This window comes from Xyrauchen texanus, chromosome 6, assembly GCF_025860055.1.
Source record: "Xyrauchen texanus isolate HMW12.3.18 chromosome 6, RBS_HiC_50CHRs, whole genome shotgun sequence".
Lineage (NCBI taxonomy): Eukaryota > Metazoa > Chordata > Actinopteri > Cypriniformes > Catostomidae > Xyrauchen > Xyrauchen texanus.
Window position 1 is genome coordinate 34,120,415 of NC_068281.1, and position 144,179 is coordinate 34,264,593.

General features: G+C 41.6%; 1 protein-coding gene across 1 annotated transcript; it reads left to right on the forward strand.

The window, feature by feature from the left end:
* Positions 1 to 41,278: 41,278 nt before the first annotated feature.
* LOC127645432 (pinopsin-like) lies at positions 41,279 to 114,572 on the forward strand. The gene is made up of 4 exons (XM_052129048.1): positions 41,279 to 41,651; positions 54,143 to 54,471; positions 106,199 to 106,432; positions 114,324 to 114,572. Exons 1-4 carry the CDS (start codon positions 41,279 to 41,281, stop codon positions 114,570 to 114,572), a joined length of 1,185 nt encoding a protein of 394 aa, XP_051985008.1.
* The last annotated feature ends 29,607 nt before the right edge of the window (positions 114,573 to 144,179 follow it).

A 144,179-nucleotide genomic window follows, 5' to 3' on the forward strand; every position in this document is an offset into this window, starting at 1 on the left:
TGTTGCCTGGGTTGCCGTGATTCCTGATGGTGAGGAACACAACCCATTGCCACAATGTCCAAACCCTTGTAATTGTAGGAAGGAGAAGGTGTTGGGCTAGCCAAAGGTTGGTTTGGGATTTATACAGATTGGTCAGTGTATTTGGACAGCGACAAAATTTCTAAACAATGTTTAGGAGTTTAAAATACAGACTTTCAGCTTTAGTATGAGGGTATTATATGGTCATCAAACCAAGTACTAAATATTATCATTTTATTTAGGCTTATAGGAACTTGTGTAATAACTTTTGGTCCTCTGAAATTGTCAGTCTATCAAATGGCTATAATTACTACATGGTTCACATGATATATCTGAAAATACCCACAAATTTAAGATGAGAGTATGAACTTTAAGTCCATAGTCATTATTTAATTTCAGATTAAATGTACTAGGCAAAAATCATGCCAATGTCCAAATATGTATGGACCTAACTGTAGATGTACATTCTCACTTTTGTAATCTCTACCTCTTTAAAATCTTTGAGAAACATTGGCTTTTTTATTTAATAACAATTGTATTGATTCCAAATACATAAAACATACAAACTATATACTACTGTATATAGTGTATACTACTCCCAGAACATGTGGGGCAGCTATAAATACCTAATAAACTGAGATCTAGGAATCTTAAAACATTGAACCAAATTTTAAAAAGATCTCAGCACTCCACTCTCATATAGGCCACTCTCATGTAGTAACCCCCTCCCAATCCACTCTGACCAACAGAAATGGGACTTATTAATACATAATTTAAGGTTCAGCCACATTCTTGAGGCAACATTTAAATAAATGTCAGAATTAAACACACTGGACACTTTTGTCCAAACCATGTGCAAATGCACGATAACAGGGTGTGACTTGTTCATTCTTGTTCGTTACAAAACCAGGGAGAGGTTCCCTCAGGTTGAAGCGACCAATGAGCCAAATGTCTGAGACTGAATGCATAATAAAAAAAAAAAATTGGGGTAGGCCTAACCCACCTTTGTCAATCGGCCTATGTAACTTATTGAAATGTGATCCGGGACATTTACCATTCCCAATGAAGGACTTCGCTATGCTGTCAAATAGCTTCAAATGAGAGAGGGGGACATCTATAGGGAGAGACTGTAGCAGGTAGTTGAATTTTGGAATACAATACATTTTAATAGCATTAACCTTCCCAATTATCGATAAATGTAATGAAGCCCCCCTGTCCACATCACTCGAAAACCTTTTTATTAAAGGGTCAAAATGAACTCTAAATAAATCACACAAATTTGCTGGGAATAAAATGCCCAAATACTTAATGCCCTGTTAGGGCCACTGGAAGGTGCCCGTCTGGAAAGCTGGTACTGGACAGTACACTGTCAGAGCCAATGCTTTGGATTTAGACCAATTGACTCTGTATCCTGAGAATTTAGAAAAGGAATTAATAATTATATGGAGGCAAGGCATAGATCTAATGGTTCTTAGACAAATAATAAAATATCATCTGCATAAAGCAAAAGCTTATGCGCCATACCTCCTGCCACCACCCCTGAAAATTATCTTCCCTTCTTATCGTGGCTGCTAATGGTTCCAGGGCAAGACAGAACAATAATGGGGAAAGAGGGCAGCCTTACTGGTGCCCCTATCCAGAGTAAAATAATCTGAAATTAATCCATTTGTTTGAGCCTCCACCAAAGTAACTTAATTCATCCAATAAAAGTATTCCCGAACCCGTACATTTCCAAAATCTGAAAAAGATAATCCCATTCTACCATATCAAAGCCTTTTTGGCATCAAGTGAGATGGCAGCGACCGGAGTCTGATAATTCGCCATTGACCACATGATATTGATGAAACACCTAATGTTATCAGATGAGCTGCAGCCCCGAATAAAACCCCACCTGACCTGTATGTATAAGAGATGTCATAACTTTACTTAATCAGTTAGCCAGAATTCTTGACAATAATTTTACGTGTAGCTGGATCAGGGAAACTGGATGGTAACTCTTACACTCGCTTGGATCTTTGTCCTTTTTAAGAATCAGACTGATTTGGGCTTGTGTCATGGTTGGCATGATTTTTCGATGAATGAGGCATACTGTATGATCCGACCCCTAAGAACCGCTTTAAGTGCCTCCCAAGCCACGCCACAGAAGATACTGAGGACCAGTTGGTCTTCATATAAACATTGATTTCAGCCTTTAACATTTGTTTGAAATCAGGATTTTGCCAAACGGATACATAAAAGCTCCAACTATATGATTTATTTTTCTCCATATGTGGCAACACCTCTAAACTCACCAGGGCGTGATCTGAGACTAAAATGTTTCCAATTGAGCAATCAACAACTGATGAAATGAGGTACTTGGATATAAAATAAAATCTATTCTAGAATAAATCTTATGGGCTCATGAAAAGAAGTATAATCCCCACTAGACGGGTTCAAAAGTCTCAAAATTTGTCTTTGGGACTCTAAATAAACAAAATTAACAATAAACACACTCCTATTTACACTTTTTGCACAGTGCAAAGAAGATGATTTTTGTTGTTATTTAGACTTGACACTTAATTCAAATAGCTTCTGCCTTTTTTTGTTGTTGCTGTATGCCACACAGATACAGATACAAAGTACATATATGCTTATTCTGCTGGATATAGTATAAAGTATATACTAATTATTTTGAAATTAAAGCAATATATACCTAATGCGGTTGTGTATTTATGGAACAAAGTATACATTCATTCTTTTGTAAATAGAATAACGTATAAGCGGTAATTCTATTGTTTATCACAAACTATCACAAAACGAATTAATTCTGCTGTAAATAGAACAAAATATATGCTAATTATGTTATATATGGAACAAAATATACACTACTTTTGTATATTTTTGTATACGCTAAATCTGCTGTTCACAGAGCAAAGTATACTTACTCTGTTGTAAATAAAACAATGTACAGTAAACGGTAATTATATTGTGTTTCACAAACTGTCCATTAATTTAGCTTTTCATATATCAAAGTAAATGCTAAATCTGCCAGTGTGTTGTAAAGAAACAACACAGGATACCAAAAATATATTTTGGGGTTTAAATCTGACGGATGCTTATGAAAAAGGAAAAAAGTGGTCAATGGGGCCATATTGTATTAAAAAAAAAAAAAAAAAAGAATGTGGAAATTACAAATACTGAAATAAAACAATATATGATAAAGGTACAGTCTTGACAGTCGATGACAGTTGTCATATTCTTAATCCTCATGAGTGGCAGACTCCCCTCCTGATAACTGCCTTGAGAGGGCATCAGCAGCTGCATCAGGCTTGGCCATTTATAGATGGCACAGAGGGTTATTATCTGTGATATCTACAAACTTGGAACCCAGCAGATCAGAGGATTTTTCAGAGATAGCCCACTAGAGGGCTAGTAGTTCAAGCTTCATGCTACATACATTTCTGTCATTCCTTTCTGCTTTACAAAGTTATGTAATTTTTAGTAAGCTATGACTCTCCTACACACCCTGCTGCTGGTATAAGACAGTACCCAGGCCTCTACTGCTCACATCAGTCTCCAATGTTAAAGGTAGACAGAAATCTCCATAACTAACACAGGAGAAGCAAGCTGTCACAGAGGAGGCTCCCGTACCACCTCCTCTCTGCCACCAGAGGGAGCCTTCTCCGGAATATTAACTATTGGCTCTGAACTCAAATTCCCATAATACCTCTTACCTGGGACTGATTGCGCTTCACACCTGCACTGCATTTACACACACACATATAAGACACTCTCACTCACCACTTCTCTGCAAAGTCTTGATTTGCCTTGGTTATCAATTCTGAGCGTTTATCCCGTGTTTTGTTTATCTGGTTTTGATCTTGGACTGTTCTTGTACTTCTGATTATTGCTGCCTGCCCTGAATTCTGCCTGTTGTCTGGATTACCCCTGCTGTTTCTTCTGCCTTGCTCTGTCTGCCCTGTTTGACCCAGCCTGTACGACCTTCCTTATTAAAAGCTGCAAATGGATCCTACTGAGTCTAGTGAATCATTACACAAGCTTATCCTTCAGCAGCTCAAATGCTGATTGGCACACTGATGACCACAAAGCACTAAACTCTCTCTTTGTTGTGCCAAACTGGTTGATACACAAGTTCACTAAATCATGGAGGTGGCAGGCAATTCTAGAAAATCCATCAATGAATTTTCTGTAGTAACTACAAAACCCTAAGAATGAGTTCAACTTTACCCGGATAATGTACTTCTTGCTGCAGGAAATGACACGTCAGGCTTAACTTTGAGACCTGTTTCTTTTAGTCTGTTAAAGACTATTTCCAGTCTCTACAAGTGCTCAGAGAAAGTGGGTGAGTAAACTAGTATGTCATCAAGGTAGAATGATCAGTAAAATTAGATCACCCATGGAAGCATGCATAATACGTTGAAACATTTAAGGTTCATTGCGTCCGTGAATACTCAAAGATCCCAAATGGAGTCGTAAATGCAGTCTTATTCCTGTCTCGCTCATGGACAGCAACATAGTTATCCACTAGCAAAATCAATGGAAGAAAAGAACTTTGCTCCTTGTAGTGCATCAAAGCTTTCATCTATCCTAGGCAGAGGAAAGGTGTCTCGCTTGGTCTTTGAGTTCAGCTGCTTGTAATCGACACAAAGCCTGAGACTGCCATTCGTTTTCCTAACCGGTACATCATCCACTACATAAATATCATTTATGTCTATAAACATAAACCGTCTATAAACCGAGGTCTTCATCCTCAAGAGCAGAAACATCAGAGCACTTTGTCAACAAATTACTCAGCTCTAGATTGTTGATAAACTCTTTGTAGCTGTCTTCCAATAACTGATTGTCTTTTGTGTTTAAAATGATTTCTTCGATATCAGCTGAAATTCTCTGAAATATCACCTCTCATTGGATTTCACACTCTCCACATGAGACAGAGAACCAAGTCTGGTTCTAGCCTGTAACCAGATATCTTCTGAGGAGAGTTTCACAACCTGTACAGGAAAAACAGTTTCTCTGAAGACACAAGAGAGGGAACAACAAACAGACTGCTAGGTAAGGGTGTGTTCGCTGTTCTAACAAGAAGTCCCGTGAACCATAATTTCACATACTCTTTACTCCCTTAACCATTACCATTGTATTTGATGAAGTAGGTATGCGTACCATGTCTTTTCCAACTACTCGGACTACGCTTCACTTCTCCAGACTGCTGGCACTCTGCATTTGCTGAAATGCCGCCCTCCAATCAGACTGCAACTCTCCAGATAGGGTCTCTGAAAACCACATTCTGGTAGGGTGATACTGATGCTTTCAACCTCCAACTCAAGATAACCTAGGTAATGTCGAAAACGTTGGCAGCTGTAATCTTCAGCCAACCTGCTGTGGACAGTATATGTTCATCCTCACCAGACAGGTGTTCTCTGAAGAAACTCTCAGAAATAGTACTGACTTGGCTTCCTGTATCAAGTAAACAAGAGGCCATTACTCCACTAAACATTAGATTAGCAACAGAACACACAGCACACTTGAGTAATCGGTCAAGACAAGTATCGATATTGGCTAAGTCTATGGACGGCCTTCGCAGTTTCTCTGCTGCATTAACGATTTAGCATTCTATGTGACATACTGTTTGTTTTTCTTCACACACCTCTTAGCTATGTGTCCTACACATTACACTGGAAACATATTGGCTGGTCATCATCTGTAACCCTTGGCTGCATCTTGGGTTTACAATAAGCCATAGGTTATGACTTAGTGCACTGCAAAGTGAGATTCTGGACAGCTTATTTTTGCTCTGCTATAGCTTTTCCTTGTTCTGCTATGATATAAAAAAATTCTTCAAGAATAGCAGGGCTTTTCTCAGGTATACCAACAGCAGTACACTGAGCTTCTGCTGTCTCAGACACAACATTTCTGTTGCTGACTAATTTTGTGACACAAGATTTAGGATCTTCACACTTCAATTAGTGTTGACTGTGGCTTGTCTCTCTCAAGTTTACAAAGCTCAATTCTAAAGCCTGCATCCCTAATCCCCTCAATGAATTGATGTCGGATTGCCAAATACTTTATTTTATATTGTATTTGATGACTGCTTATGGATAGAATTTAGGACGAAGCATGAGACGAACATCCTCGCCTTCCATTTGTTTACGGCTATAGAAAGTTTGCAATAACTGAGACACACTGCACTTTTCTTTAAAAGCTTCTCTCAGGTACACAAAGTGATCACATGGTCTTGTTGTTTCATTCACCCTCTGTAATTTTACCTCTTTTAAGGATGCACCCTTTAAGGTGTAACTTGTCCACTGTGGTCTGATTTCTAGCATGAAATCAGACTTCATCAATGAACTCATCAACATGTGATGTGACACTCTCTTGGCACATATACATAAGAACTGGTAGGCTCTATACACAAATTGGCTATAGCTGCCATGGTCTCGTCATGCTTTCTATTGAGTTCTTGAATATGTCCCTGAACATCATGCATACTACTACCTGCACCATGTTGATCATCAGTGTTTTTTAATACTGGACTATCATCATCAGATTGTGACATTTTGAAACGTTAAAATCATCTCAGTTCAACTCAGTAAAAAACAGTGTCAGTTCACTTGTGGGCAAAACAAAAAGTCTCTTAATCCCTCTTTAATGCTGAAACCAAAGGAAATGTTGCAGAATGTATACACTGTAACAAAAATCCTGTTAAATTCACTGTAAAAAATAAAAAATGTCAGGCTTTATGGGATATAATTTTGATGCCTGTATATTTTACAGTGCATTACCATTGTATATATTATTAAATAATAAACTTGATATATTAACCTTCTGAAACTGTAAAAATCTGCTTTTCACTTTAATGTACTGTTAATCAATGTAGTAATTACAAAAGGGCACATGGTGATATGAAGATGTTGAAGGCCCTTCCTGGAGCAGTGCTCAGTGTCACTAACACAAACTATAAACACCATCAGGGTAACATATGTGAAATTAAATTAATGTAATAAACATTAACTAAACTACATCATTATAACACATCCCCAAGGTACATAACTGATTTTAAAAATAAGACTAATAAGATTAATAAAACTATTCCCATAAAATATAATGCAATAAACTGGGTCATGCAGGGAATTCTGGGAATGACAGATTATTGTTTTTTACCATAATTTTAATAAAATAAAATGTTACCATAAAACTACATGTATTGTCATTTAAGGTATATTAAAAAATTTTACCGTATATTTGATGTTTTTTACTGTAGCATTTTTAAAGTCTTTTACCATTAAAATTATGATTCAGTGTACTTAATCTTAATAATGTACATGGTTATATCATTCACAGCATTTTATGCACTCAAGTACTTGCTCAAACCACTTAAAACATATTATGTCTATATAACATGCTTAAAAACTCACAGTATTTTATGCATTTAACACATGCTTAAACACTCACAGATGTAATCCATATGCATCCTTCAAAAATTACCCTAAACAAATACTCAGTTTTAACATACAACTCTTCTGAACACATATTTAATGCAATTTATGAGTATTTTGTGAAAATGTTTATATTTACTCAACTAATTATCAACCGATGAGTAAAACCGAGAGCTCTGTTGCGCAACGGATCTTCTCACATCTCGAGTACCAGAAAGAGGTTGTCGCAAAACTCTTAAAGGAGCCATGTCCAATTTATGACAATAGTTAAATTACATGACATTTCTCCACTTGGCTACAAAGTATCAGCTAATTTTGTTGTATATAGAACAAACTATATACACTAATTCTGTTAAAGATATAACAAACTATACACAGATTCTGTTGTATAGAACAAACCCATATGCTAATACTACCATACATATAACAATCTACTAATTTTATTTTATTTGAAACAAACTAATTGCCCAGTCTATGTCAGGTAGAGAAGAGATGATGAACCGCTGCTCCTATGTGGTTAGAGTCACCTTGGGAAAAATATAGCTAGAAATGGAAAATAATGCAGATTCAAAAATAAATAAAATAAAATTATGTATATCAATGCAGTCATGTTCTGTACTTGAAATATAATTTTAGGGGGTCTTAATATGTATTTTTGTAATCCAGTAAACATAAGAACCTCATTACCCATATGTCTCTTTAATTGTGACCGTTGACATTATGATGAATAGTTATACACTGTAGATGGCAAGAGGGCAGGTTGACTGCTGTGGGTCCAAAACTATAGAGACAGGCCTGTTAAGCCAAGTAATTAACACTGCTCACACATACACAATGATTTCTGTTGACATTTCCCAAACTGTTGGTTTCTGCTGTGTGTGGATTATTCTTAAGCCATAGTTACCAGACAGCAATGGTCCTCACTGACGTGTGTGTGTGTGTGTGTGTGTGTGTGTGTGTGAAACTATACTGTATAACAAGCCTCGAGGTGGAAATGGTATCATAAGAATTGAATTGGTTGACTTGCTTCCAAGCTATATATCCACTAATACACAATAAATAGTATGTCTCATGAATATTGATGGACAAATTAAGCCAAGGACAAGCCAGATGAAGAAAAAAAAACACTCACTGAATGTGCTTCCTATCTCCTTCAAATTAAATCTCACTGTAATGCCTCTCGGGTAATGTGAGCAGGTGTCTTTGGAGGCTTGTGTATTACTAATAGCAATCGGGTTGAAATCACAAGCTCTATGCATCAATGAGCCTATATCGCCTTTCACCTTCACAATCAAGTTGAAAAACAAATTGGTGTTGTCCTACCAATGCCACTACATGTAGAAATTAATGACGGTCACCATATTCCTATTAGAGTATAATGCCACATGATCCGCATCACCCTCTTCATAGCCTATACTGCTCAGACTGCATCCCATAGGAAAGAAAATTAACAAATAAGATCTCTTTAATATCTTAATTGTTTCTAAAGACAGTCAAGTGATGAAGTGGAAATCAGATTCAGACTTATGTGCTATTGTGTATTGCTTCTCAGATTTTTCTCTTGAGATTTCAGTATAAACTAATATTTATCATCCAAAATTCTTCAATGACCAAATTATCCGTACTATACTAGCCACATTCATTTTATACATTAGCTCTGTCCTGTGAACAATGGTCTCTTTCATATGCATTTCTATTTCTCCTAAATTTAAGGTGAAACATCTAAGACAAGGTGTTACTTAAAGGAATATTCTAGGTTCAAGTTGAGCTCAATTGACAGTTCTTGTGGCATAATGGTAATAAATATTTACAGTATTTCGTCCATCCTTTTCTCTCTTTCTTTTTTAAAAATATGGTTTACAGTGAGGCACTTACAAAGAAAGTGAATGAGGCTAATATATAGATTTTAAAATACTTCCAGTGAAGAGCATCGGGAGTACTTAAGGAGAGGAGACAGTGTCGGACGACAGAGAGACACATGGAAACAAACTATGAGCCTGTGTCAAGGTGCTTGCTGAAAAGCAAGGCCGTTGGATGTGGAAAGTGTTTTGTTTGGAGTGCTGAAAAGCACGGTTACGCTTATGTTGATGTACACTGAAAAGTGCTGCAATTAAAGTTTGTTGGAGTGTTCTCCCGGCCCCTACTTCCTCCTTCCTCATTACATCCTCACGGATTCAGAGTCTGCTCAGCTTCTTAGTTGCTGAACATGCAAGGGCAAATTGCATCTCAGTGTATTTTATCAGTACATGGCTATCATTTGCGCTATATCAGTGAATAACATCTCTATCTTGCCTTGTCATTAATTCACATGCAGCCTGTGCCCTGTGGATCATCACGCTATAAGCTTGTCATTGTGCTCTCTCATGCATGACCGCATGCTTGAATTGATAATGTACTGTATGTTTGAAACTAGAATATAGTATATTAGATTTTCATTGAATGCTGAGCACTAGATTATAATACATTCATAATACTAAATTAAACTATATCCTCTCTTTCTGAAGTAGACTACATTTTCTCCCCTGAATTATTAAATAAACAAAATGTTTTGCATTTTCTGAAGGTTTTGATTAAAAAAAAATTATGGTAATATGTAATATAGATGTGTAAATACATGTAAGAAAAAAAGACCAATCACAATTAAACAAAATGAACAAATAGATGTAGGTTAATGAAAAAGGCCAATAAAAATTCAGGCCCCGACCACACTTATACATTTTTGATTTAAAAAACATTGATTTTGCTTACACTGTTTGCCCGGTTACTCCTCTCATCCAGACTGGAACTTTGAGGCTTTGAGAAAGCGTTCTCTAGAACTGCATACTTTGGAAAACAATAATGTTAGAAAGTTTGTTTGTCAATCAATTAAATGCTTTTAATTGAATTATATTCATGATATGCTGATTGATGAATTGAATTGATTGCAATTTATCCCATATCATTCAGAGTCAGGATTATCACTCAAACAATCAGATACTGCCAGAAGGTGATGACGGCTTAACCCTTACAGCAGGACGGGACGTAAACTGGTGGTATTGGGTTGGCGGTAGGTGAAAGCAACGCAACAAAACGAGCAAAGAGAAACAGCTGTGGGAACTTACAAGGCATAGGATTGATGATAAATGACAAAATGCTTACTACATGTGCTCTGCTAGAATGATCACTTAGCCTTTTATTTCTTATTGAAGAATTTACATTCTGTGAATTTCTTTTTAACACAATCAACTGCCCTAAATCAAACACAGCAATTCAAATAGGAGATTTTCAAAGACATTAATCTTAAATGTCTCAAAATTCAAAAAATTATAATAATAGGTTGAACATTTAAGGCTGGATTAATTGCAGACGTGTAATACTAAGTGTTAGGGGTTTCTAATAAACCTTAACCCAAATATTTGTTGAATATAAAAACGATGCTGCCTTGCAAGCATTGTAATGCACAAGAAAAACTAAAGGATATAATTTTTGTTTTATATATATACAGTATATAAAATAATGTATAATGCATACCTGTGGAAAGTTATTCAACGTGATGGGTCCGGGTGACAGGGGCAGTCAGTTTGCATAGGAAGAGCTGTTCTCTGAAAATACTTAGGGTGAATGTCCTCACCCCTTTCAGGAATATGTCACTCTCTACCGCAGATGCCAGCGTGCATTTGTGAGAGGAAGGTCATTCATAAATATTTCAGTCTCCCATTTGACACTTTGTCCCCTATTCTGAACTTGATTTTGTTTTTTTAAACTCTCAGGACCCTTTGCCAGTCCAAATGACCTGTTTTGATCATTTTTTAAAAAAATCATTTAATGTGGCCATTGGCATTTCCTCCTCTACAGACACAATGACATCCATTCTGTATTCTATGCATTGTCTGGGATCAGTGTAAAAGTTTATCTCAACCCCAGATTGCTTGTGATTGTGGTCAAAATGCATTCAAAAAAGAAAGAACATTGAACAATTATGTACAGCTATAGAAGCTCCCAGTGACAGACTGGATGCACCCTAAGCAAAAAGGCTTTTAAACCCCCTGAGGTTAGGTGAGGGAGGATGGAATAGAAATTTCAGGTAATTCTTTGCACCCTCTGTTCGTAGACCTTTGTGACAGTCAATTAAATTTTCACTTACCAAAGTGGTCCAGAGCATAAAACAATGACGAACCCTGTGAAAGGGAGAAAATGGCCTTTTAGGGAGATAATATGGATCTAATTTTGTATTTACAGGATGGCTGTCACAATATGAGCGTGGAACACATCTGAATTATCATAGCTGTGTTGTCAGCACCTTTGCCCAGGCAAACAAGTCAGTGGTCTGCCATTCCTGCTGCAACAATTACAATAGGAAGTTAATAAATGCAGCAGATATGGATGATATTTTGAGGCATGGTTCTTTCTGTGTGTGGCATGGTTATGTGTGTGGCTGGGTCTGTATCAAGGAGGTCTAATTTACCTAGAGGTTATTCATCTTAATGGCAGTTTCTCGGCTGGCACATTCACCCTCAGAATTACACAACCTGCATGCTGCCATCTTTGCTCAGTCACTTAGATCTGGGCACACAAGTTAGGTCTGAAGGCTACTTTTGAATAGTTGTCAATTGAGGAAGATGATGACACAGGAAATCGACATGCTGCATCCAAATAATCATGAACCCTGAAATCTAACCCACACTCCTGAATTAATAACAAAGGGCATCCTCCATCAGGCGTTTTTGCATCAATTAAAATGTGTTCACCTTTTCCTGTGCAGCTACTGTTAGCGTGTTTCCGAAACATAGGTATTATTCACATGGAACCAGGAAATAGTTGTGATCAAATAATCAGCGTGAGTGGCGAGTGGGATTTGGAGGTTGCATTTTTGCTATAAAATTTAATTTTTACTCTATTTATGGTTGGGCTATGGGTTAGGATTAGGGAGTAGGGCATAAAATATGCATTGCTTTTGACTGTTTTACATCATTTACAACTAAAATACAACTCACTTTTGGCACCACCTTGTGGACATTTTCATTTGAACACTTTGCATTAAGCACAGACCGATTTCAGCAGCAGATATTTTGACCTCCTTTTGCTGAATTCTTAGTCTCAATATGTCTACCAGACGGTAGGGAGAAACCTTGACTCCCTGGTCTGAATGGATTCCAGTAAAATATCATGCAATTAATTTCTCAGTTGACAGGCTATCTTTACTCAGAGAAAACCATTTATTTGATTTATGTCCAGAACAAAATGTGTTGTCAAGGACATGAGTGGTCAGAACTATGGAAACTGTATGAGACTACAATGAATGAGGAACCAGTACAACATAATTTGAACATGATAATTGGCCCCTTTCTACTCTGGATAATTTAACATTTCATTCAAAGCCACTGTCCTTAAACCAGATGCTCCGGCACTTTGACAGTTTGACACTCTGGACTTCTCAATTTAGCCATCGGCCACAATGTCTTTGGCAGGCTGAACTCTAGGAGGAGATCTTTAATGGCTGCTGTTCCATAGGGACCTCTTTTCCCATGATTAACAGCCCTGGTTGTGTCTGCAAAAAGCCATCAGTCTGTCCTCGCACACCCCATCTCTCTTTGGAAGCCCAACCCCATGCCAGTCTGAATTATTATCACTCAGTGGCTTTGATGGGTTTCTTCTTTCTTTCTCTCCGTCTCTCTCTCTCTCTATCTTTTTTTCTTGTGATAAGGGTTAAGGAACATTTGATGTTTACAGTAGCTGATCAATATATTCCTGCTCTTTGGTCAGTGAAGTTTATTTAGAAAGTTTGTGTTTGCAGCTAACACAATGGCAGTGGTTTGCTCTTGGGAGCACAGCAGAAAATATATTCTATTGCTTGTGATTTTTCATTTTTGAAAAGTGCTGTTTAGGGGAGATTTAAATCTTCATTTCACATGAACTGCATTAGGGATGCACTCAAATTTTTTTTTAAATAATTAGCCGTTCACCAGCCCTTTTACGAATATGCTTTGCTGGGCATCATTCGATCCACCTTTAAAAAACAAGCTTACATTGGAAAAGCTTAAGCTGTTAGGTTAGTTGATGGTGTTACTGTATGGAAAATCCCCATTAAACTGAAATGGTTTTCTATAAACGTAGCATTAGTGCGTGTTCAAATTTAACAGGGTGGTGCTATTGGATTCATTAAGGATCTGGGCTGCTAAAATAACGTGTGCAGTTTAAAAAGTAGTGAGCCAGAAAATGGAGGTGTTCGCAAGACACACAATGAGAGAACTGCTCAACTGAATTGCTCAATGGTAATCGCAGAGAGCGTATGGGATCTGATTTTGGACTTTAATGCAGTCATTGCACAGGACAGGGGGTTATGCACTGTGTCGAGACAAAACTGGTAGTGTACTTCATAAATAGAGGTGGAGCACACATCATTTACACTCTCATACTGTGTTTCACCAACCTTCTCACCTCTCTCCCCACAGGGAGCCAAAATATCCTTTACTGCTGACAACGACCTTGAGTTGCCCACTCTGGTGGCTAAATTGAATATGCAACCAGTTAACTGCACAGATCAACTGCAGATCAAAACAGATATACTTTACATTTCTACCAATGGGCATGCAACGCATCTGTACATTAAAGGTGACCCAGATGTGTCCGATTTTCTCTCTGTAGTGACTCACGTGACATTGAAACTCCAGTTCAAAGGTAGTAAATGAACAGAACTTTGTTCAATGCATGTTTTTCAGCAAAATTTGAAATTCAGCAATAATGAAACGCTAGGAGACGTGCACAGTAAATATATTGGAAGCAAAGATGTTTTTATACTACCACAAGTGTCAATCTTAGGCTTCACCAAATTCACAAAAGATGAAAACCTTCTCTGTATAAATACAATTAAAACACTCGCTGTACAATTGTCGGTACTTACTATCAAGGGACTTGCAGTCAATGTAACGTAGACAATGCATCACTGAGGCATTGATAACCATAGTTGTTGCTATTCAAAGCCTGTCAAAGCAGAGTGGAAAACATAAATTACATATCAATACAGCCTGAGAAGCCACAGTCTCATTTAGCAAACATGAATGCCAGGCAGTATTCAAAAGTAAGCAATTATTATGCAGATGTTTACATTTAAAAGTGGTGTGTGAAGATGGCAATTGATAATGACTGCTGTAAGTCAGGCAAAAAATGAGCACAGTTGAACTGAAGGCACCTAAATGTGCAGTAAGTGCCCTCTCTACTTAATTCTCTCTACTTGGGGAGATTGCTATGAGTCGTGAGGTGCCATAACAGGGAGGATTATCTCTCCATCTACTCTGAACTGCACTTTATTCCTAGACCCCCCTTGCAGATATTGACAAACATAAATAAATTGCCATCACCAATAGATTGTTTCCTCTTTAGCTGTGCTTAGAATGCACATAATTTACATTTTACATTTATGCATTTGGCAGACGCTTTTATCCAAAGCGAAATACAGTGCACTTATTACAGGGACAATCCCCCCGGAGCAACCTGGATTTAGACACAATGGTGGTGGCTGTGGGGATCGAACCAGTGACCTTCTGATTAACAGTTATGTGCTTTAGCCCACTACGCCACCACCACTCCACATAGCACACCACACATAATAAGAGATCATTAGATATGATGGGAAAGGGGTGTGCAACCTGGGTTATTTGTTTTTGCTGGTACTTATGTCTCATTTTCTCCTCTGTCTTGGCACACTAACAAATGCATTGTAATTGTATGTGTGTGTGAGTGAGGATATGTATACTCAGTGCTCACAAGTGACATAGACTACATACCGTGAAGCCAGTGTCTTCCATAATGTTGTCCCTGTAGAAAGAAAATCTACATGAAAAAATTTATCAAAGTTTTTTCAGACACCTCCCCTCCCAAAATAAAAAAGACTCAAGTTATTCATAAATAATCTCACTTTGAAAAGTATTATTTTGTTCCACTTAATGGAAGCAATTACAAGAAAAAAAAATTCTCTATCAAATTCCATCACAATATACTGATCTGAAATGTAGGTAGAGCTCTAACTCATTTTAGCCCTCACAGATTTCCTGTCCATAGACATTCAGTCTATGCACCACCCTCATTGTTTCATTTAATGTCTCATCCTCTGAGTGGACTAGAAGCTTGATCTAGGTGTCATTAGAAAGCTGAGATCCTCATCTTTACGATAATATAATATACAATATAATATATATATATATAAATTTTTAGGATGATTTGTTTAGCATGCTTTTCCTGCTGGATGGCATATTTTGTTCTGGAAATTGAAGCAGAGGTGGGCAGAGTAGCCAAAAACTGTACTCAAGTAAAAGTAAAATTACTAACATTAAAAATTACTTGAGTAAGAGTAAAAAGTATCCAATTAAAAGAGTTTTCAAGTAGTGAGTAACTCGTTACTTTCACAAATGACATAATAGATGTTTAATCCCCTATATTCCATTACATAAAACACATTGAACATGTTCTAAAGAATTATTATTATCATTAATGGAAATTCTGTCATCATTCACCATCATGTTGTTCCACACCTTTATGACTTTCTTTCTTCCATGCAAGAGTCACTATTTACTTTTGGTTAATGTGTTTTTTTTTCTCTCCAAATTTTGAAAGTGAATGTTGACTGTCAGTCTCTAACATTCTGTCTAACATATTTTGTGTTCCACATAATACAAAGACTCACACCGGTTTGGAATAACATGAGGGTAGAGAAATTATGACAGAATATTAAATTATGTCTGAGCTATCACTTTAAAGAGATAGTTTACCCAAAAATGAAAAGTCTTTCATCATTTACTCACCCTCATGCCATTCCAGATGTGTATGTCTTCCTTTTCTGCAGAACACAATTAAGATTTTTAAAAGATTATTTTAGCTCTGTGGGCCAAACAGGTAAACAAGTGTCTACATCCACTTTAAAACGAGTCCTATATTGACATAAACTAAAAGGCTGCTCAGCAAGGAAGAAGCCACTGCTCCAAACCCACCATAAAAAGCCTGACTACAGTTTGCAAGTGCACATGGGGACAAAGTTCTTACTTTTTGGACAAATGTCCTCTGGTCTGTTTAAACAAAAATGTATCTATTTGGCCATAATGACCATTGATATGTTTGAAGGAAAAAGGGTGAGACTTTCAAGCCAAAGAACACCATCCCAACTGTGATGCATGGGGGTGGCAGCATCATGTTGTGGGGGTGCTTTGCTACAGGAGGGACTGGTGCACTTCACAAAACAGATGGCATCATGAGGAAGGAAAATTATGCTGATATATTGAAGCAACATCTCAAGACATCAGCCAGAAAATAAAAGCTTGGTTGCAAACGGGTCATCCAAATGGACAATGACCCCAAGCGTACCTCCAAAGTTGTGGAAAATGGCTTAAGGACAACAAAGTCAAGGTATTGGAGTGGCCATCACAAAGCCCTGACCTCAATCCAAACTGAAAAAGCATGTTCGAGTAAGGAGGCTTACAAACCTGACTCTGTTACACCAGTTCTGTCTGGAGAAATGGGCCAAATTCCAGAAACATATTGTGAGAAGCTTGTGGAAGGCTACCCAAAATGTTTGACCCAAGTTTAACAATATAAAGGCAACGCTACCAAATACTAACAAAGTGTATGTAAACTTCTGACCCACTGGGACTGTGATGAAAGAAATAAAAGGTGAAATAAATAATTCTCTCTTCTATTATTCTGACATTTCACATTCTTAAAGTAAAATCTAAGACAGGGAATGTTTTCTACGATTAAATGTCAGGAATTTAGAAAAACTGAGTTTAAATGTATTTGGCTTAGGTGTATGTAAACTTCTGACCTCTACTGTACATGTGTATTTGATGACTTTTTTTGGTGACAAATTTGTGATATAACCCTCTGGCAGGTCCACAGCATGTTTCACTAAAAGATCACACAATTACCACTTTCATACAGTATGTGCATTGTTATATGCGCATTATATTGTCAAATGTGAACAATTTCAAAACAATATGTGCCAACTCACAGTTCTATAAGGTTATACATCGATCAGCCACAACATTAAAACCACCTGCCTAATTGTTACGATCCCTGGTTGTCTGCCCCGTGTTTTCTGTGCCACCGTCACCATGTTCCAGTCTGTCATTGTTCGCACCTGTTTATCGTTTGTAATCATCCTGTCCTTGTGTATCTAAACCCTGCTGTTCCTCCATTCCCTTGTCGTTCGTTGTTCCCACTGTTTTGACGTTTCTGGAAGGTCTACTCTGTCTCAACTGTTGTGATGTCGCTGATGTTTCCCGTATTCTGATGTTCGCTTCGTGCCTGTCTTCCCGTGTTCATTCCTGCCGTGTTTTCCCAGTTTGTGTGCCCGTGAATGTTTTCGTGTTTTAGTTTTGTTTGCCCATCGTGGTAGTTTCATTTGTTCCTGTCTGTTTATTTTTCACTCTGTTCAATAAACCCGCACATAGATCCAAACTATCTTGTCTTGCCTCATCCTGCAATCATAACAGAACGAACGACCCAATGGATCTAGCGGTTCTACAAGCGAACTGTTGTCTGCTCAGCCTGATGCAGGGAAACCGTCCAGTTGAAGAGCACATCCGCGGTTTTCTCGCGATTGCGAGTGCCACTGACTTCCATGACTCCTCCCTGGTGATGTTCTTCCAGGCTAATCTGAACTGTGCGCTCAAGGAGCGTTGCCACCGGCGACGTGCGGCTGGACGCTCCGCGAGTACATTGAGGAGACTCTGCCATTCACTGTGGGCGTCGTCGAGGAGAACCCTGCCTCTCCTCCCAGAGTGGTAACCCTCCATTCGCCCATGGTTCGTCCCTTCACGCCTACTTTGGTCAAAGAGCCAGCGCCTGCAGCCCCTACCGTCAGCGAGCCAGCGCCTGCAGCGACTACCGTCAGCGAGCCAGCGCCTGCAGCCCCAACCGTCCCAGAGCCAGCGCCTGTAGCCTCGACCGTCCCAGAGCCAGCTCCTGTATCCTCGACCGTCCCAGAGCCAGCACCTGTAGCCTCGACCGTACAAGAGCCAGCGCCTGTAGCCTCGACCATCCCTGAGCCAGCACCTGTAGCCTCGACCATCCCAGAGCCAGCGCCAGCAGCCATGACCGTCCAAGAGCCACCATATCCCGAGCCTCCAAGGGCTCTGCCTCTCAAGTCTCTCGAGCCACCCAGGGCTCCGCCTCTCAAGCCTCTCGAGCCACCCAGGGCTCCGCCTCTCGAGCCTTCCAGGGCTCCGCCTCTCAAGTCTCTCGAGCCACCCAGGGCTCCGCCTCTCGAGCCTTCCAGCGCTCCGACTCTCAAACTACCTGAGCCTCCCAGGGCTCTGCCTAACGAGCCTTCCAGGGCTCCGCCTCTAGAACATCCTACGGCACCACCTCCCTCGGCTCCACCTCCAGAGCCTTCCAGGCCTCTGCCTCTAGAACCTCTTATGGTGCCAACTCCCTCGGCTCCACCTCCAGAGCCTTCCAGGGCTCCGCCTCAAGAGCCTCCTACGGCTCCGCCTCCAGAACTTTCCAGGCCTCCACCTCTAGAGCCTCCTACGGCACCACCTCCATCGGCTCTGCCTCCAGAGCCTTCCAGGTCTCCGCCTCTAGAGCCTCCTACAGCGCCACCTCCCTCGGCTCCACCTCCAGAGCCTTCCAGGTCTCCGCCTCTAGAGCCTCCTACGGCACCACCTCCCTCGGCTCCACCTCCAGAGCCTTCCAGGTCTCTGCCTCTAGAGCCTCCTACGGCTCCGCCTCCCATGGCTCCGCCTCCAACGGTACGACCTCCCGAACCTGTCCTTACCCTGTGGCCAGCTCCAAGGCCTCCTGAACCTGTCTCTGCCCCTTGGACTGCCTTCTTGCCCTCTGTGTGCCCCCTTGGACTGTCTCTGTCCCCCCTTGGACTGCCCGTCTGCCCTCTGTGCCCCCTTGGACTGTCTTGTTTCTCCATGTGTTCTCCGTGGTCTGCCTGTTTTTTTTGTGTATGTTTTGGTGAGGATCGTCTGGAATCCGATCCTTTGGGGGGGTTATGTTACGATCCCTGGTTGTCTGCCCCGTGTTTTCCGTGTCACCGTCACCATGTTCCAGTCTGTCATTGTTCGCACCTGTTTATCATTTGTAATTATCCTGTCCTTGTGTATTTAAACCCTGCTGTTCCTCCATTCCCTTGTCGTTCGTTGTTCCCACTGTTTTGACGTTTCTGGAAGGTCTCCTCTGTCTCAACTGTTGTGATGTCGCTGATGTTTCCCGTGTTCTGATGTTCGCTCCCGTGCCTGTCTTCCCGTGTTCATTCCTGCCGTGTTTTCCCAGTTCGTGTGCCCGTGAATGTTTTCGTGTTTTAGTTTCTGTTTGCCCATCATGGTAGTTTCATTTGTTCCTGTCTGTTTATTTTTCACTCTGTTCAATAAACCCACACATAGATCCAAACTCCCTTGTCTGCTTCATCCTGCAATCATAACACTAATATTGTGTAGATCCCCCTATTGCCACCAAAACAGCGCCAACCCGCCTCCTAGAATACCATTCTGAGATGAAATACTTCTGACCACAATTGTACAGAGCTGTTATCCGAGTTACCGTTAGAATTTGTCAATTCAAACCAGTCTGGCCATTCTCTGTTGATCTCTCTCATCAATAAGGCATTTCTTTCCGCAGAACTGCCGCTCACTGGATGTTGTTTTGTTTTTGGCACTTTTTTGTGTAAATTCCAGAGACTGTTGTGCATTAAAATTCCAGGAAACCAGCCATTAAAGAAATACTCATCAATCTGATTTTAGATGCGCATTAATTTGCACTGTTGAGGGATTCTGAAGAATTTCTAAAGGCCTGACAGGGTGGAGCTCAGACTCACTCACACACTGCTTCGGGCATGCGATTTGTGAAAAAGTTGTCACACTTTGCTTGTAAGCATCAAGGAATAAATTCTGACTGGATAAACTTTTAGTTTTTCTCTATTTGTTTGTAGATTAATTAAGAGTGGAAAGTGGTTAAAAATACATAGGGAAAAAGGTGATTGAGAATGAAAGGCTGATATTTATTTATTGATTTGTCATGTTAGGCCAGCAGAAAAGGCTTCACTGGCCCTGAGAAATCGCCACTGCCTAAAATATACATGTAAATTACCATGGAACTGAATCAGCATCTCTGTGCCATATCAAAAATGTGCTTTCACAATCCTGGAATTTACTGCGATTCAGAAAGTTGTAGTAAGACAATCACACAAAATCCCACACAAAAATCTGTGAAGAGAGCACAAAACCTGGACCTGGACCTCGCGTCGGGGTCCTGATCACCCGGTCAGGGTTTATTGTGCGATAACGACTGACTGTGCATTGTGCCTTGCTTATGATGTTAGTGATTCACTTAGTAGCTTTGAAAAGCACCCAAAAGTTTAATTGTGTGCATCATATTCGAAGTTTTCTGAAGGCATACGATCACTTTGTGGACAAATTGAATATTATCAAACCTATAATGCCATTTTAATATAGATTTTTTTAACATTTTAATACATTTAAAATGATTTATTTTGATAGATAAGATGTGATTGCTGGTGTAGTGAAGTCGTGTGACGTCAGTACCATTTGGTAGGTGGCCAATGAGCAATCACCCATTTGGGGTACATAAACCGTTCATTCAGGCCTCCTGGGGGCGTCATGGTTGAAAGCCCGCCCCTTACGTTGTAACTACAGACTGAGTGTGCCGCTGGGTTGCCGAGGGTTTGTGCACGTGGGTCGCTGCTTACTCCCAGTACGATGCGCCTTCAGGGCTTCCATCGGTGTGGCATCGTAGCTTAACTGATCGGAATACCAGCTGTTGCAGTCATCAAGGCTGTTAAATGATTCTCTGATGGTATATGTTGAAGTGTACCTGGATCGTACTCTCTGGTCTTCGTGGATGCTAAAGCGGGCTAAGTGAGCAGTCGCATTAAACAGCGCGCTCTCCCTCTCCGCCACTCGCTCTTTAAAGCCACGCTGCTGCTTTCTCCACATCGTTACGTTTAAGTCAAGTATGTCTATGCGGGCTTGAAGGATTATTAGTTTTTTTTGGCAATTCTTTTCTTTTGTTGTTGGAAGATTTGTTTTCTAGATATTAGTTGACTCCGAGGGACTGTGTCTGCCTGGAATCACTTCCAGGCGTAACGTTATTGCAGTTAACTCTGTATTTGGTGTGAGTTTCTGCTACGGTCATTGTGTTTTTGTTCATTGTTTGTTTGGATGTGAACGTGAGTGTTTAGAGTGTTTTTTACTTTGGGTTGTTTTGGGTCAAGGTAAATATTGTTGTCTTTTTTTGTGTTGGTCATGTTGGACTGTTAAGTCAATAGACCGACCTTGAATGCGTTTTGTTTATATATTTTTTTTGTTGTTAAATGAACCTGTCCTGTTTATTGTGCATTTATTATTTGATTCTGATTGGCCGGTCTGCCTGCAATAACCTCTGGGCGTACTGCAGTTCATTCTGTGTGGTGTTCCTGCAGCGGTCGTTGTAATTGTTTATTGTCTGTCTTTACTCTGTTAATAGTATTTATATTTTGTTTATTTTGGGGTGCATTGGAAATTGTTTTTTTTTTGGTTTTCGTTATGTTAAAGTCAATAAATTTACTTTGAATATTTTGTTTTGGTTTTTTTGTTTACTTAAATTATTTAGTTTATTAATTATCTATATTCTTTTTCTCTCCTTTAGGAGCTGAGGACTTCCTGGAGCGGGCTGGTTGTCTGTCTCACTGCAGGTTTTGTGTCACTAAGAGTGTTAGTGCAGTTTTATTATTGCCGTGTCATTACCTTTGGCTATTTGCAGTGAATTTGGTAGGTGTAAGTTGGGTTGGTGTGTTTCTTATGGTGGATCTGCTGCCGGCACACTAGCCTGCTCCTGTCCGGAAGCCTCAGCCCCTGTGAGGGTGTATTGTGAATCTCGTGAAGGTGTATTATGAATATTGTGAGGGTTTATTGTAAATCTTGTGGAGATTAATTGTGAATCTTGTTTATATCTTTGTTTATTATTTACATGACTCTGTTCAGTTCAATCATAACCCATGTGAATTACTGGTTTTAAATCATTATTGATCAACTTTTAGCGTTAATAAAACCCTTTTTTGTACGGAAGCCCATGCCTCTTGCCTTTTCTAGGTGGAACGTATTTGTGTGCTTTATTTGGGTTGTTGTCCCAGTTAACCTGGGGTGGCGTAGTCGCTAAAATTGAGCCACTTGCTACACTGGTATGTGCGCTGCCATGTTGTTTACATTGCAGTTAGTGTTGCCAGCTGTCCCAGATCACATGGAATCGTCCCATATTTAATGTAACAAAATTGCGAAATCCATACGGGATGCCATTTGTTGTGTATTTTAGCATCTCACACCCAAAATTCTGTGAATGGTCCTGAAACACACCATTTGCGTAAGATATCAGATGTTGCTATGTTGCACGGAGCCACACTTGACAGAAGGAAACATCAATGACAATCAGTGCACATTTTCTGTTGTGTTTTGTCAGTTTATCCGTTTTGTCAAACATAAAGCATTCAAGTGCATGATAATTGTTTCGGAACATTGTGATTCCAAAACACCTATTCCCGATGTGACTTTACATTGCATATGCCAGTGCTCGTTTTGGAAGGGAGACTCAGCTAAACGACTGTGAGAAAAACTGCAGCACTTTTCGAACAAAAGTAGCCTACAGTACAATACAGGGTTATTTAAAAGGCTTACTATGATTTCCCTTGTGATAAACACAATTTACTAACAAAACAACAACACTGTAATCCAAGGAGAAATACATTATTTTCATGTTAAGCATTTTCCCTACCATAAAAATCCACCAAACAAATGTTTGCGTCCATGTAATTTTTTTCTCTGTTGTTTGTAAACAAGCTCTTGTCACGACACACACACACACACAAAAAGGTTAGGATCCAAGTGCATTTATTTAGGGTAATCCAAAATCCGTAGTCAGCCAGGCAAGAGTCAAAATCCACACAAAACAGTCCAAGAACAAGAAACAATGGGACAAGAACTACGAGGTGCTGGTAACATTAAACAGACATAAAGCAAGGACTCAACAACTAACACAGAAACAGACACGGTATAAATAGACCAGTGCAAACAATGTGAGTGGGAACAGCTGTGTGTAATGATCAGTGATGAGTGACAGAACAGGATGATGGGAAATGTAGTACCTGAGGAAATGTGACAATCAGGGAAGGAACTTCTAGAAAACCCAGGGAACAAACCAGACACTGTGTAGCGGCTACCAGACGCTACAAGACACCACTAAAAAACAAAACAAAAGTCCAGGAGGGAGGTGGAACGGTGGATGACCAGGGGGAGGGATGGGGGGCCAGGTCCATGAAGGGGAACAGGAACAAGGGGTGACGGCTTAACCGGCGGCCAGGGCAAAACAGAGTCCATCGGGTGGCCTGGGCAAAGCAGACGACAGTCCAAGGGGGCACAAAGGGCAGACAGGCGGCCACAGGACGGGGACTGGGTCAGGGGGACCGGGAGGAGGCCACATGACAGAGACAGGGTCAGGGGGCCCGGGAGGAGGCCACAGGACAGGGACTGGGTCAGGAGGCCTGGGAGGAGGCCACAGGTCGGGAACAGGGTCAGGGGGCCTGGGAGGAGGCCACAGGACAGGGACCGTGTCAGGAGGCCTGGGAGGAGGCCACAGGTCGGGAACAGGGTCAGGAGGCCTGGGAGGAGGCCACAGGACAGGGACAGTGTCAGGAGGCCTGGGAGGAAGCCACAGGACTGGAACAGGGTCAGGAGACCTGGGAGGAGGCCACAGGACAGGGACTGGGGGCCTGGGAGGTGGCCACAGGGCAAGGATAGGTTCAGGAGGCCTGGGAGCTGGCCACAGGGCAAGGACAGGTTTGGGGGGCCTGGGAGGTGGCCGCAGGATAGGGACCGGTCCGGGGGGTGGAGCCGTAGAAGGCGTAGCCGGGGGAGGCCTTGGAGCCGTGGGGGGCGAAGAAGCCATAGGAGGCGGAGCTGAGGGAAGCCCTGGAGGCTCAGGAAGCGGAGCTGCGGGAGGCTCTGGAGGCTCAAGATACGGAGCTGAGGGAGGCTCTGGAGGTTCAGGGGGCGGAGCCATGGGAGGCTCAGGAGGCAGAGCAGAAGGAGGTCCTGGAGGTTCAGAAGGCGGAGCTGAGGGAGGCTCGGGAGGCTCTGGAGGCGGAGCCATAAGAGGCTCGGGGAGAAGAGCCGTAGAAGGCTCGGGAGGCGGAGCCCTATAAAGCTCTGGAGTCTCTGGGAGCAGAGCCGTAGGAGGCTCGGGAGGCGGAGCCGTTGGAGGCTCGGGGAGAATGGCCGTGGAAGGCTCGTGAGGCTCTGGGGCGGAGCCCTAGGAGGCTTGAGAGACTCGAGAGGCGGAGCCCTGGAAGGCTCGAGAGGCTTGAGAGGCAGAGCCCTGGAAGACTCGAGACTTGGGAGGCGGAGCCCTGGGAGGCTCGTGAGGCGGAGCTCTGGAAAGCTCAGGAAGCTCGGGAGGCAGAGTTCTGGAAGGCTCGGGAGGAGGAGCCCTGGAAGACTCGGGAGGAGGAGCCCTGGAAGACTCGGGAGGAGGAGCCCTGGAAGACTTGAGAGACGGAGCCCTGGGAGGCTCGGAAGGAGCTGACTCTTGGACGGGCACGACCACTGGCGCTAGCTTTTGGACGGTCATGGCTACTGGCACTGGCTCTTGGACGGTCATGGCTACTGGCACTGGCTCTCGGACGGTCATTGCTACTGGCGCTGGCTCTCGGACGGTCATGGCTACTGGTGCTGGCTCTCGGACGGTCATGGCTACTGGCGCTGGCTCTCGGACGGTCATGGCTACTGGCGCTGGCTCTTGGACGGTCATGGCTACTGGCGCTGGCTCTTGGACGGTCATGGCTACTGGCGCTGGAACAGACACCGGCTCAGGCATTGGCTCAGGCACAGGAACAGACACCGGCTCAGGCACAGGTACAGACACTGGCTCCGCAGACGTGACGTGCTTGGGCGGCGCTGGCAAGGCCAGGCGTCTGAGTGGCGTCGTCAGGTCGAGCCGCTTGGATGGCGCGGGCAGAGCAGGATGCTTGGGTGGCGCCGGCGGTGAAGAAGTCTCTGGGCTGGACGAGACCCATGGTGAGGGCTCTGGGCTGGACGGAACCCGCAGTGATGGCCTTGTGCTGGACGGAACCGGTGATGAGGGCTTTGTGCTGGACGGAACCCGCGGCGATGGCCTTGTGCTGGACGGAACCAGCGATGAGGGCTTTGCGCTGGACGGAACCCGCGGCGAAGGTTTTGTGCTGGATGGAACCACGTGCACAGGAACCTGGCTGAAGGGTGACTGGACGGCAGACCGATGTTGGTATCCGCGACGATCATGTCCCCCTCCATGGCCTCCACTATTCCCTGAGAACCTGACTAGACGGGTTCCCTCAAAGGATTGACGGCTGGATGCTATCCTCTCCTCTGTCCTCTGAGCACACAAAGCGAAGGCCTGAAATAAGGTCATCTGCGGCTCTGACTCTCCTCCAATGTTGGGGGAATGGACCCGGAACCCCGTACTGCTGGATCCAATCATGGTTGAGTCCTTCTGTCACAACACACACACACAAAAAGGTTAGGATCCAAGTACATTTATTTAGGGTAATCCAAAATCCGTAGTCAGCCAGGCAAGAGTCAAAATCCATACAAAACAGTCCAAGTCCAAGAACAAGAACAAGAACAAGAACCAATGGGACAAGAACTACGAGGTGCTGGTAACATTAAACAGACATAAAGCAAGGACTCAACAACTAACACAGAAACAGACAGGGTATAAATAGACCAGTGCAAACAATGTGAGTGGGAACAGCTTTGTGTAATGATCAGTGATGAGTGACAGAACAGGATGATGGGAAATGTAGTACCTGAGGAAATGTGACAATCAGGGAAGGAACTTCTAGAAAACCCAGGGAACAAACCAGACACTGTGACTGCTCTATATAGACCTCTTTAACCATTGTGCAGCATCTCGTGCATGTCACCTGCTGGAAAAAGCATTGCAACCCTATTTGCAATGCTGTATTCTGAGTTCATGAAGACTAGATGGTTCTAAAAACCAAGCCTTTCCAATTTTTGCGCAGGAAGTGGTGAGAATAAGTGACAGATGGATTGGGAAAAGGCTCAAGTGGACTAATTCGTTCATAAATTCTTTGCTGCATCAAATCAGCCAGCTCGGAGGGTAACAGCTTTACACTTTTATTTTGTGATTATTTAATATATAAATAACTATTTTGGGTGCTATACAATAAATTACTATTAATTATTATTAATATTAATAATGATTGTATTGAAATTAAGAAAACGAATATCCTAAAGAAAACGTATTGTGTGTTTGTAACGACATACGAGTAAATGAAGATAGAATTTCCATTGTTGGTTGAATTCTTCCTTTTAAGTTTTAGTTCCCCTTCTGTCGCTCTCTCCACGTTGTGTCAGAGAAGCGACACTAGGGGTCTCTCTTGAGCGCTGATATTCACCTCTGATCTATGAAAAAAGGCCAATGAGAAGTTGGCAGCCGGTATTTGCATATCCCGCCCCTGGACATACGGGTATTTCAGCAGCGCAAATACGGGAGTTCATTCAGAAAATTTCTTCGGAGCCGATGGTCGTGCATGCAGTCTGCTGCGAGTTACACACCAAGTTCCTATTTAAATCCTCTGACGCTCTGCATGCTGTTGGACTTTATGGCGTACAACAGCGGCTTTCTCCTTCGTGCACGGCTGTGCATTCTTGCCCCTGGGCGCTTCGACAGCGCAGACAACTAGAAAGAGTTATTCTAAAAGAGTAATTTCGTTCTAAAAGAGCAAAACACAGCGGCGTTGAACGTCCTATTCAGGACGCGTCTTTTTAAAGACAATTTTCCGCCCCTGTGTAGTTTCTGGATGCGTTGATTCTCCCCACCTCTGACGGTCATAAAAACTGCCTTGCATTTCTGGGTTGCGATCACACATAGCCATGACAGCATTACGGTCGTAAGCTTTTTCTTGTTGTGAGAGAAAGCCACTTCAGCCACCCCGCGCCTCGCCTCCTTCCTACGGGATTGAGGCAGGCGCCGCGGGCGATGAAAACGATCTGGGGACAATGACGGGCTCTGTTTCGCCGGGTGAACCCCCCGCCTCCCCGGCACGCTTGCTTGTTTCCGTCCGAGCTCGGGATGAGCATTCTCTCCAATGGGTTATGTTTTCAGTGTGAGAACATAACCGCAGCAGCGTTGCGATCTCTGCTTTCTCTTGTAGTGAGAGAGAGCCATTTCAGCCGCCCCCCGCGCCTCGCCTCCTTCCTACGGGATTGAGGCAGGCGCCACGGGCGATGAAAGACGATCTGGGGAGAATAACGGGACCAGCTTCCTTGCTCCTCTGCTCTCGCTACCCTCAGTGGTAGAACGGTCCCAGACCGCTCCCCCCTGAAAGCCATGGCCCCTTCCTGCAAGTCCACCAGGCCAAGGCACTTCAAAATCTGCACTTGGGTAGTCCTGTTCTTGACGTGCTGCAGGAACTGCACTCAAACAGGCGATGGCCACCCCCCATGGTACAGAAACGCAACGATGGACAGGACCTGGTCGCAGTACGCTGGGGTTGATGCATATGAGTCCCGAGACGAGCATGGCGCCGCGGCACGCACAATGTGAAAGTTACCACCGCCTGCCGCCAAACGCTTCAAACCCTGGACAGACCTCTGCTTTTTACGGGCAGGGGTACCCTTGCAGCAGGTGTCCCGACACGTTCTGGTCACAACCGACGCCGTTTGCAACGGGCACGCAGCCGCAGGCCATTGGAACCGGGCCCCACTGCGTTGGCACATCAACTGCCTAGAGCTGCTGGCTGTTTTCTTTGCCCTGAGGAAGTTTCTCCCGTTAATTCGAGACAAACATGTCCTAGTCAGGACAGACAGCACCACGGTGGTAGCCTACATAAACCGCCAAGGTGGAGTACGCTCCCTCCACATGTCACAGCTCGCCCGTCGTCTCCTCCTTAGGAGTCAGCAGCGACTCAAGTCACTGCATGCCACTCACATCCCCGGCAACCTCAATGTGATAGCAGATGTGCTGTCAAGACAAAGCTTGCCCGGCGGAGAGTGGAGGCTCCACCCCCAGTCGGTCCAGCTGATCTGGGACCGGTTCGGCAAGGCCCAGGTAGACCTGTTTGCCTCCCAAGAAACCTCCCACTGCCCGCTCTGGTATGCCTGGACAGAGGCTCCCCTCGGGGCAGATGCTTTGGCACACAGCTGGCCCGCGGGGCTGCGCAAGTACGCATTTCCCCCAGTGAGCCTTCTTGCACAGGTGCTATGCAAGGTCAGGGAGGATGAAGAGCATGTCATTCTGGTGGCCCCCTACTGGCCCACCCGGACTTGGTTCTCGGACCTCATGCTCCTCACGACAGCCCCTCCCTGGCGAATTCCCCTGAGGAAGGACCTTCTTTCTCAGGGACGGGGCACGCTCTGGCACCCGCACCCAGACCTCTGGAACCTCCAGTCTGGCCCCTGGATGGGATGCGGAGGATCTAGCCGGCCTACCACCGACCGTCATAGATACTATCAACCAAGCCAGAGCTCCCTCGACTAGGCATCTTTACACCCTAAAGTGGTGTCTGTTTGCAAACTGGTGTTCTTCCCGAGCTGAAGACCCACAGAAGTGCGTGGTTAGGTCAGTGCTCGTGTTTCTACAGGAGAGGAGGCTCTCCCCCTCCACCCTCAAGGTGTATGTCGCCGCCATCGCGGATCACCACGCCACAATAGACGGCAAGTCTCTGGGCAAGCACGACTTAATTGTCAGGTTCCTCAAAGGTGCCCGGAGGCTAACTCCCTCCCGGCCTAACGTATTCACCTCCTGGGATCTCTCGATCGTCCTCACGGGCCTCCAGAGACCCCCCTTCGAGCCGCTAGATTCAGCTGGACTCAGGGCCCTCTCTCTCAAGACTGCCCTGCTGATCGCGCTCGCCTCCATCAAGAGGGTCGGGGACCTGCAAGCGTTCTCTGTTAGCGACACTTGCCTGGAGTTCGGTCCAGCAGACACATACGTGATCCTAAGACCGCGACCGGGCTATGTGCCCAAGGTTCCTACCACACCCTTCAGAGATCAGGAAGTGAACCTGCAAGCGCTGCCCCAGGAGGAGGCAGACCCAGCCCTTTTGTTGCTGTGTCCAGTACGTGTTTTGCGTATCTATCTGGACCGCACGCAGAGCACTAGACGCTCTGAGCAGCTCTTTGTCTGCTTCGGGGGACAGCGGAAAGGGAACGCTGTCTCCAAACAGAGGCTTGCCCACTGGATTGTCGACGCCATTTCATTGGCTTATCACACCCAGGCCGTGCCCCCCCCTTGCGGGTCCGAGCTCACTCCACCAGGGGTGTTGCATCCTCATAGGCACTGGCCAGTGGCAACTCCCTAGCAGACATCTGCAGAGCAGCAGGGTGGGCAACACCTAACACTTTCTCAAGGTTTTACAATCTCCGAGTTGAGTCAGTATCGTCCCGTGTTTTCTCAGGTCCGAGCCCGTAGAACTCGGTAACATGCTGACGATCTGGCTGGGTGAATCGCTTGCGCCTAGCGCCCTTTCCCTCAGCCGAGGTTAAATAGTGCGCCTCCGTTCCCAGGAGACCCCATCTTCGGGTTGCTGGTTGACTCCTCCCTAGCCCTTTTGGGTCCGCAGTTCAGCGGAGGAACTCGCTGACCCAAGCCACTACGGGTACCCAAACTACCCTGTACTGGAATAGGTACTCCGCAGGTAAGGCCTCCTGCTCGGACTCCCCCTGTGTGTAATTCCGCGGTACTGTCCCCTCACGAGCGGACCCCCATGTCTCCATTAGGCAGTTACAGCTGCCTCGGTCGCCGTGCTGTACGCTTCCCCCTCTACGAGGCTGGATCTACCACCACACCAACTTTTCCACATAGGTCCTAACAGGCCATGTGATGTATTTGCCACTCTTTGCCTCCCCTGCTGGGTAGGTGTGGCCTCTGCAGGGTCTTCTCCCCCCTGAAAGAAGGGCTAAGACCCCCTTCCCACAATGCGTGTAAGGGCCCCGGCCGTAGTTGCTCTATGCGAGAAACATAGAGAGAAAAGAGGCCCAGCCAGGCTTTAATGGGGCATTGGGGAAGTCTGATACAGCTGGTCACCTTGCACGTAAGAATACCTGCTCGCTCCTGTATCAGCAGTTCACGTACACGGCTCAGCACATGGCACGTTTATAAGTGGACCCCTAGTGTCGCTTCTCTGACACATCGTGGAGAGAGCGACAGAAGGGGAATGTCTAGGTTACGTATGTAACCTCCATTCCCCGATGGAGGGAACGAGAAGTTGTGTCTTCCCCGCCTTGTCGCTGAGCCGAGCCACTGTTGTGGCCGGACCATTTCCGGCTCCTCAGAAAAATCCTGAATGAACTCCCGTATTTGCGCCGTTGAAATACCCGTATGTCTGGGGGCGGGATATGCAAATACCGGCTGCCAACTTCTCATTGGCCTTTTTTCATAGATCAGAGGTGATTATTGGCGCTCAAGAGAGACCCCTAGTGTCGCTTCTCTGACACAACGTCTTGTTCCCTCCATCGGGGAACGGAGGTTACATACGTAACCTAGACGTTTTTGATGCACATAATATAAAAAATTTTAAGCCTGTACAATACCTTCATTAAATTACATTTTGAAAATACCTCTTGATAGCGATTGCACTAGAATGGCTAAGAAATGTATTAGTATAAAACATTTACTTTAGCTAGATAAAAAATATGAAAAAACTATGCTTGAACTAAACAGTCGGAGTGAAAACCGAAAGGACAGATTGAAAATAAAATAGAATAAAAGCTACTTTCAAAATTCTTAACTATAGTAACCCTGATTTTTTTACATTAATTGGTCTCTATATATCTGAAATAACTCAATAATTGAAGACTGAAATGAGCACAGTTAGTTGAACTATAAAAAAATAAAAACAGTTCTTTTGACAGGTAAAATGTTATATAAACTATATAAAACAAAACAGTATTTTACAAAAGATCATGCTGAATGTTAGGAAAAAGGAAAATTAATCATGGCAGGACCAGTAAACTGTCTGGTCTCGCTAAATGATTAATGACTTCATCTTCAAGCATTCTCACATGCTACACAGAACTTGATTTAATCTTAGATTGTACACTGTCTTCACTCATGGGTACCAGGTGTGTGGAAATCGTATGTTATTTTCAGTGGATGGAGATGTTGCCATGCATTTTTTTCTGTATAATTGGCCAGCATTCCAGGCACGGATCTCAGGTCATAAATGTTTAACAGGTGGTTCCTCACATATGATATAAAAGGCACCTGTCGGATGACATCTCCCAGACCGACTGGAATGATAACAGACCCACTAGAGCCACTGCATGAATTTTCATGGGGGTATGAAGCCCCAGACAAGCACTGTGAGAGAACTCTCTCTCTCTCTCTCTCTCTCTCTCTGTGTGTGCGTGTGTGTCTCTGTGTGAATTTATTTGTTTGGAATATGAATGAGAGTGTGGTGAAGTTCACAGCTGTGGGGCAGGTGTGGAGGAGATAGGAAGTATATGCTTAGCTTGTCTCATACTTGTCAGGCATGCTTAGGGTGCTTTTTCTGTATGGCTCCAGCATGTTAAGTACAGTTTCTGTCAGCCTACCTTTCCTCACACTAACCTTCATGAGTTGGAGGTAATGTGAAGAGTGGAACACGAGCAAAGAGCCAGAGGCTGTGCTGTACACATACCAGAGCAATGCTGTGCAAAAACATTCACTTTAAAGACCCCATGAATACAGAATTGGAGTATTGTGGCTTGTAGTCCTTGTAATGTTAGCTTTGAAGCCATCTATATGCTTCTTGAACTTCTAAAAGTTGACAAAATCAACTTATAGCAGATGTACACATTCAAAATTTACAGTCTCTCTCTACTGGGAAAATAGACCAAAAGTATTGTTGATTCATCTGATTTTTGTCCTATTAATTGTTCCCTGATATAATCTATTAGACCTCAATTATATATCTACAGTGGCAGTTAAATTGTGTTTTGGCCAGTATATTTTTCATCAATAGGCTACTATATTATTACACTGACCTAACCATGGTTATGACGAGCCTTTCCTCCTGTGTAATATGTATGTTCTGTTTGAATTATGTTTGAAATTAGGGGATTTCCCGTAGGGAAACAAACGGGACAATAATGGGCTCATATAAGTAAATATGCTCTTCGATTTTTAAAAGGGAGGAGAGAAAACTTCCTGTAGATTTTGACATCAACAACAAAAATAATTTCACTTGATGATGTCCTTTTACTTGAAACCCATGAACAAAACTGTGCAAAATAAAAGGAAATGTGACCCAGGATACATTAAATACTGGTTACATTTTTACTATAGTGGGTTATTACTTGACTTCCAATGTAAAATATGTGTCCCGAATCAAAACCAGCTGAGAACCACTGATCTAAATGATCTAATTGGTTATGGGGGTCGTTTTTACTTTCATTTATTTTTCAGCTCCGTGAGGGTGCCTGATTTCATGGGATTACAGATCTAGACATGTAACACTGTCCTTTATATATAAATAGCCAACAGCAGTCTGTTTATTCGACTGGGTTACCAGGGCACTGCACAGTCATTTATCAAACTGCTGCTTATGGAAATGCAACAGCACAGCAAGGAACAGTGTGGTATCTGTGTTCTGAGAGCCAAATGTTTTTGCCAAAAGAAGTTGGACGCTGTACCAAAATGCATAAGAAATTATCTGCACATTGCAATTCTTGCCTGCTTCATCATGATAAATAAAAGGGAGACTCTGATTGTGTTTTAGAGGCGAGGGATGTATAAATCATAATCCATTAGCCTGTAGGCACACCATGCTAATCGTTGTGTCTGACATTTCTTAGTGAATCAATACACAAAACGTAAAAATGCAATTTAGCTATTGATTGTTTTTGGATGATAATAGTTGTTATGCAGCACGAAAAACCAATCATACAAGGAGAGCACAATTATTGGCCCCTGGTTCTCAATATTTTCACCTGGGCCTTGTTGTGCCACTCAAGGGAAAAGCAGTTCATAAAGAGTTCTAACGTAAATCAAATCACTTTAGAGCTATAAAATCCATCAGTGAATCTGGAACTGCACTATAGTTTCCTATTTTATGCATCAGTAAATGGGATTCCCACATAACTACCAGCAACACTCTCTTCTAAATGACTAAGCAAATATATTAAAATGCAGTTCTGGTTATTTCATTTTCAGTAAATATCATACAATTTTTCTAAACTTTGCCCTTACAAAATTTTGGGCTGAACTAATGCATTAAATTTAGCTGGAAATATGACTTATTCTTTTACTCATAGTTCTGTATTTGTTGTGATTTTGAAATTCTCCAGAAGGCAAGAAGGCACATCAAGAGTGTATAGAGAAGAAAATCACCTTTTTAACCTCTTAAACCCTGCGGGCTCACTGGCACCATATGGCAAGCCGTTTTGACACTTAATACCCTGAAGTCCTTGGATGCATAAGTTAGGCATATGTGGTATCATTTGAAAGCTTAGAATCTGATCTTTTCAGAGAACCCCATAAGTTTTCCATTTAGTTAAATAAAATAACAGAATAAGGCCTGAAACCTTTTGTGTAACAAATTGGCTCCACCTAGAGGTTACATTGTAGAAATTATTAAAACGAAAATAATTCCTTCACATAGCACTTAAGTCATATCAAGTCGTATGTCACATATCAAATGAAAGCTCTCATTCTCAGGAATGAGAATTTTGTAGCCATAATACCACAGTTTGAATGATTTAAAATATATATAGTCTGTGATATCACTACTGTATATATATATATATATATATATATATATATATATATATATATATATATATCACAGAGTGAAATTTTATTTTGGGAAGGCATAAAATGCAAACGTCTCTTTTCTTTACTGACTACTGAACTGTAAGCCCCAAATAGCCTCAAATCATTGTAAAGCTGTAATTCTCTGCCTTCCAATTACAACTGGATTGGGCTTTTAGACAACTCAGAAGCCAAGATATTCAACAAAACAGCATGAAAGCTCTCAAATAAGACTTGTTGTCTGTGAGTGAGGGCTAATGCCTTAGAGCACCACCTACATTTCAGATCAGTATAATTCGACAGAGGGAAAAAAAAAATTCTAGTACTTGCTGCCATCCAATGGAATAGAATAAGACTTTTTGCTTGAAAATTGAGGACACAAAACTGAAACGGTATGCTTTTAAACTTGACATTAAAATAAAAAAAATATTCTTAAAATTGTAAACATAAAATGTTATTTATTAATTATTACAATGTTTTCTTAAAATGTAGGGGTTATCTGTAAAATATTATTATTTCTGAAATTAGTCCACTGTATGTGTGAACAGGGAGCTTTTAAATTTGAGCGTGAAAAATTTCAGGTGGCATCCTAAAATACTGCAGAGTGTAATGGTCTGTTACACATATAGTATAGTCCAATGATCTTAGGAATGAGACGAAAGCAGTTCGATGATGGTCAGCAACTGCAGCCAGACAAAAACAATTGAACATCACCTTGCAGAATAGCATTATTCTCTATAATGCTATAGCATCTCTTTAATTGCTGCAAACCAATTAAATTCTCATGAATATTTTACAGCCTGTTCTAGAAATCTATGTCTTATATGCTTGCAGAATCTTATTATTGACCAAACTAACAAGACCTTGGCAACACAATAGCTTTATGAATGCAAAAGAGAGAATAATGCTATTCTGCAAGGTGCTGTTCAGTTGTTTTTGTCTGGCTGCAGTTGCTGACCATCATGGAACTGCTTTCGTCTCATTCCTAAAATCATTGGACTATACTATATGTGTAACAGCTTTCTTAATTAATTGTCTGCTATCCATCTAGTACTGCAACTGGAAGACAAGAGCTCCAGCTTTTCAGCCTGGTGTCATGCAATTTAATTGAACATGACAACATTTTTGCAATTAAAAATGTACGTGCTGTATTTCACGTTTGGCTGCAGGTTTCCAGTTAAATGTCCAGCTGGGGGCGCCAAAAGCAATAATATGATGTAGTATTCAGATGCAGATTTAAGGTGAATTTTAGATGTATTTTTTTAAAACATACCTCCCTAACATATAACTTTTGCCTGAACCTAACCAATAGTGTTTTCAAATATAAATGAGAAGTTAAAAAAGACATTCTTATACTTATCAATGCCTAAATCTAACCATTAGTGTTTTAAAACGCAGAAGCGAAATGAAAAAGCAAATGTTCTGAAGCAACCACCTCATGTTGTGCTGTTTCTATGGCTCTGTAATGTCATGTGTCAGCTTGAGTTCATGGCCGGATTGAAAAATGGTCCAACGCCCTATCAAGTGAACAGCCGTGCAAGATGATGTTGAACAATGTGTATATGTGAATCTGCAATACAAGCATTAAACTGTATTGTTTTTCAAAAGATGTGTTTGAGTAAAAGTGTGTGAATATCATAAAATATCAGGGCCTGAGTAATAGAGAGAAAAACAAGTACTTATAAAGTCATCACCAGCCATTATAGACATGATTTTAAAACACACAGTTGTTGTAGTGCCTCTAGTATTAATTTCTCCTGGAAACTACAGGGAAATATACCTGGAGACACGTGTAACAAGTTTAGCAAAAATAGGATTGAGTGGATTCTCTCATTATTGCACCGTGATCACTACAGTGGTCTCTTTGTATAGATACTGTAAATTAAGACCACCCATTGTCCATGCAACCCACTTTATGTGACATTCTTTTTCTTAATTTACTCACTCTATTTGTCTTATTCCCAGCCGCATCGATACCTGCCAGCCGAGAGATTTCGTTGATGGAAGTTAAACAAGTTGACTTAGTTAGAAATCAGAATTTAAGATTCTAAGCATGCAATATTTCCTCTCTGTAGATCAATGAGTGCCCTCATGCTGCTTTCTGATGAGTGAATAAAACTGAAAGGCACATAAACTTGATCTCAATGCAACTGAAACTATTGATATAACTCAACATTTGTTCAGTACTGTATGCTTAAGCTTTTCGAATGCTGTATGTTTTAAGATCAGTGCTGTACTGTATGTTTTTTTTTATCAGTGCATTCATTCAATGTATTCAATATATACATTTTATAATTGACTGCAGGGGTGTAGATCTCATTTAAGCTTTGGGTTTAGATATTTCCATAAGTTGGGGGCATGCCTACCCTTGGACTGTTCCTCCACAACAAAATCTGTCTTGTTGCTTGACTGTAATATACATTTTGGCACACTTTACTGTATGTATTCAGCAATTTGCATTTTATGCGCTCTGCAAGTTACACACTAGATTAATGTTCTCAGATGCAGCTTCTGCAGTTTCCAGAGACATGATCCTAAACTACTTCATTTCTTGCTTCAGCATTAATCAATCCATATCCACAGTTTTAGAGAGAACAACTGAACTACATCTGTGCTATACAAATATTTCCCCAGTTAGCTATTGGACATCACACAGTGATCGATTTTATGTGTTGCACTCATTTTCCATCCAATTGAGCCATAAGAAGATTACAGTATAAAGGCTTTGACACATGCAAGGCTGCCAAAAATCTTTAATTGCCCTACAACATGTTCAATTGCCCTGTGTATTGGCTTGAAACCTTTTTTAACAAGCACTAATTTATTTTATGAGGTATGGAGAGACATTGTTATCCTCTTGGACCATAACAACTCATATTGTTGGTTTGCTCTGTCCCTTGGGCAGTTGAAGTTGTTATTAATTCTAAATCAAATAACAACACACTTCTTGACCAGACAAGGACAATGCACTTGCTGTCCTTGCTAAAGGCTAATTTATGCAATGATCAGTGTGATTATGTCAGTAGAATTGCAGAATATATTGTTTGAGCTTCACAAAACAACTTGAACTAGCCCAATGAGTGTTGTCCTAAACAGCTGAGGAAATTAACTGGTTAATTAAATAATAGATATATACAACACATCCCATGCTCTTACTACTCAATAAAGAGCTCTATCCCCTATTAAATGTGATATTTCACCAACCAGAGTAATAATAAATTACACTTCACATTTACAGTTTCAATGTTACACATATTTATGATCAATTACAATAACAATACAATTACAAAATGCTCCACAAAATAATTAGGCAACATTTTAAATGAAGTTAATTCAATATGTAGAATTACTTAGTACTTTTCTGTAAATACTATGCAGGAAAAGTGAAAATCATTGGAATGCAAGTTTCCATTGTGAAACACTCAAGTGAAAACTGCAAATCAGGAATAACAGTGTTCTGATGTTTCTAAAGGCTTTCTTTGCCTTTTACTGAGTCCCTCTGAAAATAAAGCTGTCAGCAGTACCTTCTATAGGATATATTTGAACTGGGCCTTTTCTTCCAGGATCAATAATTAGGGTAGGATGTGTTTTCCTTTTTTGTCTTGCAAGTCAATGTGTTGTGCACACATCTGTTTTAGACAGACCTATAGAAGAAGGATTTACTGCCATTCATAAAATTCTCTAAGATCCAGAGTGAGGAACAAAGAGAATTTAAATCAACCCAACAAATCACAGGGCTGTAAAAAGGTGCTGAAACAGAACCCAAGGGGTTTAGGTGAGCATTTTGTTTTTACACTTGGAGACTGCAAAATCATTTCAATACCTGAAAAGCATTTTCAACTCCAACAAGCTTTTTTTATGAGCTGTTTGGCCATTAAAATGTTTCGGCTGAAATCTTTTTCAAAATCGTTGATAATGTCTTCATTTAACTATAATGACAATTAAAAGTCTATATATGAGAAACCTGCTTGATTGTCGGTTCATTGCAGTACACTGTATCAAAGATCACATACACTGTTAACCTACAATTGTTACCTTAAGGAGCCATTTCTAACTGATCTAAATCTTAAAATAATATTCTGGGTTTAATACAAGTTCAGCTCAATTGACAGAATTTATGGCATAGTGTTGTTACCTCAAACCTTTTCTTATATATATATACACTCACCTAAAGGATTATTAGGAACACATGTTCAAGTTCTCATTAATGCAATTATCTAATCAACCAATCACATGGCAGTTGCTTCAATGCATTTAGGGGTGTGGTCCTGGTCAAGACAATCTCCTGAACTCCAAACTGAATGTCAGAATGGGAAAGCAAGGTGATTTAAGCTATTTTGAGCGTGGCATGGTTGTTGGTGCCAGACGGGCCGGTCTGAGTATTTCACAATCTGCTCAGTTACTGGGATTTTCACGCACAACCATTTCTAGGGTTTACAAAGAATGGTGTGAAAAGGGAAAAACATCCAGTAAGCGGCAGTCCTGTGGGCGAAAATGCCTTGTTGATGCTAGAGGTCAGAGGAGAATGGGCCGACTGATTCAAGCTGATAGAAGAGCAACTTTGCCTGAAATAACCACTCGTTACAACCAAGGTATGCAGCAAAGCATTTGTGAAGCCACAACACGCACAACCTTGAGGCGGATGGGCTACAAAAGCAGAAGACCCCACCGGGTACCACTCATCTCCACTACAAATAGGAAAAAGAGGCTACAATTTGCAAGAGCTCACCAAAATTGGACAGTGTTGCCTGGTCTGATGAGTCTCGATTTCTGTTGAGACATTCAGATGGTTGAGTCAGAATTTGGCGTAAACAGAATGAGAACATGGATCCATCATGCCTTGTTACCACTGTGCAGGCTGGTGGTGGTGGTGTAATGGTGTGGGGGATGTTTTCTTGGCACACTTTAGGCCCCTTAGTGCCAATTGGGCATCGTTTAAATGCCACGGCCTACCTGAGCATTGTTTCTGACCATGTTCATCCCTTTATGGCCACCATGTACCATCCTCTGAAGCTACTTCCAGCAGGATAATGCACCATGTCACAAAGCTCGAATCATTTCAAATTGGTTTCTTGAACATGACAATGAGTTCACTGTACTAAAATGGCCCGCACAGTCACCAGATCTCAACCCAATAGAGCATCTTTGGGATGTGGTGGAACGGGAGCTTCATGCCCTGGATGTGCATCCCACAAATCTCCATCAACTGCAAGATGCTATCCTATCAATATGGGCCAACATTTCTAAAGAATGCTTTCAGCACCTTGTTGAACCAATGCCACGTAGAATTAAGGCAGTTCTGAAGGCGAAAGGGGGTCAAACACAGTATTAGTATGGTGTTCCTAATAATCCTTTAGGTGAGTATATGTATATCAAAACTCATGTTTACAGTGAGGTACTTACATGGAAGGTGAATGGGAACAATGCATGAATGTTAAAATACTCACTGTTTCAAAAGTATGCGTATTAACATGATTTTAGTGTAATAAAATCACTTATTAACCTTTCCTGTGTGAAGCTACTGTATATCCAATTTTACAACTATGTTGCCATTAAAATGAAAGTGAAGCCTAAAACAACTGTATCCATGATGATTTTAGCAACTTTATAGCTCAAATAATAGTAAAATAGCGCAAATCAGAGTTTTAAAAGAAGAATTAATGTAAGTGTTTTATATTAAAAAAAAAAAGCTTCACATTTCTGCCTTTAAACATTTACTTCCATTGTGACCTGAAAATATATTTTTTAATCATTTATTTTGTGTGGCAATCAAAATTATGCCATATATGCTGTCGATGGAACTAAACTTGTATTAAAACTGGATATACCTTTAAAATGAGTGTGTAATTATTTAGATTTTAACCATTTAGATTGTGTAATCTAAAGTATTCAAGTATATATATATATATATATATATATATATATATATATATATACACAATAATGGTCAAAGGTTTTGAAACATTTACTCATTTTTTTTATAATTGTTTTTTTCCACAATTCAGAATAATAGTCAAGTCATCAAAACTATGGAATGACATAAATGGAAATATGGGAATTATATTGTGACTAAACAAAATCTAAAATAAATCAAAACTGTGTTATATTTTAGTCACACTTTGCCTAGATTTTGTAGAAATGTACTCTTGACATTTTCTCAACCAACTTCTTGAGGAATCACCCTGGGATGCTTTTTAAACAGTATTGATGGAGTTCCCTTCAATACTGGGCACTTATTGGCTGCTTTTCTTTATTATTTGGTCCAAGTCATCAATTTAAAAAATAAAAAAAATGTATATACAATTTTAGATTTATAATGAAATAAATGAATATGGTGGCACAATTATATTTTTGTCTACAAAACAAATTTCAAACATTTAAGCATATGCCTTTTGACCGGTAATGTGTATATATAATTGTTTTTACTTGAAGAAAAGCGGTAAATTTATGTTACCAAATGAAGCCCATTTTAGGTTAACATTGTTTTGTTTTTGTTTTTTGTTTTTTACTGTGGAAAGCTCGTTCAGCACCATGGACAGCGCTTTGCGCACGCTCATATAGAGGTATATATAGAGAACAACTGGGATTTTAAACTTTCCCCAAGTCTTACACTAAGCATTTCCCTTGACAGTAAAATGTTGCATACAGTTTAATGAGTTAATATTGTGTGCGAGGGCAAACAGAGCTCCAGCTGTCACAGAGCAGCTGCGCTGCAGAGGTTTGTCCTCATAACCTGTATTTGGCGTACAGTAAACCTCAGTAGAGCAGACAGGATCAGGCGTCAGCTGAGAAGGAGGTCCACAAACATAAACACACGGAGGATCACCACACGGTGGAGCAAAGGGACGCCTAATTTTATTCCAACTTCTAAACCGATGAAACGAGCCACAAAGTTCAGCAATTGCAAAAAAGAATCGGTGTGCATTTTAAAAGAGCAAAACTTTTCTGCAAATAAATATCCTCTCTATGGATTGCAACCAGTTGCCAAAGCGACACAGCAAATTAAATGTTTCGCTTTGCCCCAGAAAACAAATCCGTAACCAATCCATGTGCACCCGGAACGGACTGCGATGACTGTGTCCAACCTGAGTGTGGTTGGTTGCAGGAGGACGAACAACGCGCTGTGCCTCAGTGCCGTGGAGGGACATTTGGAGGCGGCGTCCTCCTATCGCACCCTGAGCCCCACCGGGCACCTGCTCGTGGCGGTGTGCTTGGGCTTCATCGGCACTTTCGGATTCGTCAACAATCTCCTGGTTCTCGTGCTTTTCTGCCGCTACAAGGTGCTGCGGTCGCCCATCAACTTTCTGCTGATGAATATTTCCTTCAGCGATCTGCTGGTGTGCGTGTTGGGGACGCCGTTCAGCTTCGCGGCGAGCACGCAAGGGAGATGGCTCATCGGCGACAGTGGATGTGTGTGGTATGGATTTGTCAACTCATTGTTAGGTGAGTGTGCGTGGAAAACGCATGTTATGTGGATTGTCTATTTATACGTGGATGCGTCCGTTTGTCATTTCTGCTTTGGCTCAATGCATGCGGAAAAGATGACCATAACCATAGTTTCTCTGGATTAGATCTTAGTTTTGTAAAATTGCAATGATTGATTAAAAACTTGTGAATAATCAACACAAATTCCTATAGGCTAATTCCCAGTATTGTCTACATCTGCATCTTAATAACACACTGACACAACACATTTGTTGTCCGGCTGCTGATCTCAAATTTCACAATAGAGACTGAAGTCTTATAGTTGAAGAAGGTTCGTTTCTTTCTCGTGGCAGCACGAGCTGGACGCCTCTGTGCTCATAAAGACATCGGACTAGTGGGATTCTCAGTCAGACGATGTGTGATCGAATCAGCACAAAACGCGCACCAGTTCCTTTGTGTTTTGATCGAGAAGTGAGCATTTTAACAGACTGCTTCAAAACTTTTCAGAAACATTATTTCCACCTTAATCTCAGATGAAATGAGATTGTACGATACAGGTTTGTGGCACCTTTAGCAATTCTTAAATTGCACATATGGCTTTGACCTTGTTTGATCGTTTTCGTTTGACAAAGCGGCCGTTTAAGACAGAACGCGTTCTTGCGCAGAAAAGCTAGACGCAGGTGTATGGTTTTGAAAAGTTGAAGTGCATCGGTCAAATACGTCCCTCTAGTTTAGCCTACATAGGAGCACAATTGGAAAACATCGCGGACGGACGCAAAAACGTGTTTGGTGTGAACGCCTACTCACTCACGTGCTGCCTTATTATGTCGTTTAGATTATGCATAAAAATCAGGTACACGGATAGTGGTTTACATTTTAAAATAACACACAGAATGGCCAATATTGCAATTAAACAAAGATACAAACCTGAATGTGAGAAGTGAAAGGGAAAAAAAGATCACTTTCTATATGCCTTTAGCTATAGCCATATGCCTAAAGGTTTTCTCCTTGTGTTATGTACAAATAAAATAATTGATTAATATACTGAACTCATTGTTACTCAGAACTCAGTGTTACTACAATACAGCACTTATAGTATTGTCATCATCACGTAGTTGCTGTGTGTGCAGCAGTGGGTTGTGGTCAGGAAAGAGTACTGAAAAAACATACTCAAGTAAAAGTACTATTACTTCCCAAATAAAATGTAGTGTGAGTAGAGTAAAAGTACATGTCCTGAAAACTACTCAAGTAAGAGTAAAAGAGTAGCTCATTTAAAAGTACTCAAGAGTAGTGAGTATTGAGTACTTAGTTTTGAAAGCTCTGCCCCTTTATAATAAACACCGTATTCTGCAAATGTAGCACAAATACCATCATTTACATTCACTTTTAAGGCTTTTTGCCAGAAATAATAAAAAATTATAAGTATTTTTGACTGCCAACTTATCACTTATCTATGAAACACTACATTAATCGGATTCCAAAAAAATAAAAGGGCGACATGGTTACAGAAATGAAAAGATGAAAAAGTTATTTTTTTGTTTCTTTCTTCAGCAGAAAACAAATTAAGATTTTTAAAAGAATAACTCCCAATGCTAGTGAATATGTACCAACATTTTGAAGCTCAAAAATCACAGAAGTCAGCATAAAAGTAATCCATAAGACTCCAGTGGTTTAATCCATGTCTTCAGAGGAGATATGATAGGTGTGGGTGAGAAATAAATCAATATTTAAGTCAATATTTACAATAAATTCTCCTTCCTGTTCAGTCAATCTCCACTTTAACTTTCACATGCTTCTTCTTGTGTTTTTGATGATTACAATTTGTAATGCTGGGCAGGGAGAAGAATTTCTAGCAAAAATTTACTTAAATATTGATCTGTTTCTCACCCACACCTATCATATCACTTCTGAAGTGATAGATTTAACCACTGGAGTCATATGGATTACTTTTATGCTGCTTTTATGTGCTTTTTGGAGCATCAAACATTTTGGCACCCTTCACTTATATTATATGAACCTACAGAGCTTAATCTTAATTTGTGTTCTGCTGAAGAAAGAAAGTCATACACATCTGGGATAGCATGAGAGTGAGTAAATGATGAGAGAATTAACATTTTTGGGAGATCTATCCTTTTAAGCAGCACTTGAGGGGGCCACATTGTCCTCCTTTTGAGATACAATGTTCAACATTGATTAAGTTCTTGTATCTTTTAAGCCCAGAAATAGTTGTTCTCAATCTAATGCATGATGCACAATTTTCTGAAGTTTTTGTCTGGTGGAATGTTCTGTTCAAGTATTTCTCTGCAAATGTTGATACTTTTCTATCTTTATAAAGGCAAAGCTTAATTATAAATTATTTTATCATATCTACTTTCCTGGTAATTTATTATACAAACTAACACACTCTCTACATCAGAGGAAGGTATTATTAAAAAACGAACAATATTATTAAAAAAGTAATATTATTAAAAATGTTTTAATTAATTATTTTAAAGCTACTAAAGTTATTCAGCCAAATGCAGTGAGGTTTGTTTTCACGTTTTCTTGTTATTGTTGTTTGATTAATAGCTTTTTTATGACAAACTAGAGAGTGGTCTATTCGGTTACATTTCAAGTCAGACATTTTGATACAAATACGCTTTTTGACTCACTTTTTTTACTTCACTTTAGACATAACCAACGCATTTACTTTAATGCCTCACCAAGACGGGCACTGGCGGAGTTACGAAGTGTATATTTGATCATTTAGACGCATAAACGCAATAGCGCTCTCGGAAAAAACGTGCATTTAAAGCGCAGCACACAAACATAAGCCACCTGTCAGTCAAACAGCACGCAGCTAACAGACACCAGGAAATAAAAAGTAAATCTTTTATATTTTATCTAGAATAGATCAACCAACCAGTGGTTGTCTTGCTATTGCGATCGATGTAATGAACAACCCTGTTCTATATGTAGAATATAGGCTAAGTGTAGAAAATTACTCAAAGTTTATCATCGATATTGAGCACATCTCTTTTTTCAGATAAATATCAAGATTGTTTTATCTCCCAGTCCTATTGATGACATTGCATTAATCTCTGATTTGATTTGACGGGAGTCACGAGACTCTCCCTAGCCAATCGTTGAAAAGTAGAACACAGATGGAGGGAAAACAGCGCAGTAAAAGTACAGTTATAGCACTTAAAATGTACTCAAGTAAAAGTATAACATTTTTAACTACTTAAAGTACAGTTCCTCAGAAAAACTACTTAATTACAGTAATATGAGTATTTGTAATTTGTTACTTTACACCCCTGGTTGTGGTTACTATCAACCTTCTCATTGTCTGTTGTTGTATAGTGACTATCAAAATAGTCTGAGCTGTGCACATGGATTGTGAGCTACTTTGTTTTCAATTATAGAACATGCATACGAAGGGCATTTCTGTGGTATATTATATTCAAATACAGCTTCTCATGTATGCACACAGTCCATGAAAGGCTGAAGAAGTGAAGCACTACAAGATGTCTCCAGAGGTAAATAAATAAATACATTAAAATATGAGCAATAAGAATAATAAAATATTAAGTCCTGTCAGCAAGGCACACCAGCAAGCTCTGACTTTGATTTAAATCTAACTGAAGGAAAGTTTAGAAATGTCTTCATGTTAATAAAATCAAGGATGGACAAGCTGCATTGAATAGTTCTGATTGGTAGGCTGCATTATGGTTCATGTTGATTGACTGTTAGGGAGTTTGATTTCTTGGCAGTTTTGGGTTGCCTGGCAACAGTTTGAGAGAGACTGCAAATAGTCTAGAGGTCAAGAGTTCAGAGGTGCAATAAAACCTCATTGTGTCCACCAGTGGAAGACTAATCATATTTGATTGCATTTTGTTTGAAAAATCACCTTTTGGCAGCTTAACATGGCCAGAATGTTAAAGTTGGATCCATCTATAAGTATTGCTTGATATCTTATGCAGTTTATAAGATACTTCATCAGATTAAACACTATGTGGACAATTTATAATTAGAAAAGGGAAAAAAAGGCTTCATGTCTCATAACATGTTTATGACTGTCAGTTTCCTTTGCATTCACTTTGATGAATGTAATCAAAAAGTAATTTCATACTGCAGGACTGTGTTCTTAAGCATTCTTCCCAAATTAACCATGTAAAAGTTTGAAACTGCGAACTGAACTTAACTGTACGAGATAAAACATTTAATTAAAGCTAAGCCTTTGCCTAAATGTAAGCAACTTGTGTTTTTATAGCACATTCCATGGTCCATATCTTCCAACGACCATTAACTTTAGTTTTTTATCACAACATCACACCATTACACAAACATCCAGAGCTGGTCTTAGTCCTCCCCAACATTCACATAAGGGTTTCATGAGGGACAAAAAATAATGGACAAGCCTTTGATATTGAATTGGTTTAAAAACATCAAAGATCTATCTATCTTAACATGACCAACCATAATTGTAATTTTGAGTAAATGGTTGTGTTATTTGTAGACCACTAGAATCAGCTAATGACTACGTTGCATTGAGAAGTGATATGTCCTATTGAAAGGTGCAATTGGGCATGCACTTATTTTCATCAAAATAAGAAAACAACGCAAATTAAGATTACTGTAATAGTGCAATTTCCCATGTTGCAATCACAAAACCCAGCCTGTATGGAAGAGATGTTCTGCCCAGTTGAATGCATCTGAATGCAAGTTAGACCTTATCTTTGCAAGCAATCATTATTTTTAAATAGAGGAACTGTTTTTGTATGCAATAATAATAATAATAATAATAAAAATAATACAATTTATTTATTTAGCGCCTAATACTCAAGGTCGCTTTACAAAACAAGAAAGGAGGAATCAGAACAATACAATGACATATCAAGTCAAGACAAATGAAATACAGAAGCGATACGAAAAAATAAAGAATAAAAAACACAATAAACAAAATATCAAAGATATCAAAGGTAAGGTTGGTCAGGTAATAATTAATCTAAATGGTGAGAGTAGCAAAGAGAAAAGAGATTTGTGTACTGTACGTTTACAGTTATGAAAAAACACAGGTATAGAATAATGAGGTGATTTTTGCAAGACATTCACTGTAAAAGTTTTTTATTACTTTTGCAATGTACAATGATATGATCAGAACACTTTTTATTTAGGGTAGCTGACACAAAACACTTTTGGTGACTTCCATCTAAAAGTTAAGGAACAATATTTTTAGTTTTTTGTGTTATTTAGCTTTTTTTAACCCAACAGTACATTTACATTTACATTTATGTATTTGGCAGACACTTTTATCCAAAGCGACTTACAGTGCACTTATTACAGGGACAATCCCCCCGGAGCAACCTGGAGTTAAGTGCCTTGCTCAAGGACACAATGGTGGTGGCTGTGGGGATCGAACAATGACCTTCTGATTAACAGTTATGTGCTTTAACCCACTACACCACACCACTACTCCACAATAGTAATTGAGATACTTCATGGAATACTATCTGTACTTTTAAAAAATCAGTTGTTACACTGCAGGACTATTTCAAATTAACTAGTTACGTTAGAAATGTTTTTAAAAATTGTGACAATCTTAAAAGAAATGGTGACCATTTACAAGACCTTCAGACGTTCCTTATAATGCATAAATTGTAACCTAAAATCTTGACCATTTTACTCAATAATCTGTCATTCTAAAGAACAACATGACAACATGGCTTACAGTTTGTGGGCAACCCCAGAAATGTTTGGGTGAATTGACTCATTTGTCATGAGCCTTTTTCTTTGTCATTTTTAATCAAATTTGGTTGGTAAATCTTTGGTTGTCTTCCAAAAATATAAACGTAGTAATAGTAAATGTTAAAAGAGCAAATGTTGTTGTGAAAGTTCTCTGAAATTATTGTGAAGGAGGAAGCGGGAGACTGGCAAACAATCCAACATAAATCTTTAATTCTAAACTTTTCAGTCTACACACAAAGGGTTTTACTTTTCAGCAACAATGCCCACACAATTACTTTGCTATGTGCATCTCTCTCTCCCCTCCAGCGGTCTGGACTGCCCTTTTATCCCTCACTCACTGCAAAACAGAACAGCTTTTAGAGATAATTTCCCACAGGTGTCAATCCTTACCACCCTTCCTCTCCCGGCCTCGCTCTCCACAGACGTTATTCGGCCACATCACCACATACCCCCATCGCCTGTCACTTACCCTCTCACCCCCCCCACCATCCTTTATGCGCTGGAGCCAGTGGAGCGGAGCATTTTCTGAACAGAGGGTGACAGCATGCCCCAACAGATAGTACTGGAGGGTGACGACTGCCCACTTGATGGCCAAACAGTTCTTCTCTATCATGATGTACCTAGTCTCCCTCAGCAAGAGTTTGTGACTAATGTACAGCATGGGGCGCTCCTCCCCCTCCATCATCTGGGACAGTACCGCTTCCAACCCCCTGTATGACGCATCCATCCACAAGATAAAAGGGAGAGTGAAGTCAGGAGAGTGTAATAATGGCCCACCGCAAAGTGCAGCTTTCACCTGCCTGAATGCCTGCTGACACATCTCCATCCACTGGACTGGATCTGGTGCCCCCTTTTTAGTCATATCAGTCAGCGAGCTTGTGACAGTCGAATAATAAGGCACAAACTTACGATAATAGCCAGCCAGCCCCAGGAAATGTCTCGCCTCCTTTATGGTCTTAGATTTCGGGTCAGGCTGCAATCACTGCGGTTTTATCAATTTGGAGCAGCACCTGCCCATGACCCAAGCGGAAGCCCAGATACTGTCAGGCCTGGTTCCAGATCAAAATCACAGAGGGTGATTCTAAAATAGTGGGGGTGCTCTTTAAAAAGTGGAGATGTATCGTAATTACACATTTTCAAAATATATTGCAAACTGCAGGGATTTTTTTTGTGTTTGATGGGATTCAGTGTTAGACTTGCAAATTCAATTGAGCAGAGGTGTGCATTTGTTTTGGTAGAGGAGCCACATCAGCCATTAAGAAAAGAGAAGATTAAGAGAAGATAAAAAGTTCTGCATAGTTGTATCTTTTAATCCCAAATGTAGAAGTGCACTCATGCACTCAATATATGATGCAAAATTTTCTGAAGTGTATTCTGATGGGACCATTCTGCGATTGCTTTAAGATTTGCTGCTACATTTCTATCACATGTTAGTAAAGCTGAATTAAGACTGAGAATAATTATCAATTGATTATTTTACCATACTTCAATTCAGTGATTAATTAGTATTTAATTTAACACTCTACATCAGGAGTTTGGTTTAATGGTAAAATAAAATATTCTGAAATGAAAGATTCCAAAGGCTTATTATAATTTTGGCTGCAAAGTGGATAAAGTTGTTTTATTCTCAGAACATTATCAAACAGTTGACACGCTCATGGGTCATGATGTGAGTCTCGTCAATGTTTGGAATCCATTCAGCACACAACTGAATAAAACAGGCTGCATGACACTGACAAATAATTACTGCCAGAGCAACATTTGCATTCAGGTGTGAGGGACTTCTGCATTTTACAAATAACAAAAAGAACAAACATATTCGTCTCCCACTTGGTTTTGCTCGCGTGTCCCTTCCATGTGCGAATAATGTGAAGATCTATTGGGATTTTACTGAAGTTCATCACTGAAAAGGTTTGCTCACAGACTTAGCACTAAACAGCACACGCAGCATCATGAATGGACATGGAGTGGCTGATCACACTTTTCTTTGAGGAGAATATTGCACTATTGAGCACTTTAAGATTTTTTTCCGAAGAGGAGAGTGCGAGTGCTTGGACTCACATGCATGGTTGCCAGATTGCATAAACTAAGTAAGAAATATTTTCTATTTGTGCAAGTATAAACCTCTAATTGGGGTGATGCATCTGTTATCTGGCAACCCTGAGCATGTTAAAAGCTTATGGATGCACGATAGGTCCCAAAGCCAGATAAATCGTCTCAGCGACCTCAGGACAGCCCTCAGATGCCGTAGGTGCCGCTGCCAATCATTAATGAAAATCATGAAGTTATCTAGAAATGCATAAGCCACGTGTGGTCTGAGGATTCTGTCCATGAGCTGCTGAAACATAGCCACAAAGTGCCACGAATTGATGTAATCTGAACGGTGTGGAAATTGCTGTCTTTTCATGGGACATGTGAGTTAAAGGTATCTGCCAAGATCCCATCATTAAATCTAGTGTCAAATAAAAGCGAGCCACACCAAACCGATAGAGCAGCTCATCAATCCGAGGCATTGAGTATGCATTAAATGTAGACACAGAACCGGACCGAGCCATTGCTCTTAATAACCAAAACCACCAGGCTGGCCCAGTCACTGTGGGATTCTTCTATTATCCCATATCCAGCAGGTTCACCGCAGCTCCAGCAGACCAGCCCTGACTTCACTCCCATATCAATGGCAGTGGTTTCGCCATCCTGTGGGGGAGAGCGAAGAGGGTTAGGAAAAACAAGCAGGTTGAATGGTCCACGGGACCGGGGAAATGATTTTGGTGACATAATTCCCTGTTTCTGGGAAACAGGAGGGGGGAAGGAGAGGTAGGGATGAGAGAGAGGGAGAGAGAGAGAGAGAGAAGTTGTTGATTGCCAGTTGATAAACTGCTCCAATACCATGAGGTTAATCTTTTCCATGGCATCGTGTTCAGCTGCCAGCAGCCACTGAGGAGGTCACAGAGCTGTTGGGCAAAGGCAAACGTGCGGTCGAGCTTGCCAAGCATCAGCGAGTGGAAATGCAGGCAGTGCTGCTCTGCGCTGCGGCCGACTGTTGCAAGATGGCTTGTTTCAAGTCCTTGTACAAAAGGAGGTTGGACACAGGAAGCTGTTGGGCTTCGAATTGGGCTTCCCCAGACAACAGCGGCAGTAGGTGGGCCGCCCACTGGGTGTTTGGCTACTTCCAGGCTCCAGCCGTCCACTCAAAGAGCTTGAGGAAAACCTCCAGGTCATCCCATCTTCACGAGCGTGACATGAGGCACGGCCTTAAGGGTCGCCCTGAAGACCCCTCCTGGTGTACCAAGCTCCGAAACACCTGCCAGTCCTCCGCTTGAGCCTGGAGTAGCACCTCGAACCGCTAATCCTGTTCCATGCGTAGGTCAAGCAGAGTCTGATGTTGTGTTTGGTGGATGCTGGCGGGGGTCTTGAACAGTTCGGCTAGGGGCTAAGACTACTTAATGGCATTTTCTACCTCCCAATCCTGGGTTTCGGCACCACTGTTACAGTTCTCTGACTTATTTGTGAAGGAGGAAGCGGGAGCTAGGCAAAAAAATCCAACATAAATCTTTATTTCTAAACTTTTCAGTCTACACACAAAGGGTTTTGCTTTTTAGCAACAATGCACACGCAATCACTCTGCTGCGTGCGTCACTCTCTCCCCTCCAGCGGTCTGGACTGCCCTTTTATCCCTCACTCACTGCAAAACAGAACAGCTGTTAGAGATAATTTCCCACAGGTATCAATCCTTTCCTATCTTCCTCCATGCCCACATGACCACAGTTGTTTTATACTTGTACAGTGGACATTTAAGATATAATGCAGTTGTCCCCCTTCAAGCACACCCGGGCCCAGCCCAGAAATGGAAAATCAGCAAGAGTTAAAGAAATATTCTTGGTTCAATACAAGTTAAACTCAATCGACAGCATTTGTGGGATAACGTTGATGACCACTCACTCCTCCTTTTCTTAAAAAAAAGGCACTTACAATGGAAGTCAATGAGGCCAATCTTTTGAGAGTTTGAAAGCATAATTGTGATGCTTTTATAAAATGTGAATTTTATAAAAGAACTTTTGTTAATTTTTATGTTAATACATCTTTACGTGTATTATTTGAGTTGTAAAGTTGTTTAAATGGTTGTTTTGGTGGGAATACAGGGTTTATGTTATGTCGCCATTGCAATAAAATTGTAAAACTGGATATGTCTTTACACAGAAAAGGTTAGTAAGTGATTATATCACCCTGGAATAATCTTAAAATGCATATTGTAATTGTCTTGTGGCAGAGGTGGGTAGAGTAGTCAAAAATGTAAAATTACTTTAAAAAATTATAACTGAAGTAGAAGTAAAATTAATAATGTTATAAATTAGTCGAGTAAGAGTAAGAAGTATCTAATACCAATAAAAATAATAATCAAGTAGTAAGTAGTTACTTTCACATATAACATCATGGATGTTTAATCTCCTATATTCCAGTACATGATACACATTTAACATGCATTACAGAATGATTAATAATAATAATACTATTAATATTATTGTTAATAATGGAAATTGTCATCATTCACCACCATGCTGTTCCAAACCCATATGAATTATTTCTTCCATGCATCAAATTAAAGGGATAGTTCTCCAAAAATAAAAAATGCTTTCATTTTCTCACCCTCATGCCATCCCAGATGTGTATGATTTTCTTTATTCTGCAGAACACACAGTTGAAGATTTTTAGAAGAATATCTCAGCTCTGTTGGTCCATAAAATGCAAGTGAATGGTGACCAGAACTTTGAAGCTCAAAACAGCACATAGAGGCAGCATAAAAGTAATTCATACTACTCCAGTGATTATAATATATAAAGTCCTTTTTATTTTTTACTATCAATTCTCCTACCAGTAGGTGGCAATATACACAAAGAATTGAATCACCAAAAACAAAAGAATTATTTAAATATTGATATGTTTCTCACCCACACTTATCATAACTCTTTTGAAGACATAGACTGAACCAGTGTCATTTTAATTCCTTTAATGTTGCCTTTATGTGCTTTCTTTTTGGTATTCTTGCATTCTAGTATAAACTAACAGAGCTATTATGAGATATTCTTCTAAAAAAAATAATATTCAGCAGAAAAAATAAAAATACACATCTAGGATGGTAAATGATGCAAGAATTTTCAATTTTGGAAAGAATATTCCTATAAGGAGATGTTAGACAGAATGCTAAACTCATTTATTTTCACTGTGTTAATCTTCTGGGTTCCACAGAATACAGAATGTTTCACAGGCTTGGAAGAACATGAGTATGTGGAAATGATGATATAATATTAATTAAAGGCTGAACTATCACTTTAAGGATGCTTCTCAGATTTGGAACAATCTGTCAATTAGCAGAGAAGTTTGGAAAGCTTTCTCTAGTAATTATTATGGTGAAAAATGTGAACATTGTCACACAGTCCCAAGTTATTTCTAATGTTGAATTATATACACTGAAGCAAGATCATGCTTTATTCATGCCTTCTGTTGTTATTTCACAGCTTTTTACGTCCTGTGTGAATTTTGTTGCGATGATTCAGCAATGTCAGTGTCGAAAGAATTAGATAATTAGTTCTGTACACTACATTTAAGGGTACAACTTGGCATGTGCAGAAATGCTCACAATCGTGATCAGCATAATGCAGATGTTTACAAGTATTTATACAGTAGGCACTGATATGTTGCAGCGCTAATATAAATATGCTTAGGATCTGAGGTCATAAGAGCCCACAGTTACAAATTCACGCTGAAGATGAGTTTCACCATGACACAGACAAGCCCACATTGTCACAATCTCTAAAACTTACCTCATTGTGTTTCCTTAAGTTGGAGCTGCAGTTTTAATCTTGAAATATATCCTTGTCTTGGTGTAAAATGAAGGCATTGTGTGCTGTGAAGAAATGTTTGTTTTGTACACTTGCTGCTGTAGTGTTGAACGCGACTCGAGTGACAGCGTGCAGCTGTGAACTTCTGCTGTACTAAGAGTCCCATTCAAAAATCTCAATAAAATACGTATTTATTAACACGTATTCAATTAAAACCAGTAATGTAGCGACAGGAAGGCTACCCATTGTAATGAAGTAAAAGTACATTTTTTCATCAGAAATTTACTTGAGTAAGAGTGAAAAGTACCCACCATAAAGCATACTCATAAAAAATTCTCACAGAGTAACAGAGTAAATGTAGCATGTTACTACCCACCTCTGTCTTATGGCTAAACTTTTGAAACAGTGTGTATTTTAACGTTTACAGATTGTTGGCCACATTCGCTTCAATTGTAAGTCAGTTGTAACTGTAATCCTTTTTTTGTTTTAATGAAAAAGAGGGACAAGTCAAAATTCATTTTAATCAATAATTGTTCCACAATCAACATTGTGCCACAAATGCTGTTATTTGAGCTTAGCTTGATCCTATAATATTCCTTTAAGGACTGACTCTGGATTTCTCTTACCTAAAAGTACATAAAAAAGAAAGAGAATAAATAAAGTATGAAAGCCTGACATGTCAGACACAAGACTCAACTCAGCACAGTCAATATACCTTTTAATGTGCCTCAAAGCTGCTGTTTATCAGTCAAAGGGCCAGTTTTGAAGTAAAAACAGTACATGAAATCTGCCCTTCTGAGTGTTTTACCTGATGAAAAGTACCCTTGGTTGAACTCCATGTGATTACCAGTAGCCTGGTAAAAGAATGTTATATCTGGGATATGTAAACTTAAATTATATTATAACATTAATGAAATACTGTGTTTATGCTTATATTTTCTGCAGGCATTGTGTCCCTCATCTCCCTGGCCGTGCTATCATATGAACGCTACTGCACAATGATGGGTCCCACGGAGGCTGATGCCACCAACTACAGGAAGGTGGTGGGTGGGGTGGTGATGTCCTGGGTCTACTCATTAATATGGACTCTGCCCCCCCTCTTTGGCTGGAGCCGTTATGGGCCAGAAGGCCCTGGGACCACCTGCTCTGTAGACTGGACAGCCAAAACAGCCAATAACATCTCTTACATCATTTGCCTCTTTATTTTCTGCCTCATTGTCCCCTTTATAGTCATTATCTTCTGCTATGGTAAGCTGCTTCATGCAATTAAACAGGTGAGTAAAACATTGATTGAAATTAGTTTTGATATTGTTTCTCTCTCTCTCTCTCTCTCTGGAGTTCTGCAGTTGTCCTTGGTAGATCAGTATTTGATTAAGGTCAGGATGTTTGTCATTTTGCAGCTGTTTATAGTCTATTCACTGCAGGAAACACACTAAGGTTATGTTCCTTGCACAAGGGCTCATTGCTTGTAGGGATCTCATCCCCTCAGTTCTGGTTTCCAGCCAAGATCCTTAACCACTAAGATACCACAATCCTGTGAGTTCACCAGGTGTATTTTAAGTGTTGTTTGAAAATGCAAGTCATGGTCAAAAGTTTTACACCAAAAGAATTTATCTGTACTTTTGAAATAAAAATGTCTGAAGTCATTTATACTCACAAGAGATGATGACGCCAGTCATATCAGTAGTCTTACCAAAAGCTGATTTATTTTACATTACACTGGGTTGTCTCATGGTGGTCACCATGTTGAGATTACATGAGCAAATGAAATACTATATATTTTGTCTTGTTATGCTCTTTGAAGCATCTTTTGCCCAAGGAATAAATTAACCATGGTTGACTGCCAATAGTGCATGTCTACAATGGCATCAGTAACTGTAAACCAATGTCCCTTTCAAGGCAAGTCATTCCACTCTCAGAAGTAATTAGAAATCTCAGAAACAGCTGGTTAATATTATGATCAAACAACATATTTTAAATTAGCATAAAAGTCTGACAACAATAGTCTCATAAATTGAGCTTATTTAGCTAAGATCACACACACACACACACACACGTAGTGTTTCCATGTTTTATGGGGACTTTCCATAGACATAATGGTTTTTATACTGTACACACACACACACACACACACACACACACACACACACACACACACAAAAAAAACAGTTGTGAATAAAACCCCCTCTAATTTGATTGTGGATTCTTGAGTTAACTGACATGCAATGTCTCTATCTAAAAGGTTAATGGCTCTTTTACGGTGAGGTGGAATGTCTTTTTCTACACCTACCATGTCTGACGTCTCAGAGTCTCAGCTAAATTGTTTCTCCTGTAAAACACTGCTTTTGCAAAATGATGCCTCCACAGGACTAGATGTCATTATAGACCCAAGATAACAACCATACAAGCAAGCGCAACATAAACAAAAAATATTGTGTGTACCTTTAAAGTTGCATCCGATTAAGTGTAAACTCACAATAACTTCAGAATTACAGTCTGTCTTTCTCTTCCACTCAATCCTTTTTCTCACTCAATAGTTGTCACTCCATACTCTTCTGTAAAATGCCTCCCCAGTTAAGTGAAAGCTCAGCACTGTTATTTAGCCATCAGCTGCTTGCACTTAATTCTCAATGTCTTATTCTCTGGTGTCATTCTACAATCGATGAAGACATTCTGAGATTACTACCTTCACAAACACATGCATGAATAACAACAAAATGTTGTGCAGCTCAAGCCAGAAATGCATCTTTTAGCACTTTATTTATTCATTAATTTATTGCATCTGTACTCTAAACACAAATCTGGCAGCATCCTCCCTCGAGTGAATTAATAAAGTAGACTGGCTGACAGTGTTGTATTCCCTGTTTTATAAAATTATCTTCCTTCAACTGTATGAAGCAACAAGGGCAAAATCAATGAATCTCCTTTAAATTAGACACCAAATACTTTCTTGGACTTATCACAGATGAATAATCATTTATGGAAAAAGTCAGAGGAGGAAGAGTTATGAGCTCAAGACTATTGCTTCTGTCTTGGCTTTCTGGTTTTGCTCAAAATCAAACATAAAGTTCAAATTTCATAAATAGCACCTTTGGGAATGATATGATTGGAATTACATTTTTCATTGTATCAAAACAAGACTCTGGGGAAATCTTTTGATTAATTAGTATCTTGGAGAAATTTGAATGGTACTTTTTGTTGACTGCAAAGAATAGGGTCTCAGGAAGTGTTGACATCCACACTGCCAGCTCAGTGGTATGTGAAAATACATTACATTTTTTAATTAGCAAGGTCAATTGGCTGCTGTTCTATGTTAGCTTGGAAACCCTTAAAGCTTGTTAGCCCTTAAATTGACCATATTGGTTTAATTTAATGTATTCAGGATGATTCAGTCATGTTAAATCTGACACAATGATTAATCTTAAATCAACCTGAAACAATTAGTCAAGTGTGCTTTAGCCATAGCGTGATTTCAGACTAAACCAATTAAGAAAAGTGGTCTTTGTTCTCACTGATTGTCACAGTTGTCAGTGCACATGTACAATCACACAATGTCTACCATGCTGCTCACCACTATGTTTCATTAAAATGCACATAGTTCATTCTCACAGACCACCCATTCATTCTGACTAAACCTGCTACCAATGTCACTACTGTGATGCTGGGTGTAGAAGTGGGACAAGACAGACAGAGGTGCGGATCCAAATGCGGTATTTATTATTTAGCACAGGGTAAACAAAAGGGTAAACACAAAGAAAAGTCCACGAGGGGAAAATAGGTAACTGAAAACACAATGAAACAGTCCAAACACGAGGGAACAGAAACACGAAACTGTAGACAGCAGGGTAACCTCAGACGGAACAGACAGGGAACAGGGTAACCACGGATGAACACGGATGAACACGGATGAACACGGATGAACACGGATGAACACGGATGAACACGGATGAACACGGATGAACACGGATGAACACGGATGAACACGGATGAACACAGCGTAGCATGGGCACGGACATGAAACGTCAACGATCGACAGTGACTAAACAAAGAAACAGGGTTTAAATGCACGGACAAAGTGGCGACTGAACGAGACACAGGTGGAAACAATGATGAGCGCAGGCAGTGAGGGAGAACGGGAATTGTGGGAAATGTAGTTAAACACACGGACAGTGAGACTCAGGGCGGACAACAGGGAAAACATGACATGGAACGGGATCGGTGACGGGTGAAACGGAAAACACGGAGCGGACAACAAGAAAACGTGAAATAAACGTGATAGTGAAACAAAGAACAGAGGGCAGACAACACAGGAACGTAACATAACCCCTCCTAAAAGGACCGGATTCCAGACGGTCCTAAAGCCAAAAGAAAACCTACACAGAAAAACAAAAGATCCAGGGAGTGAGGGGGTAGACCCGGGGGAACACAGACAGAGAAAAGGGAGCACAAGGGGCACAGAGACAGACCAAGAAGGCACAAGGGACACGGAAACAGACCACGGGGGCACAAGGGGCAATTAGGCAGTCCACGGGGGCACAAAGGGAAATGAGACAGGCCACGGGGCACAAGGGGCAATTAGGCAGTCCATGGGGGCACAAAGGGAAATGAGACAGGCCACGGGGGCACAAGGGGCAATTAGGCAGTCCATGGGGGCACAAGGGGACAGGTTTGGGTGGTCTGGGAGGTGGCCATCGGACAGGGACAGGTCCAGGAGGTGGCCTTAGGACAGGGACAGGCCCCGGGGGCGAAGCTGAGAGGCTTGAGCGGAGGAGCTCTGGAAAGCTCGAGAGGAGGAGCTCTGGAAAGCTTGAGAGGCGGAGCCCTGGAAGGCTTGAGATGCTTGAGGGGCGGAGCCTTGGAAGGCTCGAGAGGCTTGAGGGGCGGAGCCCTGAGAGGCTTGAGGGGCGGAGCTCTGGAAATCTCGGGAGGCGGAGCTCTGGAAAGCTCGGGAGGCGGAGCTCTGGAAAGCTCGGGAGGCGGAGCTCTGGAAAGCTCGGGAGGCGGAGCTCTGGAAAGCTCAAGAGGCTTGAGGGGCGGAGCTCTGGAAGGCTCGAGAGGCTTGAGGGGCGGAGCTCTGGAAAGCTCGGGAGGCAGAGCTCCGGAAAGCTCGGGAGGGGGAGCTCTGGAAAGCTTGGGAGGCGGAGCTCTGGAAAGCTCGGGAGGCGGAGCTCTGGAAAGCTCAGGAAGCTTGGAAGGTGGGGCTCTGGAAAGCCCGGAAGGCGGAGCTCTGGAAAGCTCGGAAGGCGGAGCTCTGGAAAGCTCGGGTAACTCAGAAGGCTGAGCTCTGGAAAGCTCGGGAAACTCGGAAGGCAGAGCTCTGGAAAGCTCGGGAGGAGGAGCCCTAGAAGACTCGAGAGACTTGAGAGACTTGGGAGGCGGAGCCCTGGAAGACTCGGGAGGAGGAGCCCTGGAAGGCTCGAGAGGCGCTGGCTCTAGGACGGTCCTGGCTACTGGCACTGGCTCTTGGACGGTCACGGCCACTGGCGCCGGCTTTTGGACGGTCGTGGCTACTGGCGCTGGCCCTTGGACGGTCATGGCTACTGGCGTTGGCCCTTGGACGGTCATGGCTGCTGGCGCTGGCTCTTGGACGGTCATGGCTACGGGTGTTGGCCCTGGGACGGTCATGGCTATGGGCGTTGGCCCTGGGACAGTCATGGCTGCTGGCACTGGCTCAGGGACGGTCGAGGCTACAGGCACTGGCTCAGGGACGGTCGAGGCTACAGGCACTGGCTCAGGGACGGTCGAGGCTACAGGCACTGGCTCAGGGACGGTCGAGGCTACAGGCACTGGCTCAGGGACGGTCGAGGCTACAGGCGCTGGCTGGGTGACCGTGGAATGCGCTGGCTTGGGTTCGCTGACCGTGGCTGACGAGGACTCAGGCTCGCTCACGGTGATGTGCGAGGACTCAGGCTCGCTCACGGTGATGTGCGTGGGCTCTGGCTCGCTCACGGTGACGTGCGTGGACCGGGAGGCGGAAGCCCGTCTTCTCTCCCTACTCCGGGCAGACGAAGTGGGCCATGCTGGCTCATGGAAGGCGACTGGGGTGAGGGTGACCTCGTTGACAGGCGGGACTGGCGTGACAGGAAGCGCCATGGGTGACTGGAGAGTCACCACCGAGGGAGGCGAGGTAGGATCCTCCTCAGCGACGCCCACAGTTAACGGTGAGCCGCCGATCCGCAACGTTGCCTCCACAAATTCGCAGAGCTTCCACCCGCGTGTTGCCGGTGGCAACCGCTCCCTCAGCGAGGCGTTCAGGTTGCCCCTGAAGAAACTCACCAGGATGTGGTCCGGGTAGTCAGCAGCATTCGCCAGCACAAGGAAGTCGCCAATGTGGTCTTCGAGAGGACGGTCCTCTTGTTTGAGGCAGAGCTGGCGATAGTTGGCCAGTTGGACCGCTGGATCCATTGTTGGGTCGATCGTTCTGTGATGCTGGGTGTAGAAGTGGGACAAGACAGACAGAGGTGCGGATCCAAATGCGGTATTTATTATTTAGCACAGGGTAAACAAAAGGGTAAACACAAAGAAAAGTCCACGAGGGGAAAATAGGTAACTGAAAACACAATGAAACAGTCCAAACACGAGGGAACAGAAACACGAAACTGTAGACAGCAGGGTAAGCTCAGACGGAACAGACAGGGAACAGGGTAACCTCGGATGAACACGGATGAACACGGATGAACACGGATGAACACGAATGAACACGAATGAACACGAATGAACACGAATGACACAGCACGGGCACGGACATGAAACGTCAACGATCGACAGTGACTAAACAAAGAAACAGGGTTTAAATGCACGGACAAAGTGGCGACTGAACGAGACACAGGTGGAAACAATGATGAGCGCAGGCAGTGAGGGAGAACGGGAATTGTGGGAAATGTAGTTAAACACACGGACAGTGAGACTCAGGGCGGACAACAGGGAAAACGTGACATGGAACGGGATCGGTGACGGGTGAAACGGAAAACACGGAGCAGACAACAAGAAAACGTGAAATAAACGTGATAGTGAAACAAAGAACAGAGGGCAGACAACACAGGAACGTAACAACTACCTCATATCACATCTGCTATTATACACAACTCTATCAGTCATGCCACAATGGCTTTGTTGCCAGCCTGAAGGCATGTGTCAGAACAGGGGGTCTGGAGACACATGTTTATCAGAAGAAGCTGGGGATGTGTAAATATAATTTCTAAATATGGAATGGCTGTATTGGTTCATGGTTCTTCTCCGGTCTGGGGAATGTAGCTAACTTGGCTGGCACTGGTGTGATTAAGCAGTGTTTTAAGACAGTGTTGTGTAGAACATGACAGAACTCAGAGCTTGGCCTCTGGAACTGGATGTGTTTTCAAGCCTATGGAGACGATGGACTGGCCGGTTGGGACATTATCAGCCCTGCTGCAGCTGTGTGGAGGTTACGGTCTGAGCAGCTGAATGCCTCGGGCTACTCACACACATATAATTTTACAACCTGGGGACTGACACTACAACCTACAAGGTGAAAAAAGCTGTGTGCTTAGAATTAAATTATAACCTATGGTCATAAGAAGAGCTTTTACACTTGTATCAAGTCAATAAGTTGAAAAACCTAGAAAGTAGTATTAATATTATTATTATTTAATAGTCTATTCTAAGCAACGTTGTGTAATATACAACCTTGTCAACATATTGTAAAACATGACATTTACTTACCTAATCTATCATTAACTATTTGACAAATTAGCGATTCTTTCATAGTAGATGGTTATAGTACAACATCAGAAAATAGCAAGTTAAAATTGAATCTATGTAAAAGAACACAGAATGCCATAGCTATCCTGTCAATTATAGCTGTTGCTCAATAGTCCCTAATAATAGCATGCGTGTTTAGAACGATATGATGGTGAGTTAATGATGATAGAATTTCCATTATTACTTTAAATTTAAGTTACAGCAACTATTTATCACAGCAATTCTATTTGTGACATTAGAATTGTTTTATAACTTGTTTTTAGAGTGATTTTGCAGATTCTTGTAAACGCTGGCAGCGGCCCTGATCTCACAGTGAAATCAGAAACAGTAGACTTTACTTTATATAAAATCGGTCAGTGCTTTCCGAAATCGAAACACTGCCCAAAGTGGCCAAAGCGGTAAGTGTTGTTGAGCGTATGAGCACTTATGAGCTCCATTTTCCAGGTTTAATGTCTACAGAAGGGCTCCAGAAGCAAGTTGTTTTTAACTGGACAGGCTGTTATACAGTAAGGAGGAATGCATGTTTTATAAACAATACCCCCCAAACCCAGCCCCAAACCTAAACCTAACCAACCATCAGTGGAGTAAAAATGTAATGATTGAGGGAAAAATTCAACCTATGAATTCAACCTATGAATTGCGCTCGTCACTGATTATGCATACACGGTTTCAATGCAGGAAACAAACCACAGTCTTCCACGCTGCTGACACAACAGGCCTCCAGTTGCACCACAAGGGAAGGTAAACAAAATGTCTGATAGGAGATGCGGCTTAATGTGGCTGATCCTAGGGTACCGGAACTCTAAGAAACAACATACAGACTTCCTGTGTGATCTCATTCTAGTGTACTGAAACTCTCAGAAACAAGATACCGACTTCCTGTGCAATCTGATCCTAGAGTACCAGAACTCTTGGAAACAACATACCAACATACCATTTGAACTGATCTTAGGGTGCTGGAGCTCTCAAAAGCAACATACAGACTTCTCATGTGATCTGATCCTAGTGCACCAGAACTCTCAGAAACAATATACCAACTTCCCATTTGATCTGATCCTAGGGTACTGGAGCTCTTGGAAGCAACATACCAACTTCCCATGTGATCTGATCCTAGGGTACCGGATTTCTCAGAAACAACATACTGACTTCCCTTGTGTTCCAATCCTAGTGTTCCAGAACTCTCCGAAACAACATAACGACTTCCCGTGCAATCTGATTTTAGAGTACTAAAACTCTCGGAAAAAACATACCAACTTCCCATTTGATCTGATCCTAGGGTACTGGAGCTTTCGGAAGCAACATATCGACTTCCCATGTGATCTGATCCTAGGGTACTGGAGCTTTCGGAAGCAACATATCGACTTCCCATGTGATCTGATCCTAGGGTACTGGAGCTCTTTGAAACATCATACAGACTTCCTGTGTGATCTGATCCTAGGGTACTGGAGCTCTTTGAAGCATCATACAGACTTCTCATGTGTTCTGATCCTAGTGTTTTGGAATTTTTCATGTATGGGGATGAAACATCCTTGAATTAGTGGAGATTATATCTGGAAGATTTCAGCAGGTGTCATGTGCAAGCCATGAGGCGGTGAGTGGCATTCTGTATATAAGCATACAATATAGAGGTTCATATATTTTGAAATATTGTGTTGGTTATTCCATAAGAGACTTCAGGTAATATGGAAAAACTGCCTTAATATCAAAGTTTTAAAAGAGTACACCATATAATATAATATATAAATAGATATGCATTACAAATGATTTTGTGTCAGGGTCTGTTCTGACTCGGTTAACATGTGTTTCATGTTTGTTTGGAGGGTGGATGGTAAGTTTTTCCTTCTTATGCATGATGCTTTTCATCCATTCATAATCAAAATGCTTATATTGAATCTAATGGTTTTTGTGATTCATTATTCCTTGTTTTTGTTGACAGGATAACAGAGGATCTTAGGGAGGGATACAAAGTATTTAGCACTTATACTGTATGTGAGCAATCATATACAGTGGGGTCCAAAAGTCTCAAACCAATAGTGCAAATGCTTCTTTTCTGCATTTTTTTTCTAATTAAAAACAAATTATATTATCACCACAACAATTAATGTGAAATGTTGAATTCTATTTGTTATGTCTGGCTAGGACTCCACAACAAAACCTGATGATCATTGTTATCCCAGCATAATTTAAGAATGTTCCAAAGAGTATCCAAAGATAAATATGACCTTCTATACAAAGGTATTTACATAAATGTAAGAAATTTGCTTACATTTAATTAGTGATCTAGAAAAATTTAACATTTAACAATATAACTTCTCTTTGTTTTAAAATGTTCATGATTAAAACATTTAAGTTTATAAATAAATAAATAATAATAATAATAATAATAATGGCAACACTTTACAATAAAGTGCCATTTGTTAACATTAGTTAATGCAATATGTATCATTAATTATCAATTAACAAAATATTTATTACAGCATTTATTAAGCTTTGTTACTGTTAGATAATAAAATAAAAAGTATTGATTGTTAGTTCATATTGCATTAACTAATGTTAACAAATACAACTTTAGAAATGTATTATTTAATGTTGTAATTACCATTAAAAAACATTAATAAATGATGTAAAAATGATGTTCATTGTTAGTTCATGATAACTAATGTTGTTATCTAAAGTTAACATATAGCACTTTATTGAAAAGGGTTACCATAATAATAATAATAATAATAATAATAATAATAATAATAATAATAATCTTAACAATAATAATAATAATAATAATAATAATAAAGAAATCCTAGATTTTAAATGTGGTGTTAGACATTTGGACACCACTGAATGTGATAGAAATAGCACACAAAGCCAAATTTGTTTTGCACTTTTCAGGCATTATCAATTATTATTATTACAGTTGAAGTCAAAAGTTTACATACACTTAGGTTGAAGTCATTAAAACTTATCTTTTAACCACTCCACAGATTTCATATGAGCAAACTATAGTTTTGGCAAGTTGTTTAGGACATCTACACTGTGCATGACATGAGTTATTTTTCCAACAATTGTTTACAGACAGATTGTTTCACATTTAATTGACTATCACAATTCCAGTGGATCAAGTTAACTAATTTAAAATTTCAGAAAATGATGTCAAGCCTTTAGACAATTAGCGAATTAGCTTCACTGCAAAAAATGATTTTCTAGACAAGTATTCTTATCTTGTTTTCCTGTCAAATTATCAAAAATTTCTTAAAACATGATTAATTTACTTGTCAAGCAAAATGGGATAAGATATTATGTCTTGCTTTAAGATAAATCTGACTAAATTTTGTGAACTTTAGACTCAAAACAAGAAAAACAAATCTGCCAATGGGGTAAGCAAAATAAACTTAATTTAAAGAGAAAACAAGTTTATTTTGCTCACCCCATTGGCAGATTTGAAGAATAAAATCTGAAATAAATAATTTTCTCTACTATTATTCTGACATTTCACATTCTTAAATAAAGTAGCGATCCTAACTGACATAAGACAGGGAATGTTTTCTACGATAAAATATGAGGAATTGTGAAAAATCTGAGTTTAAATATATTTGGCTAAAGTGTATGTAAACTTCTAACTTCAATTGTAGCTCAGCAATTTGCATTTCATTATACAGACTAATCATAAATAAAGTTAATGGGGAATAACACCCTACAATATTTGGCCACTTAGGAACAAATAATTCCAGGAAAGCAGCTTTGCTATTCATTCACTATGTTGTTTTATTTAATTAAAACAAAAATAAATTCCCATATGGTGTGAGTGGGTTTGATTGACACACTAAGGCAAAGGTAAATTATTAACCTGTGAGAGATCTCTTTGTATGTGGCTTCTTTTGAGATTGAGTGATATTTGAAGTACTGGTTGTGCCAGGAACTTGACTCCTTGAATTCAATATGAGGAAAATCTTTGATTGCTGACAGGGTGCACATCTCTGTCCCATCATCCATACATCATCAATAAAGCCAGTGTCCCATGCCTGTAATTTACATTCAATTACAGTATTTTGTGCCTTACTTCTAGGTTTGTTGCTGGTATTACGCTGACAGCGTAATCTCTCAGATAATTTTCTGTGATTTGTTGAAGCCCAATCCCTTTGAGAGCAAATTGTGAGGTTTCAGAAGGGAGAGGTAATCAGAAATATTTATTCAAATGTCAGTTGTCTGTTTGGAAAGGAAAACACTTTGAATTCTTAGCACACCAAATAATACTTGCAGGGCAACAGATTGTTCTGCAGCTGGGCATGAGTACATCATATATTGAAGTGTGAAAGAATTAAATGTTCAAATGATTGGGATCTTACAGCACATCTTTTTTATCAAGGTGAAAATAATCCAGTTCCTGCTGCATCAAGACAAGAAAAGAAAAAAGTAGCAGCATAAAAAATTATATTGTGCTTTGTGAAGCATTTGGACATCACATTTTTCAACATAATGAAGAAAAAGAGATCACTTTCAGAGAGAGGACTCAGAAATGACAGGTAGCTCTCTGAAACTGTTAAAAAGTTTCAAATTCCATAACATTAAACATAGTCAGTTCCTTTACCTTAATATCACCTTATTAAGTGTTGGGCCAGTTACTCAAAAACATAAGGCAGATGCTATTTGCACTAAGTGGCACACACTGTTTGCACATCTAATTAAATACTAGCATTCAGTATTGGGGCATCACTGCTGCATGTTTATTTTATTTCTTTAGAGTCCCACAGATAACCTACACCTGCCTCTATGGCCCTAATAAAGTGTTTTTATGATTTTAAGAAATTATGCTTTAAGATTCAAGTCATAACCATGATATTTAAATTCTGTCAAACAAATCTTAAAGAATTTGCTGTCCTATTAGCAGAGGTGGGTAGTAACATGCTACAGTTACTTGAGTAACTTTTTGGAATTGTATTTACTTTTAGAGTAGGTTTAAAAGTGAGTACTTTTACTCTCACTCAAGTAAATAAAAAATAAATAAAAAACTTTTACTTCATGACAATGGGCGGTATACCTGTTGTTACTTTTAGGGATGCACCGATCTGATGCCTGGATCGGTATCGGCTCCGATACTGATGCTTTTAGATGGAGCTGGTATCGGTCCGACGAGCCAGATCCAGAACCGATACTGTGTTTGTCATGTTTGTTACTGTCAAGCTCCAAAGATGTAGTAAATATAAAAAAATATATAAAATGAATGCGCAGCTGCAGCACGTCATTGAATGCCGCTGCTCTGTTAACACACACTCGCGGCTATTTTTAGCCTTCACAACGGTGCACAATATTTGAGCGCTACTCACGAACAACATCTTAAGATGTAGATGCTCAGCAGTTCGGTTCACTTAAAATATGCATTTAGAAAGGCACTGGAGGTGCATTTGACCAGAATTTGAATAAGAAGCCTACAAACAGACACACTTAAAGGACTTACTGGAGAGTTCAGAATATAACAATAAAAGCGTGAGGGTTTTAAAGTTAAAGGTGCACGATTGAGATATATTACAATATATTACTATTATAATATATTATTATTTGTTTAAAATTTATAACAACATTTAAGTTGGATGGGATCCAAAAAATAACTGTGTGAGCTGATGTCTTACAACTAAATTGAACAAAAAAGAGATCTGAAACCTTTAAAGTACAGATACAAGTTGAAAAATAACAAAATAAACGCTTCTTTTCTACTGATGGCTTATACTGGAATTACTGTTAATTTTGCTGCTACATTATCCAGTATACTAGTTAATAATAAAGTGTTTCTTAATAAGCTATACATTTATATCGAAATAATTTGTAGGATCAGGATCAGTATCGGCCGATAATGAGATTTCCTATATCGGAATCGGAAGAAAAAAAGTGGTATTGGTGCACTGGGTTTAATTTTAATTAATGCATAATTTATTGAGAGATTATTGAATGGGACTTTTATGACAGCTGAAGTTCAGCTGCACATGCTGACACAGACTGTCACTCAAGCTGAATCCATCACTGCTACAGCATCAAGCTCTTCAAAGTAAAACATTTTCTTTGCTCAGCAAAGTGAAAAAAGAATAGTTCCCTTTCTGTCACTCACTCAACTTTGTGTCGATGAGTTGACACTAGGGGTCACCCTTGGGAGCCCAGACATCTGATCTTTGAGAAAAGGCCAATGGGAATTGGCGTGTGGGATTTGCATGCCACTCCCCCGCACATACGGGTATAAAAGGAGTGCCGCAGCAAACACACATTCAGATTTCTTCTTCGGAGCCGAGCAGACACATTCACTGAGCTGAATTCTTCCTGCCGTTCCATTCATCTCTCCTCTGCTGGAAGCTGCTGGTTCTATGGCACATTGCAGCCCTAATATATATATTTGGGCTGTCGGTTTAACGCGTTAATTAATTGTCATTAATTTGACTAAACATTACGCGTTAAAAAAATTAACGCCATTAATTGCAATGCCCCATAGCATAATAAGGAAGATTCCCGAGAAATGAAAGCTTGTAGTACCACCTGTTTACTCCAGAGGGCAGTAAGTGAAACGTCTAGGTTACGTATGTAACCTCCGTTCCCTGATGGAGGGAACGAGACGTTGTGTCAGAGAAGCGACACTAGGGGTCTCTCTTGAGCGCCGATATTCACCTCTGGACTATGAAAAAAGGCCAATGAGAGTTGGCAACCAGTATTTGCATGTCCCGCCCCCGGACATACGGGTATTTAAGCGGCGCAAATACGGGAGTTCATTCAGGATTTTTCTGAGGAGCTGGAAATGGTCCGGCCACAACAGTGGCTCGGCTCAGCGACGTGGCAGGGGAGACACAACGTCTCGTTCCGTCCATCAGGGAACGGAGGTTACATACGTAACCTAGACATTCCCCTTCCGTCGCTCTCTCCACATTGTGTCAGAGAAGCGACACTAGGGGTCCACTTATAAAAGTGCCATGCACTGAGCCGTGTACGTGAACTGCTGATACAGGAGCGAGCAGGTATTCTTACGTGCAGAACGACCAACTGTATCAGGCTGCACGTACCCTTCCCCAATGCCCCATTTAAGCCATCAGGATTCCTTATCGTTACCCTGGAGGGGAACAAGGTGCTGGCTGCCAACCTGGGAACGGGCCAAGCCTGGCCAGGCCTCATTTCTCTCTATGTTTCTCGCATAGAGCAACTAAGGCCGGGGCCCTTACGCGCATTGAGGGAAGGGGGTCTTAGCCCTTATTCAGGGTGGAGAAGACCCTGCAGAGGCCACGCCTACCCAAGAGGGGAGGCAAGTTTAAGTAGCAAAACCATCAGAGGCCTGCTTAGGGCCTATGTGGAAAAGTCGGTGCAGTGGTGGATCCAGCCTCATAGAGGGGGGAACATACAGCACGGCAGCTGAGGCAGCCATGACTGCCTAAGGGAAACACGGGAGTCAGCTCGCCAGAGGGGACAGAACCGTGGTGTTACACACAGGGGGAGTCCGAAGGAGGCCTTACCTGTGGAGCACCTATACCAGTACAGGGTAGCTTGCGGTACCCACAGTGGTTTGGGTCAGTGAGTTCCTCCGCTGAACTGTGACCCACGAGGGCTAGGGAGGAATCAACCAGTGTCCCAAACCTGAGATCTCCTGGGAATGAAGGCACACTGTTTCCCCTGGTTAGGGGGAAGGGCGCTAGGTGCAAGCGATTCACCCGGTCAGATCGTGGGCGTGCCACCGAGTTCTACGGGCTCGGTACCTGAGAAAACACGGGACGATACTGACTCAACTCGGAGATTGTAGAATCTCGCAAAAGTGTTAGGTGTTGCCCAGCCCGCTGCTCTACAAATGTCTGCTAGGGCAGTGCCCCTAGCCAGTGCCCATGAGGACGCAACACTCTTGGTGGAGTGAGCTCGGACCCGCAAGGGGGGGGCACGGCCTGGGTGTGATAAGCCAGGGAAATGGCGTCGACAACCCAGTGGGCGAGTCTCTGCTTGGAGACAGCTTTCCCTTTCTGCTGTCCCCCAAAGCAGACAAAGAGCTGCTCAGAGCATCTGGTGCTCTGTGTGCGGTCCAGATAAATACGTAAAGCACGTACTGGACACAGCAGTGAAAGGGCTGGGTCTGCCTCCTCCCGGGGCAGCGCTTGCAGGTTCACCACCTGATCCCTGAAGGGGGTGGTAGGAACCTTGGGCACATAGCCTGGTCGCGGTCTTAGGATCATGAGAGTATCTGCCGGACCGAACTCCAGGCAAGCGTCGCTAACAGAGAACGCATGCAGGTCCCCGACCCTCTTGATGGAAGCGAGCACGATCATCAGGGCAGTCTTGAGAGAGAGGGCCCTGAGTCAAGCGGCTCGAAGGGGGGTCTCTGGAGTCCCGTAAGGACGACCGAGAGATCCCAGGAGGGGAACAGGTTAGGCCGGGAGGGAGTTAGCCTCCGGGCACCTTTTAGGAACCTGACGATTAAGTCGTGCTTACCAAGAGACTTGCCGTCTATCGTGTCAGTGGTGGGCCGCAATAGCGGCGACATACACCTTGAGGGTGGAGGGGGACAGCCTCCTCTCCAGCCTCTCCTGAAGAAACACGAGCACTGACCTAACTGCACACTTCTGCAGGTCTTCGGCTCGGGAAGAACACCAGTCCGCGAACAGACACCACTTTAGAACGTAGAGATGCCTGGTAGAGGGGGCTCTGGCTTGATTGATTGTATCTATGATGGTCGGTGGTAGGCCGGCTAGATCTTCCGCATCCCGTCCAAGGGCCAGACGTGGAGGTTCCAGAGGTCTGGGTGCGGGTGCCAGAGCGTGCCCCGTCCCTGAGAAGGAAGGTCCTTCCTCAGGGGAATTCGCCAGGGAGGGGCTGTCATGAGGAGCGTGAGGTCCGAAAACCAAGTCCAGGTAGGCCAGTAATGGGCTACCAGAATGACTTGCTCCTCGTCCTCCCTGACCTTGCATAGCACCTGTGCAAGAAGGCTCACTGGGGGAATGCGTACTTGCGCAGCCCCGCAGGCCAGCTGTGTGCCAATGCATCTGCCCCGAGGGGATCCTCTGTCCGGGCATACCAGAGCGGGCAGTGGGAGGTTTCTCGGGAGGCAAACAGGTCTACCTGAGCCTTGCCGAACCGGTCCCAAATCAGCTGGACTGACTGGGGGTGGAGCCTCCACTTTCCGCCAGGCAAGCTTTGTCTTGACAGCGCGTCTGCTATCACATTGAGGTTGCCGGGGATGTGAGTGGTGCGCAGTGACTTCAGTCACTGCTGACTCCAAAGGAGGAGACGACGGGCGAGCTGTGACATGTGGAGGGAGCGTACTCCGCCTTGGCGGTTTATGTAGGCTACGACCGTGGTGCTGTCTGTCCTGACTAGGACGTGTTTGTTCCGAATTAACGGGAGAAACTGCTGCAGGGCCAGAAAAACAGCCAGCAACTCTAGGCAGTTGATGTGCCAGCACAGCAGGCCTCGGTTCCACCGGCCTGCGGCTGCGCGCCCGTTGCATACGGCGCCCCAACCCAATTTGGAGGCATCGGTTGTGACCAGAACGCGTTGGGACACCTGCTGCAAGGGTACTCCTGCCCTTAGGAATCAGAGGTCTGTCCAGGGTTTGAAGGTTTGGCGGCAGTCAGAGGTAACTTTTATGTTGTGCGTGCCGCGGCGCCATGCTCGTCTCGGGACTCGAGTCCGGAGCCAGTGCTGAAGTGGTCTCATATGCATCAACCCCAGCAGCGCGGCCGCCGCAGAGGATGCCATATGCTCCAGGAGCTGTTGGAAACATTTTAGTGGGACCATGGCGCCTGGCTTGAAGGAAGCGAGGCATTTCAGCACTGACTGAGCATGCTCCTTGGAGAGACGTGCTGTCATTGGGACTGAGTCTAACTCCAGACCGAGAAAAGAGATGCTCTGGACCGGGGAGAGCTTGCTCTTTTCCCAGTTGACCTGAAACCCCAAACGGCTGAGGTGGCTGAGCACCTGGTCTCTGTGTGCGCATAGTAGCTCTCGGGAGTGGGCCAGTATGAGCCAGTCGTCGAGGTAATTGAGTATGCGTATGCCTGCTTCTCGGAGCGGGGCAAGAGCTGCCTCTGCAACTTTCGTGAAGACGCGAGGGGACAGAGACAGGCCGAAGGGGAAGACTTTGTACTGATATGCCTGGCCGTCGAACGCGAACCTTAGGAAGGGGCGATGTCGTGGCAAATTGAGACGTGGAAGTACGCGTCCTTCAGGTCTACCGCTGCGAACCAATCTAGATGCCAGACGCCAGATAGAATTTGTTTCTGGGTGAGAATTTTGAACGGGAGTTTGGACAAGGTCTGATTGAAAACTCGCAGGTCCAAGATCGGTCGTAAGCCGCCGCCTTTCTTTGGTACAACGAAGTAAGGGCTGTAGAAACCCTTCTTCGTTTCGGTTGGAGGGACAGGCTCTATCGCGTCCTTTAACAGAAGGGAGGTGATTTCTTCGTGCAGGGAGTGGGCATGTTGGCCGTGTACTGTGGGAAAATGTACGCCCACGAAGGGGGGCAGAGACCTGGCAAACTGAATTGCGTAACCGAGTCGAATGGTCCGGTGCAGCCAGCGTGACGGGTTGGGCAGTGAAAGCCACGCCTCTAAACTCCGTGCTAGGGGCACCAAGGGGACGGGCTTTTTGGACGTACCCGGCGGGGCTTTGCAGCGGTGCGGAACAGGTAACGCGGCGTCGGGAGGCAACGTGGCGTCCCGAGGCTCTGGTGCTGAGAATAAACTCAAAGCACTTACCTTGCTCCGTGCACCCGGTGGGGGGCGGGTTCGTGACTGAGGAGGAGGTCTGATGTTGGAGTCCTCTGGACTCATCTGAACCGGCCGGCCGGGGAACAGTCGTGGGGCTGGAGGCAGGGACACCGCGTCCACGGAGCCGGGACTGTTGAGGCCTGAAAGCAGAGTGCCGTGAGAACGGCATTTGCGGGCCAGGTGACCCCAGAGACAACAAGGAAATAGCTCTATAGAGTGTAAAGAATTTAAAAAAAAATCTCCTTCCGGCCCTCCACCGGGGAACGGAGTGGTCTTACCAGCTCCGGAGCTAACGTCACGGTCTCTGGATCTGTCATCTCAGGAGCGCCTGGGAGCCTTCTGGGTCCTCAAGGGGGTCCGTGAGACGATGGGCGTCCAACTTCTGCGGGGAGCTCAACGCTGGGGCTGAGAGCTGGGCCCACTCACTTGTTAGTTGAGGCGGAGCACCACTTTCTTTCTTTCTTTAAAGCCGCAGGAGGACGCCCTCGGCGAGCAGACAGGGCATGGCCCCTGGCGGCAGGTTTGCGGCAGGGCGGGATGCTTTTTTGCTTGAAAATAGCCTTGGTCTGTTTCTTCACCACTGAGGACTGCTGGGTGAAGTCGTCAATTGGTGTCGCCGAATGGACAGAGCTGGGAGACGGGGGCGTTTGAGAAAGCGTGCTTTGTCTGCCTCCCGTAATGCCTGTCCATCGTTGCGTTTCTGGACCACGGAGTGGCCATCGCCTGTTTGAGTGCAGTTCCTGCAGCACGTCAAGAACAGGACTACCCAAGTGCAGATTTGAAGTGCCCTGGCCCGGTGGACTTGCAGGAGGGGGCCATGGCGTGCAGGGGGGAGCGGTTCTACCACCGAGGGTAGCGAGAGCGGAGGAGCGAGGAAGCTGGGCTTGCTCAGCTCGTCATGCACATTCGGGAAGGAATCCGGGGGGGGGGGGCGCGGCTGTGAGTGGCGCACATGCCCGCGGAACCAATTAAGCCCGGGGAAGCATAGCGGACCTTCTTGCGTCAGGCTCAGACTGGGCGGAGACCCGAAGGTGGCGGCCCAGGCGAGTTATCCGCATTCGGCGCCGCTGTTACGCTCTCCGATGCAGCGGTGATGTCATCATCCAATGCCGGGGAGCTCGAGGGACCGGCAATAGGCTGTTAAGCGGACCGCACTAATCCCGAGCTCGGGGGAAGCAGGCAAGCCTGCCGGGGAAGCGGGAGGTTTTCGAGGGGATTTACCCAGCGAAAGCGTCCTGTTATTCTCCCCAGATCGTTCTCCATCGCCCGCGGCACCTGCCTCAATCCCGTAGGAAGGAGGCGAGGCGCGGGGGGGCGGCTGAAATGGCTCTCTCTCACTACAAGAGAAAGCAGAGATCGCAACGCTGCCGCGGTTATGTTCTCACTCTGAAAACATAACCCATTGGAGAGCATGCTCATTCCGAGCTCGGACGGAAACAAGCAAGCCTGCCGGGGAGGCGGGGGGTTTCGAGGGGGTTCACCCGGCGAAACGGAGCCCGTCAGTGTCCCCAGATCGTTTTCATCGCCCGCGGCGCCTGCCACAATCCTGTAGGAAGGAGGCGAGGCGCGGGGGCGGCTGAAGCGGCTTTTTCTCACTACAAGAAAAAGCCTACGACCGCAATGCTGTCATGGGTATGTTCTCGTACTGAAAACATAGACAATTCATAAAAACGCTGCCTGCGTGTGATCGCAACCCAGGAATGCAAGGCAGTTTTTATGGCCATCAGAGGTGGGGAGAATCAACGCATCCAGAAACTACACAGAGGCGGAAAATCGTCTTTAAAAAGACGCGTCCTGAGAAGGACGTTCAACGCCGCTGTGTTTTGCTTTTTTAGAGCGAAATTCACTCTTTTAGAATAACTCTTTCGAGTTGTCTGTGCTGTCGAAGCTCCCAGGGGCAAGAATGCACAGCCGTGCACGAATGAGAAAGCCGCTGTTGTGCGCCGTCAGATCCAACAGCATGCAGAGCGTCAGAGGATTAAACAGGAACTTGGTGTGTAACTGCATGCACGACCATCAGCTCCGAAGAAATTTTTGCGCCGCTTAAATACCCGTATGTCCGGGGGCGGGACATGCAAATACTGGTTGCCAACTCTCATTGGCCTTTTTTCATAGTCCAGAGGTGAATATCGGCGCTCAAGAGAGACCCCTAGTGTCGCTTCTCTGACACAACGTGGAGAGAGCGACAGAAGGGGAACTTCAGCTGCATGGCAATGTGCAGTTTATACAGTGAAGAAAAACACCCTTGAGCAGCAGAACAACACAGACATGCATTACGTTCTTGCGTTCAAAACACTTGATGGAACGCCAATCCGAACCAAGGGATCTCAATAGGCTATGTTTTCTAAGTATTAAACTATATTTAACTTGACACAGTGACCTAAACATTTTATGTTTATGACACAAAGCATCCAAGACGCTACACAAGCATGTCTGATGCAGATGTTCATTGACGGGTCCTTAAACAAACCCTCATAATACAAAAAAAAATTATAAACAAATTGTGTCATGTCATTGACCCTTGTATCATACCCTTATTGTTGTGAAAGTGGAAATTTTGAGTAAAAAAACTTGAAGACTTAACATTTTGATCTGTTTCTCACCCACATCTATCATATAGCTTCTGAAGATATACATTTATGGTTTACTTATTTGTTTTCTTTATGTGATTTTTGGAGCTGCAAATGTCTGATTACCATTCACATGCATTGTATGGACCTACTACAGAGCTGAAATATTCTTTTAAAAATCTTTTATAATAATTATTTATTTGTGTTCATGTGAAGAGAGAGAGAGAGAGAGAGAGAGAGAGAGAGAGAGAGAGAGAGAGAGAGAGAGAGAGAGAGAGAGCGCAGAAGAGACACTCAGAACAAGCTCACAGACCATAACACCAGGTAATAAGATAAAACAGAATTTAATAATAACCCTGGCCAAATTAGTTGCAAGACTGGCAGGCCATCAGGATTGCTCCCAGTGCTCCCGATTGCCAATCTGGGCTACGAATGACAACACTTAAGATAAACAGTATCTAACAACTTTAGTTGAAATCTGCATGTATGATTTGTATGTTTTCAATATTTACCTGCTTATTTTCTTTAACCATGCCTCAAAATAAGTTTTACAATTTATTTTACCAAGATGGAAGATAAATACATTATCTCTAAACTCATCAAAACCAGCTGACATGAGAAAACTCTGGAGAGGACTCCAGAAATTGCCAAGACCAAAATGTGATGCTGTGCTGTGATCTGTAAACACTTTTTCAAATGAGATTAGAGAGCCAAATGATCATGTCAAGCAGCACACACCATCTGCGTTTCCATCTTCCATCCAGAACCCAAATGAAGATGTGATACATTTGCAAGTTCCTACAGTGATTAACACCAATGGTTTTGAACGTGGCTGCTGTAGTGACAAGAAAGAAACTAACACAATTAAAGCAGTTGGTTTATAGTGATATATGTGCGATGAGTTCTAAGGTTACTGCACATAAGGGGATTAAATTGAAACATGCGGCTTGTACTTCTTGAGTGAGATGTGTCTGAAGGTCTTTTTTGAATGCTTTGAATATTACAGAGGTTCATATGGCCAACTTCCAAGTCCTTTACTTGTGGCAATCAGAAGAAATGCCACAATGCGAGATCCTTGCGTAGAAAGGTTGAATTGAGCCTTTGATTGTAATTTGGTGTTGATCTTGTATATGATCATCATGTGGGTCCCTTACCTTCTGCCAAAAGTATGTGAAATTATTCACTGACACCTTGCTAATTAATTTAGGTTGTCTGTCACACTGTGTGCTTAATAAAGTGGATCAGTCATGTTGGAATAAGTACATATTTTTCTCTCACAACCACAGTCCAAACTATATATGAAGCAGAGAAAGTCTTAAATAGACTGCATCCTCAGTCCACTGGTGTTTTGATGGATCTTACACTCGTAAAGAGAGAAAGCTAATGACATGTGGTCCTCGTAAATATCAGAGTGGTAGTGCTGCCACTATTAATTTATCCTGCACCTCACGCAGGGAGTATCAAATTCAGTTCCTTTGGGAGTCTCATGAAGGAATCAGGGCAGCAGCTTGAGCTGATTATCAAATGTTTCTTACCAACCCACTTTCATATATGCACTTTAATGCTTGTATAAATAGGTGGGCATTACTTCTAGGATTCAGACTGTTGAGTTCTTGTTTATCTCTTTATGGACTCATGTTTGTTTCCCTCTGTCCTCTTTAGTGCCGCTGATCATACTTCCTCTTTCTTAGAGTTTTATGAATTAGTGAAAGGCGATGCTAAGTTTGGGATGAATTTCTCCCTTTTGTTGGCCAGATGAAACCTTTTAAATGGTCTGTATTCCCTTACATGCTGTTTAAAAGGTAAAACTGATTGCACATATTTGTGAACTGCAGGTCAAGTTAAGGTCTTAAAATTATTGTTCAAAGTTCAACATGAAAATGTCATAATTGTCATAATTTAATCACTTTCATGTTGTTCCAAACCCATATGACTTTCTTTTTATATGTGGAACACAAAATAGATGTTATAAAGAGGGGAGTGAGTATTTGCTCTAGGTGGAAATAGAACCTTTCATACAGCCCATGCAGCTCAAATAATCTGGTGGAAACTAGGGTTGCACAGACTACTTGACTGCTCGACTTTAACTAACATAGTCAAAACCATCAGCTGGAAGTTGATTAGTCGCACACCACGTGATTTATAAACACATCTGTAGAAAATACAGCAGGTGTGAAGCCTGGTGGCTCTGCTCTCAAATGTAGGCTGTGATGTTCTGTCAGACTCACATTAAAAGACGTACACACAGAATGCACTTTAGAACTGGTGTTTGTTTACTGTGTTGCTCTGCTCAATAATGCAATGCATCAACAACATTCTCTATATCTGTATTGCATATGCGCATCAAACTGTATCATCAACACTGAAAATGTTCAGAATATTCCATAGGCTACACTGAAAAAGATATGTGCAGTGTGCGGTGGTTTGGAGGTGGAAAGACATCACGATAAGTTGAATTTGACTTGACTAATGGGCGCGACTAGTCGGCTAGTACAAATCAGTAGTTGTGCAACCGCTAGTGGAAACACATTTAAGACAAACTGTTTTTTTGTGTGGTGGCAACCCGGGTTCAATTCCAGTCTCCACTATTAATATTTCCTAATGCTACTTAAATGAATATAAGTGTTGATGTCCTCACAGTGATTTGGTCACGGTGAAAGTCGAGGAGTTGAGAGAAAGGTTTGATCTTGGTAAAATTAACCATGGTTTTATTATAGTAATATTGTAGAAACTAGGTTATTTTGGCAAAAGCCATAATTTGAATGCAGTTAACTATGGTGTTACTACAGTAAAATGTGTTAATATTGTTATCATGTTTAATTTTGTGGTTACTATGATTTTACTACATTATACCATGGTGATCCTATGGTTACTGTAGTAAAATTATGGTTAATTTTATAAGGTAAGGCAGGGCTGGACTGGGACGGTATTTTAGGCCAGGAGTCTCACACTCATCCAGGCCACACAGTAAACCCACAACACATTTTTAAACCTCAGCTGATGTTGGGGATAATGATTTAACAATATACTTTATGCTAAGGCTTTGTTTACATTAGCGGATGAACGTTGCATTCCAAATTAGGTTTCAAGACATAACAATGAATATTCTTTCATGCATATGCTCATCTTAATGTTAATTTATACAAATCATAATGTAAATTGTTAGTTCATGTTGATTCTTACTGATGTTACATTACAATTTATTTTATAAATTAAACTGTATTAGTATGTGTAGAGATGAACAGAAATCAAGATTACAAATGCTGTAAAAGTATTGTTAAATTATTTATGGTAATTAATTGTGTTACGTTAATGGAAATACAATTTTATTTGAACCTACTACCAATACATTTAATGAAAAGCAATCAAATGATGCCTCTATGGATATATTACCCTAGATGTAGAATATTATCATGCACTTCCTTAATGACTCCTAAACTAACTTTTGTTCACTGAATAGTAAATACCTGTCCTCTTGGTTCTCTTTCTATGACTCATCTTGTCTTCAGTGGTGATTGAAATCTCAGTACAAAAGGAAGGATTTATTTATTTGTTGTATATGCTTTATCCCTCCATGTTGTGACAATTTGCTATCATTATAGGGCATAGTTTTTCATGGACCAATCATAGTGCTTTTGTGACTAAGGTTATTTTACAACACTTACATTAGACTATTTAAGTTTACCTAAAACACTACAGTTTTATTTTGCTATAGCAACGAACTTAACTTCCACTCGTGTCTAATTGACAGGTAATATGCTCTCTCATTTCAGTTAATTTTGTGGTTATTTTTTATTATTTCATCTATATGATTTGTGGACAAGCATATTAGACACTTACATTAGCTGCGATCTGTCCATGTCCATTTTCTGAGTTTGAACCACTTTACTTGAATTTGCTTGAACTGCTCATGCAATGTTAATGGTATGACCCATTTTAGGGGTGGCCCAGATTAGTCAAGACTAGCGGATTTATGCTTTTATTTTCGAATGCCTAATCGACTTTGCCCTCACCTCGATATTCACCTCTGATCTTATTGAAAAGGGCCAATGGGAGTTGGCAGTCGGTATTTGCATACCCCGCCCCCGGGTATTTAAGCGGGGCAAATACGGGAGTTCATTCAGGATTTTTCTGAGGAGCCAGAAATGGTCCGGCCACAACAGTGGCTCGGTTCAGCGACATGGCGGAGGAAAGACACAACGTGTCGTTCCCTCCCTCGGGGAACGGAGGTTACATACGTAACCAAACGTTCCCCTTCTGTCGCTCTCTCCACGTTGTGTCGGAGAAGCGACATTAGGGGACCCATTCCAATCTTGCCATGCGCTGAACCTTGTACGTGGACCGCCGATACAGAGGCGGGCAGGGATTTCATCCAGTGCCACGCATCGTCTGTACCTGGCTGCACGTACCCTTCCCCAATGCCCCATAAGAACATCGGAGTCCTTCTAGTTACCCTGGGAACGGGCCAGCCTGGCTGGGCCTCTTTTCTCTCTATGTTTCTCGCATAGAGCAATCACAGCCGGGGCCCTTACACGCATATAGGGAAGGGGTCTTACCCAGACCCTCGCGGAGACCACACCTGCCCTTTTTCTTGGGGGGGAAAAGTGGTAGACACGTCACACGGCCGTCTTAGGGCTCGTGTGGAAAGTATGGTGTGGTGGTAGATCCAGCCTCGAAAGGGGGAGTTGCTACAGCACGGCGACCGAGGCAGCTGTAACTGCATAAGGGAGACACGGGGGTCCGCTCGTAAGGGGACAGAACCGTGGAATTACACACAGGGGGCTAGTCCGAACAGGAGGCCTTCTTATTTTACCTGTGGAGCCCCTATACCAGTACGGGGTGGCCATCAGGGTACCCGCAGTGGCTTGGGTCAGCGAGTTCCTCCGCTGAACCGCGGACCCGGAGGGCTGGGGAGGAATCGACCAGGGGCCCGACTCGGAGTGGGGTGCCCTGGGAAGAAGGCACACTACTTTACCTTGACGTCAGGAAAAGGGCGCTGAGCATAGCGATCCACCCGGCCGGTCGGTCTACGTGTTACCGAGTTCTACGGGCTCGGACCTGAGAAAACACGAGACGCAACCGGCTCAACGCGGAGGTTGTAAAACCTCGCGAAGTTGTTGGGTGTTGCCCAACCCGCGGCTCTACAGATGTCTGCTAGGGAGGTGCCCTTGGCCAGTGCCCACAAGGACGCAACACCCCTTGTTGAGTGAGCTCTGACCCGTAAGGGTAGGGGCACGGCCTGGGTGTGATAATCCAGTGTGATGGTATCGACAACCCAGTGGGCGAGCCTCTGTTTGGAGACGGCATTCCCTTTCTGCCATCCCCCAAAGCAGACAAAGAGCTGCTCAGAGCGTCTGGTGCTCTGTGTGCGGTCCAGGTAAATGCGCAGGGCGCGCACTGGACACAGCAACGAAAGGGCTGGGTCTGCCTCCTCCCGGGGCAGCGCTTGCAGGTTTACTACCTGATCTCGGAATGGTGTGTTAGGAACCTTGGGCACATAGCCCGGTCGCGGTCTTAGGATCACAGACGTATCTGCCAGACCAAACTCCAGGCAAGTGTCGCTGACAGAGAATGCTTGCAGGTCCCCGACCCTCTTAATGGAGGCGAGCGCGATCAGCAGGGCCGTCTTAAGAGAGAGGGCCCTGAGTCCAACTGATTCGAGCGGCTCGAAGGGAGGTCTCTGGAGTCCTGCCAAGACTACCGAGAGATCCCAGGAGGGAACTAGGCCTGGCCGGGAGGGATTCAACCTCCGAGCGCTCTCAGGAACCTGAGGATCAGGTCGTGCTTACCCAAAGACTTGCCGTCTACAGGATCGTGGTGGGTGGCGATAGCGGCAACATACACCTTGAGGGTGGATGGGGACAGCCTCCTGTCCAGCCTCTCCTGTAGGAACAGAAGCACTGACCTAATCGCGCATCTCTGCGGGTCTTCGGCTCGGGAAAAACACCAATCTGCAAACAAGCGCCACTTTAGGGCATAAAGGTGCCTGGTTGAGGGGGCTCTGGCTTGGTTGATGGTATTCACAACGGTCGCCGGTAAGCCGGCTAGCTCTTCCGCGTCACGTCCAGGGACCAGATGTGGAGGTTCCAGAGGTCTGGGCACGGGTGCCAGAGCGTGCCCCGTCCCTGAGAGAGGAGGTCCTTTCTCAGGGGAATTCGCCAGGGAGGAGCTGTCACGAGGAGCCTGAGTTCCGAGAACCAAGTCCGAGTGGGCCAGTAGGGGGCCACCAACGTGACTTGCTCCTCGTCCTCCCTGACCTTGCACAGCACCGGTGCAAGAAGGCTCACTGGGGGAAATGCGTACTTGCGCAGCCCCGAGGGCCAGCTGTGTGCCAGCACGTCTGTCCCGAGGGGAGCCTCTGTTAGGGCGTACCAGAGCGGGCGAACAGGTCTACCTGGGCCTTGCCAAACCGTTCCCAAATCAGCTGGACCGACTGGGGGTGAAGCCTCCACTCCCCGCCGGGCAGGCGTTGTCGTGATAGCGCGTCCGCTACAACGTTGAGCTTGCCTGGGATGTGACTTGAGTCGCTGCTGGCTCCATAGGAGAAGACGGCGGGCGAGTTGTGACATGTGGCGGGAGCGTACGCCGCCTTGGCGATTTATGTACGCCACCACCGTGGTGCTGTCCGATCTCACGAGGACATGTTTGTCCTGAACTAATGGGAGGAACTTCCTGAGAGCAAGAAGGACGGTCAGCAACTCCAGGCAATTGATGTGCCAACGCAGCGGGGCCCCTTTCCAACGGCCCGCTGCTGCGTGCCCGCTGCACACGGCACCCCACCCGGACCGGGAGGCGTCGGTTGTGACCAGGACGCGTCGGGACACCTGCTGCAGGGGCACTCCTGCCCGTAAAAAGCAGAGGTCTGTCCAGGGTCGGAGTGTTTTGAGGCAGGCGGGGTGATCCTTACCCGATGCGTGCCGCGGTGCCATGCTTGTCTCGGGACTCGAGTCTGGAGCCAGTGCTGGAGTGGTCTCATATGCATCAACCCCAGCGGCGCGACCGCCGCGGAGGACGCCATATGCCCCAGGAGCCTCTGGAAAAGTTTTAGAGGGACCACTGTGCCTGGCTTGAAGGAAGCGAGGCACTCCAGCACCGACTGAGCACGCTCGCTCGTGAGACGTGCTGTCTTTGAGACTGAGTCTAACTCCAACCCGAGAAAAGAGATGCTCTGAACCGGAGTGAGCTTGCTCTTTTCCCAGTTGACCTGAAGCCCCAAGCGGCTGAGGTGCCGGAGCACTTGGTCTCTGTGTGTGCATAGTAACTCTTGAGAGTGTGCTAGGATGAGCCAGTCATCGAGGTAGTTGAGAATGCGGATGCCGGCTACTCGTAGCGGGGCAAGGGCCGCCTCTGCGACTTTCGTGAAGACGCGAGGGGACAGAGACAGGCCGAAGGGGAGGACTTTGTACTGAAACGCCTGGCCGTCGAACGCGAACCGTAGGAAGGGTCGGTGTCGTGGCAGAATTGAGACGTGGAAGTACACGTCCTTCAGGTCCACCGCTGCGAACCAATCTAGATGCTGAACGCCAGCCAGAATATTTCTCTGCGTAAGCATTTTGAACGGGAGTTTTAACAAGGCCCGATTGAAAACTCGCAAGTCCAGGATTGGTCGTAAGCCGCCGCCTTTCTTGGATACAATGAAGTAAGGGCTGTAGAAACCCTTCCTCATTTTGGTTGGAGGGACGGGCTCTACCGTGCACAGGGAACTGGCGTGCTCGCCGTGTACTGCGGAAAAGCGGACGCCCCTGAAGGGGGGCGGGAGCCGGGCAAACTGAATTGCGTAACCGAGTCGAATGGTCCGGTGCAGTCAGCGTGATGCATTGGGAAGCGAAAGCCACGCTTCCCAGCTCTGCGCAGGGGCACCAAAGGGACGAGTATTTTGGACGTACCCGGCGGGGGCCTCGCAGCGGGGCGGAACAGGTAATGCAGCGTCGGGTGGCTTCGTTGCGGTCTGAGGCTGAGGTGCTGAGAATAGACTCAAAGCACTTACCTTGCTCCGCGCGCCCGGCAGGGGGCGGGTTCGTGACTGAGGAGGAGGTCTGGTGTTGGCATCCTCTGGACTCGTCTGAACCGGCCGGCCGGGGATCGCCGCGGGGATCGCCGCGTCCGGTGTACCGGGACTGTTGTGATCTGAAAGCACATTGCCGTGAAAATGGCATTTGCGGGCCAGGTGACCCAGAGGCAAAGGAAATAGCTCTTTTATTGAGAATGTGGGTACCACAGCCCCCGTCAGGGGGTGTGGCAAATGAAAAAACAAAGGATTCTCCTCCCGGCCCTCCACCGGGGGACGGAGCGGTCTTACCACCTCCGGAGCTAACGTCTTCGGCTCTGGGTCGGCTGTCTCAGGAACGCTTGGGAGCCTTCCGGGTCCTGGAGGGGGTTCGTGAGACAGGGGGCGAGAAGGCTGTGGGGAGGATGGAGGGTTCCAGTCCAACGCCACGCTCAAGGCGGCCCGGGCAAGCATGTCGGACATCTGAGCGTCGCCCTCAGCCTGGGCCTGCTGGCCCGAAGGCGGCAGTCCAGGGGAGTCCTCGGCATCAGACACCGCACTCTCCGATGCAGCGGCGAGCTCATCTGCTTTGGACTCGAGAGGATAGACAGCCGGGCCGTGAGGCGAGCCGCTATCGCCGCGAGCGTGGACGGAGACCAGCGAGCGTGTCGGGGAACGGGAGGTTCGCGGGGGGGATACCCGGCGAAACTGCACCCGCTGCCGCCCCCAAATCGCCCCCAGCGCCAACCGCACCGTCCTTAATCCCGTGGGAAGAAGGAGCAATGCGGGGTACAGCTGGGGTGGCTTGCTTTCTGTTGAAAGCGAGCCGCGACCGCAACGTGGTCATGGTCATGTTCTCGCAGTGAGAACATGAACCATCCACAAACGCGGCCTAGGTGTGATCGCGGCCCAAACACACGAGACAGCGCCTATGGCCGTCTGAAGCAGAGAGCACTCTACCGCATCCAGGAACGACACAGGGGCGGAAAGGCATCTTGAAAAAGACGCGTCCTTAAAAGGACGTTCAACGCTGCTGTGTTTGCTCTTTTAGAGAAAATTACTCTTTTAGTAAAAACTCTTTTAATACACAGTGTGTGTGTGTGTACGTGTCTGCGCTGTCGAGCGCTCAGGGGCAACAATGCACGCCGTGCACTGAGAAGGAGAAAGCCGCTGTTGTGCGCCATCAAGATCCAACAGCATGCAGATCGTCAGAGGAAAACAGGAACGTTTAAGTGGCGTGTAACTCGCAGCAAACTGCAGACAGACCATCGGCTCCGAAGAAATTTTCTGAATGAACTCCCGTATTTGCCCCGCTTAAATACCTGTATGTCCGGGGGCGGGGTATGCAAATACCGACTGCCAACTCCCATTGGCCCTTTTCAATAAGATCAGAGGTGAATATCGGCGCTCAAGAGAGACCCCTAGTGTCGCTTCTCTGACACAACGTGGAGAGAGCGACAGAAGGGGAACAAGTTATTAAGCTGAAGTCACACATTGCCAATGAATAATAATCAGCCATGTTTGAATATTAATATTGCCAGTATATGCATAAGTGTATTTGTATCATTTTTAAATATCAAGGCATTGAGATTCACGGTCACACCAGCTAAAACTTTATTACAGTGTGAAGGATACAGGATTAGCTTAATATGATATGTCTGCTACATATTCATGACATTAAAAGTCTTTCTGCCCACTTCTGAGAATTCTCTGATTTAGATGAGAGCTGAACTAAGTATGGGAGTGAATCATAACCTAACTGATACACAATCTCCCCGTTTTCATTGTGAGACAGCAATGTAATTGAAAGGCTAATATGGTTTATTTCGAAACATGATCTAACTGTCATCCTTAATTAATTCTGTCATGTCCAATATGACATCTCTGCCACATCCATAATGAAAATGGCTCTACAATCATTATATTGATCACAAGTGTTGCCGCATGTCACATTTAAATTGAAAAAAGATCTCTAATATACAGTATTTGCTTAGTCTTTTGTTTCTGAGTGAGTTCAAAAGCTAAACATGGTAAATTAGGTTTATTTTATACTGTATCTGAGAAGATCTATCCAAGTTCTATTCTTCTTCACTGAAGTCTTTAGAATACAGTCATGTATAGCTTCTGATATTTATGTGAGCTACAAGTATAATGCAACAAACTATTGTTTATTTACTCCTTTCAGGACTGCCATTTTCCTTGTGAAAAATAAGGGTGTGTTGAATGCATCAGTAGGTATAAACAAATTGTTCTGACTTTGGACTTCATGGTAAGTGGACATGGAAATTGCAACATAATATTAAGTGCTGTTGCATGCATTTGTCATGGCTTTGGTAACATACATCATGGCTCTGAATTCATGTATCATGAATTGCAGTGGTTTTACCTTAAAAACTGTATGTGATTGACTTCTTAATGTCCCTCTAGATCCCAAAGGGTTTTAATGTTTCCTCTTACTCAGATGGCTTAGCATAGGGCAACACCTCCAAGTATAGATGGCGAGATGCTGAATGGAAGGTGATAAAGTAGAGAGTGTGCCTACAAAGACTGCTGAAGTGAAGAGCTCTCTTTGCTGGTGACAGGAATTCCTGACAGGGTGTAGAAGACCCATGCCAGCTAACACACAAGATTCATGCAATCCATAAAATTCAGGGAAAAGACACAAGAATGGCAGCAAGTCCATGTGGACTCTTAGAATGTTTATAGAGAATTAAATCCTTAGAACAATCCTTAAAATCTTTAGTTTTAAATGTTGCAATGCAGTGAACAGGAATACATATTTTATTAACCACATGCCCCAACACACACCTCAAACCTAAACCTAACTTTTAGTGGAGTAAACTTTTAATTTTAGAGCGAAAAATGCAACAAGATTACTTCCAAGATTACTTCCAGGTGCCCACTGGACCAGAACTTGTGCCAAAGGTTGCTAGAGGGAACTATAATTACACTTGAATTCTTGATTCTTGTCAGTAATTTGGCTAATTTCCGTGTACATGAATTTACGGAGCAACATGTTGATTTTCTGTGTGATCATGTTGGTTTTATGAAAGCTGATTTAAAACCTAACATCTGGTAACAGACCTCTCAAAATACAAATTGTACAATAAAAATATAGTCATACTCTTTGAACAAGCATATTAAAGGTGCACTCAGTAATGTTTTCCCCATTAAAAAACACGAGCACTCACATGAGATGAAGACTCCAGTCATATCGGTTACCTTATTAAAGCTGTTTTACTCTACATGGGGCAGGGGCGCCCTCATGGGGGCTGCCGTATTAGAATCACATGACCAGCTAAACACTACTTGCTCAATCTCAGTAACCATCTTGTTATTGGACACTTTCACTGTTGGATTATATTAATCATAACAGATTGTGAATGGTGAGTTTCTACAATTGCATCTTGATTTGGAACGATGCTGCATCCACACCACTAGGTGTCACTGTAAGTCCATGATGACACCAGCAAAAAGTTACTGAGTGAACTTTTAAGAGATATTCTGCTAAATGCCGTTAACAAAAAAGCTTATTGAAAGCAAAATCAGTGCTTTAATTGCATAATACTAATAGTGTTAAAAAGGCTTGGTAATATTTATAAAATCTGGTTGGTTGTTATATTAATTATTTACAGTCCTAGCTTTGTCCCGGCCTGAAATGCTGTGAAGAGGTTGTCATCTTTCAAGCAGAAATATATGTGCATAAATGACAAACACACTAATACACACAAGTATATTCAACTGTATGCTTGAACTTCCAAATTAAATAACAGTGATCTGGACTACTGGACTCTATGCATTTTTACCTATGCTCAGGGGTTCAATTGGGTCTGAACAGTTTGGAATGGCGTTCCGGCACAGGAAAAGATAAAAATATATTTTTTGTCAATCTGTTTCTTTTATTCTCAGATGCAAGTTTTGTTTGATCCAACTGACACATTCTGTCTATATTTAACGAGAGTGCTTGTTCAAAAAGTTCATTATGCTTTGCTCTAGTCAGTTGAAAATGCTGGTAGAGGCAGAATATTCGAGAGTGGCATGAGACCGCGGGTCCCCGCATATTAGGGCTGTCAAAATGGCTGAAAAACTAAATTCAAATTCCTTACTTAAATAATAGTAATATTCGAATTCTAAAGACATTATGTTAGAGGGAAAAAGTACTGTATTGTCTCCTAAGCCCACAAGAGGCTTAACATTTTACATAACATTTCAAACAATCGTTCATATATCAAATATAATTTCCTAAATGTGCACGCAAGAAAATTGAGGTAACCATCCACTCACTCGTACATCTACATATTGTTTGTCAAAAACACCAGATAGTCAACTTGATCTGCAGCAAGTGCTGATCACTTTTTGTTGACAATGTTTCCAGCTGATGAAAACACACGCTCAGCGCTGACCGACATGCCAGTAATACCCTGGAATGTTTTAATGCTTGCCTCTCGTCATGACATTCTCGAGAAAACTCTTCGGGATGAGAAGACTGAATATGTGTGCTCTCAAGTTAGATGTTGAGGAGTGATAAAGCAGCGGTTTCTTACACAACTTACAAATTATGTTGGTTTTGTCAACAATTTAGCCTTCGATACTCCAGAAACTGAAGAAGTGCTACACAGCACTTTTAAGATGTTTTGGTGTAAGTAAGATCCTCTCTGAGTCCTCAATTCCTTTTTCAGCCATTTTTCAAATTAACTATGCAGCCGTTCCACATCTAATTGATTGAACTTGATAGGCTAACAAAAACAAACCACGTCAGCTACGACATCATCATCATGTCTCGAGCGCCTCCTGACACACCTACAATTCGAATGCACGGTTTTTGCATTCGAATGTAAATATCTTTTTTATATTTGACGAATATTCAAAATGCACATTTTTATTTGACAGCCCTACAGCATATAGATGCGCTTCTGTTATGCGCCGTGGTCTGAAATTGCATAATATGGTATCAACCACTCACCCTTTCCTTAGATCCACTGGTATGCAGTAGCGATTTTGCTTATTTTTTTTAAATACATGAAGAGGTTTTGAATTAGGAAACACTCGCTTCAAAAGTGACATCAACATAGATCAAAATATCATATTGAGACCAAAAGACCACTTGACTAACACACTGTAAAAGGTTTCAATGTTATTTGTATATTTAGGCATGCACTCATTTATTGTTAATTCAGCATTTATTTTTATTTTGTGTTTTTTTTCCTAGCAAATATACAGTGTACTCTATTGCAAATGTTTCTTTACGCCACAGTGAATAATTTTAAACTCTTTTATAATTTAATACAAATGTTTTCATAACAAAGAACAGTATACTGTATTATCAGAATAACAATTTTAGTAAAAGGTAGTTTGTATCCCCCATTATTTTTAAATGGTAAATTAGATATAAGTTTAGCATGTTCTATAAGATGACCCCCTACCTAAGGCAAGAATAAGGTAACTTATCCCAGCTGTCATCTGATTTTTATAAAATGTGAAAACAAATACATTTGATATAATTCTTAATCAAGTTTTCTCATCTAATGTAAAACACTAAACCATTCAGTTATGTATTTTCATAATTATGTTGAATAATTACATAAATAAATAATGACAAATAAATTATATAACAGAATCTGAATGAAAAAAAAAAAGTTCTACTATGAATTACATTCCATACAGTTCTATTAATGAATCCATATGTAGACACCCATGTATTTTATTAAAACTTTTTTAAGGTTCCTCAACCTCCTAAACCCTGCCGACACCCCTTGGTGATCCCACACAGGTTAGGACCATTGAATACCGTCCTTAAAGCTACACTGTGTAACTTTTGGCCCTCTAGCGGTTGTAGCATACAACTGCAAGATACTTATGGAAGAGCACAGTTCCCTTTACAAAAAGCTTCACTATGATGCTGCGCTTTGCTAAGTGCTTTTGGAAACAATCCTGCATTGTGACCAGCTGTGAATATGTGTGTAACACATTAATGAACATTGACCGGAATTTATAGACTCGGCTGGTGAGATCATTAGATGCACCTGTGGCCAGGCTATAAATAGACGCGTCACCAGCGTGTCGTCAGATCCGTTTTCTTCAGAGCATACTGTGCTGTGTGTCTCACAAGCCTGTCAGAAACTTTCTTTTCTCTGCTAGGATTTAGAATTTGTTAGGCAGTGTGCAGTGAACCTTTTCTTATTTCCCTCTTTCTATATATATATCTATATATATATAAAATGGAAAAGAAAAAGGTGGAAAAATGACGGAGAAGCAAAGCAAACAATGCGTGTTTCCCTGTCAACATTCTATGACTGTCAGGGACACGCATCAGTTTTGTTTTGTTTGTTTGGGGGAAGAGCATGCTGCTCTCGCGTTGGGGCTTCAGCTGTGGCTAAAGTCCAGGGGATTTCATCCAAGGGCCAGTCCCCTAGGGCTAATAAGGGTTACGGGCTGCATGCTTCGTTCCCTTGCTATGTGGTTCAGACCCCGGTTTCTTACCTTGGGTCCCACTCTTGGTGCGTCTCGTCATCGCAGGATGCTAACGACAGATGCCTCCCTGATGGGCTGGGTAGCGGTCTTAAGTGGTCGTCCAGCTCAAGGGGATGGGAGGGTCGTCAGCTCGGTTGTCACAGTAACTGTCTCGAGTTGATGGCTGTATTTCTGGCCCTGAAATACTTCCTCCAGAGGCTACCATGTCTTGGTGCGGGTGGGCATTACAGCGGTAGTCTCTTACATAAACCATCAAGGAGGTCCACGTTCACGTCAGCTAAATTTCTGGCACGTCGGATTCTCCTTGGGGCCCAGGGCAAGCCCCTGTCACTCAGGGCTGTTTATATCCCTGGATGCCTGTATGTGGGAGCAGATTTACTGTCCAGACAGAAAATACCAACGGGTGAGTGGAAACTCCACCCCTAGGTAGTGGAACAAATCTGGGTGAGATTGTACAGGGTAGAAGAGGACCTCTTCGCCTCTATGAACAGCGCAATGTCTCCTCTACTTCTCCCTGAGTCACCCAGCCCCCCTGGGCCTGGACGCGATGGCACATACATGGCCCTGAATGCGTCTGTATGCGTTTTCCCCCGGTTTCTCTGCTTCCGGGAGTCTTGGCGAGAGTTCGCCAGCAAGGGTCTTGCCTCTTACTGATAGCGCCTTGCTGGCCGAACAGGATTTGGTTCTCAGAGCTGATATCTCTCCTCGACGGCTCACCTTGGGCGATTCCGGACAGGAGGGACCTTCTGTCTCAGGCGCAGGGGACGATATTTCATCCCAGGCCCGAATTGTGGAAACTTCATGTTTGGCCCCTGAAGGGTACCAACTGAGGGACACAGGGCTGTCACCTGAGGTTATCGAGACCATTCTTAGTGCTAGGGCTCCCTCTACCAGAAGAATCTACACTAATAAATGGGGTATTTTCAGAAAGTGGTGCAGTTCACATGGTGCAGATCCAGTTAACTGACAAATTGTTTCAGTTCTGGACTTTCTGCAGGAAAAACTGTCAGCAGGCATATGCCCCGCTACTCTCAGGATTTATGTGGCCGCCATTTCGACTTGCCACGCCCTGATGGACAGGGTGCCTTTGGGGAGGCATCGCTCTACTCGCTTGCTTCATTCGTGGAGCCATGCGACTGAGGCCTCCTGTTAGGACCAAAACTCCTTCATGGGACTTAGCAATAGTCCTGGAGGGTCTGGTTGAGACCCCCTTTGAACCTCTAGAGTCAGCGTCTGACAGACTTCTGACGCTCAAGATGGTCTTTCTTATGGCGATTACCTCTCTTAAGAGGATTAGGGATCTGTCTCTTTTGCCGGCCTGTATAGAATTTGCCCCAGGTATGGCCAAAGCTATTCTGCATCCTCATCCTGACTACCTTCCTAAGGTGCCTTTTGACACTACATCCTGTCACTCTGGAAGCCTTCTGCTCCCCGACATTTTTAACGCCGGAGCAGGAAAGTCTTCACGGACTCTGCCCAGTCCGTGCCCTTCAGACTTATGTCCACCGCACTAGCCAGTGGCATAAGTCAGGGCAATTATTTGTCTGCTATGGGGGCCGCAACAGGGGGGCAGCCGCTACCAAGCAGACTATGTCACATTGGGTGAGGGATGCTATTGCCCTGGCCTATGAGGCGCACGGTCAAGCTTCGCCAGTAGGTGTCAGGGCTCACTCCACCAGAGGGGTCGCCTCCTCTAAAGCCTTGGCTAGAGGAGTCCCTCTGCAGCAGGTTTGTGATGTGGCAGGCTGGTCCTCTCCTGAAGCTTTTTGGAAAGGGAACGTCTCGGGTTACATGTGTAACCCTTGTTCCCTGAAAAAAGCGGAACGAGATGCTGTGCTTCTTTGCCGCACTGGGACGTCCCAGGACTGCTCTTCAGAAAAAGATATCTGACGACACGCTGGTGACGTGTCTATTTATAGCCTGGCCACAGGTGCATCTAATGATCTCACCAGCCAAGGCTATAAATTCCGGTCAATGTTCATTGACGTGTTACACACATATTCACAGCTGGTCACAATGCAGGATTGTTCCCAAAAGCACTTAGCAAAGCGCAGCATCTCGTTCTGCTTTTTTCAGGGAACAAGGGATACACATGTAACCCGAAATATTTTGGTAATTATGGCTGGGTCTCGTTTGGAAGGCTGCCTCCTCTGGAGGTCTCATTTAAGGCATCGAGGCTGTCTTGTTTCTGAATAGCGTGTTGGACACTTCAAATGTGACCTTCTTTCACGGGAATTCGGAGGATGCATGAGGTGTATCCTTCATTTGAATTCACAACCCACAATTCTTTGCTTCAATGGAAATGTCTAAAAAAAATAATGCCAATTTGCCCGGAAATTATATGTTGTTCAAACGCAAGTAATGTTAATTCCCAAGTTGAAATACCTCAGTAGACGGGTGTATATAATATGTATAATTATATTAATATATAATTAAAATAAAATATTAGACTAAAAGTACACCTATTAAATCTATTTTCTTTTCTCTTTACATTATTATAATTCTCCTAAAATTTACCTCATACATTCCCTTCTAAATGGACTTTGTTCCCTTCTCACTCAAAGTGCTCACACTTGTTAAAGAGTGGCGTGCTGTCACAGCAACCATGTTACGTTCCGTTTCCGTTTGTCCTACGAAGGCCATCTTGTTTAAACAAGGCTTGTTTAAAGGAGGACACTCAGTATGCTGCAGCAATCAAAGGACGTGTCCTACCTAGCACGCAGCCTTCCAAACGAGACACATTCCAAGTCAGTCGGACTTATGCTCTGCTCTTCTGGAGTGGTTTGAAGAGAACTGGTGAAACGATGGATACATATGATCAACTTATCAGAGCAAAAGTCACTAACAACAGCAAAACTTACCCCATCCTCATATAACTGACAGATATCCTAAAAATATATCTTACCAGGTAAGTAGCATACCTTCCGCTGTTGTTTGAATTAATTGAAAACAATTGTTTCAAATAAATAATATTACAAAAGTTAGGCAACAATGACATTAGTCATAACGATTGCTAGTCAAATCAGAAAAAGTCAAACAGTGAAAACTATTATAATTTAGCAAGCAGGCAAATATACTAAGGGTAGTAACTGGTTTAGAGATTGTCGTTGTTACCGGCATAAAGTCGATTTTTTCCATTGTCCTTCCTTGAAAATAAAATCAAACACTTCAGCACCACAATCCATAATAAAATGCCCCATTAGAGTGGCTAAAGGTATCCAACGAACTACCGTGCTAAAAGAGCTATTTTGAAAACGGGTGATTCCCCAGAGGGTTACCTTTTGGAATGATCCATTGTAATTGTTGCTCATTTGTTGTAGCTACAAGCTTTCAGCTTCAAATTACCACCACACATATCACTGCACATAAACACGTGCTGTAGCAGCTGGATAAACCTTCTATTCTTTATTTACAAACATGACATAAACACGCATGGACAACTGACAGAAGTACACAATTTCCTGCCAAATCTATCCCGACAGTTCTAAAATATAAATAAATATTATAGGCTATAGTGTATAGGGGTAAGGCAAAATCGTGGTTTGGAAGATCAGAATCAGAATTAGCTTTATTGCCTTGTGTTCTCACGCACACAAGGATGTTTGTTTTTGTTGTTGATAGGAGAAACAAGTGCACACAGAACATTACAGTGAGACTCAGAATATAAAACAAGGTAAGAGTGTAAATAGACATACAAATAATATGGCATAAAACATAGAATGGTGTATGCACATGTGCAAGTGGTAATAAAGTGTAAGTATGTACAGTTATTTAATTAAATATGAGTGAATTAAGTACATTTTTTTAAGTATTTATTTGCATTATTGCACTATGGGGGAGTCCTGAAGTTAGTTTAATTGTTCATCTGGAAACTGGGTAAAAACTATTCTTGTGTCTGGATGTCCTGGTGCTCCGACCAGAGGGCAACAGTTCAAATAGGGAGTGGGCCACGGTGTGGGGTCCAGAGTGATCCTACCTGCACATTTACATACTATGGAGATGTACAGGTTTGGAGGGTGGGCAGGGAGGCACCAGTAATCATCTCAGCAGTCCTCAGTTTTGTACCAGCTGGAATTTATGATGAAGTTTTTGTGGTAGACCAAATAGAAGAGAATTACTGTAATCCAAGTGGGATGTGACTAGAGCATGTACGAGAGTGGGAGTGCTGTGAGTTGAGAGGGAGGGGCGAAGACGATTTATGTTGCGCAAGTGGAAATAAGCAGACCGGGTAATACTATTTACAGTACATGTGCTTCAAAAGAAAGAGTGCTATCCAGAATGACTCCCAGGCTGTTAGAAACTCTTTGACCAAAGCAGTTTCAGTGCTGTGATGTGAGCGGAAACCTGACTGGAACTTTTCATAAAGGTTATTAGTTAGCAGATGTGTGTGGCTATCCAGTAACACTTTAGAATACTGTATATTACTTAATGCATAACTAATAAGGAATTACTGCAGAACTAATAGGTCATTCTTCATTAACACTTAAGTCACTACTATTAACTACTAAGGAAGATGTGTTAACTAATAAGTATGTAATAGCATTTTATAGTTGTGTTAAGTAACGATTAGCTAATCAATAACTATTGAATTCAGTCATGCCTCCTGATGAACTACTTTTAATTATCTACTAATTCAGCTTCAGGAGAAATAACTATTGAGTAACTACTAATGAACAGTCGATTAATTACAATTACAATAATATCATAACAATTAGCCATTACAATATTCAGGTTGTGGCCCTTTCTTCTTCCTTACTTCTAATATTATTATTACTATGGAAATGCAATACGCATTTCGTGGAATTACTACACTCCCAAAATGAGTCATTACAGCAAATTTAGTAGTTTTGGCCTGTATGGTCAATTGCATTGTGAGTGTGGTCTGTAACCAGAAATCAACAATGGAATGGAACCCCATCCCCACTAGAAGTGACTAGCCAACTTACCTCAGGTAGGTTTATGATTTATATACATTATAGTGTGTGTGTGTCTCTTGTTTTCCTCAGCACATATCACATTACATTTGGGTAAATTATTCCTGTATGTAAGGCAATGACTGAGGGGAAGGGAACATACAGGGAACCCCTGAGTAATTAATAAAGAATTACCACATAATTATGAGGGAATTACTTACAACCTGGAGCAGTATTCTAAAGTGAAAATACAGGGATCCCATGATTATTTAATACAGAATTACCAGATAGTTATTCATTAATGGGGTTCCCTGTATTTTCACTTTAGAGTTGGCTAGTCACTTCTAGTGGGGATGGGGTTCCATTCCGTTGTTGATTTCTGGTTACAGACCACACTCACAATGCAATTGACCATACAGGCCAAAACTACTAAATTTGCTGTAATTACTCATTTTGGGAGTGTAGTAATTCCACGAAATGCGTATTACATTTCCATAGTAATAATAATATTAGAAGTAAGGAAGAAGAAAGGGCCACAACCTGAATATTGTAATGGCTAATTATTATGATATTATTGTAATTGTAATTAATCGACTGTTCATTAGTAGTTACTCAATAGTTATTTCTCCTGAAGCTGAATTAGTAGATAATTAAAAGTAGTTCATCAGGAGGCATGACTGAATTCAATAGTTATTGATTAGCTAATTGTTACTTAACACAACTATAAAATGCTATTACATACTGATTAGTTGACACATCTTCCTTAGTAGTTAATAGTAGTGACTTAAGTGTTAATGAAGAATTACCTATTAGTTCTGCAGTAATTCCTTATTAGTTATGCATTAAGTAAGATACAGTATTCTAAAGTGTTACCGGCTATCCTTTCTAAAACTTTTGAAAGAAAAGGTAAATTGGAGATAGGTCAGTAATTTTCAAGTATTTGTGGGTCTGAACCAGGTTTCAGTATAGGACTAATCACAGCAGTTTTAAAAGATGATGGGACACACCCAGAAATAAGAGATAAGTGAATAATTTTAGTTATAATGGGAGCAAGGAAGGTAAACAAGCTTTAACCAAATATGTGGGGAGAGGTTCTAACTGAGAAGTAGATGATTTGGAATTACGAATAAAAATGGGATATTTCAGTATCTGTCAGGAGATCAAAACTCATAAGACTAATTTGTGGAGGTTCATGAGACTGAATAAAATGAACTACAATCTACATTACCTATGGCATTCAATTGCTGGTAGATGTTAGAGATTTTAACCTTAAAAAAGGTCAGAAAAGTGTTACAATAAGCTGTAGATTGCATGTGAGCTGGAAGAGCATCAGGGGACCAAAGAAAGTTACATTAGAGAAGAGAGTTCTGGTATTGCCCTCAGCAGACCTAATTAGATGAATATAATGGTCAGATTTAGCCTTAAGAAGATATTCCTTATATAATAACATATGGCCACACATGCTTTTGTGGATATTAAGACTAGTTTTGATATGAAGATGTTCTAAGCAACAACCATGGACTTTAAGTTGATGCAATTCAGGGCTGTACCAAGGTGCAGAATTAGAAAAAGAAACAGTATGTGTTTATAAGGGTGATAGAATGTCCAGGGTATTTAGAAGACTGTCATTGTAATGGGAGACCAGTTCATCAAGAGTAGTTACATTTTCATTAACTGATAGATTATCAAGATGATTTGAGAGCACAGACAATATAAATCAATATTCTTAATATTACGAAATGAGATGTCAGGACATACATTCACTTTTGATACCGGTAGGTCAACATTGAAAGATACTAATTTGTGATCCGATATAGATAAATCTGATACAGAACAGTTAATAGGTCTTACATCAGAACAGCAGACAAGGTCAAGACTATGTACTCTGGTATGAGTAGAAAAAACAATGAACTGCTGGAATCCGAAGCTGTCCAGACATGATAGGAAGTCCTTTCTGAGGGCACAATTCAGATTATCTATGTGTATAATAAAAACCCCTAACAGTATTATATTAGGAGACAAAGAGCATAAAAAAGTAAAAAATTAAGAGAATTTAAGAACTTAAGAAATTTGTATCCATCCTTACATTGACCCGTTTATTTGTAAAGCGAATGACTCAAATGAATTATGGAAAGGCACTGTTATCGAGGATACCTTACACTTTTCATTATAGAGAATCACAAGCCCAAACCCAGGCCAGAGATACAAGGTTGACAAATGTAAACAAACCCGGGTAGAATCGCTTGATTCAGTTGTGTTAAATCGTTTTGTTGTTGCCATGTCTCTGTTAAACAGAAAAAGTCAAACTAATGATCATTCACAAGGTCGTATACTAAGGGTCCTTTGTTGGTGAGCAAGCGGATGTTAAATAGACTAAACGTCAGATTATTTTTACCGGATTTAGTGCTAGCCGACCTGGCTAGGTTAGCCAGCACGCTGTGATCAACAGACCGGCGATGTTTCCTTGAAGGATGTGCAGATGATGACCAGAATGATCGCATGGAACCTGAGTAGCTGAAATTGTAGTTTCGTCGAGACCCACGTTGTATGTATTTCCGGCCTACTTGGTGGACAACATCCAAGTGAAGATGCGGGGTTGGAGGTGCTGGAAAGAAACAGGCTCATAGCTGGAAAATTTCTGCCACCGAGTAGTGGAGCAATGATGCCACTGAACAACATGTGGTACAGAACATAATCCAGGTGAGCATAATCCATGTGAGCAGTATGTGGATCCACATTGTTTTAGATCGGAAACTCTCAGAAAAACATTAGCTAGCAGGTAAACTAGCAGGTAAAAACAGATAAATTGGCAAGCCAAAGAGTCCAGGAATAATAACGTGATTACACCTGACAGCCAGCTGTTCAACTTCCCGTCTGTATGCAGACTCGTCACCATCACGGATAAGGCCAATGACCGTGGTGTCATCTGCAAACTTCAGGAGCTTGACAGAGGGGTCCTTTGCAGTGTGTCATTCGTGTACAGGGAGAAGAGCAGATTCATTTCTTTACAATCCTTACTACTGCTGTTACATCTGTACACCGACTGTAGTTGTTGTAAAAGCATGTCCCGCCACCTCTCGTTTTCTCCTATGATTCCGCAATGTGATCCGCTCTGAACAGCTGGAAGCCTGGCAGATGAATCGTGCTGTCCGAGATGGCTTCTTTCAGCCAGGTTTCCATGAACACAGAGCAGTGGAGTTAGATAAGTCCTTATTTGTTTGAATGATCAGGAGCAGTTCATCCATTTTGTTGGCGAGGGAGCGGACATTCGCCAGATGAATTTAGCAGAGTCCTAAAGCCCCATTGACAAAGCTTCAAAACCGTGCCGGCACGTTTGCCTCGCTTGCATCTCTTGGATATATATATATATACTGAAAGTAAATGTGACCGAGACTGTTAGTCTCTAACATTCTGTCTAACATATTTTGTGTTCCACATAATACAAAGACTCACACTGGTTTGGAACAACATGAGGGTAGAGAAATGATGACATAATATTACATTTAATATAAAAATCATTTTAAAGAAATAGTTTACCAAAAATGATTATTTACTCACCCTCATGCCATCCCAGATGTGTTTGACATTCTTTCTTCTGCAGAACACAAATTAAGATTTTCCATAATCCATAAGACTTCAGTGGTTTAATACATGTCTTCAGAAGTGATATGAAAGGTGTGGGTGATAAATATTTAAGTCCTTTTTTGCTAGACAGCAGGGGGCGATATTGTAACAGTTCAGCCTGACACTCCCAGCACTTTCACTCCACGTTCCCTCTCTCCAGAGTACTAATCACCCGCACCTGAAACCTGTTCCCTCATCAATCTGCGTCACAACATAAAAGCTCCACTCTCCGTTCACTCTTTGTCTGATCTCATACGTGAAACATAGACTCACTTACCTGCTCCTTCTCCAAGACGTTTCCTGGCTTCCTTCTAACGCTCATTGCTCCTTCGTTCCAGTTACGTTCGACGATATTCTCCTCTCCAACGCTCCGACGTGTTTCAACGCTCCATTGTCAAGTGCCTCTGCATTACGTTCCAGTGATCGCCATTCCGGGCTCCTCGCTCATTCATCCCAGCGACTTACTACCAAGTTCTCCACTCCAACACTCAGGTGTGTCAAGGCTCATTACTCCATTGCCCCTTCATCAACCTCCTCTGATACTCACTCCGTTGCACGTCATTGTGCACTCAGTTTCTCCTACTCCCCTTTTCCCTGCAATAAACTATACCTCCGGGTTCAACACTATCTTCGAGTCTGTGGTTCTGTTACAGATATACAGAAAAGAATGTGAATCACCAAAAACACAAGAAGAATGTGAAAGTGATCTGTTTCTCTGTTTCTCATCCACACCTATCACATCGCTTCTGAAGATATCGATTTAACCTTTTATGCTGATTTGAGTTTGTTTGTTTAGCTTTAAAATATTTCCCCTCTGCGCTCAAAGCATTCTTTAATAACTCTGCTCCAGCTCCACTCCGTGGAGTCCATTTCCCGCTCCTCGCTCACTCCACGCTCCTGGATTAGAGAAACCCCGCTCCGTGTTCGCTCCATGGCAAAATTAAAAGTCTATTTCTATTTCATTTGGGACATAATAGCATAATATTGTGATGCATTAGATTAGAATGATGATATGGTTATTTAAAATGTTTAATAGGGGAGAGACATAATGTAGATGTATGTATTGATGACGTTTATATTTTCTCTCCGCATATTAATGGATTATCATCGTGTTTTCTGGACATGTCTTTTAGGATTTCACAACAAACCTTTGATCGTGGCAATCACCTCCCCACTCGTGTTCTCCTTCGCCATCCCGTCATTCATTTTCAATAAACACCAGTTGATGCAGGAATAAAGAGACAAGACACAAGCATGTAGTTATGTCAAGCTTTACAACAACGTGAAAACAGAAAGTGAATGCAACCTTTGCGCTGGAGGTCGAACATTACCAAGTGCTGCAAGATTTTAAATTAGTATTTTTTTTATCACATTCTTTCTGTTTATATCAGAAATTCCATCTTTCCTTCATTCCAATAGTGTTTAACACTGCTTAACACGTGGTGAATTTTTGCATTAAGGTCCGTTAATAGGTGTTTTGCCCATGATGGAGCATTAGTGAAAACAATGTCACTTTTCAAAAACCCGCTACTCGCTCCAGGCAAAATCATCCCGCTACACTCCTCGCTCTGCTCCCACTCTGCTCCGCACACATACTCTGGTTGCCACCCATTCACTTGCATTGTATGGACCTACAGAGCTGAGAAATTCTTCTAAAAATCTTCATTTTTAGTTCAGCAGAAAAAAGAAAGTCATACACATCTGGCATGAGGGTGAGTAAATAATGAGAATTATAATTTTTGGGTGAACTATCCCTTTAAGGGCTCTTGTCAGATCTGGATGAATTTGTCAATAAGAAGAGAGGTTTGGAAACATTTCTAGTAATTATTACATTGAAAACTTGAAAATGTCCCACAAGGACATTATATAATGCTGAAATATAATGCCTTCTTTTGCTATTTCATAGCTTTTAAAGTCCTGTGTGGATTCTTATTTCAGTGTAGTTACAGTTTTCAGTGTTGTAAGTATTTAGATCATTAGTTCTGTACAGCAGAACTAAGTGCAGGGAACACAGCCTACATAGGGCACCAACTCCGGTCGTGGAACACTCACTGTTTCTCCACTATATAGTGCACTATTTCGAGTGTTTGAATTCTGAGTGAGCCACTCGTTCCCTACTTTATTGTATTAATATATTATATAATAAGAATAACAAATACGGCCCAAGTATTTTAAAATGTAATATGTGACGTTTCAGCACCAGCCCCAGAGCTCCGACACTCTTGTCTGAATTCACAAATTTCGTTCACTTACTGCTGAGATGTAGTGCACTAACTGCCATTCACTATATAGGAAATAGTGAATGAGTGAATGATTGCGGACACAGCCACTCTCGACTCGACGATTGCCTTGTGCACATCACACGCGCATGCCCCACACACCTCGCTGTGAACATCCGCTCTCGTAAATGTCCCATTCAATAATCTCTCAATAAATTACACATTAAATCAAATTAAACCCAATAATGTAACGAAAGTTACACCACACATTGTAAAGCAGTAAAAGTTAAAAAAAAAAATCATTTGAAATTTACTTGAGTGAGAGTAAAAAGTACCCATTTTTAAACCTACTCTAAAAGTAACATTTTCCCTAAATGTTACTCAAGTAAATATAACTGAGTAAATGTATGAGTTACTTACCCACCTCTGCCAATAACATGGACCAATGGCAGTCAGTTTTCCTAAAAGTTCTCCCCTGTTGCTGTTACAAACCACTGAATCAAACTCAAAAACACCTTCTTTTTGGCCAGATTTAGTTTAAAATGGCATCACACCCACTCGTCCTTCGATATCATAGGAAGAATGCAGTGGCCCCAGAGTCAAATTTTTTTACCACCTGGGATTACCACCTGGAATCGAATTTCCCCCCAGTGTATGTTCCTCTGAACTATATCTGTTGTCCACAACCCTAATTTTGACTTATCACATGGAACATAGAGCATAATCGTCCACTCAGCTTTGGATTACTGTCTGCATTGCAGTATCTGTTTCATAGCTCTAGGCTAATGAGAACCCTGAGGACAACAGTGTGCCTATCCCTTGTTGTAGACTCTCTCTTCCTCTCTCAGATACCATCTGTCTCAATATTGTCTGCAAACTTCTCTACACTTAGCTGCTCACAGGTCAGGTGGCAGACTTATGCTGGAGTCTGCCCTTTTGAAACAGCCTGGCTGAGTTTTAGCAAAAAAGCAACTTTCCTTTTCGATTCTTTTTATTAAAGTTTGTTTAATGGAGATGATGTGGGTGGGACAGAAAGAGATCCCACGAGAATTTGACAGAAAGTGGAAGGCAGAGCACTAGTTCACAGGAACTGGTCCAAGCAAACATTAATGTTTCAAACTTGCAACCCAGTTCATAAAATAGATTTTTAGTTCGGACAAGACATTGTGAAGTGCCACATTTGAAGCCGTTGTAAAAACATAAACACACCTGTGACCTGTAGATTCTGTATTAATGCATCAGGTTGCTACATTGTTTGGCAACTGCAACCTGATCCCACAGGATCTCTGGAATTCCAAGAATTCCAGTACCCTAGGATCGGCCACATTATGCCGATTCAATGACATGCATCATCTCCACTCTACTTTTTGTATTGACTCCAGCATGTTTACCTTACCTTGTGGTGCGACCAGAAGTGTGTTGCGTCAGCAGCGTGGGTGACCCGGGTCCGGATTCTGTATTGAAACCAGGATTTAATACATTTTGCATAATCATTGATGAGTGCAATTTGGAGGTTGCATTTTTCTTTCAGACAGTACATTTTACTCCAACGATGGTTAGGTTTAGGTTTGGTGCTGAGGGAACAGTTTATAATAAAGATCCTCATCACTGTATTACAGCCTGTAACTTGCTTCACAACACAATTTTGGCACCCATAAGTGGATATTAAAAGTGGAGATCACATGTGCCTATTCGACCAACAAAAAATATCGCTTTGGCCACTGGGGGGCGGTGTTTAGAATTTCAGAACGTAAAGACCAATTATGACTAAAGAAATTTAGTTAAGATAATGAACTGTTACTTGGCAGAAAACTTATATAATATAATATACCAAATATATTACCAATTTTTCCTTAACAACAGAGAATCTTTTAAACTATTTTTAAACTATTATTAAACATGTTTTAAACTATTTTATAAATATATTTTTTAAGTAAAAGAATAATCTCTAATATTCTGGTTGGGTCTGGATCTAATTTGGGTGGTGATTTGTGTGTCAGTAGATGAAAATTATTAATAATACTTACATTCACTGTAATTTAACGGAACGTACATCCAAATTCTGATGAGAATGTGTATAAAATCATGTCACCAGAGCATATCACTGTCATAGAAATATACACGACAATCATCAAAGATGCAGTAAATGTGTAATTAATTGCATACAGTCCAATAACACTACCATCTTCTTATGAATTTGCATGTTGCATGTGTGATTTCGCCAAACCTACTTATGCCTAGACTTAGCACATGCTTGCTTGAAACTACCAAAACTTCATGGCCATGCCCACTGACTTTACACTCATAATAACTAATGGCAAAGCACTGCGCTTAACGCTAGCGGTCTTAACTAGGGTCTGTAATCTTTTTGTTGTTTATAGTCTTCCACTATATGCAGAGGCACCATGCCCATTCAAAGTAAGGGGGCATGTGCGCCCTCAGATATTTGTGCCAAGAGGAATTATTTTTAGTTTTTTATTCCCTTTTCCCCCAATTTGGAATGCCCAATTGCCACTACTTAGTTGGTCATCGTCGTGACACGGTTACTCACCTCAATCCTGGTCAATCAGACAGCGACAGTCAATCCGTGCATTTTATCATGTGGCTTGTTGTGCATGACACCATGGAGACTCACATCATGGGAGGCTCATGCTAATCTACATGGTCTACTCACAACTTACCATGTGCCCCATTGAGAGTGAGAACCCCTAATCATGACCATGATGAGGTTACCCCATGTGACTGTACCCTCCCTAGCAACAAGGCCAATTTGGTTGCTTAGGAGACCTGGCTGGAGTCACTCAGCATGCCCTGGATTCGAACTCGTGACTTTTTTTGTCAGTCCAATTGAATCACATGTTTCGCTAAAGGTGACGTCCTGAGGCTGCCTTGATCACGCTCACGGGGAAGGTCGAGCACATATGGGAAAGCATGATGTTAAGCTAATTAATTAAATCAAATTATGTGCAGTTTTTCATAGTCTAATATAGATTCTCAATATTTATTTTGAACGGTCGCTGTTCATTTCCTTTGGTGCTGAAATGCGTTTGACTGTTTTTTGCAGTGTTACACTCTCTTTTCTTCAAATTTAAAGAAAGCAGCAGTTCCTCTCCTTTCCAGTTTACTATAAAAACTGTTAGTTTTATAAAGTAATGAAAGGCAGTTTTACATGGTTCCTCTGTAGCAGCAGATTTTTATATCCGCTGAGAAAGGCGGCGGGCGGCTGAAATGAACGAGACGACCCTCGCTGTTTACATTCACTGTCTAGGGGAAAACTGTAATGTGTCAAATAGTGATGGCAACTGCAATAACTGCCATGATGTATTCTGTGTTTTCTTGGTATGTTTCAGAAGTTGAAAGACAAACAGATGTGGTTTGCTTGGCGACATTTCCACAGTTTTCGTCCAATCACTGCTATTGTAAACGGTGCAGTGACTCTCTCGTCTACGGGTTCTTCTCTTTTATAAAATTGTACATCCTCGTTCCCTTTCCTTGCATCATTTCTTTGTGAATTTTCTGTGAAATATCAAGAATGTTTTTAATTATTTAATGTTAGTATTTTTGGGCAGAAAATCTATGCGGATTATAAAAAGCTGACATTTAAAACACATTTCATTTTAATGTGGTGAGGCCTATTTTTAAACTTTGATGCCCTGTTCAGTTCTTTATTTTAAATGCATCGAAAGATTATCCATCCATCTTCATCCATCCATTTTCAACCGCTTATCCGAAGTCGGGTCACAGGGGGCAGCAGCTCCAGCAGGGGGCTCCAAACTTTCCTATCCTGAGCCTTAATGTGGCTCCCAGCTCTGACTGGGGGACCCCGAGGCATTCCCAGGCCAGTGTGGAGATGTAATCTCTCCACCTAGTCCTGGGTCTTCCCCGAGGCCTCCTCCCAGTTGGACGTGCCTGAAACCCCTCTCTAGGGAGGTGCCCCGGGGGCATCCTTACCAGATGCCTTAACCACCTCAACTGGCTCCTTTCGACGCAAAGGAGCAGCAGCTCTACTCCTAGCTCCTCACAGATGACTGAGCTCCTCACCCTATCTCTAAGGGAGAAGACTGCCACCCTTCTGAAGAAACCCATTTCGGCCACTAGTATTCGCGAACTTGCTCCGCGCATCCGGCGTGAGGTGGGCCGGCGACTGAGGAGGAGGGCTTCTGGGGCCTTCCTCAAGACTCGTAACCAGCAGCTGGCCGGGGGATGTGGTTTGTGTGGTGCAGTGAGGCACACGATGGCAGGGGGCTACGTTCGTGATGCTCGAACCGCATGCGCCCGGTGTGCAGTGGTGGCAGGGGTGTCGACCGTGAACACCAGCGTTGTGACCTGAGGAGAGACGAAACTGCTCTTTTTTGACAATGTAGGTGCCGCAGCCCAAGGAAACAAAGGATTTACCTCCCGGCCCTCCAACAGGGGAAGGAGTGGTCAGTCTACCAGCTCCGAGGTTTCCGCAGACATCTCTAACCTCAGGTTGCCCGTCTCAGGCGTGCTTAGGAGCCCTCTCTTGTGGGCAGCTCTATGCCGGGGCCGATAGCTGGGCTCGGGTTCGGGGCAGGGCCGCTGGTTTGGTTTGGGTCATCGCAGGGGGACACCCTTGGTGAACAGACGGGGTGTGCTCTCTTGAGCCACGCCGGGGCAAGATGTGTTGAATTGCCTCTGTCTGCGAACTGCTGGGCGAAGTTCTCAACAGTGTCACCAAAGATGCGCAGTGTCTCATCAGATGTGGAGAGGTAACGACCACATCCAGGAACGGCACAGAGACGGAAAGGCATCTTTAAAAGAAGCATCTTTAAAAAGACGTTCAACATCACTGTACCTTGCTCTAATAGAGAAAACACAGTTTTTCGAGGAAATTGCTCTTTAAAAGCGCCGTCGAAGCGCCCAGGGGTGTAATCTGCAGCGGAGTGCAGAGTGGAGAGAGAACCGCTGGAATGCGCCTTATATCCAACAGCAGAATGCTCTTGAATTGTCTGGTGAATGGGAAATGGCAGTGGTGTTCAGCTGGCTGTAATATGACCACTTGGCTCCGAAGAAAAAGTCTGACTCAATCCGCATCCCGATCTCCCTTTTATACCTGTATGTCGGGGGGAGTGGCATGCAAATTAAACTTCTCATTAGCCTTTTCTCAAGGATCTGAAGGTTGATCGGGTCCCAAGAGCGACCCCTAGTGTCACTATTCTGCACAAAGTCGAAGTGAGTGACAAAAGGAGAACTAATATTACTTTACAGTGCTTTTAAGAGTTAATCAAGCCCCCATGCCATGTCACCTATTTCAAATCTACTGAGTTTGCGTGGATGATTTAAAGAGAAGTACAAGACACAAAATACAAACCATATTATTTGGTTAATTTTCTTTTAGAAAGTTAATTTAGTTCTACACTAAACTATCTGCAATGTAAACCCTAAAGTTGTCATTACTGTAAACATCAAGTTGTCTTAATTAAGTATTACTTGAAATGTAACTGGATTTTTCTTCAAAGTCATAGACATAAGATTACTACTGAGTTCAAAATTGAGGCTACGGGGAATACCCACAATCCCTTGCTGCTTGAATTATGTTTTCTTGGTAAGAGGGAACAGATTGTGGATTTTAAATAATGGTTATTAAGAATTCATAGATGTTTTAGCTCTTTTGTTGTATTATTTATGCTTTGTTGCAAATATACGTTTGGTGTAATGTCACCATTATGGTGACCTGTGTCTTTTTTGTCAAGTTGGACCCTGGTCACACTATATTAGTTCTCTTTGAACATGTGCAGCTGAAGTGCATATATGCATTTCTGTAAATAATTATTTAATAACTGGCCTAGAATCAGTTATTATCTGTATTATCAACAGCTGTGCTGTTGATTGATCTAAAAGTGAATTCCAATATAAAAACATTGCGCGATTGAGCGTTCAAAGTCGTGTGGTTAGAAAAATCAGGCTGTGCGCGTTGAGTATTAGAGCGCATACTGTGTGCATTCACGTCTGACCGAAGTATACTTAACTCCACTGCATGATTACTGACTGAAGTCATGGTAGAATCCACTGGGAAAAAGGACACATAGTGTGACAGGAAGTGAAGCAGTGCAGACAGACACAGTGGTATCAGTGGGAACATGGCTCCCAGAGACTACAAATCTAAAAACATTAATGGGGAATGACTGGACAGAGAGGGTCATGGTGTCCTCATTGTGCTTCAGGTGCATGTTATCACACTGCCAGCAAAAATCTAAAGCCACACCACTTCTCTTAATCACCCACTCCCATTGTATTGCTGTTTCTGGGACTGCAGTATGCAACAATGATATAAGGGGAGGTGGATTCCCCACACAATAGATAAACAAGCAGCTCTTCTTTGTGTAGTCTGACAATGGAGGGAGGGTTATCAAGTATGACAACATCTATTAAATTTACTGTATGCATTTGGCAGACACTTTTATACAAATGTTACAATTCATTATTATGCAATGCAAGTTATAAATTTTATCAGTATGTAATCACACATATCTAATGAAATTACATGGGATATTTATGTGAACATTTAAGGTCTAAATAAAGAGGTTTTTATTAGAAGTAAATTAAAGACTTGATCAAGATGACTTTATCTTGATCATGAAGCCTTTACACAGAGAGTTCTAATTGACTTAATGTCCTTTTCCTAACCACTTTGACCATGACTAATTAGCTACCATTTAAAAGATTTTTAAGATCACAAGAAATTGCTGTATTAAACTTTGATGACTCAAGGTTACTTCACCTCTTTATCTCATTCTTTAACTCAAGGTCAGCGGTGTAAACACACACATGAGTCGCAAACGAGAGCACCGGGTTCTTCTCATGGTTATCACCATGGTGATCTTCTATTTGCTCTGCTGGCTGCCCTATGGTATCATGGCTCTGCTGGCAACATTTGGAGCCCCAGGACTGGTAACTGTGGAGGCTAGCATTGTGCCCTCCCTCTTAGCCAAATCCAGCACTGCCATAAACCCTGTCATCTACATCTTCATGAATAAACAGGTAAGCATGAATAAAGGTGTAGCACTAAACATTAAAGGTAGATTATGTCCTTTTTGGAGCTTGAAAGTTTTAAAAGGGTAAAATATAGCATGAATGGGGGTGTTTTTGTGCAAACTGTGGGTGTATTGCATGTAGATGAATCAATGAATTAAGTAAATTCAATAAATTAATTACATTTTGAAGTGTGAAGTACGCGCTATAAAAAAAGATCTCTTGATCCGCAGCCTAACCTGGACCTTTAAATTTACAGTCCTGATGAGATCCATATATAGGTCAGATAGGATCACAATTTTATTTTAAGTATGTGAAATGTCAGAATAATAGTAGAGAGAATTATTTATTTCTGCTTTTATTTCTTTCATCACATTCCTAGTGGGTAGGAAGTTGACATACACTTTGTTAGTATTTGGTAGCGTTGCCTTTATATTGTTTAACTTTTATTATTTTGGATAGCCTTCACAATAAGTTGCTGTAATTTTGGCCCATTCCTCCAGATAGAACTGGTGTAACACGTGTTTTAAGTTCTGCCCACAAATGTTATATTGGACTGAGGTCAGGGCTTTGTGATGGCCACTCCAATACCTTTGAATTTCTTGTCCTTAAGCCATTTTGCCACAACTTTGGAGGTATGCTTGGGGTCATTGTCCATTTGGAAGATCTATTTGTGACCGAGCTTTAACTTCCTGGCTGATGTCTTGAGATGTTGCTTCAATATATCCACATAATTTTCCTTCTTCATTATGCCATCTGTGTTGTGAAGTGCACCAGTCCCTCCTGCAGCAAAACACCCCCACAACATGATGCTGCCACCCCCATGCTTCACAGTTGGGATGGTGTTCTTCAGCTTGCAAGCCTCACCCTTTTTCCTCCAAACATAGCAATGGTCATTATGGACATTTTGTTTCATCAAACCACATTTTTGGACATTTCTCCAAAAAGTAAGATCTTTGTCCCATGAGCACTTGCAAACTGTAGTCTGGCTTTTTTATGGTGGTTTTGGAGCAGTGGCTTCTTCCTTGCTGAGCAGCCTTACAGGTTATGTCGATATAGGACTAATTTTACTCCAGCTTCTTCACAAGGTCCTTTTCTGTTGTTCTGGGATTGATTTGCACTTTTTGCACCAAACTATGTTCATCTCTAGGAGACATAATATGTCTCCTTCCTGAGCAGTATGATGGCTTCATGGTCCCATGGTGTTTATTCTTGCATACTATTGTTTGTACAGATGAACGTGGTACCTTCAGGCATTTGGAAATTACTCCCATGGATGAATCAGACTTGTACAGTGACTGATTTCTTTTGATTTTCACATGATGTCAAGCAAAGATTCACTGAGTTTGAAGGTAGGCCTTAAAATACATCCACAGGTACACCTCCTATCAGAAGCTAATTGGCTAATTGCCTTAAGGCTTGACATCATTTTCTGGAATTTTCAAATCTGTTTAAAGGCACAGTTAACATAGTGTATGTGAACTTCTGACCCACTGGAATTGTGATATAGTCAATTAAAACTGAAACAATCTGTCTGTAAACAATTGTTGGAAAAATTGCTTGTGTCAAGCACAAAGTACATGTCCTAAACGACTTGCCAAAACTAGAGTTTGCTAATATGAGTGGTAAAAAAATGAGTTTAAATGACTTAATTCTAAGTGTATGTAAACTTCTGACTTCAACTGTAAGTGTAGTAGAGGGAAGTTACACAATGGACTGGAATATATAAGCAGGAAATAGCAGAGGTTGGACATAAACTACCGATAATGTTATCTAGGAGAATCAAATTCAGTTGAACATTTTGCATAGTTTAAATAAACCCAAGCATGTTTTGACCGATTCCATACTGACATTTTATTGTTTAGTCCAATCTAATCTAAATCTAATGTTCTTTGTTATTATATAGTGCTTGCTAAGGCAAGTGTGACTTTTATGATGAATGATTTGCTTTGCCTGCTGGACAAAAAATCCCTTGGATTTATTCTGAAGTAGTGACCCAAGCCATATCTTGTGACTAGAGTATCATAAAGACTTGGGGGTGATCTCATTTGACTTGGGTCAGTAAACAAGCAACCCAAAATCACCCTAGTGATCACATCGCAACATGCAAAAAACCACTCAGAACACATAGAAACCCTATTTATTGCATTCCAAAACACACACTTATTACTCTCCTTTGAATCTAACAGTTTAAATATGGTGACTTTTTATCTCTTCTTATCACTCTGATTGCTGTTTATTTATTGCCCTTAATGAATGAGCGTGATACCAAAGACAACCCTGTGGAAATGTTGATCCACTGCAGAAATGTATATATTACTTAATGTATGATTAGATGCTATCTCAGTACATTTGTTCTGTTGAAGTTAATTAATTACATGTCTAGCTCTAAGCTTCCTGAGGAAGAGAGGAATTTATGTTCCTAAATAGGAACAGCATTTATCTTGAGGTTGATTAATTGCCTATTTGTCTTGATGTGCTTTGTCCAACATTGATTGTGCTGTTTTCACATTATTGAATTAAATGATAATACAATGCTGTCAGCATGTTTCCGTCAGCACTCAAGACTTGGCTCTGTGTATAGATGGAGGAGAACCAAATCTACTGTAAGCTGCTTCAAACCAACTTGAGCAAACTTTATAAGAGTTAAAAAAAGAAGTCATGTTTACTGCATACAGACAGATCAAAAGCCAAGGCAACAAAGAAACGGCAGAAAAACATGTCATTGAGACAGAGCTCTCAAGATGTTCACAGTCACCTTTGTCAGATGTAATATCATATCAGAACTGCTGTCCTGCTTTCAATTGAACAGCTTTTATCTTGTATCTGAAGGATCACGTAAAGCTCTGATAGATTAGTCCCCTCATGCAGTATGCTGTTATTGAGTTTAAAACAGTCAAGTCCAGGAAGTGTAAAAAGTAATAAATGAAGTTATTCAGCAATAATAAGAAGAGTTACACGGAGATTAATTTTAAACCACCAAGATTTTAGTACAAATTGTGACCCAACAGTTGAAAACCACTATACTATTGCAGTAAATAACTCTACATGGTTCAATGAAGCTGCTTTAAGTTGTCATCTGTTAGACAATCAGCTGGCTCACATGTAATATATCAAGCCAACCGGCACACATGGTGTAAGCTGACAGGTCCTTTGACATGTAATCAGGTAGCAAATTAACTGGTGAATTCATTCTTTGCTATGTTTGCAAGTAAGTGGTTTCTCTGAAGCATGCTTCAAGTTTTCTCTATAACCCTCCTCCTCCCCAACTTCACTGGTCTAGATCTGCTACTTGGGATTGTATTTATGTCTTGATGCAGCATGTATTGTGTTTGTCTAACTGTGCAGCAGCATACATATGTAATGTTCACATTAACATGCTACAATTTTCAGAGAGTAATACGTTAACTAATGTTAATGAATACAAACTTATTGTAAAATATTACCAAGATTTTCTTGCATTCTGTCCCATCCCATGCAAATTCAGATGGGTGGTTTTTTTTTGTGACCCCATCACTGTATCATGAAATGAGTGATGTTTCAGGCTATGCATCAGATTCCTGCCAATGAAGAACGATTCTCCTGTATGTCATTTTCAGTCTTCAATTCCTCCCAGCCCGTTACTATGGAAACTATGAGTTGAGGCGAGTTGAAGACTAAAAATGCTGTACAGATACAAGTAACATTTCTTGGCCTGCAATGACCATCAGTGGATGCAGGAATAGAAGATCTGTGTTGAGTGTGGTCCTCTGTCTTCTCCCAAAGTTTTTTGGTGATGGTGGCTTCAAAACGTGTTAGAACCATTCAGTTGATCAAGTTTCAGGTATATGAATTCAACAAGTGATTTTCACATTGTGTTTACTAACTAAAGAGCCATTATAATCTTTAGTTTTAGTCTATGACCAGAACTTATGAATACCAATGAAATAATATTATATACAGTATACATACCCCACATTTTTATGTGTGATGAAGCCTGACTCATGCTCCTAACAGAACATTTGCATTCCATTTATGTCTCTGAAAGCTAAATGTTCTTGGAAGTGGTGTGCCTAAAGCCATTAATATTTAATATATATTTTCCAAGGTTGGGGAATTGTTCTCAACATTAAGTAGCGTTGCTGTTGTATTAAGTGGTGGATGACAGCTGTTGCTCGACTAAATGATTTCCTCTCAAGTCATTTTATTTTCATTTTTAATTGCAATTTGATGACTCAGCTGAGCACCCACAGAAAATAGTGATTACGTACAACTCTGCTGTAATTCTGTTCCTTAGAGAGACAGAACAACAGAGTTTGATCGCTAAAACTATTATGACTCCAGAATGGTGGGTTAGCTCCTTTGTGTTGGAGATTTTATTTCAACTCTTCTTTTCACCAACACTTTAAATTGCTTGTACCTTCATGAAATGAAGACATGTTCTCCTTGCTGATTAATTGCAATTCTAGTTCTTTATATCTTTTTATACATCAATCGGCCTGGTACAGAAGGGTTCTCCTTATCGCATACACTGTGTCAACTGAATTAAATCTTCAGAAGGTTGTATGCAAATATTGTGTCCTTCCATTTCTTGAGGAAATGTAGTTGACTATAAGTATACATGATGCAGACAGAGTATACTAAGTACACTACATTTTCTTAAGGGATTTGACATCACAGATTCGGAGTATAGAACTGGCTGTTCCTTTCACTTCAAAGAGAACTTTGGTACTGTATGTGTCATCCATGTCAAGATGGCTCATAAATAACAGTTTGTGGTGTGGCAATTGGTCTTGGATTGTAAAGTCCTAAATGCCTCAAGAAATTTCCAAACAGCAACTTGGTTTCGTCAAAGAAAATCCGGTAGATTAGAGTAGATACACAGAACCTACTTTTTTTTGTTGGAAACATGAACTTTGTCATATGATTTTTTTCTTTTTTTTCTTAATTTTTTTTTTTTTACAGTAAACACAAGCTTTATAAAATAGCATTTCAGCTGGAAAGAGTGCCACCCAATAGTGGTACTATTCGTTTACTGTGGGTATCCTTCATTTAAAAAAAAAAAAAAAAAAAAAAGTCTATAATTAGAATGCTTATAAATATTTATCTATTTGAAATAAAGAATCATGTTTTTTATTCAAAAACATTCAGAATATAAAAGTCTGCCTGGCAGATGAAAAATGAGAAAAATCCCAGTGACTTCCACTGAAAAGGTCATATACACATATCTGGGGATCATGAGTCTTGGGGGTGATCTCTTTTGATGTGGGCAAGTAAGCAACCAGTTAACAATGCTCAAGCAATCACCTAGCAACACACTAGCATCACCCTGACAATGCAAAAATATAAAGTATCATAAATATATACTATTTTTTTTATCTTATTCCTTTATTTATTGTTGTTGAAAATCCAAAGACATTTTGACCAAATACAAGTTTAAGATTAGTTTTTTCACTGTTTGTAACTCATTTTTGACCCAAAGACTACAGTGCATAAGAATATGTATTATTATCAATGTCGTAAAACATTTCTACATTTAATTCATTTAATTTAGATTTTTCACTCCTAAATATTGTCAAAATAATATCCAGCATAAAACATTTAGAGATGTTTAATTTAAAGAGTTTATATAATTTGCTTCTCCTTTTTTCCACGGCACGCTGTCTTTTGATGTCCAAAGTAAACATGTGAAACATTGACATCTTTGTGATATTGTTTAATTCATTATTTATTCATCTGTATGTTTTAATATTTTGAAGTCTTCTTGAAACAGAATCACATATACAGTATATATTATTTAAGAAAGATCCAGCCATTTATAGAGCAACATTAAATATAATACATGGTGTGCTCAATGCTTTGCCCTCAGCTTTATTATGCCTGACCTCACTATGGTTATTACTATGTCATTTCACTGCTATTAGCTTCTGTTACCTTTGTTACATTTACCAATGACTTTTTCCCCCTCATTTTTTTACTCCCCCTGTACAGAATGGACAAAATTACTTCTCTTTCAGAAATTAATTACAGCTTTGTAAACTATTGAGCCTGTGTACATTGTTATCAGCAATTATTCCATTGCAAATTGTATAAATGTTCTGTTTAGAAAAAAAGTAATTAAGTGAGAATTTGATACATTTTGAAATGGTAGTGATTATAAATATAAAAGGACAGAAGTCTCTTTACAAATGGTAGCACTGAAAATTGAGACGTGTGAATAAGAAAGGGACACTTTATTAATCAGTATGTCTAAATGAGCTGTAATTGTTTTCCATGACCAATCATGGTTGATGGACTTATTCATCATTGCTAAGGAGAAATGACTCATTAAAATTATACAGCTGTTATGAAGTATGCAGACATTGAAATGAATGCGGGTGTTTTCATTTGCAAGGTCATGTAAAATTAAAGCATTGACAGAAATGGAAAAATTCCTATCAAACACCATACAATATGATTTATTTGTTTTTCTTACTTCTGAGGCAAATGCAGATATTACTGCTTGTAATACAGATGTAAGAGACTAATTTAAAATCTGTACAAGTTTATTTCTTCAATGGTCACTTGTTTCTATACATTTGCAATTAATGGGGCCTTGAGGAAAGGATGCAAGATCACCATAAAAGTATCATAAAAATTGTCCATTTAACTTGTGCACTGCATTCAAAGTTTTCTGAAGCCAGATGAGATCGGAAATTGCTACTCCTCTCTTGAATGTCCCAAGGAGAGCTATAGGGATGTAGAAAGCTCATGAGTACCAATGCATTGTCTATAGTTCGGGAAGCACTACAAAACTTAAACACATAAAGCTTACTACTACAGTACTTACTAATTACTTCATATTTTCATAATCTATTTGTACCTAGTACTTCGTTTTAGTTACTAAGGATTCCGACAGTAGCCTGTATCTTTTTCAGCTTTACTAGTGTGTATTCATTAGTTACTACTTATTCATCATTACAGACTTATTTCTACTTTCCACTTTTACTGGAAACAATTATTTACATTTTGCCTTTGAATTCTATGGGGATTTATGGTTCAGATATCCACTATTCACTTCTGACTAGTATAAATTCCAGTAGTGACTAGTATCTTTTTTTTTTAAATATATTTTACAAGTACTTATTCATTAGATACTACTGTTTATACCAGTTTACTGCTTATTTATTAGTTACCAGTACTTATTATTACACTCTATTGTCTGTTCCAGATGTTACTACTAACGTTTCTCATCATACTAGTTACTAACTACCTTTTTTCTTGTCAAATGTAACGAATGGTCAGAATGGGTACTGAATAGTTCAATGAAAAATATTATTAGTAACATGTTACTAGTAACACTCGGAATAGACACTAGTGTCTAATAAATTAATACTAATAAAACTGGAATAGTTGTAATAATATTTAATAATTAGTTACTACAAAAAAAAATTATTCACTTTTGGAATACATAGTCGGAAGTGAATGGTTCATATATAAACCACAGATGCCTTGAATGGCAACAATTTGTAATATGTAACAACAATTGCTGTACAACTAGTATAAGAACTAGATAAATTAATAAATGATACTAGTCACCATTGGAATTATTACTAGTAACTAAAAAAGAAGCAGTAGTAACATAAAAATACATACTAGTAAGTTTTAATGAATAAATGATAAAAGTGATTGCCATACCATACAGTACTTTGCCTTTGAAGAGTATTTTAGCAGTACATTTCACACATACAGTATATCTGATATGCACTGCCAAACATCATGTGAACCAGAATGCAAATAAAAACATAAGGAAAGATGGCAAACCATCCTTTGTTCCAACAAAATTGCTGTCAGTCATCAATCAGTAAGTGCTGAAAATATTTTTGCATTGTTGACATCTAATGCCATCTTGTATTTATTTGTGTGGTTTTATCTGTGTTAGTTCTACAGGTGTTTCAGAGCACTTCTAAAATGTGACACACCTCATCGAGGTTCCAGTCTTAAGAGTTCTTCAAAGGCAACTAAACTGTTTCGGCCTGGGTGGCGCACAGAAAACAACTTTACTTTTGAGGTTGCCTCAGTTGGGCACACAGCAACACCCAACCAGGCTAACCCAGTGGAGGAGGGCCCTGCATCTACGGATAATGCCAAACCAGCAGTGGTAACCCTTGTGGCTCATTACAACGGTTGAGAGCTATTCTTTGTCAAAAATGCCAACACTTGAAGAAACATTTCACTCATAATTAGGGAAATGCAGTAAGACTTTAAGAAGATTTTACAAAGGCATGATAAAATATGATAAAAGAACGGAAACTGGAAAAATCTCAGAGAATATGTCATTTTGTGGAGTTTTATTGCATTCTAGATGTGTCTGGTATCCAACAACAGAGCGTTATATTCTTGTGGTAACGTGCAGATAGCTGTTCCTAATTTCTTGTAAAATGTTGTTAGACTCTGCAGATGTCAAGATTACTATTTTTGTGGACCTGTTCAAAAGGTCTGCTGAGAGACAAAGGCTATTTTTCCAAAATACTGTACAGTTACTGTAACAGTGACTCTTATGAGTGTCTTTTCAGTAGCTACTTTTCGAAGAGCAGAGAGCATTTTTTAAAGTTCTTTTGAGAAAACAATGTTTGTAACACTGTTTACCCTGATTTTTTGTTGTAAGGTGAATGTTCAAGCTCAATTAGTAGTAAAGTTATTTGCACATCACTTGCCACTCCACAAGCAATTACAAATTCATGCTCACATTCGTCTTTGTTAAAATGTGTTAAAATTACACAGAGGACCATTGAAGTTTGAGATTAAAGATTTTGTCATTCTTGTGACAATTATCTAAACTACTATGAGACTGTGTAGATGAAACAGTACAAGATCAAGAGAAATAAAAAGAAACCATTATGTTGTGTTATGAGAGTTGTGATACTATATCTGCAAAAGTAATCATTTGAAAAAAAAAAAAATTATTTAGTTCTGGTTTATTTTCCTGTCCTGCTGTTTGCTTTTATGTTTGGTCTTTGATTAGTTAAGAAAATCTGAAACAACATTGTTCAAACATTAACTTGGATGTAGCAAACCCGCATATCAGCACTTTATATTTCAGCAAATAGACCATTGGGGTCATTTTCAAAGCCACAATATTTTCCATTGATTATCTGTCCATTTGATTTCAGGAGAAATTTAGAATAATAAATTAAATGTAATGGTGTTGAAAATGGCTTCAGAATTATTTACTTTTATTTTTAATTACTAATTTTAGATGTATGTGCCAGTGAAAAGCCCCAGCTTTATCATTGTTGACAAACTAAATGAGTTATAATCTCCAAACACATTCCTTGCATAAAAGGTATACACAAATTTAATTCTAAAATTTAAGCAGATGTTTGAGATTCTTAAAGTTCAAGGTTCTGTCATTTTTTTAGAATAAGATGTTCTGAAAAGCTCTTAAGTATTTTAATATGCTCCTTTTACTTGTGCTCAGCTTATGCTTATATAAATGAATGTAATTAGGTGCGCATAACCTGTGTTCATTTTCATTCAATCAGTGATGCTTCAGTCTTGTTTGCTTTATGTTAGAAACTATAATGCTGTAATAAATATCAGAATATTGAAAAGAGAGAACTCCACAGTATGTTTACCTTGCTGACAGCAGTATATCTATGAACATATTATGGCCTAAAACTAGGCTAAAGAATATGAAGAGGACTTGTTTGGCTTATTTGGTCTGTACAAAGCATGTGCAAATATTATGTGACTTATGTGAATCATCTTGCTTCAGACTGTTAAAGATCATAATACAATTTTTTACTTGACCTTTTAAAAATAAATAAAAATGCAATTAAAATAATGTAAAATGATCTAAATATGTGAAAAAATGTTGTCCTCATAAGACCATTCATGTTTGAAATTTGTAGTTTAGTTGTAATATACAATGCATAATTTATTATTTTATAATATGTACTTTGTAAAGTTTGTGAAAATCTCAAACAAAAGCTATTGTACATTTGGGATTTCAAACTATTTAATGAAAGGTGTTTGAAAGCAGAGTGGGGCATTTTGGAGACGTTTGCAACATTGTCTCAAAACTCTTGACTATATGGCAAAATCTTAAGACATTGTACAACTTGGCTCATACAAAAGGTACAACTTTTATTCACATAGCGACCAATCAGTCAACAAACAGATTTGCAAATTGATGCAATATAGGCATACAATTTTAGCTAGCTATTTTAAGAAAGGACACGTCTGTGAACAAATTTTATTTCATATTTAGTTCATTCCATATTTATTTTCTGCAGTGTAAATGACTGATTTGTGTCAATATCTTGTAATACACTTCCCTCGTCTTGCCAAAATCCCTGATGTTTTCTTTCTTCTGTGGTATGCTAAAGTTATTTTCCTATAAAACTCTTGGTTTTAAGGTTAGCGTTTGGGTAAGGGGTTAAATTTATGGTTTGTTTTAGATTCAGATTAGGGGTCAAATTTTGGAAAAATCATAATAACATTGTTGGCTGTTTTGTTTATTTTTCTCAATGGGAGTAAAAGTTATACATTTTTGAATGCATACACGACAAATTGTACGATTTCTAATGATTTTGCCATGAAATCAGGTTGGACATTATCTTTAGTTAGCCTTATGTTAAAGAGCTTCCACATCTTAATCTCTAGATTCTGTCAACTGTAGAGTTGCAAGTCTAGTGTGTTTCACTGAGTTCCATGTATTTACACATGAGGAGGATACATATGTGAGAATCTGACACAATGGCAGTGTGTAAAGAAGTTAAACTGTAAGTCAAGAAAGAGTTTTGGCAAACTTTGCTTATAAGGATTCTATTGCCCAAATTTAATTATAGTTTCAGTTAACCCTCAAATTCTCTCATTCATTTAAAATTCTCAAGCTTTTTTAAAGATCCAGAGTGTAATTTTTTAAGTGTTAAAACAATTTCTTAACTTAATATGTAGACATACAAGTTCATCATTCTTAGGTTGATTTCCCTGGAAAGTGTAAACAAAACAGTATCACTTTACATTAAGGTTCCCCTTGGAGTAAAGGGGTTCATTAATTACTTACTCATCTTCAAATATTATAAATCATTTATATGCAGTTGTAACAGCATGAATAAAACGGATGACTTTCATGCCCTACTTGCCAAATAGTGAGTCAATTTAAACTATAAATGCTTAATAAGGGTAATCAAAATCATGAAATATTATAATTCATGATTTATGCATGATGCAGAAAAAATAGACTAAACTGTTAAACCTTACCATGGGTTTTCTACAGTACATACTGGCAACACTGTTGCCAGCTAGTTTCTGTAAAAACCTGATAACGGTATGTTACTGCAGTTGTTGTTGTAACCCGCACACACAAACACAAGACAAGACAGTCACAATGTCGGAGAAAACTGCTTTATTCCAACAAAGCAGGCAACAGTACAAAAACAGGGCAAATCCAGTGAAGAATGGTCAGGGTGAGCGTTAAATCGAAGCCGGGGAATCAAGATAGGGTAAAGGGGCAAATCCAGGAGAGAGTGGTCAACGAGAGGGTCAAAGCCGGGGTAATCAGAATCAGCGAGACGGGACTAGAGGGAGCAAAAGACCGGGGAACAAAGGGAGCTCGAAAGCCGGGGAATAAAGAGGAAAATTACGAGACTAGTGGGAGCAAAAGACAGGGGAACAAGGGGAGCTGGCAAGCTAAGAGGTGAACGAGAGGAGGTCAAAACTAGACGAGACTAGCGGGGGGCAAAGACACGGGAAACTAAATACAATAACCAACCAGCGTGAGACGAAAGGGTAGTGATATATATATAGGGGCGAGTGCAGGTGTAAACCATGACAGGTGATGAGACGAGTGCAGGTGAAACTAATGTGCAGGAGTGCAGATGACGCAAGTGCAGGTGGTCATAATGTTCTGGGGGATTGGAAACGCGTGAGAAACTCGAGGAAGGGAGATTGCCTACGAGCATGTGAGCGAGTAGGAGCAAAGTGGGCGTGAGGGCTCGAGCGAGCAAAAAGAGCGTGTGAGCTCGAGGGGGCGGAACGAGCGTGGGAGCTCGAGGGGGCGGAACGAGCGTGGAAGCTCGAGGGGGCGGAACGAGCGTGGAAGCTCGAGGGGTACGGAGCGAGGGAGCGGGGTTCGTGACAGTTGTGTACAGTAATTTACTGATTACTGTAATTGGTAGCTGAGGTATATTACTGTAAATATATACATTGTACAGTAACTAGCCATAAATATCCCATACATTTTTTTTAATATTTTATTGTTATTATAATGTACAATTTATTAATAATAAATAATATATCTATCTATCATATATATATATATATATATATATATATATATATATATATATATATACACACACATACCTATATTGTTTTTTTTTTTTTTGGAGCACGACAAGAATAAGGGAACTGGATCTTGACATACATTAATGGAATAACGTTTAACTTGACGCATTGTCTTTAAAAACATAACTCTCACGATGCAAGAAAAAGCAGTAAAACACAGGTCTCAAGGCGCATTGTAAAATTTTTTCAATTATGACCATTTTAAATTATGCACATTTTTTTCAAGGTTGAAGTACTTCACATTCTTTCTTATGAAGTCTGTTTGATTTTGTTTATTTCCTAATGTTAATTAATACATGAACTATTCAACATGTACTTGCATGTAATTAAGGTGACCGTTATTTATGCATAAATTCATATAACTCTTAATTAGTTCCTGATTAGTCCATTCCTTAACTCATCATTAATTTATGCATAAGTAACTATTAATTCAGGTATTAATTCATGATTATTCATGTACTATTATTAAAAGTGTTACCATTTGACAGAAAGGTTGTGGCTGTTCCATATTGCATATCTCATCTGGAGACGCGGATATAAACACAGAGACATCACGCAAAAGTGAAAGCCGCCGGGGCAGCAGGTACAATGATGAAAGAACTGTCTGTATAAACTTCACATGCATTTATCTGATATTCAGTTCGTAGTGTACCGTGTGGTGCTCTACTCTATTAAGTTTTGATTAGGTGTGGCCCCGTGTTGCTCCCCAATATTTTTTCATTTTAGTTCTATGCGGTTTGTGTTGTTCGTTATATGTTGTTTTTATACTGGTTTCACATATGCTAAGGTATGTAATCACTAGTGTGACTATCTGTCAAATGCCATGTATCCATTGTTCAGGGTGGATACATGTACCGTTGCAGCCCTAAAATATATATATTCAGTAAATATAATTCGCTTTTTATTACAACTTTAATACATTTTTGCTGTTATTTTGTTAAGCTTTCAATAATAGATTGTATATATATCCCTCCAATAAGTGAATTAATCATAATTCACTTATCAATGCTAATTCCTTACAGTAGAAATTGTGTGCTGATTCAACGAAATGTTGTATTACAATTTTAATGGTGGAGAATCTATTAAGACAAATAATCTAGTTATTTGTCATTTATCTAATTGGAGGGAGTTTGGAGCAGCGTTTTTTGACACAGAGTGAGAAAGAGAGAGAGAGAGAGAGAGAGAGAGAGAGAGAGAGAGAATAAAGATGGATTTCTGTGAAAGACAGGCAGTGTCCATGAACTAGATTAACTTTAATACTTTGTAAAATAGCTCAAGGATGGGCAAGGAGGAGGCGAGAACCGGCTTGTCAATATAAATGATAATTTAATGAAAACTTAAACCAAAACACATAAACAAACACACACGACGGACATGCCCATAATCTCTCTCTCTCGAACCATCGTCACCGGCCGCCTTTATCCTCATGCGCCTCATCAGGCCGATTGGGGACCGGGCAGCGATATTCTGATCGGCCACGCCCCCTCCGCTCCACACTCCTCCCGGCGTTATCTCAGGCCGGGTGCCACCGGCATGACGCATACCCCCATCCCTGGGGCGGGGTGTATCTTAGCGTCCCGCGTGGTCATCCCGCCTTCCTCACCCTGGGAGGAGAGGAGGGAGAAAAAAACAAACAAACAACAAAATAGGCGAGGAAAAGGCCAACACGGTGCGAAAGGGAGAGAGAGAGAGAGAGAGAAAACTCACTCACCGGTTCTCCGATGTACCGTCGCGTGGTCCTCGAACACTCCTCCACACTCAGGCGGACGACAGCCGCTCCAACCCCGGGCAAACCGGTGACACCTTCGACCCCCAGCGGGCAGAACGCGCCTCCGCTTTCTGGCGGCAAATGGGGACACTCCTCCACCCCTGGCAGCGGCTCTACCGCCCGGGCGGTCGGAGAGATTATTCCCTCCTCCCTCGCGGACGGCGGTCTCCCTCGACCCCTCCGCGTCTCGGGGACGGCAGGGCACTCCTCCGCCCCGGCAGCGGCTCCTCGCTCCAGGCAGTCGGGTTATCCAGTCCCCATTTGCCCCGCGGACGGCGGCCGTTCCCGCATCCGGGCGGTCGGGCTACTCCGTCACCCGGAAGATGGCAGCGGGGCTCCCCAGGGTGGACGGCAGTGTCGAGGACTCTGCGACGGGCATCCCTCCTCCTTCCCGGCTTTCGGCACCAATGTAAAATAGCTCAAGGATGGGCAAGGAGGAGGCAAGAACCGGCTTGTCAATATAAATGATAACTTAATGAAAACTTAAACCAAAACACATAAACAAACACACACGACGGACATGCCCATAATTCTCTCTCTCTCGAACCATCGTCACCGGCCGCCTTTATCCCTCGCGCGCCTCATCAGGCCGATTGGGGACCGGGCGCGCGATATTCTGATCGGCTGTGCCCCCCCTCCGCTCCACATACTTACTACAGAAATTTTATTTTAATATGGTAGTGTTCACATTTGTTATACTTGCCCATATCTCAATGTCCAAAGCAATGTTGAACAAATCTTATCTAATAAATAAACAACTCACAAGTCCGGCATGGTTTCTAAACTTCTGAAGACGCTGGTGCTCACTCGCATACAAAACGTCAACTAAATGACTTCTGATTACATCACATGACCAGGGCTTAATTTGTGTTGGAACAAGCTGGATCCGGATCCGGTACCTCAGAATTTAGATCTGGCACCTGTTATGGGGATTCCCCATTTTTTTAACGGAGATGTGGAACGATGGCAAAAAGACATCTTAATTTACTGGAATATTGTCGGAAACCAAACAGACAAGAGTAATTATAGATCCCACTGATAGCAAAAGTGCAAGTTCATCAGCTAATGATGTTAACACAGAGCAAGAAACAACCTGCGAGGAACAGAGCAAGTCAACAACTGTGGAGAGCTCTGGTGGGTTGGGGGAAGAAGCATGTGGAGGTGAGCAGACAAACACTGGAGAAGGTCAAAGAATGGGGGCAATATGGGCCGAAGCAGAGTTTAAAACAAAAAAGACATATCCTAAAACAAAACATCATATCCTTGGCTTGTCATGGAGGGGTCGCATCTGGGCTGTGCTGTTTGCAAAATGGTTGGAATGCCTGTGTAGGGTATTACATATATAATTTAGAGAAGTGGACGGGATCAGTTATGTAGGGTATTTTGCACGCATTCTACCACCATTATATGTAAGGATATTTGGTATGCTAAATTTAGGAGGGAATTTAGAGTCTTGAAATGTGTGAGCTATGAACTAAATTAAACTGTCCTTATTAGGTAATTAAATGGAATTAGTCGCCTTCAACGACCATTATAAATTAGATAAATGACAAATAACTATATTATTTGTCTTAATAGATTCTCCACCATTAAAATTGTTATACAATGTTTCATTGAATCAGCTCACAATTTCTACTGTAAGGAATTAGCTTTAATAAGTGAATTATGATTAATTCACTTATTGGATTGATATTATTCCCATGGCTTATTGAAAATAATATCACATGTATTATGTACAGCTTTGAAGCGAAATCTTTTAGAAACAGGTATGAGATTATTTATCAAAATATACCTCAGTCACGTCGTCTTTGAATACAGGCAAACTTTATTACTACTCTAAACATAAATCAAATCTAACACATATATACATGAGACAGGTTGGTGAAAAGTGACAGAATGTGAAATAAATGATCAGTGATAGAGTCATTAAGAACTATTTATCCTTCTTTAAGTCTACATCGATTTGCTATTGGATTACACAAATTATTTAATTAATACACCAGCACTTTGAGCACAGTATTGTAGATGTACTTGCTTGTCTTTGTGGTGTTTCCTTGTGTTCTTTGTGTTGCTTGTTTCTTGGCCGAAAGTTCGTTCCATCAATGATTTGGATCTCTGTATGAATGCTGATTTACTGTCTGTATGAATTATGGAGGTTAGCTGTGAAGCGAGGCCATCTTACTCCTTCTCGGGACATCGAGCCCCGAGCTTCCGTGGATCTCACTTGGGGAAGAGTCAGAGCGAAGTCTGAGCAGTCAGCTGAGCAGAAGATGAAGCACGTGAAGGCAGAATAGAAGAGACCGGAGAAGAGAGGCAAGAGAGTAATTCTTCCTGTTTGGAAATATTTTAAATGAAATTGGCCACATCCCCAAAGGTGTCCTGCGCCAATCAGAAGTGACTTTTCAGAGTCACATGGTCAACTGGGCTGTCTTTTCTGACAGTTGAGTTATGGTCCTTTGTTTCAGACTCTTACAAATTTCCTGCTCAAAAATAGTGCATATTTAATAGTGAGCTTTCATATCTTGAGAATGGTACGGAGACATGATATTTGTTGTCACCAGCTTTCTCTGCATATGCCCGCAAACGCTTAAATACTAAACATGACATTTTTTTTTTATGGCTGTTATACGTGTAGGTAACAAAACATGAAAATCCCTGGTTACAAAATCATATTGGTTTTACACATCATTGCATTTTATAAAGTTAAGCTTTATAGTTACCTTTCTTAGTAGAATGAGATGAATCATACAAACTTATTTATCATACTTATCAATTATACACACATTTTAAAGAGGTCCATCAGTCTATAATCATTAATTTGTCGGGTACAAACATTACCACTGTTCAAAGTGATTTTCAGCATTATCTACCAAGGCTAGATTAAGATGAAATGTCTTAGAGTTGTGCAAATCTGATGGTCCATGTAACCTTACACAGAACAGCTTGATGAAACTGTGTGGGGGTTCTGGTTATTCATTGCAACATTCCAAACTGAAAGGCTATGTGTAATGTTTCAAATCGTGTTGCTGGAATTCTTCTGCATATATAATCTTACATCTGGGTCCCGAATAATTGGCGGAGATGAAAATGGCCAAAGAGTGGGTGACATGCTCTGTAACGTCTTCTGCCACAGAACTTAAAAAACAACAGAGGGCACTCAGGAAAATTCTCAGACGAAGGCACACACTGCAGAACTTAGCATTCTCGAAAAAGCTAAAGAAGACTTGTTACATAAAACAATACTAAATAACCTATCCGTTGAAGTGAACACTACTACAATAATTTTTCGAACAGCCTACAAGGAAGTGAAGCACCACAGACCAGCGTATGGCTTTGAGAGTGAAACTGATTGATGGTCTAGACATGGGAAGAATTCTGCACTCTAATGTGGCATGTGCAAACATACAAAGCCATATTTCACTTGAAATGAAATAGAAATTATTTGAAAAGATTGATAACTGTGCTCCTTAAATTGGTCTCATTGATGAAGCAACTAGCTTAAGCAGAAAGAGTGCTTTAATCATTTATGTCAGATTTCAAAGTCACATAATACAAATATTTTGTTGAACTTGTTGAACTAGAAGACCTAAGTGCCCATGGAATTGTCGATCAACTATTATACATAGATGGTGTTAATTTTACCCAGGATTTTCTGTCTAAAACACTAATAGGTCTCTCATGCGATAGCGCATCAGTTATGCTCGACCGCAAGTCTGGAGTGGCAGCAAGACTTAAATCACTCTTTCCAAATACGAAAGTGTGGCACTGTTCAGCGCATCGACTGGAGCTTGCAGAATTGGGGGCAATAAATAATTTCAGGATTTTCATGGATAAACTCTACACACTGTACAGCATATCAAACAAGAACAGAATTGAGCTTAAACTATGTGCTGATGAATTAGACATTCAGTTGTGCAAAATTGGCCGGTTCTTGGACAACAGATGGGTTGCGTCAAGTTTTAGATTTACCGAAGCTTTATGGAAAAATTATCCTGCCCTCTACAATAATTTCAGTCAGGCTGTTGAAGATTCTTTCTGTGATGGCGTTACTCGTGCGAGCTACAGTGGCCTAGCTAAGTGCTTGTCCTCATACTGTTTTGTCCAAAATCTCTGCCTCATGTATGATGCACTTTAAGAATTGTCTGAGCTATCCTTGGAGCTCCAAAAACAAGACTGTAACATTATTGTGACAAGAGTGTTTGAGGCAATGTCTGAGAGACCAGGTCATCATAGCCAAATCAGTCAGAATGCAGTAAATGACAGAATCTTCTATGGTGGTCCTCTGCATCCAGGATGAAGAGAAGACAAAGGTATGGATCACAAGGTTTTTTTGGGAATCTGATGAGAAGCCTGGAGAATCGCATGCTATCGTACGGAGGGGGAGAAGGGGACCGGATGGGTTGCAGCAAACTCATAGAAGAGCTAAAAGTACTTTTTCCTGAATACTGGCCTCAGGATGCCAGAGCAATTTATAGTGATCAAGAAGCCGAGTCACTTTGTCAACAGTTTGGCATTGACAGCTCTCGGTCTGCATTCAGGCTTTGAGGGAATAGCGAGAGAACGGCGATGAGCTCATCCCAGTGGTATTAAAAGACCTTTTGATTGCGGTCAACACTGTTCTGATTTCAAGTGCAGAGTGTGAGAGGGGTTTTTCTCAAATGTACTTAATATGCAATGCCAACCAAGCATCATTCCACACCTCCACAATTTCATCGCTTCTATTTCTCTGCCTTATTGGACCCCCACTATCTCAGTTTAAGCCCATTCCATTCATGAGGTCATGGATTTTAAATGGACACAGGACCGCAAAAGACTCCAGAAGCAAAGCACGAAATAGAGAGACAGAGGGAAAAGCACACTGTAATAAAAGCAACTGATGCAAGCTGTTAATCATTTGTGATTGCTCAAATGTTCTGTTACTTCTCCCTCCCCTAATCACTTGCTGGATTGGTCACCCGCTATGTTCCGGGACCTCGTAATTTGCAAATTAAGCACTGCTCATGACCTTACACTTCTACATCCGAGTACAGCCTATTGTAAAATCCTTTGTTTATTTAGTTTCTTTTCTTTTTTTACACAGAGCACAACAGATTAAATGGCTCTATGTCATTAGTACAATCAATATTCAATACTCTGACTGTATATAAACAATGGAACAATGTTCCAAATCACCATGTGTTTGTGCACTGAACTGTAAATTTTAGGTTCTTAAAACAAACATTAGATTGTGGTTGTGGGAACATAAAAATGTCCACTAATGTTTTCTTAACATTAGTAGAATGTTATTTAAGGTTAATAACATTATAAGGATTTTCCATTAATGTTTTATTTATAAAAAAGTTTCCAACCCTTAAAGTAATGTTAGCCAAAGTTGTTGGAACGTTCCCTGTTAGGTGGGAATGTCATGACCAATATTTTTGGTCATGACATTCTCTTTTGACAATTCTGACACTTTGCATATCCGAATACACTTCTCCAGTGTCAAGTCATTCTCTCTTAACAAACTCTCTCACTTATGTGTTCTGTATACCAAACATTATTCTGTCTCTAATTAGTACTCTAATGAGTCTTTTGCTGTTCCAAAATTGCATGTTTCTACCAGCATTTTAAAATCAGTGATATACTTTTTTACAGCTTTGTCTGCATTCTGATTTCTGGGAAATATTTTGTACTTCTCATTTGGTACTGGATTGCAGTGGTTACTGAAAGCATTCAATAGCCGTTCGAGTGTGAGCTTCTGTTATGCCGGCAATGCAGCACATAGTGTCCTGCTCAGTTCTCTTCCCATTTCTCCTATTAAGTATTGAAAGACTTTCACCTTTTCTTCTCATCTGTGTCTTTGAGAGTGAGATCGTTGTATAGGGAGAACTCCTCTTTCTGTGTTTTACAGATTTTGTCTATACACGCTGCGTTACATTCAAATGTTGCTGCCAGTTTCAATCCGTAAATGCCATCCACTTTCACCCAATGCCACACTCTGACTCGATAGCACTTCTTAAACATGTGGGCTTGTCCAATGTTTACCGCTCCCTCCATGATATACATGCCCGTATCTCAATGTCCAAAGCAATGTTGAACAAATCTTATCTATGAAATAAACAACTCATAAATCCGGCACTTTACTGAATGTGCTGGTGCTCACTCGCATACACAGCATCAACACAATTACTTCCAGTTACATCACATGACCTTAAACTTCTACATCCGATTACAGATAATTGTAACAACATTGTGAAAGTAAGAGGCTGTGAATGTACTGGAGCAGTTTTGCTAGTTATGCTATACTGTACATACCATAAGTTTGGTATGCTCTGTGTTGGTAAGTTAGTTTAAGCTATTTTGAGTTTGAGTATGTTGGTAAATACAATGGCAAATAAGTGCTATTTCCCCCAAATGATAGTGTAAGATGGCAGATTTTAACATGTTTAAGACCAAATGTACAGTTATTTATTTTACATAAAGTTCAAAATTAGATAATTTTCACCCACCAGTCTTTATTAAATCAGGTCATTCTATCACTTAACCTTGCTTCAAATATTTTTGGAATTAATATTTTTGGCCAAGTTTTTTTGGCTTTGTTTTTACCGAAGATATTAATAAATTATAAATGCATTTACATTGTGTGGGGGCCACCTTCAGAATGTTCATATGGAAATGTCCATTAGGTACTTCCTCCATTGTCCTAATCATATACTCCTCCAAAGGAGATTGTTTCAGCTGGTCCCACTGGCCTGCTATGCTTTTCAGCTCTGACTGAAGGTTGCCAACTGTTGCCCTGTTATTAAATTTAACCAGGCACTTGCTGAGATCTTCATGTGCAGATTCAGGGAGAGCACTGGTTTTGGATCAGGGGGAAGTTTTTAGGATCCAGAAAGGACAAATCTGCACAAAGAGTGCCATGGGTCAGAAATCTTCGGTGGTTGGACTCAATGTGAACCTTCACCTCATAGGCTTTCTCTGTATCATTTATGGTCTCACCCTGAGCCATCTCTCCTGGCATGGCTTTTTTCCTTCTTCATTCTCTTCTGTGGCAGTGCAGTCCACTTCCATGTCTCTTCATCCAGCTTCTCAATTTTTTAATTTGCCCATTTCACAAAGATGTCAGCAGCATCCTTGATAGCCTGGAAATCTCTGGCTATCTGTTTGAGAGCATCTTGTGTTGACATGGCCGTCTTATGGGCAGAGAGGATGTCCATTCCTCCCACCTGCAGGTACTTTGACAGTGGACCTGTATGCTCAAATATCCGGAGGAACAATTGAGGTGTCAAAATTGACTCATACCTGAGTAGGCCCTCTTTGTACCCTCTGGATTTGGTGCGTACATTTGCTTTCACTGTCTTCTGTTCATGTATGGCATTTCTTGTGGCTTTCCGAATGAACCAAATATTTTTTTCAGGGCATCATGCTTCGCCCACCATTGTGTCTCTCCAATCGGATCAATGCACCTCAATGCACAGTCTTTTGTCATGACTCTGTTTCTCCCACAAGTTCACTCTCTGGTATGAATCCCTGAAAAGCACTGTTGTGTCATTAAGCAGATAAAAAAGTGATCCTTTATCAATCAATTCGCCATTTCACATATCTTGCCCCGCCCAACCCTGCCGCCATGGGCCAAGCCCCGTCTGCTCGCCGAGGGCATCCTCCTGTGGCTAAGAAACGTGCTGCTCCGCCCTCAACCTGGGCTCAGCTCTCGGCCCCCGCGTCGAACACCCCACAGTAAGCGCACGCCCCCCGTCTCACGGACCCCCTCGAGGACCCGGAAGGCTCCCAGGCACTCCTGAGATGATCGACCCAGAGACCGAGACGTTCGCTCCAGAGCTGGTAAGAAGACCACTCCGTCCCCTGGTGGAGGGCCGGGAGGAGAATCCTTGTTTGAGTTTATTTCATTTGCCGCACCCCTCAGAAAGCGGGGCTGAGGTACCCACATTCTCAATAAAATTCTCCTTTGTTTCTGGGTCACCTGGCCCGCAATTGCCGTTCTCACTGCACTCTGCCACCAGACCTCAACAGTCCCCTGGACACGGACCCCTGCCTCCAGCCAAGCCGCGACTGTCCCCCGGCCGGCCGGTTCTGACGAGTCTAGAGGACTCTTCAGTCACTAACCCACCCCCTGCTGGGTGTGCGGAGCAAGGTAAGTGCTTCTAATCATTTCTCAGCACCAGAGCCTCGGGACGCACTTTCGCTTCCCGACGCCTGTACTACCTGCTCCGCCCTGCTGCGAAGCATGTTTTCAACCGGGCCTTACACAAACTCCCGTTCAAAATGCTCACGCAAAAACATATTTTAACTTGCTTCCGGATCTAGTTTGGTTTGCAGCGGTAGACCTGAAGAACGCATACTTCCATGTCTCAATACTGCCTCGACATGGACCCTTTCTACGGTTCGTGTTCGACGGCCAGGCATATCAGTACAAGGTCCTTCCCTTCGGCATGTCCCTGTCCCCTCGCATCTTTACGAAGGTCGCAGAGGCAGCCCTTGCCCCGCTCCGAGAAGCCATTATTCGCATACTCAACTACCTCAACGACTGGCTCATCTTGGCCCACTCCCGAGAGTTACTATGCACCCACAGGGACCAGGTGCTCAGGCACCTCAGCATTTTAGGGCTTCAGGTCAACTGGGAAAAGAGCAAGCTCGCCCCGGTTCAGATCATCTCCTTTCTCGGCATGGAGTTACACTCAGTCTCAATGTCAGCGCGCCTCACCAACGAGCATGCGCAGTCAGTGCTGAAATGCCCTGCCACCTTCACCTAAAACTTTTCCAGAAGCCACCTTCCACCAAAAATTCAAACCTTGGACAGACCTCTGCTTTCTGCGGGCAGGAGTCCTGGAGTTCGGTCCGGTAGACACACATGTGATCCTAAGACCGTGACCGGGCTACGTGCCCAAGGTTCCTACCACGCCCTTCAGCGATCAGGTAGTGAACCTGCAAGCGCGTCCCCGGGAGGAGGCAGACCCAGCCCCTTCGTTGCTGTGTCCGGTACGTACGTACCTACTTGGACCGCATGCAGAGCTTTAGATGCTCTGAGCACCTCTTTGTCTGCTTCATTGGACATTGGGTGGTGGATGCCATTTCATGGCACTTTTTCTCCCAGGAGAGCCCACTCACTCGGCTCCCTGGATGACTCCTCCCTAGCCCTGTGGGTCCACAATTCGGCGGAGGAATTCGCCGACCCAATCCACTGCGGGTACTCCAATCTACCCGTATTGGAATAGGTGCTCCACAGGTTAGGGCTCCTACGTGGACTTTCCGCCTGTGTGTTTTTTCCGCGGTGCGGTCTCCTTACGAGTGGACCCGCATCTCCCTTGGGCAGTTCCCACTGCCCCCCAGTTGCCGTGTCTGTATCAAATCCTCCCTTCAAAGAGACAGGATATAGCACCGCGCCACTTCCCACATGTAACCTAAAAGCCCATGTGTCCCCCTCTCTGGGCAGGTGTGGTCTCCACAGGGTCTTTTCCCCCTGAAAGAATAGGAAACTGGATAAGACCCCCTTCCCACAATGCGTGTAAGGGCCCTAGCCGTTTTTGCTCTGCGAGAAACATAGAGAGAAAAGAGGCCTGTTCCCAGGTTGGCAGGCGTCGCCTTGTTCCCCTGTCTAGGGTAACTATAAGGGTTCTGACAACTTAATGGGGCATTGGGGAAGGTTACGTGCAGTCTGATACAGCTGGTCGTTTTGGCACGTCTAGTACTTGCCCACTCCTGTGTCAGCAGTACACGTACACGGCTCAGCGCATGGCGTGATTTAAATTGAACCCCTAGTGTCGCTTCTTCGACACAACGTTTAAGTGAGCGACAGATGGGGAACGTCTAGGTTATGTATGTAACCTCCGTTCCCTGATGGAGGGAACGAGACTTTGTGTCCTCCCAGCCATTTCCGGCTCCTCAGAAAAATCCTGAATGAAACAGACGCATTTCCCCGCCTTTATACTTGTATGTCCGGGGGCAGGACATGCAAATTCTGTCCGCCAACTTCTCATTGGCCTTTTTTCATAGATCAGAGGTATATTCGGCGCTCAAGAGAGACCCCTAGTGTCGCTTCTTCGACCCAATGTCTCATTCTCTCCATCAGGGAACGGAGGTTACATACGTAACCTAGACGTTTACTGTACATTGTATATTATTATTGTGTTGTGTAATTATGTGTACATTTGATATGTAAATTGTGTTATATAAATATGTTGTTTATTGTAAATTGTATATGTCTCGTCACTGTCATGACTGCTATGTTGCTCAGAACTGCACACAAGACTTTCACCTACTGTTGCACTTGTCTATATGGTCGTGTGACAATAAAGTCATTTGATTTGATTTGATTTGATTTGAGGGTTGTTAACATCTTGTCTGGGATGATGTTTTAAAAATGCCTGAATCATGGCTGGGTTGGGATGAAAAAAGTAATCTACTCCCTGATCCTCCTCTCTCTGACTAGAGAGATAGAGATAGATGATTAACTGAGGTATTTTTTAACTGAGGCTTGCTAAAATCTGTACAATTTAAACAAAACCATACTGGTAATGTGCAGAGTTGTTTATTCAACATTTAATTATTGGAGCTGTTCTAACATATTTCATTTGATAGCCTATTAAATATTGTGTTCACACAGGTATCAAATATCCAAATATGATGATGAATATATATATATTAATGGTATTAGGAATTTATATGTGACATGAGGCAATTAGGTCAATGATGTACATGTTTGGGGATTTGACTTGCAGTCTGCATTCATGAGTAATCGATAGTGGCTGCAGAAGTGACTCCACAACTTGCTTCCATTTAGTGAGATTACTCTTCACCTGATTAAAAAATGTAGCCATTCTAGTCTTCATTGATGCAAGGACAAAGTTTGAGCACACACACGTAATATCTGAGCGAGAGCAGAGCCACTGTAAATTTGAAACCGCTCATCCAGTTTTGTGCGAGAGCGAAGGAAATCCCCCTGCGAGTGGAGAGATAAACGCTCGTGCATTACATGATGTATGCGCTATCACGTTACAATAATGCGCTCTCGACATTTGTCATTATCATAACGCCATAGAAACTGCCTACAATTAACTATAAAGAAGAGATGAATGTCTTATCTAAAAGCTGCGTGCACAGGCGGTGCCCCTGCATGCCGCCCCTCAGCACGTTGCCGCCCTAGGCTGCTGTGGCTGCCTATATTGCCTATGCCAGGACATGATCCGCCATTGTCACAAACACATTAGGACAGGTTACATCCCTCTTCCCTCCCTGCGAGTCCCTGTTATCATGAAGCTACTCCTTACCGATTCAACTACCCTCTTCTCCTCCTGCCTGTCCCTCTGGCCCTCATCATTGACAACAGAACAAGCCTGTTCTTCATGGCTCGCCATCTGCTCTTTTATTTGATTATGATGCTGCATAAACTTCGGCATAGCCGACGAAGTAGTGGCTACTGCAGCAGCCCCTACACTAAACATGCCTGCAACCTTTGCGCTTTTGTCTGTCCATTTTGAGAGATGGAGAAGCAGGAGGGGGTGAAGCGATATTTATATAGGCAGAGCAAAATACTTAATTGCTCTGTCTATGGCGTATTGTGATTGGGTTTACTCTGTCAATACAGAAGACAAACCAATGGGTCACTGTCCCTGCATGATGAGCCAGTCCTTGGCAAAAACATTATTTAAAAAGATTGTATCGGCCCCAAAGTTCGTCGGCCCACAGGGAAAATGCCCGGTATGTCAGATTACCAATCCAGCCCTGGTCATTAGTTTACATGGTAGCTCACCTGATATAGTGTTGTACTTTCAGCTTGATGGTTCGATTCCTACCAAAAAAGCACAGAAATAAAAGCATAGAAGCACAACAAAATTATTTGGATGCTTCAGTTAATGTGTTATTTTAAAACACATCGGTTAGGGTTAGGTATTGGTTAAGGGTAAGAATATCAAGTCCTGCCAAAAATGAATGGTGACTGAGGCTAACATTCTGCCTAACATATACTTTTGTGTTTAACAAAAGATAGAAAGTAAAATGGAAAGGAACAACATAAGGGAGTAAATGATAACAGATTTTTGATGAACTAACCCTTAAACAAACTACTCAGACACCTTTGGAAAATTGGTAATTCCTTAAAGAATTTCTTCTGACATGCAAACAAATAACTTTCAGCAGGCATTTTAGGAATATTTTTGGCTTACCAAAAATTGTAATCTATCAAGAGCCCCTGGTTCAAATCCTGATACCCATGACTGTTCCCGTTTAAGCACATCAAAGCACACTTTAATCAAAGGCCCTGTAAAGAAGAACAAGACACTATTGATGTCACAAATAATCAGTTGGAGAGATCCCATCTAGCCATCTTGAAGCAGAAAATTGGTTACACATATGACAAATATCATTAGAGCTGTTTGGAATACTTGTGTTCAAATGATCTTAACCAAATGCACATTACCCTAGGGCACATTTAAGAAGCACTTATAAGTCTGGACTAATTAACTACCAACTTCATTAGAGCCATTCATCGTTCTTAGCTTATGATGAGGGATTATGCTAATTAACATTCTAAATAGTAACTGGAGATTGTTACTATTTCCCTCAGTGATGAATGACTGAGTGATGGAATAATTGAAAGAGTGTTGTACAGAAAGACATACAGAGTATAGTCAGATATAAAAAAATCTTTCTTTCTTTCTTTCTTTCTTTCTTTCTTTCTTTCTTTCTTTCTTTCTTTCTTTCAGTGTTTGGTAGAAAATTGCAGTTGCAACTATGATTTTCAAACCTCTGCATTCATACGCTGATTCTTTTCACCATGCCAAAACTCTCATGCATTATTAATTTAGATTTGTTTGAGAATTCAGACCTGTGGCACCTAAAACATCTAAAAAAATAAATACAAAAAAAACATGCATGTGAACGTTGTTGCCTTGCCTATAATAAAATTGATTAATTGACATTCTTGTTGTCTTTTTCGAGTATATTTAAAACCAAAAATAAAAATGGACACAGTAAAAGTTTCATCAAAACAACTGAACATGTCTTTCAGCAAGTCAAATAAAGGCTTAAGTCTTGAGCAGTGCGTAAACACATGAAAAATGGTCTCTCTTTGGGAACAAAAAGGACACTCATGATTAACATTTGGATTTAAAATAGAAATAAAAGAATTAACAGCAATTATACCATGTATAATTCTCCACTGTAAGTCTCCAATTATTTTTGTTAAAGGTGGCTTATAGAGTGCCCTCCGCTCCGGTTTCACATCTCTATCAGAAAAAATGGTACGCCAAGGTGAATTAATTCTTCCATGCAGACCTTTTTTGTTAAAAACTTTTACACAAGCATTGTACAACTTTTTCCCCCCGACTTCATATAAGTCCATGTCTGGTACATTTTCCAAAAAAATTCCAGAGTGTTCTTCTATATCTGGGGACAAAAAACACTTTGGGAAAGCATCTTTATCATTGGGTAGATGTTTCTCAGCAAAAAAAAAAGTCCAGCATGTTCATTTCTTTTACTGTGAGTGCAGATTGCAAATTCTGAAGAAATTTTACCACAATTCGAATTGATTTAACACCTAAAGGGGCAGCTACATTTTCCACATTTTTGAAATTTGGACCAGACACATTAATTAAACTCCTCAATGTTACAATCTTAGATTTGGTGCACGCACCATTTAGAAGACCACAAGTATCCAAAATATCCAGACGGGCACCATATATTATGGGTTCTTCCAGTAGCCAAAAAAGTTTTTTTAAATTGAAAAGTCCTTTTCAATTTAAAAAGGTCCCATATTCTAAACAGATTTTTGTAAAAAAACAGGAAGCCTTGATGTACTGAGTTTTTTTGGATCCACCAGGAATAAGTGTTTGTCCAAACAGAGTTCGTCAACAGATTTAAGAATAGCGCAGGCCACTGATTTCCAAGCCAAAGTCTCTGAACTGGTAAGGAAACGTTGTATAAATCGTAGTCGAAAAGCCGCAGTCCTGCTTTGTATATGAACAAGTCCTTGGCCTCCTTCTTCTTTTTTTAGATACAAAATGTTGTGTGGTATCCAGTGTAATTTGTCCCAAAAGAAATCTAATAGAACAGACTGAATTTCCCCAAGTAAGCTAGCTGGTGGATCAATGCAAGCCATCCGGTGCCACAAAGAGGAAGCCACCAAATTGTTGATGACCAAAGTGCGTCCCCTGTAGGATAAATTTGGTACGAGCCATTTCCATTTTTCAAGTCGGCTCTTTAGTTTTTCGACTGTTCCTATCCAATTTTTTTGGGCTACTACTTCATTACCTAAGAATACTCCCAAATACTTCAGACCATTTCTTGTCCAGTGCAAACCATCTGGAAGATTTGGTACTCCATTTTTCCATTGTCCGATCAAAACTGCCTCACTTTTGTTCCAGTTAATCCTTGCAGAAGAAATTAGGCTAAAATCTTTTAGTATCGTCAAAAGTAAGTCTATATCATTTTGCTTATTTGTCATTATAATAACATCGTCTGCATATGCAGACAGACATAAAGAAGTTTTAAGATTGGGTAAAAACACCCCTTCTAAAACTCTCCTTAAAACACTTAAAAGCGGTTCTATTGCAAGAGTGTATAATAGCCCTGACAAAGAATAACCCTGTCTTACCCCACGACACACTTTAAAAGGAGCACATAAGCCACCATTAATCTTCAGTAGACTCTCAATATCACAGTATAAGACTTTAATATAAGCTAAAAATGTTGAATTAAAACCAAAAGCTTGGAGAGTCTTCCATAAATAATTGTGTTCTACGCAGTCAAAAGCTTTTTCTTGGTCTAAAGAAATTAATCCTAAGTCAAGACCAAACATATTAGAAACATCAAACATATCTCTAATTAAATGAATATTATCAAAAATTGACCTCTTAGGTACACAATATGACTGGTCAGGATGGATAATTTCAGCTAAAACTTTTCCCAAATGGGTAGCTAGTGTTTTAGACAACAGTTTATAATCGCAACACAACAGAGATACAGGTCTCCAGTTTTTTATATCGCTCAATATTCCCTTTTTAGGCAAAAGGGTCAAAACTGCTCTTCTGCAACTCAAAGGCAAAAGTCCTTTGGCTAAACTATCATTGAGAACAATTAGCAAATCTTCTCCAATGATTGACCAAAGAGATTTGTAAAATTCAACAGGGATTCCATCTAATCCAGGAACTTTCCCATTCTCCATGCCCTGTAGAGCTTTAGATAATTCTTCTAAGCCAATAGGCTTTGTAAGTGCCACATTTGCTCTTTCTGACACTTTAGGTAATTTTTCAAAAAAAAAAAAAAAAAAACTGTTCTATATCTTTATCTTCTTTAAATTCAGATTTATAAAGATTTTCATAAAAACTGACTGCTTTTTCTCTTATTTCTGTTGAACCTGATAATAAAGATCCAGACTCAGAGAGTAGTGAATGAATAAAACGTTTCTGTCCATTTTTCTTTTCTAAACTGAAATTTTTTTTTGATGGAATATCGATCTGTTCTATGGTCTTAAAACGCGATCTAACTAAAGCACCCTGTGCTTTCATCTCTTGTAGGTCAGACAGAGCGGTTTTCTTTAGAAAAAGAGAATCAATAAAAGCTTTATTTCCACCTAGTTGTGCCATATCTTGAAGTTTCAAAATTTCAGTTTCCAGATTTCTCATAGACTTAGCTGTCTCCCTTGTGATATTTTGAGTGTATTGTTGACAAAAAAAGTTTGATTTGGACCTTGCCAAAATCCCACCAACTCTGCAAAGAGGAAAAAGAATCTTTTTTATTTTTATAACTTTCCCCAAAAAAAGCATAAGCCTCTTTAAAAGAAGCATCATTTAAAAGAGTGGTGTTAAAATGCCAATATGCACTCCTTGGTGACACAGAATTAAAAAAAACACTGCAAATAACTAAACTGTGGTCGGAAAAAACAACTGGATTTATTATACAACTCTTAAAAACACTGTGATGATGTTTGAAACTGTAAAATCTGTCCAATCTTGCTAAAGACAATAAATTCTCATGGGCGTGGGCCCACGTATATTGTCTTGAAGTCCCATTTAAATTTCTCCAGACATCACATAGGTCATTTCTTTCAATTATTTCACAAAGTCGCTTACGGGAAGGCATGTGTGGTTCTACGTGGTTGCGATCGATATTTTGCTCAACACAATTAAAATCTCCACCAAGGAAAAGATATTCTTCATTACTACATTTATCTAGTGTTGAGAATAAAACATCCATAAAAGCCACTCTTTGTAAAGGTAAAGTGGGGGCATACACACAAATAAAAACCAGAACATATTTTTCAAAAATGGTTTGAATTTTCAAGAGTCTCCCTTTCACGATTTCTTCTATTTTAAAAGAGCATGGAGTAAAATTCTTCGCAAACAAGATGGCAACTCCACCATTACGTGAAGTTTTATGACTTAAAAAAATACAACCATTCCATTCTTTTTTCCAGTCTATAGCGTTTTTATCATCACTGTGTGTTTCTTGTAAAAAAAGAACATCAAGTTTTTTCTGTTTCATTGTTTCATACACCTGCATTCTTTTAACTTCATCCCTGGCTCCGTTTACATTTAAGGATGCAATACGGATATCCACCATGAGTAAAGAAAAAAATGAAACAAAACAATAAAAAACAAACAGAAAACCACAACCAGTGATGATAAAATAATTATACCACTTTGTCATCATTATTGTTCAACTGATTTTGGATTTTTGCCATAATTTTTTTCAGTCGATATACTTCCGTATCTAGAAAGTAACCTTCACTCATTAAACTCCTAGTGCTTACCACAAACCGTTTCAGGTCTGGGAAGAAATCAACAATCTTAACACCTCTCTGATTTTTTGTCAATTTTAGAAACATCTTAATTTCATCAGCACTATAGTCATCACATTTCCATTCACTCTGTGAAAAACTTGAAACACTAGAGTCAGAAAACTCACTTTCACTGTCAACATTGTCTGTGTCATTCTTTTGTTCTTTTCTTGCTTGTTTTGAATTTTCCTTTCTGTCTTTCTTTTTTCTTTTAACAGGAGTTTTGAAGACATCGTGATCCATGTCTACTTCACACAAATGTACATTATCTGATAAAGGTTCTATATCAGATAAGCAGTTCGGCGAACTTTTTTGTGTGTCCATTGGTTTTTCTATGACAGTGGACTTTTCAAGCAAGGTCACATTCATTTGATCATCAGCCGTATCATTGTTTTCTTTGATCTCAACCATATTTTGAGTGGTTTCAACAATCCGTTCACAAGGCACTGTATTTATTGTGTGCTTGGCAGACTGTACTGGATTCAAAAGTACTGACACAGATGAACCAGTAACACACTCTTCATCCTGTACTGTCTTCCCATCGACTTGTTTCACGTGTGTACTCTCGTTTTCGGGACAGGCGCGAGCCAAATGTCCGTTTCTTCCACAGCCGAAACATTTTAATGTGTCAGTAGATACATAGACAGTATAATCAAAATTATCAGATCTGACTTTCAGATTTAAATTCAGATCTGTTCTATTTTCACTCAGGATCATATAAGTGAATCTCCTGAACGACACCACATGTTTGATCAAGTCCGATTTACTCCCGATCGTGATCTTTTTCACTGGAGCAACCAACTTCCCAAACCGTGACAGTTCTTTAGTCAAAGCCTCATCTTTGATAAAAGGTGGGGCATTTGACAAAATTACCTTCTTAGCAGGGGTTGAAAGAGGAAGCACAGGTGTAAAAAGGCCATGAATCACAATTCCTCTTTCTACAATGACATTCGCATTCTCTACAGTGTTTAAAAAAACAAACAACTGCGTTGCTCATCCTTGATGCTGCAAGAATGCTCTTGTTCCCAATGATCTCACCGATGGCCAAGATACAATCTTCCATACTTGCAGCGGCCACCACTTTAACCCCATGGTGCCGCGTTAGTGAACCGAATGAATCAACACTTTGGGCTGCCATGCCCCTGGTGATACACCGGTACACCCGTGAAACAATATATAGTTTTATCCACTCAATGCAGATTAAACTTTTTTTTTTTTTTTTTTTTTAGAAAATAGTAAAGTTCAAGTAAGGAAAAGCCACAGCGGGCAGAAAAACACTCGAACTCACCACACACTCTCCACGCTCACTCAGCAACCGCTCACGCATGCGCACGACACACACACACAGAGAGAGAGAGAGAGCGAGAGAGAGAGATGGAGCATGTTGCCAGGAGATTCAGGAGATTCAGGAATCAGGAGATGCACTGTTGCCACTCCCAAGCAGAGATGCTGTCAGCTTTCTGAAGGTCATCTTTCTCAGTGGACATTTAGCAACATTTCGTGGTAGCCGGTGCACAAGAGTCGATCACTATAGAAACCGCAATGTCCTCTGCCATTTTAAACAGCATCCATTGTGTAATTAATCAGTCTGTTGTGTCTCTCGGCTGTGATGAGCTGTAAAGCACATTCACTTTATCAATAAAAGTTTTGCAAAATCCAAATGCTTCTAGAGTTCTCCACAAACAAGAATGTTCCACTCTATCAATCTTTTATACAAAACGTTTTAATGATCTATTGAAATAAGTCCAATATTAATGTTGAATAACTTGGAGACATCAAAAATATCCCGAATAAGTGTAATAAAGATCTCCTTTTTTGGGAAAAAGTGTGATGATAGCTCTATGGCTACTCAATTGCAACTTGCCTGTGCCCAAACTGTCATTAAGTACCTGCAATAGGTTCTCCCACCCCTCTGTCCAAATGAAATTATACAATTTGACTGGTAGTTGGTCATAAACATCACAACATTTTCAAAAGTTGCTCTTATTTTTAAAAGTCTTCCTTTCACAATTTCATCAATTTGATGAGATATTGGACAACAATTCTTAGTGAATAAAATACCCACATCCCCACTAATTTTGGTGTTGTGACAATTAATCCCATCCCACTCCTGCATCCAATCCACAGGCCCCAGAATCCACCGAGTTTTTAATATCACTGTGTGTCTCTTGGACAAAATTAACATCTATTTTTTTTGTTTAATTACTTCATACAATTCAGCTCTTTTTTTTACGGCTTTCCCCCTCCACCTTTAATGTTTATGTAGCCGCCATGGCAGCTCACCACGACACAGTGGACAGTAAGTCGTTAGGGAAGCATGACCTGATCATCAGTTTCCTTAGAGGTGCACGGAGGCTGAACCCTCCTTGGCCATGCCTGTTCCCTCATGGAATCTCTCTGTGGTCCTCTCAGGCATTCGGAGAGTCCTGTTTGAGCCGCTAGAGTCAGTCAAACTAAAGGCCCCCTCTCCTTGAAGATGGCCCTCCTGATTGTGCTCACTTCCATCAAGAGGGTTGGGGACCTGCAAGCTTTCTCTTTCATCGACACTTGCCAGCAGATTCTCACATCGGGCTACGTGCCCAAGGTTCCTACTATCCCTTTCAGGGATCAGGTAGTGAACCTGCAAGGGCTTCCCCAGTAGGAGGCAGACCCAGCCTTAGCTGTGTCCGGTGTGTGCTTTGTGCACCGATTTGGATCACAAACAGAGCTTTAGGTGCTCTGAGCAGCTCTTTGTTTGCTTTGGTGGACAGTGGAAAGGGAACAATGTCTCTGTCTCCAAACAGAGGCTTGCTCACTGGATAGTGAATGCCATTGCATTGGCCTACCAGACCCAGGCCGTGCCCATCCCCTTGCAGGTTTGAGCACAGTCTACAAGGAGTGTGGCATCCTCATGGGCACTGGCCAGTGGCTCCTCTCTAGCAGACTTCTGCAGAGCGGCGGGCTGGGCAACACCCAATATCTTTGTGAGATTTTACAATCTCCATGTTGAGCCGGTCTTGTCCTGTGACTCTACTCCCCCAGTCAAGTCCACAAGTCATGGACCCTGGATGTCCTTCCTCCCTATCCCTCTGGCTCAAAATTCAGTGAAGGAGTTCGCAGCCAGACCCACTGCAGGCACCGAGTTGCCTGTACTTGAACAGGTGCTCCACAGGTACTGATTACTCCGGTAAACTCCTGTGATGTATTTTCCGTGGTACAGTCCTCCTGTCGGTGGACCCACATCTCCTTTGGGCAGAGTTCCCTCTGTCCCCCGGTCGCTGTGTTTGTAGAGCTCCTCCCCGTTGAGGCAGGACCTACCACCGTGCCACCTCCTCCGCCAATGTGACGTATTTTGCCACATGTTAACCTCCCCCGCTGGGCAGGATGTGGTCTCCACGGGGTCTTTTCCCCCTGAAAGAATAGGAGTTGGAAAAGAAAGCCTTCCCCGATGCGTGTTGTAGCATTAGATGGCCCCAGCCGCATCTAACAATATATGGAGAGAAAACATTGAAAGAGAAAAGGCTGTGGCTGGCACTGCTCCCATGCTAGTTACATCGCTTCCCCCCCTCATCAGGGATGTGGGGAACTACATGACATCTTTTGGGGCATTGGGGAAGGTTACGTGCAGTCTGATGCACCTGCTATTTTTGCACACAGCACCATGCTTGCACCTGCATCAGCAGTCCACGTAATACGGTTTAGTGTTGTGGTGTTTTATGATAGGGACCCCTAGTGTCACTACATCAACACAACGTTGAGTGAGTGACAGAAGGAGAACATCTTGGTTACTATTGTAACCTCCATTCCCTGATGGAGGGAATGAGACATTGTGTCCCTCTTGCCACAACACTGTACTAGCCACTGAAATGGCTGGGAATTTACTCTCGGCTCCTCGGCTCAAAACCTGTCTGAACAGATGCACGCTTCCCTCCTTTTATACCTGTATGTCTGGGGTAGGGGCATGCAAATTCTGTTCACCAATTCTCATTGGCCTTTTCTCAAAGATAAGAGGTAACCGAGGCTCTCAAGAGAGACCCCTAGTGTCACCACATCAACATAACATCTTGTTCCCTCAATCAGGGAATGGAGGTTACGACAGTAACCAAGACGTTTCCCATCCTGTCAGTCCCCTAGATAGTTGTGGCCATGAGTTTGCAATATTCTAAAAGGTATCACCACATCCCCATGCCAGTGATTGAGGCAGAGCAGCAATCAAACACATGACCATACAGCAATAGTCTGGCTGGCCATAATATCAAATGTCTATTCAGTTGTTCACTGCCATCAAGTCTGCCATTAGTAATTTCTCAAACATTTGGCCACTGCACCAGTTAAGCATAATTTAAGTGAAAATCTGATGTATAAAGCATCTTGTCGGGGGCGGCATGCACAGATCACAAAACCACCCCCCACAAGCACCACCACTGACAAAAATGGCTCAATAGAATTATTGTTCACAATAATTATATTGTCCAGAGAAAGCTGTGACAGCTTGCAATTCATTTTTGTTTTCTCCCCAAAATAGTCTAACCAAGTAAGTTTATAAAGCTACGCAAAGATCTAACAGCAATGGGGCTCCATAGTCTAACTTTTGGCCTGAAGGAAATATTCCCTATACTATGGCACACAGTGTTTAGGGAGCTCCTTCACAGGGTGGAGGTTTCTTAAAAAGATCTGGTTGCTATTTATGATCTGGTTGCTATATACTTCAGGCCAATTTCTTGGCCTGAAGTATAAAGGTGACCTGATACTGTCCACTTGGCCTTATTTTTTACAGGCTGTTTGGCAGGAAGTTCACAACTTAAGTATGTCACACTCCACAGCTCACTTCCTATATTCTTAAAGGACATTACCCAATTGGCACATCATATAGACATGTCCAGTGCTTTGGTAAGCCATGGTGTTTATTTCAAATAAATTCTGTCCACATACACATACAGTATCATTACCACAATTTACATAGATACTGACCATCAAAATCTCTGTATGGACCACAATGAATTCTCCAAAGTAGTTGAGGAAGGAGGGGTCCGGGAGAAATAGAAGATGCTTCACTGTTGGAGCAAACAAGTGTTTCAGAGCAGAGACTGCTATTTTCCCAGTGCCCTCCTCCATCAGGGAGCCATCATCACCCTCATCAACACAGTTCAGACACAGACTGGCTGATTATCACGGTCAACATCTGGAAGGGATTTCTGCACGCATAGGTGGAGACTATGAAAATCTCTACATTATTAATTACTATTCACACTTATACCCAACTGTGAGTCTCATGATGTGGTTGGATGTGATTATCATGACCCTCATGCTACTTTATGAATATATTTACAATAATTGATTGATATCGTTCCTATAGGTTTGAGAAGAATTAATTGTATATGTAATAATTTAGAAGAACTACAGAAAATTGGTGTCAGATAAATTAACACATTTTAACATGAACAATTTTCATACATTTTGCATTATGTTCAGAATTTTTGCTGAGGATCAATGCTTATATTTCTTAATTTTTCTTTTTGCATTAACCATTATTGATTTAAATGTGTACACTATTATTACACTATTTTACTACTGTATACTACCTCCTGCTACTATTAGAGTTTTTCTCGCCATCCTCACAGAACCATTTTGCCAATTCCCAGCAAAAAAAAAACATGTTTCCCAGTCTATAAACACTATTTACCTTTTTGCCACATTTCTTTGGTCCATTCACACTTTGCAAAAGTCTAAACTTCTCACTTTAAGACACAATTGTCACCATGTTGTCATTTAAAAACACTCCTGTTCAAGTAGTGCAATTTAAACACCCTTCACAATCAATTGTCCATGAGTATGCACTAACGACCAAAATTAATCAAGCAATCAGGAGATTGGAATGAATAAAAAGGGCTACAGGTAAGCTCATCTGTGTTTCGGAATCATTGATGCAAACATCAGAGAATGAGGCAGAGGAATGGTAAGAATGAGAGGGAAACAAAGGAGAGGCAGAGGAAGAGGAAAAACAACAACAACAATCTAAAATGAGATCCCTGCTACTGTAGTGGACCGAGTTGTGGTACATGGTATAACAATGTGGGAAACTGGGCTGAGAGTATAGCCAAACCTGAGCCATTTCAGTGTTGCATCGATTGTCTGGACTTTCAGGGATGAAACGGGTAACATACTATGAAGTTGTCATTTTCTGTACTCTACCATGAAATCATATGCATTACAGTAGCAGATAATACAAGAAAATGACAGTTGAGGATTCATATTGTCAATGTGTGATCATGTCAAACACTGTTGTTTGTAGAATTGAAAAACAACCAGTCGTTGGTGGTTGTGACGAGGCAGGCAAGGAATAAGGATCTAAATGCAGCTTTATTAAACTGAAAAACAAACAAGTAAACATGGAGCAAAAAAAAAAAAACAAGGGCTTAAAAACACAAGGGAACAAACAAGGGAACAAGGAACATCTGGGAAAACAATCAGGGAATGAGAAATAATCAGGGAGAACCAATCAAGGAATAAAACTACAAAGGACTACAAAACTAACAGGAAACAGGAACTAAAGAATTTCAACAAAAGTTCAAAAACAAAAAAACAACAGGGAATATGACACAGCCCCCACTTTAGATCAGGCAGGCGGCCAGGAGACCATGGGGACCAGAACAGATCAGGCAGGCGGCAAGGAGACCATGGGGACCAGAACAGATCAGGCGGGCGACCAGTAGACCAAGGGGACCAGAGCAGATCAGGCGGAAGGCCTGGAAACTATGGAGACCAAAGCAGATCAGGCGGATGGCCAGGAGACCAAGGGGACCAGAGCTGATCAGTCGGATGGCCAGGAGACCAAGGAGACCAGAGTAAACCAGGTGGATGGCCGGGAGACCAAGGGGACAAGAGCAAACCAGGCGGATGGCCAGGAGCCCAGAACAGATCAGGTG

Coding starts and splice junctions, on each gene's coding strand:
- LOC127645432 (XM_052129048.1), top strand. CDS start 41,279: ATGACTGTGTCCAACCTGAGTGTGGTTGGTTGCAGGAGGACGAACAAC. Junction 41,652..54,142: donor ATTTGTCAACTCATTGTTAG/GTGAGTGTGCGT, acceptor TATTTTCTGCAG/GCATTGTGTCCCTCATCTCC. Junction 54,472..106,198: donor TGCTTCATGCAATTAAACAG/GTGAGTAAAACA, acceptor CTTTAACTCAAG/GTCAGCGGTGTAAACACACA.